The sequence below is a fragment of the Panthera leo genome, chromosome D4, assembly GCF_018350215.1.
Source record: "Panthera leo isolate Ple1 chromosome D4, P.leo_Ple1_pat1.1, whole genome shotgun sequence".
Taxonomy (NCBI): Eukaryota; Metazoa; Chordata; class Mammalia; order Carnivora; family Felidae; genus Panthera; species Panthera leo.
This window is the reverse complement of record NC_056691.1, coordinates 30852983-30979147: the sequence shown is the minus strand read 5'-3', so window position 1 is coordinate 30979147 and position 126165 is coordinate 30852983. Positions and strand designations below refer to the sequence as shown.

At 37.2% G+C, this 126165-nt stretch overlaps 2 protein-coding genes and 1 pseudogene across 2 annotated transcripts; 1 reads left to right on the top strand and 2 right to left on the bottom strand.

Moving 5' to 3' along the window:
- Positions 1-12621: 12621 nt before the first annotated feature.
- Positions 12622-13148, bottom strand: LOC122204777 (annotated as a pseudogene).
- A 20373-nt stretch (positions 13149-33521) lies between these two features.
- ZNF782 (zinc finger protein 782) lies at positions 33522-108245 on the top strand. The gene is made up of 5 exons (XM_042912456.1): positions 33522-33607; positions 35724-35779; positions 40633-40759; positions 99114-99209; positions 104959-108245. The coding sequence occupies exons 1-5, from the start codon at positions 33595-33597 to the stop codon at positions 106827-106829; spliced, it is 2163 nt and encodes a 720-aa protein (XP_042768390.1). The 5' UTR covers positions 33522-33594; the 3' UTR covers positions 106830-108245.
- On the bottom strand, positions 57111-58223 carry LOC122204776 (F-box/WD repeat-containing protein 2-like). The gene is given in 2 exon segments (XM_042912458.1): positions 57111-58000; positions 58003-58223. Coding segments are annotated over 2 exon segments (1029 nt in total). The 5' UTR covers positions 58199-58223; the 3' UTR covers positions 57111-57167.
- Positions 108246-126165: the final 17920 nt, after the last annotated feature.

Here is a 126165-nt window from a genome sequence, read left to right as displayed (position 1 = left end):
TGAAATCAGTCAGTCAGAGAAAGACAAAAATCACATGACTTCACTCATATGAGGACTTTAAGAGACAAAACAGATGAACATAAGGGAAGGGAAACAAAAATAATATAAAAACAGGGAGGGGGACAAAACAGAAGAGACTCATAAATATGGAGAACAAACAGGGTTGCTGGAGGGGTTGTGGGAGGGGGGATGGGCTAAATGGGTAAGGGACATTAAGGAATCTACTCCTGAAATCATTGATTCACTATATGCTAACTAATTTGGATGTAAATTTTTAAAAATTAAAAATAAAATTAAAAAAAAGAATGAGACAGACTTGGTGATGCCACCACATTCAGAAGTCACAACATTGTGTGACAGTGGGAAGTGTGGGCCAGCTTTGAGAAGAGCAAGGTGAACAAGGGGTAGGTTGCTCAGGAAAGGCCACTTTGTTGGAAAGCTTGTGAGAACGAGGTCTGTGGGTACCCTTAACCAGGAAGAGGAAAGAAAGTCTGCCTTCACTTTTCCTAAATGGCCCCATGCTTTACAGATGCTGCTGTCACATGTGTCCATCACCTTACATGGTGATTCATGAAGAGTTTCCATGCTCATCTACCTCTGACTTATTGAAAACTTTAAAGAACCTTTAAAGATCCGAGAATGTCAGTCAATTGTCCAGAGTCACCTATATGACAGATCTGAAAATCAAAGTGCCATTATTTGGTGTCAGGTCCATGTTTCAGTTCATTTATGTTTAATGAAGAGTAGTGATCTTTTATGTGGCAGTTCACAGTTTGTTTATCCATTCACCAACTGATGCATGTTTGGATAATTTTCAGCCATGAACATTTATATACAGGTTTCTATGTGTGGACATATGTCTTCACTCTCTTGGGTGAATGCCAAGGAGTGAATGACATTGCTGGATCTCATAAGAAGTGTATGTGTGGCATAATAAGGAGCTGTCATACTTTTTCAAAGTGGCCGTACCATTTTTCATTTCCATCAGCAAGATGTGAGGGGTCTAGTTGCTCTGCATCTTCATCTGAATTTAATGATGTCAGGTTTTTCTATTTGAGCCATCATATTGCTTTGTAATGGTATTACATTTTAGTTTTAATTTGATTTTTCTAATGTATAATAATGAGTATGTTTTTGTTTGTCATCTGTTCCTTTTTGATGAAGTGCCTATTTGATCTTTTCCTCATCTTAAAAAGTTGTTTCTTACTGATTTCAAGAGTTGTATATATGCTACAAAAGTTTTTCCAAAGATAAATGATTTGTAGATACTTTCCCTCAGCCTGTGTTTTTTCATATTCTTAATAGTATTTTTCAAAAAGCAGAGGTTTTTACTTTAAGGAACAAGAAAAACCTCAAATAAACTAACCTTAAACCTGAAGGAACCCCCCCCCCCAAAAAAAGAACAACAACAACCTCAACAAATGAAGCTGAAAGCCAACAGAAGGAAGGGAATAATAAAGATTAGAGCAGAAATAAATGATATAGCAACAAACAAAAAACAGTAGAACAGATCAATGAAACCATAAGCTGGTTCTTTGAAAAAATTAATAAAATTGATAAACCCCTTGCCAGGCTTATGAAAAAGGAAAGAGAAAGGACCCAAATAAATAAAATCACAAATGAGAGAGGAGAAATAACAATGAACAGGATAAAAATATAAATAATATAAGAATATTATGAAAAACTATATGCCAAAAAATTGAACAAGCTGGAATAAATGGATAAATCCCTAGAAACATATAAACTTCCAAAACTGAAACAGGAAGAAATAGAAAACTTGAATAGACCGATAACCAGCAAAGACATTGAATCAGTAACACAAATCTCCCAACAAACAAAAACCCTGGCCTCACAGGGGAATTCTACCAAACATTTTAAAAAGAGTTAATGCCTATTCTTCTCAAACTATTCCAAAAAAATAGAAAAGGAAGGAAAACTTCCAACCTCATTCTATGAGGTCAGCATTACCCTGATACCAAAATCAGATAAAGACTCCACTAAAAAAGAGAACTACAGGCCAATATCCCTAATGAACATAGATGTAAAAATTCTCAGCAAAATGCCAGCAAATCAAATCCAAGATTCACTCACCATGTTCAAGTGGGATTTAGTCCCAAAATTCAAAGGTGGTTCAATAGTCACAAATCAATGAGCATGATACACCACAATAATACAAGAAAGAATAAGAACCATATGATCCTTTCAATAGATGCAGAAAAAGCATTTGACAAAGTACAAACATCTATTCATGATAAAAACCCTCAACAAAGTTGGTTTCGAGGGAACATACCTCAACATAATAAGGGAGCCATATACAAAAAATGCACAGCTAATATAATAATCAATGGGGAACAACTGGTAGCTTTTCCTCTATGGTCAGGAACAAGATAGGGATGTCCTCTCTCACCACTGTTACTTAACATAATACAAAAGTCCTAGCTATAGCCATCAGACAACACAAATAAATAAAAGGCATCTAAATCAGCAAGGAAGAAGTAAAAGTTTATTTGCAGATGACATGATACTCTATATAAAAAACCTGAAAGACTCCACCAAAAAATTATGAGAACTGATACATGAATTCAGTAAAGTCTCAGGATACAAAATCAACATAAAGAAATATGATGCATTTCTATACACCAATAATGAAGCAGCCGAAAGAGAAATTAAGGACTTCATCCCTTTTACAATTGCACCAAAAACCATGAGATAGCTACTAATAAACCTAACCACAGAGGTGAAGGACCTGTACTCTGGAAACTATAAAACACTGATGAAAGAAATTGAAGAAGACACAAAGAAATGGAAAGACATTCCACGCTCATGGATTGGAAGAACAAATATTGTTAAAATGTCTATACTACACAAGGCATTCTATACATGCAATGCAATCCCTATCAAAATACCAACATCATTTTTCACCGATGTAGAACAATCCTAAGATTTGTATGGAACTGCAAAAGACCCCAAATAGCCAAAACAATCTTGAAAAGAAAAAACTGAAGGCATCACAATTACAGATTTCAAGTTATGTTACAAAGCTGTAGTGATCAAAACAGTATGGTACTGGCACAAAAATAGACACAGATCAATGGAACAGAATAGAAAACCCAGAAATGAACCCACACCTATAAGGTCAATTAATGTTACACAAAACAGGAAAGACTATCCAATGGGGAAAAGACAGTCTCTTTAACATACGGTGTTGGGAAAACTGGACAGCAACATGCAAAAGAATGGAACTGGAGTACTGTCTTAGACTATACACAAAAACAAATTCAAAATGGATGAAAGACCTAAATGTGAGACAGGAAACCATTAAAATACCAGAGGAGAACACATGCAGTAACCCTTGTCATCAGCCACAGTAACTTCTTTCTAGATATGTCTCCTGAGGCAAGGGAAACAAAAGGAAAAATAAACTATTGGGAGTTCATCAAAATAAAAGCTTCTGCACAGCAAAGGAAACAATCAACAAAACTAAAAAGCAACCTTTGGAATGGAAGAAGATATTTGCAAACAGCATATCTGATAAAAGGTTAGCATACAAAATATATAAAGAACTTAACTCAACAGCTAAAAAACAAATAATACAGTTAAAAAATGGGCAGAAGAGATGAATAGACATTTTTCCAAAGAAGATATCCAGATGGCTAACAGACACATGAAAAGATTCTCAACATCACTCATCATCTGGGAAATACAAATCAAAACTACAGTATGACCTCACACCTGTCACAATGGCTAAAATCAACAATAAGAAACAACAGATGCTGGTGAGGATATGGGGAAAGGGGAACCCTTCTACACTGTTGAGAATGCCAACTGGTGCAGCGTTCTGAAAAATGGTGTAGAGTTTCCTCCAAAAGTTAAAAATAGAACTCTTTGACCCAGAAATTGCGTTACTGGTATTCACCCAGAGAATACAAAAGTACTACTCCAAAAGGACACATGCACCCCAATGTTTGTAGCAGCATTACCGACAATAGCCAAATTATGGAAATAGGCCAAGCATCCATTGACACATGAATGGATGGCAGATGAATTTATATATATATATATATATATATAATGGAATATCACTCAGCCATAAAAAAGAATGAAATCTTGCCATTTGCAACAATGTGGATGGAGCTACAGAGTATTATGCTAAGCGAAATAAGTCAGTCAGAGAAAGACAAGTATCATATGATTTCACTCATATGTAGAATTTAAGAAACAAAACAAGTGATCATAGGGAAAGGAAAAGAAAGAGGGAGGCAAACCAAGAACCATACTCAACTATACAGAACAAACTGATGGTTACCGGAGGGGAGGTATGTGGGAAACAGGTTAAATAGGCGATGGTGTTAAGAAGTACACTTGTGATGAGCACTGGGTGTTGCATGTAAATATTGAATAACTGATTTGTACACCTGAAACTAATATTATACTATAGGTTAGCTAACTGGAAATTAAATAAAATCTTAAAGAAAAAAAGAGCAGAGGTTTAAATTTATCAATTTTCATAATTTTCAATGCTTTTATTTCATGGGTGTATTAATCTATTTGGACTGCCATAAAAAATACCACAGACCAGGTAGATTCAACAACATAAGTCCAAGAGCAAGATGTGATCACTATTGGTTTCTGGTGCAATCTCTCTTCCTGGCTTGCAGAGGGCCACCTTCTGTGTCCTCACATGGCCTTTTATCTGTGCACACACACAGAACGAGAGTGTTCTCAGGTGCCTCTACCTCTTCCTCTAAGGACATCAATTCTATCAGATCAGGACCCCGCCTTTATTACCTCATTTAACCTTAATTACCTCCTTATGGTCTGGCCCTATCTCCAAATACAGCCACATTAGGGGTTAAGGCTTCAACATACATGGGAGACACAGTTCAGCCCATAACAGTAACTTATACTTTTTTGTGTGTCTTATCTAAGAAATATTTGCCTAACTAATATGGTCACAAGCCTGTCACTTTTTTTTTCCTTTTATAAGTTTGAAAGTTATAGCACCATTTGTTGAGAAGTATATACTTTCTCCTTTGGATTGCCTTGGTTACCTCTGTTGGGAATCAATTGAATATAAATATGTGCCTCTGAAATACAAGTCTGGTTCTGAGTACTACCTCCAGGGTTTAAATGGATCTCTTTATTGATTCCCCATTACCCTAGCAGAGGACCCAGAGTGAGGATGTGTGTACCCTAGTGAGTCACTGGTATACAGGAAATGACTATGGGAAGCCTATTTATAATGACTTTATCTTTAAGAAGGTACTAAGTTTGGGGCACATGGGTGGCTCAGTTGATTAAGCGTCCAACTTCAGCTCAGTTCATGATCTCATGGTTCATGGGTTCGAGCCTCGTGTCAGGCTCAGTACTGACAGCTTGGAGCCTGGAGCCTGCTTCAGATTCTGTGTCTCCCTCTCTCTGCTCCTCCCTTCCTCTCTCTCTCTCAAAAATAAATAAATATTAAAAAAAAATTTTAAGGCACTATTTAAGTTTTATCAGTAGTAATATTAACTGGTAGCATATGTACATATTTTGAAATATATACAGATGAATTAGGACATGATAATAACATTGATACTAATTGTGTGATGCCTCAGAGTATAAGACAGAGTTAGGTTTTTAATAACATTTTATAATTTTATTTATTTTATATTTTGTTTTAAACTGTTAACAGTAAACATTATATAAGAGTTTTCAGAGGTCATGTCACCAGTTTCTAAACACTCCAAATTGATCAGAAATGTGCTGTTACAGGCAGCACCATCATTCAAGGATGTGACTGTGGAGTTCACTGAGGAGGAGTGGAAGCATCTGGGCCCTGCTCAAAGGACCCTGTACAGACACATGCGCATCCTGGTGGATGAGCAGACCTTGCCACGTCATTGCCTCAAGAATGCAATCCTGTTTTTCATGATTGCTACTTTTATCATATGTGTCATATCCTGTTCTGTTTCTACTAATTAACTTTTCTCCTGGTTAAGGGTCATATGTGCCTTCTTTGCATGCTTTGTAATTTTTTTTATTAGATTCTAGTTGTTATGGATTTTACATTATTGGGTGCTATATTTTTTGGTATTTTAAAATGTTTTGGGGCTTTCTATGGAATAAAGCTATGTTGTTTGGAATTAGTTTGATCCTCTCAAGGTCTGCTATTAAGCTTTGTTCTGTAGGATTCAGAACACCTTCTGCTTTAGGGCTAATTTTGTTCCAGTACCAATTTTGTTCCTGTAGCCTTCAGGTTATTCTACATATCCTCCATTAATTAAGAAACCTTTCCACTCTGGCTGGTGGGATAAAAAACTTCTTTTTTCTGTATTTTCCACTCTACACCTTCCCAGCAGTTCTTTCCCTAACCTTGAATGCACTTCTTACATGCAAGCACAAGTCCATACTCAGCCAAAGATTCACAGAGACCTTTCTGCAGATCTCATGGCTCTCACTTAGTACAGCTCTTTCCTCTCCAGTGTTTTGTCTGGCAAGTTCTAGTTGCCTTAGCATTCTAAACTCCTAACATTGTCTCCTCAACTTATTGAGACTGTCAGGCTTTTTTTTGGAGGCGCGGTAGGCGGGGCGGGGGTGGGGAGGTTCCTTTGTTATGCTGTGCCATAGAAATTTTCCAAACTCTGGCCAAAATAGGGTTCACCCACGTTGTTTCCTTTTTCCCAAGAGTTCCCTGTCATTGTCTGATTTTGCACTGCCTATTGTCCAATTTTGTATGGTTCTCTACTTTGTTTGACATGAGGAGGTAAAGTGAAATCCCTATGTGGTCCCTTTTATAAAACCCAAAGCACCTGGGCCCTTTTTAGAAGTTAATATTATTTTGTCCTGAGATTCAGGGATCTAAGGAGATTCATTCTTTTGTCATCTCCTCAAAAATGAGCACCTCAGATGAATCCCATCAGTGTGCAGCTCTTAAGCTATAGCTTCCTTTACATTCAGAAGTATTGAAGCACATGCAGCTGATCTAAATCCTAAATTATTTTCCATTTATAGAGTACAGTATTAGAAAAACATATGTGATCTTCAAGTTGGAGGAAGGAGAAAATCCATGGTTATTAGAGGAAGAATCTCTAAATAGGAGCCAGACAGGTGAGTTATTGAGTACTAGCAGAAGGTATCCAGGGAAAATTAAATCCAAAGTGATCAGTTACAGATGGGGATTTTTAGAGGTTTTTATCTTTGGAAATTAACAAAGAATGGATCCAGCATACTATGGAAGGTGAAAGTGTAACATAACCAATGCAATGTAAACATACTGATTCTTTCATCTTTAGAAGCTAGAAGCCCAATTATATCATTTACAACTGACAAATCAAGTTATAGATTTGTATTTAATAGTAAAATGATAAAAACTGAGAAACATTTTAAAAGGCACTAAAATAGGGATTAAAGGATGGTTAGAAAGAAAAAAAAACATTAATTTTATCATTGGTTCTATAATATGGAATTATTAGATACTATGGAAATGGAAGATTCATAAAATACAAAAGTTTATAATTATAAAGGTACTTAGTAGAGCAGAACACAATATTTTGTAATTATAGAAGAAAAATCAATGGAACAATGAGAACAGAACTATTACTAAAAATATTTTTTTCTTTTACTTTTTTACAGTATAATTCAGCATAAAGTACAACAAATTTATCTGCCACATCAACCAATATAAAGTTACCTATTAAGTGCTATCAGATTGTAAAAAAGAAAGATATCCAAAAATAATGCAGACTGAAATATAAAATAATACATTAGTAAGCCAATAAATGTACAAATAATTCAGGGTTTATTTACCTAGCTGCCACATGTTGAATTCAAACAAAACAATATTAAATCAGAAAACCAGCACTCAAATGATGTTTTTAAAAGACGAGTTTCAAGGGATAGTAAAAGTTTTAAATATCTGTGTATCAAATAAGTTATCAGGATCCATAAAAAAATTGTAAGAGATATAAGGATAAAGGGAAACAAATTAGGTATAGTAGACCTTAATATACTCCCAGATTTTATACCAAATGTAGTAGAGAGCAATTGAAGTTCTGGAACAAAGGCTGGCAATACAGTACAATACAATACAAACAATTCAATACAAAGGTTGACAATACAGTGCAATAACTACAGGCCTTGAGCCGAATTCAACCTGATACCTGTTTTTATAAATTAAGATTTTGGAACTCAGCCATTTCAGTTCTTTTATGTATTGTCAGCTACTGCCTTTATACTACAAAGGCATAGTTGTCTAATGACAGGGATCACATGGCCTACAAAGTCTGAAATATTTATTGTCTGGCCTTTTACAGAAAAACTTTTTGCTAATCCATACTCTAGAACAATGGTGCTCAACAGAAGGTGATTTTGCCCACCACAGGACATTTAGCAATCTCTGGAGATATTTTTGGTTGTCACAACTGAGAGATGATACTACTACTATTTCATGTAGAAACTAGGGATGCTGCTAAATATCTTATAAAGCACAGGACAACCACAACTACCTCCATCATACATGCACACAACCAAGAATCATCTGGTCCAAAATGTTAATAGTGACAAATTTGAGAAACTCTGCTCTAAAATATATACATAGAATATTTAAAAAGTGAACCTAATAAATATCTAGATGCATCTTTTAAACTGTGTGCTCTAAAAATAATTAACCAATGTTGACAGTACATTCAGAAAATATAAAAGTATATTAGAACCAAAAAAAACTTTCAATAAACTCCACAAAATACAAATATCACAGTTCAGTAAAATTAGAAATTGAAAATAATGTAAACAAAACTAAAATCTGATCATTTAAAAATCTTTAAATGAAATGAAATGAAATGAAAAATCTATTCAGATATGTAAGCACAACTGTGGAGTAGGAGGCTCCAAGCTCTTGTTTCTCCCATAGAACTACTGGGGGGGGGGGTGGGAACCTGTCTGAACCAACTTTGTCATAGCTGTGGAAAAAGTCAAAGGTTTATAGCAATCAGGCAAACATCTGATCAAGAAAAAATATCTCCAAACTAATAGGAAAGTTTTGTGACACTTGTACTCATTCCTTCCCCTTGCAGTCATGACAGTGATTTTGGTGTTGAAGCAGCAGCAGTTCAGTTTCCAGTTCCCTTCCTTGAGCTGGGAACAAAGCAGACCTTTCTTGAAAGTTGTGTGTACCTGTTTTAAACTGGGAGATACAAGGCACATGTCTGTTACATATAACTTGGAAGCTGGGCAGATACATGGTGGGAGCTGCTCTTAATACCTATAAGATTCACAGATGTCTGGGGCGAGAGATTACAAGTGAAAATATATAATAGGCCATTTGAGGTCTGGAGAAGCTGAGGTGAGACTGTTTAAGAAATTAGAACATTCGGAAGCAGCCATGTATACAAAGGAATTTAGAAAGCCACATGCATGCCCAGAAAGACCTAAGAAGACTTGAAGCTTTCACCTTGGGTTGATTCCTAGGCTCAGGACAAACTTAGCTAAGTGCTAAAGGACTACTCTAACATAAGGTCAATTTGCAAAGCCCAAGGGGAGTTCTTGGTATTCAAGGAAATCTTTGTTAAAACATTAGCTAAACATGAGCTAAAGGAATAGAGACTTCAGTTACCACACAGAGCAAAAAGCAGTTTTTGCAAAAATAGATGAAAAGTCTCAAAAAATGGAGTATGACAGTCTTTGACAATCAAAAAACTAAACACCAAACCCTAAAGAATGGGGAGAATCTGAATTCCAGAGTTACCATGTTATAATAGTCAAATAATTTTCAACAACAACAACAAAAAAATCACACATAATATGGTGATCCCAGGAGAAGAAAGAGAAATAGAAAGATTATTTTAAGAAATAATGGCTGAAATTTCCTCAAATTTGCTGAAAGATACATATCTACAACAAGGTGAACAAACTCCAAGTTGGATAAACTCAAAGAAACTCAACTTGGGACACAGTATAATCAAATTACCAAAAGACAAAGACAAAAAGAATCTTCAGAGCAGCAAGAAAGAAACAATTCATTACTGCTTCATTGATAGTCTCAGCCTATCAATAATGACAGCAGCTAGGAATCCCTTGGGCCCATGCTGCTTGTGACACTTCCCAGCTGGAGCCAATGTTGTAGTGGGACCAGCCCTGGCAACTCTTATATGATTATAAGCTGCACCTCAGAAACAACTGTCAGGGAGCTTTGAAAAAACAAGGCTTTCTGAAAGGGGAACTCAATGGGTGGAGGAGGCTTGACTCCTTATTTAGTTGTTTAGCCAGTAGTTCTGTCATACTGGCGGCAGTATGTTTATTCAAGATGGGAAATGGATGTCTTCAACAATCAAAGCTTAATATCAGCCTTTTACACTATAATCAAAAAAGCTAATGTCAGGCACTTACACTACAATTACTTATAAGGGATCTTCAAGGAAATTATCAGGTAATTTCTAATAAGAAACCTTGGAAACCAGAAGACAATAGGATTGTATATTTAGGGTGCTAAAAGAAAAAAAAAATGTCCAGCCTGAAATTCCAAATCCAGCAAGACATTTACTGAAAAACAAGGCAGAAATTAAGACCCAGATAAACAAAAGCTGAGGGCAGTCATTACTACTACACATGCCCTTTTAGAAATACTAAAGGAAGTCCTTCAGGTTGAAATGAAAGAATGCCAGACAGTAATTGGAAGCCACATGAAGAAATAAAGATCTTTAGTTAAAGTAAACATGTGGGCAAGTACATACACCAATGTTATTGTAATTTTGGTTTTTAACTTTTTTCTACTGATTTTAAGAGACATATACATAAAAAATAATTATAAGTCTATGTTATTATACACATAATGTATAAAGATGTAATTTCTGATATCAGTAACATAAAGAAGAGGAATGGAGCTATTTGGGAGTAGAATTTTTGTATGCGATTGAAGTTAAGTTGGCATCAATTAAAATTAGATTGCTCCAACTTCAACATATTATATATAACATCTATGGTAACCACAATAAAAATATCTATAAAATATACACAAAATGAAATGAAAATGGGTTCAAAGTGTATCACTACAAAAATCAAGTAAACACAAATGAAGGACATAATGGAAGATATGAGGAGCAAAAAAGCTGTAAGACTACAGAAGGAAATAACAAAATATCACAGGTAAGCCCTTGTTTATCAGTAATTACTTTCAGTGTAAATAGATTAAACTCTCAAGTGGGTAGTGGTTAGCAGAATGAATTTTAAAATGATCCAGGAATATGCTGCTTACAAATGACATACTTTGGATCTATTTCAACAAAAGTGAAGGGATAGAAAAAGATGTCCTATACCAATAGTAACCAAAAGACAGCTTGGATGCCTATACTATTATCAGATAAAATAGACTTTACATCAGAAACTGTCACAAGAGACAAATAAAGGTGATATTTTATTGATTAAAGAATTTATTCACTGAAATAAATAACAATCACTAATATACATGCACTGAACACCAGACCTCCAAAATTTATGAAAAAATTGACAGAATTGAAAGGGGAAATAGATAATTCTACAATTACAGTTGGAGACGTCAATACACATAATCAGTAATGAATAGAACAACCAGTCAAAAGATTAATAAGGAAAAGATTATTTGAACAACCTGCAAACTAATTAAACTTAACAGATGTATAAAGAACACACCACCAAATAACAGCAGAGTATATATTTTTCTCAAGTGCATGTGGGTCATTGTCCAGAGCAGATTATGTGTTAGAACACAAAACAAATCTTAATAAATTTTAAAAGAATGGGGGGGCGCCTGGGTAGCTCAGTAGGTTAAGTGGCCGACTTCATCTCAGGTCATGATTTCGTGGTCCGTGAGTTCGAGCCCCGCATCAGGCTCTGTACTGACAGCTCAGAGCCTGGAGCCTGTTTCCGATTCTGTGTCTCCCTCTCTCTGACCCTCCCCCATTCATGCTCTGTCTCTGTCTCAAAAATAAATAAACGTTAAAAAAAAATTTAAAACAATAAAAGACTGAAATTATAAAAAAAAAAACAACTCTTCTCATCACAAACCTAGAAAAAAGAAAACAAAGAAAACTTTAAAATTCACCAATAAATGGAAATTAGACAACACAACACTCTTTAAAAACAAAAAACAAAACAAAAAAAAAAAAAAACCAGAAGACAAGAAACGTCCCAGTCAGTATATCAACAGCATCAGGGTAAGCAAGAAAAGGACTTCACAAAGAGACTGACATTTACACTTTTTGACAAAACTGAAATACACTGAATTACAGAGCAAATTCACTAAAACAATAAAGAAAATCTGTCCTTGTGAAGGTTATATTTTTACCCCCCCAAAATTGTTTCAATTTTGATAATTACACCACACACTGGTTAAGAAAATAAAGCATGGTATTTAGCAACAGGACAATCCTAACTACCTTGAGAGACACTGTGCTCACACTCACTGGCAACCACTGAAGTCAGCAGGGCCAGGCGCATAGATGGCCACCTATTTTCTCTGCATAAGCCACTGCTCTCTCCTTACTGAAGCCCTGGATGGTGAGATCATAGACCACCTCCTCTACTTTTTTCAGATCATACTTGAAGCCATCACAGCAATTCCTCAGGGAGTCGTTTTTCAGGTTGGGAAGGCAGAAGCTAGAATTCAGTTCATTGATGAAAGTGTAGATGTGGAGGATCTGGGAGTAGCCTCCAACAGTCACACTGTTGACAGAGAGCCTTGAAAATTCACTGGCAAGAATTAGAACTCCTGAAAGATGATCTTCTACATCCAGATGAAATCCTTTCTCCCAATATGGCTCAATGCCAAGAACTTCAGTAACCACTTCTGGAGTCACTAGTGTTTCTGATTCCAAATACACAACAAATGTTACCAAGAAGACCAAAAGCTGCAGCACAAACCCCCAGTGCTCATGAAATCCGTAATACTGTTCAGCAGAGAACTTGGTCTCTGAAGACATTACATGTGTTTTTACTGTACCAAAGTGTTCTCAAGCTTTCAAACACCTCTTTGGAATATCCTGAAAACCAGGACCCTGCTGGACCCCCTGCAGTAGAGTTAAAATCACTCAAGCTGTTTGTTATAAACTTTGTACAACTTTTCAGATTTCCTCTTAGATGTCCTGCTTGGCAGCCAAAAAGCCCTGCAGCTCCACGAAGATCTCACTCACAGACATGCTGCCAGCTGCACAACAATCAGCCAGTGCACACAAGTATGACCACCAAAATGTATTTCAGAGACCACCAGCACATCAGGCACAATACCCAAGGCCACCACCATGTCCACCAGTTCCTATGCTTAAACGACACTCTTAACGAAATAGTGGGTCAAAGAAGAAATCACAGGGAAATTAACAAATACAAAGCAGTGCTGAGTTAAATTTATAGTTGTAGGCTTCTCAGGAAAGTGGAGGAGTAGGAGGATCATAAGCTCACCTCATCCTATGGATACAACTAGATAACACCCACATCAGTGTAAATAACCAGAGAATAATCCAAAGACTGGCAGAACTGACTCTCCACAGCCAAATGTAGAAAAGAGGCCACATCAAGGAGGATAGCAAGAGCAGAGATATGGTTGGGAGCTAAATGGACTTGCAGGACTGTCTGAGGGAGGGACAACATGGGCTCAGAAAGGGGAGAGAACAAGACCCTCATTCTCAGCACTCCAGGCATGGGGAATCTGCACACAGAAGATGAATCTCCTAGAATTTGGCTTTGAAAACCAGAAAGGATGAATTTCATGAGTTCCCATAATCAATGGGGCTCAATACCCAGAACTTTAAAAATCAGCAGGCTTGGCTCTGAGAGAGCCAGAAGAGCGAAAAGAAACTCATTCGTCACCCTTAAAAAGAAAGTGCAAATAACAGCCCACAGAGATACAACATAGAAGCAGCAGTTTGAAAAATCGCTAAGGTATATGAAAGGGAGCAGATTTCAGAGCATGTGCTGGAGGGGCAAAGATCATTGGGAGACTTTTCCAAGAACAAAAGAGCTGGCAGGCACCATTTCCCTCTTCCACCCCCCAGTCTAGGCACACAGACACCTGAAAGAACTAGTTCAGCACCAATATTCACCACCTAAATTTCTAACAACATGCCCCACCCCCTCTAATATGCCTTGGCTGGAAGCTATCCAAAACGGTGCCACAAGCCTGGCAGTGTGCAAACAGCCCCAACAGGGACCAGCACTAATCCAAAGTTAACTCTTGCCCTGGGAGGTTGGAAACATAATCACACGCATCAGTTCAACTATGCCCCAGGAGTGGCCTGGGGGAAGATATCAGATCTAACTACAGGCCCCACCCACCAATGAAGGCCTCTCAGGGGACCATGCAGGAAAAGCTCTCTGCAGTTTGGTGGTACTATATCTCTGGCAAACACCTGGTTTGACTTAACTCAAGACAAAAGCAGCCCCAGACTGACCCACTGATGACACAGGACCCAAACCTTGCTGATAACAGGTGAAGAACCATTGCAGATGACTGTACTGAAGGCAAAAGCAACTCAGCCACAATAGCAGGGTGTGTATAACACACAAAGCACACACCCCTGAAGCACCATGTTCTGATAAACAGGTGACAATGCACTGCAGGGCACAACAGGATCTCTTCTTCATAAGGCCACTACTTTCAAGAGCGGAAGACATAGCTGACTTTCCTAATACATACAAACAGACACAGAATTAGACAAAAGAGGATACAGACGAATATGTCCCAAAATGAGAGAACAGAACAAAATCAAAGCAAGAGACTCAAGCGAAATGGAGATAATTAATATGCCTGATGGAGAATACAAAAAAAAGAAAAAATGGTCATAAAGATACTCACTGAACTTAAGAATGGAGGACCTGGTGAGAATCTTAACAAAAAGATACAAAACATAAAAAAGAATGAATCAGAAATAAAGAACTCAGCAACAAATTAAAAATATACCACACAGGGGCACCTGGGTGGCGCAGTCGGTTAAGCGTCCGACTTCAGCCAGGTCACGATCTCGCGGTCCGTGAGTTCGTGAGTTCGAGCCCTGCGTCAGGCTCTGGGCTGATGGCTCGGAGCCTGTTTCCGATTCTGTGTGTCCCTCTCTCTCTGCCCCTCCCCCGTTCATGCTCTGTCTCTCTCTGTCCCAAAAATAAATAAAAAACGTTGAAAAAAAAATTAAAAAAAAAAATTAAAAAAAAATATATATATATACCACACATAATACATAATAGATTGAAAGAAGCAGATCAGTGATCTGGAGGACAGGGTAATGGAAAGAAAGAAACTGAACAGGTGAGAAAAAAATAATGAATCAAAATAGACTTACAGAATTCAGCAACACTATCAAATGTAAAAACATTCCCATTATAGGAGTCCCAGAAGGAGAAGGCATAAAATTTATTTGAAGAATTAATACCTGAAAACATCTTGAATCTGGGTAGGAAACAGAAATCCAGATCCAAGAGGCACATACAGCCTCAAACAAAATCAACACAAAAGTCCGCAATAAGACACATAGTACTTAAAATGGCAAAAAAAAAAAAAAAAAACAGTGATAAAGAGAGAATTTAAAAAGCAGCAAGAGAAAAGAAAACAGTTACATACAAGGCAAACTCCACAGGGCTATCAACTGAGTTTTCAGCAAAAATTTTTCAGGCCAGAAGGGAATGGCAAGATATATTCAAAATGCTGAAAGGAAAAAACCTGTAGCCAAGAACACTCTATCCAACAAGGCTACAATTCAGACATACCAGAAAGATAAAGACCAAATAGTAACACAAATCAAAAACCAATAACAGATATGTACTAAACAAAGAGACAAGAATCCAAGTATATCACTAAATAAAGCCAGCAAACCATGAGAGAAGAGAGCAAGAAAAGAAACAGAGAAGAACTACAAAATCAACCATAAAACAAGTAAAACAAACAAAAAAAAAAACAAGTAAAACAAGTAAAAACAAAAAAAAGTAAAAAATAGCAATAAGTACATGTTTACCACTAATTACTTTGAATGTAAATGGGCAAAAGTCTCCACTCAAAGGATATAGGGTGACAGAATGGATAAAAGAGCAAGTGCCATCCTTACACTGCCTACAAGAGACACATTTCAAACCTAAAGACACATGCAGATTGAAAATAAAAGGATGGAGAAGTATTTATCATACAAATGGATGTGAAAATGGGTAGCAATACTTGTATTGAACAAAATAACAAAAATTGTAACAAAGAAAGACACTATATAATCATAGAGGGAACACTCCAACAAAAAGATATAACATTTGTAAATATTTATGCACCCCAAATGGAAGACCCAAATACATAAAGCAGCTAATAAGAAACCTAAAAGAAGTAATTGACAGTAATACAATAAAAGTAGAGGAGTTTAACACCAATTTACATTGATGGATAGTTCAATCAAATAGAAAATAAACAAGGAAACAGTGTTGTTGAATCACACAGATCTAACATATATTCAGAACATTCCACCTTAAAACATCAGAATATACATTCTTTTCAAGGGCACATGAAACATTCTCCAGAATAGATTGCATATTAGTCCACAAACAAGTCTCCACATTAGAAAATATCAAATTATACCATGCATCTTTTTGACAACAATGCTATAAAACTAGAAATCAACTGCAAGAAAAAACCTGGAAAGAATACAAATACAGGGAGATTAAATAACATGTTACTAAACAATGAGTGGGTCAACAAAGAAATCAAGGGAAAATAAAAAAATAACTTGAGACAAATGGAAATGAAAACACAACAGTCCACAATCTTTCGAATGCAAGAGAAGCGGTACTAAGAGGGAACTTTCTAGCAATACAGGAGTATAAGTAAGAAAAATCTCAAATAAACCACCTAACCTTACACCCAAAGGAGGTAGAAAAAGAACAAATGAAACCCAAAACCAATAGAAGAAAGGAAATAATAAAGATTAGAACAGAAATATGAAAAAGAAATGAAAAAAAATAGAATTCTGTTCTATTCTATTCTCCTATTTCTAATGAAATCAGGAGCTGTTTCTTTGAAAAGATCAACAAAACTGAAAAACCTCTAGCCAGATATATCCAAAAGAAAGAGAGAGAGAACTCAAATAAACAAAATCAAAAATAAAAGAGGAGAAATATCAATTGCCACCACAGAAATACAAAGGATTAAAAGAACATTTTATGAAAAATTATATGCCAACAAATTGAACAACCTAGAAGAAATGCATAAATTCCTAGAAACGTATAACATTCCAAAGCTGAAGAAGGAAGAAATAGAAAATATGAACAGACCAATTATCACAATGAGATTTAATCAGTAATCAAAAAACTCACAACAAACAAAAGTCCAGGACCAGATGATTTCACAGCTGAATTCTACCAGACATTTAAAGCAAACTTCTCAAACTATTTCAAAAAATAGGAGTGGAAGGAAAGCATTCATTCTATGAAGCCAGAATTACCCTTGATACCACAATGAGATAAAGATACTATACACACACAAAAAGAGAGAATTACAGGCCAATATCTCTGATGAACATAGATACAAAAATCGACAACAAAATACTAGCAAACCAAGTCCAACAATACATTTAAAAAATTCATTCACCCCAATCAAGTGGGATTTTTCCCAGGATGCAAGTATGGTTCAATATTTGCAAACCAATCAAAGTGATAACACTATGAAGAGGATAGAGACACAGTGTGCAGAGACTCTACTCTGGAAGAGGGAAATGAGTCTGCGTGGTGCCTGGTCTTTTAGGACTTCAAATTTTGAATCCCAGCTGCACGCCAAAATAAAAACGCAGGAGAGTTGAGGCACAGAGTGAGCTGACTGCAGTCACTATTCTGTGAGGGCTGCCTGAATAGTGTGTGGGGTGTGAGATCCCCTGTCCACGGACAAAAGATTGGGGTGGCACCATTTTTCACCAACACCACCATGATGGGACTTCAGAGAGCAACACAGCAGGCCCCAGTGAAGGTAGGACCCGCTTACAAAAAACTCGCCCCCTGTGCCTGCAACTGCTTATTCACTAGGGCAAGAATGACTCTGAGCAAACACAGTGGCCCTCTCCTCCAGAAGACCATCACAGCCAGCACCCACCATGCACGAAGGGCACTTAAAATCAATTGCTTCAAAATGACACCTGCAGTACTGGTGGAAATAGGACCAGGCTTACTTTCCCACCCTCCACCCCCTTATTCTTTTTTTAATTTTTTCTTCTTTTTTTCTCTTGGAATCAAGCTCATAGTCTTGTTTTTGTTTTGTTTTGTTTTGTTTTGTTTTGATTTTCTTTTCTCTTTTTTGGGGACAGATCAAGCTTCTTTCTTCTTTTGTTTTTCCTTCTTTTTCCTTTTCTTCTTCTTCTTCTTCTTCTTCTTCTTCTTCTTCTTCTTCTTCTTCTTCTTTCTTTTTCTTTGAAATCAGCCTTATAGTTTTTGGGTTCTCTGGTTTTTTTCTTCCCTTTGCTTTCCTCTTTTTTGGGGGGATCAGGGTTTGTTTTAGTGTTCCTTTTTTCCAGGCTTATTTTAACAGACAAATCAAAGCAAACCTAGTTAAATGTCCAAATCCCACTGTAAACAAGGCTGAGCTGTGCAGAGGACTGACCAGTGGAAAGAGCAGCCAAAACACATTTTGGCAGAGAAACAGTGTGTGTGGCAGAATGCACACAGCATACACCATAAACACTTCCTGAAGTGCCAGGCCCTGTACAGCGGATGGTCCCTTTTTCATATAGACTAGCTCTCAGGTGCAGAAAACATTACAAGCTTTCAAAACACACACAACAAAAACCCTAGAAACCTAGCCAAAATGACAAAATGAAGGAATTCTCCCCCAAATGAAAGGTAAAGAAGAAATCACATCCAGGGTGTGGATGCCCAAATCCACAAAACAGATATAAGGAATTTATCTGAACAAGAATTTAGAACAGTCATAAGACTACTAGCTGGTCTTAAAGAAATGTAGAAGACACCAGAGAAACCCTTGCTGGAGTGATCAAAGACCTAAACTAGTCACACTGAAATAAATAATGCTATAACTGAGATGCAAAACCGACTGGATACAGTCACAATGAGGACTGAAGAAGCAGAGAAGAAAACAGGTAATACAGAAGATAAAATTATGGAAAATAATCAAGCGGAAAAGAAGTTGGAAAAGAAATTATTAGATCATGAGGGGAGACTTAGAGAACATAGTGATTCCATAAAATGAAACAGTATCCATATCATAGGAGGCCCAGAAGAGGAAGAGCAGGAAAAAGGAGCAGAAAGTTTATTTAAAAAATTATATTTGATAACTTCCTTAATCTGGGGAAGGAAACAGGAATTCAAGTCAAAAAGGCATAGAGAACTCCTCTCAAAATCAACAAAAACAAGTCAACACCATAACATACCATAGTGAAACTTGCAAAATACAAAGATAAAGAGAGAATTTGGAAAGCAGTTAGCGACTAAAGATACTTAACCTAAAAGGGTAGACACATAAGGTTAGCAGCATACCTGTCTACTGACTTGGCAGGCCAGAAGGGAATGGCAAGAAATATTCAATGTGCTGGCTGGGGAAAGTATGCAGCCAAGAATTCTTATCCAGCAAGACTGTCATTCAGAATAGGAGAGATAAAGAGTTTCCCAGACAAAAACTAAAGGAATTTATGACCACTAAACCAGCCCTGCAAGAAATTTTAAGGGGAATCTCTGAGTACAGGAAAAAAAAAAGAAGAAGACCAAAGCAGCAAAGACTACAAAGGACCAGAGAACATCACCAGAAATACCAACTCTAAAGGTGACACAATGGGACTAAATTCATATCTTTCAATAATCACTCTGAATTTAAAATGACTAAATGCTTCAATCAAAAGAAATAGGGTATCAGAATGGATAATAAAAAACAAAACCCACCTATATGTGACTCATTTTAGACCTAAAGACAGCTACAGATTGAAAGTAAGGGGATGGAAAACCATCTATCATGCTAAAGAACATCGAAAGAAAGCTGGAGAACCCATACTTAAAGCAGACAAACTAGATTTTAAAACAAAGACTGTAACAAGAATGTCATTATATCATAATTAAGGGGTCTATCCATTAAGAAAATCTAACAATTATAAATATTTATGCCCTTAACTTGATAACACACAAATATATAAATCAATTACTCACAAATGTAAAGAAACTCATTGATAATATTACTATAAAGCTAGGGGACTTTAATACCACACTTACAGTAATAAACAGATCATGTAAGCAGAAAACCAATAAGGAAACAATGGCTTTGAATGACACACTGGACCAGATGGACTTAACAGGTATATTCAGAACATTTCACCCTAAAGCAGCAGAATTCACATTTTCCCTAAGTGCACATGGAATATTCTCCAAAACAGATCACATACTGGGTGACAAATCAGCCCTCAACAGGTACAAAGGATCAAGATCATAGCATGCATATTTTCAGATCACAAAGATATGAAATTTGAAATCAACCACAAGAAAAAAATTGGAAAGTCCTCCAATACATGGAGGTTAAAGAACATCTTAGTAAAGAATGAATGGGTTAACCAGGAAATTAAAGAAAAATTTTTTTAAAAATACATGAATGCCAATGAAAATGAAAACACGATGGTCAAACCCTTTGGGATGCAGCAAAGGCAGTCCTAACAGGAAAGTACATTGCTATTCTGGGCTACCTCAAGGAGCAATAAAGGTCCCAAATGCACAACCTAACATCACACCTAAAGGAGCTAGAAAAGATGCAGCAAATAAAGCCTAAAGTCTGCAGAAGAGGGGAAATAATAAAAATTAAACCAGAAATAAACAATATAGAAAGAAAAAAATAGAATAGATAATGAAATTAAATGCTAGTTATTTGAAAGAATAAATAAAATTGATAACGCCTCTAGCCAGACTTATCAAAAAGAAACAAGAGAGGACCCAAATAGATGAAATCACAAATTAAAGAGGAGAGATCACAACCAGCACTGCAGAAATACAATTATAAGACAATATTATGAAAACTTACATGCTGACAAACTGGGAAATCTGGAAGAAATGCATAAATTCCTAAAAACTCACACACTACCAAAAATGAAACAGGAAGAAGTAAAAAATTTGAACAGACCCATAACAAGCAAAGCAATTGAATCAGTTATCAAAAATCTCCTGGGCCAAATGGCTTCCCATGGAAAATTCTACCAGACATTTAAAGAAGAGTTAATACCTATTCTTTGCTAACTGATCCAAAAAATAAAAATGGCAGGAAAGCTTCCAAACTCATTCTATGAAGCCAGCATTACCTTGATTCCAAAACTAGATAAACACCTCACTAAAAAGGAGAATTATGGGCCAATATCTCTGATGAAACTGGATGCAAAAATTCTCAGCAAGAGACTAGAAAATCGAATTCAACAGTACATTAAAAGAATTATTCACCCTGATCAAGTGGGATTCATTCCTGGGCTTAAGGACTGGTTCAGTATTTGCAAATCAATCAACATGATACACCACATTAATAAAGGAAATGACAGGAACCATAGAACCCTCTTAATAGATACAGAAAAAGCATTTGACAAAATACAGCATCCTTTCTTGATAAAATCCCTCAAGGAAGTAGGGATAGAAGGAACATACCTCAACATCAAAAAACCATATACAAAAGACGCAAGGCTAACATCATCCTCAATGGGGAAAAACTAAGAGCTTTCTCACTAAGGTCAGGAACACAATAGGGATGTCCACTCTCACCATTGCTATTCAACACAGTACTGGAAGTCCTATCCTCAGCTATCAGACAACAAAGAAAAAAGAAAAGGCATCCAAATAGGTAAGGAAGAAGTCAAACTTTCACTCTTCACAGATGACATAATACTCTACATGGAAACCCCAAACAACTCTACCAAAAAACAGCTAGAATGGATACATGAATTCAGCAAAGTCACAGGATATAAAATCAATGTACAGAAATTGGTTGCATTTCTGAAGCAGTAGAAAGAGAAATCAAGGAATCAATTCCACTTACAATTGCTTCAAAATCCAGATACCTAAGAATAAACCTAACCAAAGAGGTAAAGGGTCTATAGCCTGAAAATAATAGAAAGCTTATGATAGAAACTGAAAATGACACAAAGAAATGGAAAAACATTCCATGCTTATGGATTGGAACAACAAATATTGTTAAAATGTCTATACTACCCAAAGAAATCAACACACTCAGTGCAATCCCTATCAAAATAACACTAGTATTCTTCACAGAGGTAGAAAAACAATTTTAAAATTTGTATGGAACCAAAAAAGACCCCGAATAGCCAATGTTGAAAAAGGAAATCACAGCTGGAGCCATCATAATTCCAGACTTCAAGCCTTATTAAAGCTGTAATCATCAAGGCAGTACAGTGTTGGCACAAAAATAGACACTCAGATCAATGGAACAAAATAGAAAACCCAGAAATGGACCCAAAAGATGGCCAACTAATCTTCAACAAAGCAGGAAAGAATATCCAATGGAAAAACACAGTCTGTTCAACAAGTGGTGTTGGGATTACTGGACAGAAACATGCAGAAGAATGAAACTTGACCACTTTCTTACACCATACGCAAATATAAATTCAAAATGAATGAAAGACCTAAATGTAAAATAAGAAATCATCAAAATCCTACAGGACAAATCAGGCAGCAAACTCTTTGACCTTGGCTAAATCAACTTCTGACGAGACATATCTCCATAGGCAAGGGAAACAAAATAAAAAATGAACTATTGGGACCTCATCAAGATAAAAACCTGCACAACAAAGAAACAATCAAAAAAACTAAAAGGCAGGCAACAGAATTGGAGAAGATATTTGCAAATGACATATCAGATAAAGTGTGAGCATCCAAAATCTATAAAGAACTTGTCAAACTCAACACCCTAAAAACCAAATAATCCAGTGAAGAAATGGGCAGAAGACATGAACAGACACTTTTTGAAGACATCCAGATGGCTAACAGACACATGAAAAGATGTTCAACATCAGTCATCGCCAGGAAAATACAATCAAAACCACAATGAGATACCACCTCACACCTGTCAGAATGGCTAAAATTAAGAACTCAGGAAACAACAGTGTTGGTGAAGATGCTGAAGAAGGGGATCTCTTTTGCACTGTTGGTGGGAATGCAAACTGGTCAACCATTCTGAAGAACAGTATGGAGATTTCTCAAAAAATTAAAAATAGAACTACCCTACAACCCAGAAATTGCATTACTAGTTATTTATCCAAAAGATGCAAAAAGACTGATTCAAAGGGACATGTGTACCCTGGTGTTTATAGCAGCATTATCAATAATTGCCAAATTGTGGAAAGTGCCCAAATGTCCATCAACTGATGAGTGGATAAAGAAGATGTGGTATATATGTATATACACACACACACACACACACACACACACACACACACACACACACAGTGGAATATTACTCAGTGATCAAAAAGAATGAAATCTTGGTGTTTGCAACAATGGATGGAACTAGAGTATATTATGCTAAATGAAAAAAGTCTGTTAGAGAAAGACAAATATATGATTTCAGTCATATGAGGAATGAAAAAACAAAACAGATGAACATAGGGGAAGGGAAGGAAAAAAAGAGATAAAAACAGAGAGGATGGTAAACCATAAGAGACTCTTAAATACAGAGTACAAACTGAGGGTTTCTGGAGGAGAGGTGGGTGGGGAAAGGGCTAAATGGGTGATAGGCATTTAGGATGGTGCTTGGGATGAGCATGGAGTGTTATGTGTAAGTAATGAATCACTGGGTTATACTCCTGAAACCAATACTACATAATATGTTAATTAACCTGAATTTAAATAAATATTTTTTTAAAACATTGCATTTAAAAAAAAAGAAGAGGGGACTCCTGTGTGGTTCAGTTGGTTAAGTGTCCACCTCTCGATTTTGTTTCGTCATGATCTCATGGTTTGTGAGATCAAGCCCCATGTCAGGCTCTGTTCTGACAGCACAGAGCTTCCTTGAGAGTCTCTCTTCCTCTCTCTCTCTCTTTCTCTGCCCCTCCCCCAATTGCACTCTCTCTCAAAATAAATAATAAACACTTTTAAAAAATAAAAAATAAAAATAAAAAAGAAGAGGATAAAAACCATACAATCATTTCTATAGATGCAGAAAAGTATTTGGCAAAATACAACATCCATTCATGATAAAAACCCTTAATGGAGTAGGTTTAGAGGGAACATAGCTCAACATAATAAAGGCCATGTATGAAAAACCCACAGCTAATATCATCTTCATTGGGAAAAAACAAATAGCTTTTCCCCTAAGGTCAGGAACAAGACAAGGATATCAACTCTCACCACTTTAATTCAACATTGTACTGAAAGTGCTGAGACACAACAGTCAGACATGAAAAATAAATAAAAGACATCCAAATTGGTGATGAGGAAGTAAAACTTTCACTATTTGCAGATGACATGATACTGTATATAGAAAGCCTTAAGGACTTCACACACACAAAAAAAAAAAAAAAAAAAAAAACAAAAATGACTAAAACTGATAAATGAATTCAGTGAGGTTGCAGGACACAAAATCAATGTACAGAAATCTGTTGAATTTCTATACATTAATAACAAAGTAGCAGAAAGTGAAATTAATAAAATATTTCCCATTTACAATTGCACCAAAAAGAATACTTGGGAATAAACTTAAGCGAGAAGTTGAAAGACCTATTGGATTCAATTTGCTATTTTATTGAGAGTTTTTGCATCATGTTCATCAGGGATATTGGCCTGTAATTCTCTTTTTTATTGGGGTCTTTGGTTTTGGAATCAAGGTAATGCTGGCTTTCTGGAATGAGTTTGGAAGTTTTCCTTCCATTTATATTTTTGGAACAATTTGAGAAGTAGAGGTATTAATTCTTCTTAAAATGTTTGGTAGAAGTCTTGTGGGAAGTCATCTGGACCTGGACTTTTGTTTGGTGGCAGATTTTTGATTACTGATTAAATTTTACTGGTATGGATCTGTTAAAAATTTCTATTCCGTCCTGTTTCAGTTTTGGTAGGAATGTTTCTAGGAAATTATGTTTCTATGTTTCTAGGAATTTATCCATTTCTTCCAGATTGCCCAATTTTTTGGCATATAATTTTTCTAGTGTTCTCTTATAATTGTTTGTATTTCTGTGGTGTTGGTTGTGATCTCTCCTCTTTCATTCATGATTTTATCTATTGGGTCCTTTCTTTTTTCTTTTTGATAAATCTGGCTAGGGATTTACCTATTTTATTAATTCTTTCAAAGAACTAGCTCTTAGTTTCATTGCTGTGTTCTAATGTTTTTGTTCTTGTTGTTTCTATATCATTTATTTCTGCTCTAATCTTTATTATTTCCCTTCTTCTGCTGGCTTTAGGCTTAACTTGTTCTTTTTCCAGCTCTTTTAAGTGTAAGGTTAGATTTTGTATTTGAGATTTTTTTGCTTTTGATGTAAGCCTGTATTGCTATAAACTTCTCTCTTATGACTACTTTTGCTGCATGGCACAGATTTCGGACCATTGGGTTTTGACTTTCATTTCACCTGTCAGAATGGCTAAAATTAACAATAAAAGAAACAATAGATGTTGGTGAGGATGCAAAGAAAGAGGAACCCTCTTACACTGTTGGTAGGAATGCAAACTGGTCAACCACTGTGGAAAACATTATGGAGATTCCTTAAAAAGTTAAAAATAGAGCTACCCTATGACCCAGAAATTGCACTACTAGGTATTTATCAAAAACATACAAAAATACTGATTCATAAGGACAGGTGTACCCTGATGTTTATAGCAGCATTATCAACAATAGCCAAATTATGGAAAGAGCCCAAATGTCCATCAACTGATGAGTGAATAAAGATGTGGTATATGTACACAATGGAATTACTCACCCATAAAAACAAGTGAAATCTTGACATTTGTAACAATGTGGATGGAGATAGAGTGTATTATGCTAAGTGAAAAAAGTCAGAGAAAGACAAATACCACATGATTTCACTCATATGTGGAATTTAAGAAATAAATGAGCAAAAGGGGAAAAAAAGAGAGAGATAGAGAGGCAAACAATAAAACAGACTGAACTATACAGAACAAACTGGTGGTTACCAGAGAGGAGGTTGAGGGGATGGGTTAAATAGGTGATGAGAATTAAGGAGTGAACTTGTCGCGAGCACCATATATTGTATAGAAGTGTTGAATCACTGTATTACACACCTGAGACTAATATTACACTGTATATTAACTAATTGGAATTTATTTATTTAAAAAAAATTTTTTTTTAACTTTTATTTATTTTTGAGACAGAGAGAGACAGCATGAATGGGGGAGGGGCAGAGAGAGGGAGGACACAGAATCGGAAGCAGGCTCGAGGCTCTGAGCCGTCAGCCCAGAGCCCGATGCGGGGCTCGAACTCACGGACCGTGAGATCGTGACCTGAGCTGAAGTCGGATGCTTAACCGACTGAGCCACCCAGGCGCCCCTCTAATTGGAATTTAAATAAAAATTTTTTAAATCCTACATCGTCCAGTATTAGTACAACCCCTCCATCTGTCTGTTGGTTGTTATTTGCATGGTATATCTTTTCCATTTTTTTGCTTTCAACCTGTGTGTCTTTGAATCTAATGTGTGTCCTTTGTAAATTGTTATAGTTGGATCTTACATTATTACCTATTTTGCCAATCTCTGCTTTTTAGTTGGGTTGTTTGGACAATTCATATTTAGTGCAGTTGTTAATAGGGTCAGAGTTACAGTTGCCATTTTGCTATGTCTTTAACTGTCTTGTTCCTATTTTCCTCCTTTACTAACTTCTTTTGTATTAAATAAATCTTTTAGTATATCATCTTAATTCCTCTAATAATTTTTTTACTATATTTTTAGTAGTGCGTGCTCTAGAAATTCCAAAATGCATCTTAACTCATTACAGTTTATTTCAAATTGATGTTAACTTGATTCCCATGAAATATAAAATATTTTCTCCAACATAACTCTATTCTTTTCCCCTCTTGTGCTATTATTTTCATATATATTACATCTGTATATTTTACAAAACCAACATTACAATGTTATAATTATTTATTTACACAGTTATATATTTTAAAGAATTTAACAGAAGAAATGTGAAAATATATTTAGATTATTTTATTTTTAACATGGATATTGATTTCTTCTACACTTTTCATTTCTTCCAATTTGAGCTACCATCTGGTATCATTCTCTTCTACGTTCCAAAGAATTTTCTTTAGTATTTTTCATAAATCAGTTCTGATATCAAGGAGTTCTCTCAATCTTTTTAAATTTTGGAATGTCCTTATTTTACCTTTATAACTGGTAGATAGTTTCACTGGATAAAAAATTCCTTATTAGCAGTTTTTTTTTTTCAGTATTTTGAATATATCATTCCACTGCCTTCTAGGGTCATTTTTCTCTGATGGGAACTTAGACATTTTCTATATTGATGCACCCTTGCACATATCAAGTTGTTTTTCTCTTGCTTCTTTTAAGATTTTTTTCTTTGTGTGTGTGGCTTTCAACACTTTGGCTATGATGTGTCTAGGTATAAATCTCTTTGAATATGTCCTAATTATGTTTCATTAAACTTCTTGGATGCATAATTTAATATTTTTTAAACAAATTTAGGTAGTTTGAGGTCACTATTTCTTCAAAGAATCACAGTTACTATTGTACCCACAACTTGAGGAAGCATATTAGATGAAATTTTAGACATTTATTGGGAAAGTCTAAGAACTAGGAAATTGGAATGAGTACATGTCTTTGAATTCAAACCATTTGGCACAATGAGTACGTCTTGATCCCATAAGCAGTTGTTTCTCCCTGTGTGAGCTGTTTCTGCATTGCTGGACTTCAACTATAAGATGAATTTCTAAATTATTACCCTGAACTTTTAAAAAGCCACCACAAGGGGGCGCATGGGTGGCTCTGTCTGTTAAGCGCCCAACTTTGCTAAGGTCATGATCTCACAAGGTTCCTGGGTTGGAGCCCCACATCCAGCTCTGTGCTGTCAGCTCAGAGACTGGAGCCTGCTTCAGATTCTGTGTCTCCCTCTCTCTGCCCCTCACCCGCTCACATTCTGTCTGTCTGTCTCTCTCTCTCCAAAATAAATAAACATTTTAAAAAAATGTTTTTTAAAGTTACCACAAAATAGTATACACTATGTGATTCCTTTTGCATGAAACTCTAGAGAAGACAAAACAAATCTATAGTGACAGAAATCCGGAAAGAGATTTCCAAGATGGAGTTGACTCAACAGTTTAAAAAGTGATCCAATATATTTGGGCTCTCAATAGATGGAATTTATGTCATGTACTCATTCAGATAAGATTTGAATACAAGAATATCTTCAAGAGAGACATTACAGTTCTGTAATGTCATTTATAAAATTATCACTACCCATACGGGGATGGATGTCAGGTAATTACACCTTCTCCCCCAATCCCTGGTAGAGTGGACTTAGAGTAAGGTCAAGATCAAGGTGACGATCTTTGACAAAGCAGAAAAGAATATCCAATGGAATAAAGACAGTCTCTTCAGCAAGTGGTGGTGGGAAAACAGGACAGTGACATGCAGAAGAATGAACCTGGACCTCTTTCTTACATCATACACAAAAATAAACTCAAAACAGATGAAAGACCTAAATGTGACAGGAAACCATTAAAATCCTCAAGGAGAAAGCAGCAAAAACCTCTTTGACCATGGCCGCAGAAACTTCTTCTCCAGAGGCAAGGGAAACAAAAGCAAAAGTGAACTATTGGGACCTCATCAAAATAAAAATCTTCTGCACAGCGAAGGAAACAATCAGCAAAACTAAAAGGCAACTGAAGGAATGGGAGAAGATATTTGCAAATGACTATCAGACAAAGGGTTAGTATCCAAAATCTATAAAGAACTTAGCAAACTCAACACCCAAAAAACAAATAATTCAGTGAAGAAACGGGCAAAAAACATGAATAGACACTCCTCCAAGGAAGACATCCAGATGGCCAACTGACACATGAAAAAATGCTCAACATCACTCATCATCAGGGAAATAGAAATCAAAACCACAATGAGATACCACCTCACACCTGTCAGAATGGCTAACATTAAAAACTCAGGCAACATCAGATGCTGGCGAGGATGCAGAGAAAGAGGATCTCTTTTGCACTGCTGGTGGGAATGCAAACTGGTGCAGCCACCCTGAGGAACAGTATGGAGGTTTCTCAAAAAATTAAAAATAGAACTACCCTATGACCCAGCAATTGTACTCTTAGGTATTTATCCAAGGGATACAGGGATGCGGTTTCAAAGGGGTACATGCACCCCCATGTTTATAGCAGCACTGTCAACAGTAGCCAAAGAATGGAAAGAGTCCAAATGTCCATTGATGGATGAATGGATAAAGAAGAGGTGGTATATATATACAATGGAGTATTACTCGGCAATCAAAAAGAATGAAATGTTGCCATTTGCAACTACATGGATAGAACTATTATGCTAAGCATAATTAGTCAGTTAGAGAAAGACAACTATCATATGACTTCACTCATATGAGGACTTTAAGACACAGAGCAGATGAACACAAGGGAAGGGAAGCAAAGATAATATAAAAACAGGGAGGGGAACAAAACATAAGAGTCTCTTAAATATGGAGAACAAACATAGGGTTACTGGAGGGGTGGTGGGAGGTGCTAAATGGATAAATGAGTAAGGGGCATTAAGGAAATTACTCTTGAAATCATTGTTGCACTATATGCTAACTAATTTGGATGTAAATTTAAAAAATAAAATAAAATAAAAAATTTAAGAAAACATTTAAATCAGTAAAAAAAAAAAAGATCAAGGTAAGGAAAGATCAAGTGAATTATTCCTTCACTTAGGTGGATTATCTGGTATCCAGGAAGCCCAAAGTTATTATCAGAAAAGAAGGATATGGTCAAACGTCTATTAGTAGTTGGTCGAAACAGCTATTCTCTGCTCTGTACACTTTGCCTTTGGTGTACAACTAGGATCAAAAGCAAGTTAGGGGCACCTGGGGGGCTCAGTCAGTTGTGCATCCGACTTTGGCTCAGATCATGATCTCACGGTCTGTGGGTTCGAGCCCCACATCTGGCTCTGTGCTGATAGCTCAGAGCCTGGGTCTTGCTTCGGATTCTGGATTCTATGTCTCCCTCCCTGTCTCTCTCTCTCTGTCCCTCCCTTGCTTCTGCGCTCTCTCTCTCTCTCTCTCTCTCTCTTTGTCTCTCTCTCTCTTTCTCCCTCTCTCTCTCTCTCTCAAAAAAAAAAAAAAAAGCAAATTAGGCCTTTGAGGCTTGCAGGGTAGTTCAGGTTTCATTGTACTTGGCACACTGCAATTTTAAGGCTTTTAAGATTTACTAAAAATCGCTGTTTGTGAGGAGCTGAGAAAAAAAATGAAGGTTAACTGACTTCTGACAGTGGCTCTCTTTCTCTCTAAATCCTAAGGGGTGGCCCTAATACAACTTACCCCTAAAAAGGAATGCACGCTGTCCTCAGGCTTTGCCTGTACAACCTCCCTTGCTGGCTCCAGGCCTATAGTGAGAATAAAAACCCAGCTATGCTCAGAAGGAAAATTGCAAGGGCTAATCCAGAAATTAAAACACACACACACACACACACACACACACACACACACACACACACACACGAACTCAAGATCTTGCTCAATGTATAAGCAGAAACTAGGTAGCATATATGAAGGTGGATCCTTAGGGTATTAGGCCAAGAAGGATGAACTGGTTTTGGACAAGGCCAAATTTATCAATAGATGTATATTCACTGTGGACTCAGGAGCAACCCATGGTGCATTTCGTACCAAAGAAATATATACAGACATAACTCATTTTATTGCACGTTATTGCACTTTGCAGATATTGTGTTTTTTACAAATTGAAGGTTTGTGTCAATCCTGCATCGAGCAAGTCTATTAGCACCATTTTCCAACATCATTTGCTCACTTCATGCCTCTGTGTCACATTTTGGTAATTCTCACAATATTTCAAACTTTATTATTCTATTTGTTATGGTGATCTGTGATCAATGATTATGTGTTGCTGAAAGTTCAGATGATAGTTAGCATTTTATAGCTATAAAATATTTTTAATTAAGATATGTACATTGTTTTTTAAGACATAATGCTATTGCTCATTTATCAAACAACAATATAGTATAAATATAGCATAAGTGTTATACATTGGGAAACAAAAAAAATTCATTTGACTCACTTTATTGCAATATTCACTTTATTGTGGTAGCCTGGAACCAAACCCACTATATCTTTGAGATATGCCTGTGTTTCTCTAATGGGATCCTGACAAATATTTTTTAAAAGCCCTCTGAGTAGTTCTCATGTGAATTCATCTTTTTTGGTGACCTGAAGGGATCTGCAGTGGTGGCTCTTTGATCCATTGAAGTTAAGTAGGTGGCTACCTTATTAAGATATTTCTTAAGATATATATCTATATATGAAATTCTGGGTCTTGGGGCAGGGAGCTGGGTGGCAAAGTTGGTTAAGCATCCAACTCTTGATTTGGGCTCAGGTTTTGATCTCACGGTTCATGAGATCAGGCCCTGTGTCAGCCTCTGCTATACTGAGAGTGCAGAGCCTGCTTGGGATTCTCTCTCTCCCTCTCTCTGCCTCTTTCTATAAATAAATAAATAAATAAAGAAAGAAAGAAAGAAAGAAAGAAAGAAAGAAACAAACAAACTTAAAGAAAAAAAAGAAATTCTGGGTCTCATGGGAAGAAAATTAACACAAGTGATTATAACAGGGATTCAGATACTCTTTCCCAGTCCTTGGTATCTCCTACTTTACAGACAGGAAGCTTTGACTGAAGGGCAGACTGGGTTCCTTTGACAAAATTCCTCATAACTTAGTCATAAATACATACAATTAATCATTCCCCAAGAGTCCCCAAGGGAGACCTGTGACTATATACCAGTCAAATTTACTTCAGATTGAGTCTACAATGTAGAGTGTCATCATTGGAAGTATGGCTTCTGCAATTACAGTCTCACTTAGCAGTGGCTCTGAAATGTGTGTTGAAATCTTCCCAGTGGGCAGAGTTTAAGTAGGTATATTTAGTTACTCACTTTGTGAAGAAGAAATATGTCTTAAGTTTATATTTATATGAATTCATGTCCAATAGTTCAATTAGTTGTTCAGTGGTAGGGTGCTACACAAGACTTGAAATTTGGTGACAAAAAGGTCTGGAGAAGATATATGTGGATGGAATTCTAGAACAGGTATTGAATGAGGTTTATAAATACTTAACTGAGGATAGGGCATTAGAGGGAAGAGTACAGTGAGGTTTGGATATTTATTCCTTTGGCTCTCTGTGCTAAGCCATGTAACAGCCATTATGATGTTTCTCTTCCTAAGGCCACAGCTCTCATAAGAGTGGCCTTTTCTGCCAAATTCTGGTAATTACCTATAGTCACTATGGGCCTGGTGGTGATAATGCCTCCATATCATCACTAGTTACAGGACACTTTACCAACCCTACCCATGTTTTTCAAGGCCTGTTTATTAGACTCTCCTCAAGGTCCTATTGTTTCTTGACAATTGACACCTCTTTCTTGAGGAGACCTATTAGTCTCCTCATGTTCAAAACAATTCTGATCACAAAGTCCATGAGGATAGGGAATTTAATCTCTTTTATTTGATGTTGTTATCCCAGCATCTAGAATGATGTCTCTTGCACAGCAGGTTATCAATAAATGTTTCTTACATGAGCATATGTAGTGACCACTTTCTCTCCATTAGCGATCTTTATGTTAAAGTCAATTATGACTGATTGATTTAATATAGTTTGACCAGCATTTTTGTGCTTCTATTTGTAATTCCTTACAGAATGACAAAGAATTATAAACGTCAACAAGAACAAGCAAACTGGTCTATGCACATGGAAATCGAAGATAACATAAAAATTTGCTGAAATAAGAGAATTCACCAACAATGTTAGTGTATAAAAACCAACAGCTTTCCTATATACATTTACAATTGCAGCACCCCTCTTGACCCCCAGCAGAACCTCTAAATTGAGCTCCAAGGGCACCAGGACCAGTGGCAATAAAGGGACAGGATGGAAGTCCCAGGTTGAAAAATTATAAAATTATAATTTTACAGCTATATCTTTCAATCCTAAATCAGTTGTCACGCCAATCTTTTTTACACAATTACATAACTTCAATTTTTTTCACACTTCACCTAAGTAACCATCATTTTAGTATTTTCAATATTCAATCCATATTCACATTTCCCCCTTGTCTCCAAATATCCTGAGGGAGGAAAATACATCAGTCGATAGCCAATAGAGGAGCATCCTCTATTCAAGTTTCACCCTTAACCTATTTGGGCCCAGAGAAAACCTGGGCAGGAGACTATTAAGAACACCAACCTCTAGCTTTCTAAAATGCGGAAATGCCAAAAGAGAGACTCCAAAAGTGGCCGTGGAGATCTATGGGAAATGTAGTCTTGAATCCTTAGGCTTCACCGCGTGGCACTCTGGGAAGAAAATTCGGGCCTCCTTCTGCGCTAGCGTAGTCGTAGCCCCGCCTCCTCATTCGTCTCGGATCTGCCGGCCAGCGGTTTGGGAGCCCACAGGTTTGCTCCGAAAGTAAAGGATGCGCACCTGGGGTGAGAGTCCAGGGGAGGTCTCTATGGGAGAGATGCGCTTGCGTCTGGGGATGGAAGCGGGAAATCTTTGGGATACCCCTGGTAGGCGCCCCGGCCAGCCCTCGGCCGCCGGCAGGCCGGTGGGGGCGTAGACTGAAGAACCCCGGCCCTCGGGCTTGGGGCGCGCCGATGGGGCTGAGCCCGGTTCTGAGCAGGTGCTCGGTGAGAGCCTAGGTGTGCCGGGACCGTGTGGTCGGGCCGGCCTACTGCCCGACTTAGTGTTGGCGGGAGGGAAAGTGCATTTATAAAGCTGTTGGTGACCGTGAGTCTGCGGTGAGAGCCTGAGCTTCGGAGCCAGAAAAGGCCCGGGTACATTTCAGCAGAGACGATGGAAGGAATCCGGCAGAGAGTCAGGTTTCTTATCTCAAAATGGTATTATTAATATGACTGCTCCATGGGGTTGATTTGAAACTTAGATCGAAGTCATAACTTAGACAAGTGCCAAGCCCTACTCACTGAGTAAATAACAACTGCTCTTATAGTTAGAAGACACTGTGTTCTTTTCATTTCATTTCAACCGTTTAAAACAAAACAAAACCTAGGCTCAGCTTGGTTGAACGATGTGGTCAAGTTTGTCAGGTCACAAACTAGCTGTGAGGAAGTTTGGATTCAGGGGCAGGTGTGCTTTACTTCCAACCTCAGGCATTGTCTAAATATCACATCTGCCTAAAACCAGCATTGCAACACAGCACAACACAAAGTGGCTTGCCCCCAAGTCCCCAAGGATATAAGGGAAAGTGAATGTAGGTGGAATCTGATGATGTGTCAAAGTATTCTGAGATTTTTAGTGTCTTTTCAGTCCCTTGGGTCAGACAGAGGTTCCTGACCCCTTCTGCATTGCCAGGCTGTCTTTAAGTCTGATATTATAACGAATTCCAAGAGTCATAGTTTTGCCCCTCAAATGAATTATTTTTTAGGTCCATGTCCCAATTGCCTTGAAACAAACCCTTGTGAGGTAGGAAGCAGAGGACCTCTGTGAACAGGAGTCTTACCTGGAAGAGAGGACGCCTCTGACCTTAAGACCTCTCTCTGGAGCTTCAAAAAGACAGAAGGGCCCAGAAAGGAGCAGATCCTAGATTTTCAGGGTCAGAAGCAGTTCCTGATCCCCTTGTCCAGAATAAGCTAGACTTAGTGATAACACCATCTTCAGAAGCCACCACACTGTGTGACAGTAGGGGGTTTGGGCCAGCCTTGAGAAGAGTGATGTGAGCTGGGGTGGCCTGGTGGGGGCAGGCTACTCAGGAGAGGCCACTTCTTGGAGAGTTTGTGAAGGCGAGGTCTGGGAGTACCCTTAACCAGGAAGAGGGAGAAAATTCTGCTTCCCTTAAATGGCCCCCACTCTGCAGATATTGTACTGCTGTCACACCTGTCCATCACCACATGTGACACTAATGACATTATCCTCACCTCACAAGATCCCAGAGCAGTGATAAGGAAAGTGTTTTCTAAAGTTACCTGCTTCTCTTTCGAAAGCTTTAAAGACATTGAACCTAAAAGGTTGAGTGACTTATCTGGGAAAACCCAGTTTGTGAGAGAGGAGAGTACAGTTTACTCTCTCATACATAAGTCACCAAAAACATCTTATCAAAGGGGCCTTTTGAAAAATACATAACAGCTGAAACAAACAATTAAAATTTCCTGTCTTGAAGCAGCCAGTGTCTTTTAGTAGGCTTGTCGTGGATTGTCTATACCAGGCGGTAAATAATGTTACTGAGAAAAATAATGTAAATGATGCATGCAAGTTAATTTTACTGGAAGTAGTGTCTCATTCTTTGGTGTATTTTAATTCATCTAATCTTCTGTTGCTTTTCTTTGTGTCATTCAGAAGGACACATGCATTATTGTTAAATCAGAGTTTATGTTTGCTCAGTATAAAACTGCAGATTTAAGCCCATGATCATTTTAGAGTCACACATGTGCTGCCTGTACATGATCCTTCTTATGCCTCTTCAATGTCCAGAGGGCCCCACGCCTGCAGGGAGAATGATCCTTGACTGAGGTGCTGAGATTTGGAGAAGTGAATGTAGGAGCTGTAAGGTCAGATCTCAGGACCCCTGTCTTCTTTCTGTCCCCTCAGCTGGACCACAGTTCTCTGCACTCTCCCAAGAGCCACAGAAAATGAACACACCTCAGGTGAGCTCTTCATTTATTCCCCACTTATTATATTGGATTTATGAGGTTTAGAAGGATCAGTGCATTAAATGGAAAAGGAGAACTAGAAATAGGTCACATCAGGGCACCTGGGTGGCTCAGTCGGTTAAGGGTCCGTCTTCTGCTCAGGTCATGATTTCGTGGTTCATGAGTTCAAGCCCCACATCGGACTCTGTGCCTGGAGCCTGCTCTGGATTCTCTGTCTTCCTCTGTCCCTCTGCCCTTCCCCAGCTCGTGCTCTGTCTCTGTCTCTCTCTCTCTAAAAAATAAATTAATAAACATTAAAAAGTTAAAAAAAAGAAATAGGTTGCATCAATCTTGAGTAAAAATATACACTGTTTTACTATCAACTGTGAAGTCTGCCCTCAGCTTTTGGAAGGAAACCTTTGTTAGGGTAGGGTTAAGTTCCCTCCGTGTACCAGTTTGCTAAGATTTCATGTTAGTCATAAATATACATTAAATTATTGATTACCTTTTGTGTATGTATTAGAATAAAACTATAGCTTACTTCCTTTAATCTAGAAATACTGTAAATAGTGTATTTTCTAATTTTAACTTGAATTCCTGTATAGATCCTCATTGCTAATAAGTGTGGTAAGTTGCTTCTTACGTATTTTCCTCAGGCTTTTTGCTAATGCTATATTCAGGGTTTTTATCTCTGTATCCACAAGTTGGTTTAGACTCTACCTTCTTGTTTTTCTGTCCAATTATGGTATCATGGTCATAGTCTCATGAAAGTAAGTGGAGAACTTTTCTGCTTTTCTTTTCTAGGAATTTAGATGAGAAAATTGTATTACATGAGGATTTTGTAAAATTCACTTATAAAGTTGGACCTTACACAGGTTTTTTGCGTGGATGTTTGGTTGTTGACTTGTTAGTCATAAGACTATACTGGATTTGTATTTGTATTTTTTTCTTTTAAAGACTTGCAGCCCCCTCCCCCCCCCCTTTTTTTAATTTTAGAGATAGTGTGCATGAGCAAGGAGTGGGGCAGAGGGAGAGAGAGAGAGAGAGAGAGAGAGAGTCTCAAACAGACTCCGTGCTCAGTGCAGAGCCTGGGAAGGGGCACAATTCCATGACCCTGGCATCATGACCCAAGCTGAAATCAAGAGTCGAACGCTCAACCGACTGAGCCAGCTAGGCACCCTGTATTTTTTTCTTAATATAATTTTTGTCATTACATTTTCATAGAAAATTGTCCATTTTTATTTGCATTTTTACATGTATTTTCATGTACTAATTAATAGTATTCTCTTAGGATTTCAAAATCTTTGTTGTATTAGTAATTCCTTCTTTGATCAGCTTTTAAATTTTATTTTAGCATAAAAGCCGCTAATCAGAAAAACACAAAATAGATTCTAGTTGGCCCAGTCCAAATCTAGAATTTCAGGGTCTAAGGGTCTTTATATTTTATGCTGGCAGCAGACTCTAAATATTGGGAATAGAAGAACATATACTTGCTGTATTGTGCTCTCTACCTTTGCATACCCACCTCTCAGCACCCTGTCTTGATAAAAATATCCTTTCTCCATTGAGTTACCTTGGCATCTGTGGGAAACCAATTAGTAATGCATGTCTGAGTCCAGAACAGAGTCTGGACTCTATTCACTTCTGATGATCTGTGTTAATCCTTTTGCTAATACCATACTACCTTGATGACTGTCTCTTAACAGTAACTCTTGAAATCAGATAATGTGAGTCTTCCAACTTTGTTGTTTTTCTAAATTGTTTGGGATATTCTAGGTCCTTACTTCTTTGTAGACAGTTTTGAAAATCAGCTTGTCTATCTCAAAAAAAAGCCGGCTGAGCTTTTGATTTTGATTGCACTGAATCCACAGTGTCTGTAATGCAGATCAACTTGGGAAGAATTAACATCTTGATCGTAATGAGTCTTCCAATTCATGAACACAGTATCTCTTTCTGTTTAGTTAGGTGATATGGAGGATTTTGAGGGTTTGGGGTTTTATCTTTCTATGTCAAAAGGATAATTTTGACTACAATTCACAAGAATAATACTGTCTACTATCTGAAGATAGACTCTAGACTAGAAGTGGGAACAATATAGGAGCCTACTTCTATAATCCTACCAAGAAATGATGATCATAAGGGTGTTAGTTACTTTGAAGTGGTCCAACTCTGGATGTAATTTAGGGTAGAGCTAACAGCCTGAGAGTATGTGTTTCTTTTCTACAGCCTTGCAAATAGAGCATGCTGTTAAATTTACCAAATTTTTACCAATGTGATTTTAAAGATCTGTTTCGTTTTATAAGCCTTTCTCTTCTCATGAGTGAGGTGTGGAACATTTTTTTTTGTTTGTAATTCATTTATATTTCTTTCTTGTTGAACTGTTTATCCCTTGCCTGTTTTCCTATTGATGTGCTGATTTTAATTACTGTATCCAGTATGTCATTATAGCGTCTTTTCTGTAATATAAATTGCACAATTTTCCTGAAGTTTTTTGCAGTTTTGCCTTGCTCATTTTTTTTTTTTTTGTCATAAAGGCCTTTGATTTTTATGTCAAATTTAGCATTTTTTTTCATTTATGATTCCTAGATTTTCAGTCATAGTTGGGTATTTCCCACTCTAACATTGTAAAATAATTGTTCTGTGTAGTACTCTGGAATTAATTTTTTACATTTAGATCTTGAATACATTTTAATTTTTTTTAATGTTTTATTTATTTTTAAGAGAGAGAGGGCATGCGCATGAGCTGGGGAGGGGCAGAGAGAGGGGACAGAGGATCTGAAGCAGGCTCTGTGCTGACAGCAGAGGGCCCGATGTGGGCCTCGAACTCACGAACCATGAGATTGTGACCTGAGCCGAAGTTGGATGTTTAACTGACTGAGCCACGCATGCACCCCCCATTTTAATTTTTATCCTGCTGTGTGGTACAAGGTATAGATTAGTCTTTTCCCAGATGGCCATCTAGTTACCCTGTGACATTTTTTTTGTATGGTCTTTTTTCACTCATTTGAATGACGTCACCTGTATTCAAATAAGAAATTTACTCTGTTAATTATTCTTCCTATTACACACTTGGTTCTAGGTCATCTTGGATGTCTTTTCATACTCTTATCATTTCTCTGCTACTTCTGCCCACTTCTATGTTTGTATTAGATTGTGACCAGCATTGTCCTGTTTTGCTTATCTAATACCATCTTACCCACTGTCTTCCAGAATTTGTTAAGATTTTCAGGCCTTCTGCTGGGGTATTTCTCTGTGTTTCTCTTTTGTCATGCTTTGATAGTAGGTTTTGTATTTTACCTGACTGTGGTTTGAAGGCAGGGATGTACTCAGTCTATTCCTTGAACTAGAGGAATCATGCTTATAATTCTCTTTTCTCTTAATTTCTAGTACTCTAGTCTTTCCAATTTCTCCTTCTGCCATTTCAGAATTCTTTCTCAGCCTTCATGGCCTTTCTTTTTCTACCTGCCTCTTAAATTTTGGTATTTCCTTGAATTCCTTACTTGGTCCTTTTCTTTCCTGTTTCTCTGTTCTTTTTGAGCCATTCCTTTTTCTCTGATGACTTCAGTTATCATATTTAAAATCTTCATTTTCATTTTAGACCTCTCTCTGTTCCAAAATCATGCAACCAGCAATGAAATAAATAATTCCATCTGTATGTTCCACAGGTGTTTTGAGTACAAATGAAGAACATCTGCCTCACCATGAGCCAACCTCTGATCCTTAATTGTTCTTCCAGTCTCTGCATATGACATCAATATACCCAGTTGCTTGTGTAGCATCTCTGTTTATAGTTGCACAGGAAAATAATGACCAGGTTTTGTTTCTTGTAGGGATTAGTTTCCCATTTTTCATCATGCCTGAGTATAATTTATGTCTTAAATTGGGTCTTTTGTTTTGCTGTTTAAGACATTGTCCACTGTTAATATAGATCAGTGATTCCTAACTGGAGTCAATTTTGCTCCCCAGAAGACATTTGGCAATGTTTGGAGATATTTTTGATGGTCACAACTGGGCATGTGGCTGGCATCTAATCAGTAGAAGATAGGGGTATTGATAAACATCCTAAAACATACAGGACAGTCTTCCACAAAAATAGCATTATCTAGTCCACATTGTTGGTAGTGCTGGGTTGAAGGAATCCTGTTCTAAAGCATTGCTCCTGAAATATGAGTCTGGTGGTGGGTAAATACTCCCCCAGTCTTACATGTATCTCTTCATTGGTTCTCTATTACCCCCGGACAGATCTCCAGGTTGGGATGTGTATAATCTACAGAGTGCTCAGTGTAATCTGTTTGTGTAGGGGAAATGTATACAGGAATCCTATTTGTAATAACTTTACCTGAAAAAAAAAAAGACATTAAGCTTTCTTATTATATTAAGTGACAATATATGTATGTAAATTAAAAGTAAATATAAGTAGGGGAGCGTTGGTGGCTCAATCAGTTAAGTGTCCGATTCTTGATTTCGGCTTAGGTCATGATCTCTTGGTTTGTGAGTTCGAACCCTATGTAATGCTCTATGCTGACAGCACGGAGCCTGCTTGAGATTCCTTCTTTCCCCCTCTCTCTTTCTGCCCCTCCCCATGTTCGTGCACATGTTCTTTCTCTCTCTCTCTCTCTCTGTCTCAAAATAAACTTTAAAAAAAAAGTAAATATAAATAAATCCAAGCACGAGAATATATATTTTTTTTTTTACTAATCATGTGCATGTCCCCAAAGTATAAGACAGAGTTAGGGCCATGATAGTTATATCCTTTATAGCATTTTGTTTTAAACTCTAAAACAGTAAACATAGTAAGACTTAGTTTCCAAAAGTTTTTTCCATGTCCCTGATTCTGGACAGATTTATTAGAATTGTGCTGTTTACAGGCATCAGTGTCATTCAAGGACATAACTGTGGAGTTCACCCAGGAGGAGTGGCAGCAAATGGACTCTGCTCAGAGGACCCTGTACAGAGATGTGATGCTGGAGAACTACAGCCACCTGGTCTCAGTGGGTAAGCAGACCTTACCATGTGACTCTCTTTCAACTAGGTATTCTGGTTTTTATTTTTAAAATGTTAATCACTTTTGCTGAAGTATAAATGATACAATGATATAATGAGGTACAAATAATATATATTATATCATTGTAGCCTCTTTTCTGTAGTATAAATTGCCTTTTCACCTTGTTTCCTTTGCTGTCCAGAGGCTTTTTTAGTTTGAAGTAGTCTCACTTGTAATTTTTGTTGCCTGTGCTTCTGGTATCATATCCAATAAACAATTGCCAACACTGATGTCAAGGAGCTTTCTCTCAATGTTTTCTTCTAGGGAGTTTTAGGATTTTCAGGTCTTACGTTTAAGTCTTTAATCCATTTTGAGTTTACTTTTTTATGTAGTTTAAGAGTCCATTTTCATTCTTCTGCTTCTGGATATCCAGTTTTCCCAGTACCATTTATTGAAGAAACTGTTCTATTTCCATTGTGTGTTCTTGATACCATGTTTAAGACCAATTAACTATAGACGTATGGATATATTCCTGTGTCCTCTGTACTACTGCATTGGTCTAAATGCCTGTTTTTATGCCAGTACCATACTGTTTTCATTATTCTAGTTTTGTGTAGCATATTTTGAAGTTTGGAAGTGTGATGCTTTTGCAGGATTTTTTACTTCATTACACGGGGTTTGTTATCTCGCCACTTTAGGAATGAAGAGGTATACACAAAATGAGCAGCAAGCAAAAGTTTATTAGAGTATAAGAGCAGAAAGGAAGAATAGTATGAAAGCTGTTTACATTCACTTTTGAATGCCCACAGACTTTAGGCAATGGACTTTGTTTTATAAGGTTCTAGTGGTGCCCCCCCACCCACTTCCTTCCCCCTTAATCATTCTCAGGTTCTACCATTATTAGCTTGATAGCTTTAGATGCTGAGTTGTCCATTCCTGATTGACTCAGTTCCATTGTATGAGGGGTGTGTGGCCATATCATTCCTTGTGGGTCATGTGTTTTATGGTCTACTTATTTTTAGTTAGGTCTTTTATCAAATTCCTGAGGGAAACCTGAGGGGAGTAAGTGGTGTCTCTTACATTCTTAGGAGGAGCCTTATGCCAAGGGGATTTGCTGTGGTCAGACACTCCCAGCATTGTTCTAAAATATGTGTTTTTCCCCACCCAGGGACCTCCGTCCCAACCTTTCTCTCTCTGCCTACTGAATCCTAGCTTTTCCTATCATAAGCTTCCAACATTGTTCTTTCTCAAGGTTGCTATGGCTGTCCAGGGTCTTTGTGGTTATGTATGAATTTTAGGATTTTTTTTGTACTTCTGCAAAGAATACCATTGGGATTTTGATAGGAATTACATTGAATCTGTAGATCACTTTGGATACTAGGGACATTTTAACAGTACTAATTCTTCAATCCATGAATATGGAATGTTTTTCCATACATCTGTATCTTCTTTTTTTTCCATCAATGTTTTATAATATTTAGTATACAAGTCTTTCAGCTCTTTGGTTAAGTTTATTCCTAAGTATTTTTAACTTTTCTTTTCAGATAATTCATTGTTCATATATAGAAACTATGTTGATTTTGAACCCTCCAATGGTACTAAATTTTTTAGTTTTAATAGGTTTTTAATTTTTATTTTAATTTTTATTTTTTAATGTTTATTTATTTTTGAGAGAGTTTGAGCACAAGCAGGGTAGGGGCAAAGAGAGAGAGGGAGAGAGAGAATACCAAGCAGGCTCTATGCTGTCAGCACAGAGCCCGACTTGGGGCTCAAATTCACAAACGGTGAGATCATTACCTGAACTGAAATCAAGAGTTGGCCACTTAACCAACTGAGCCACCCTGGTGCCCTAACAGTTTTTTTTTTTTTTTTTAGTTGAGTCTTTAGGGTTTTCTACCTATAGAATCATGTCATCTGCAAACATAATTTTACTTTTTCCCTTCAGTTTTAGATACCTTTTATTTCTTTTTCTTGTCTAATTGCCTTGGATAACATTTCCAATAGTATGTTGAATAGAAGTGGTAATGGTGGGCACCCTTGCCTTCTACTGGATCTTACAGGGAAAGCTTTCAGTATTCCCCCATTGATTGTGATGTTAGCTGTGGGCTTTTCATATATGCCTTTATTGTATTGAGGAAATTTACTTCTATACCTATTTTGTTGAGAATTTTAATCATGAATGAATATTGAGCTTTGTCAAATGCTTTTTCTCTGTCTTTTGATATGCTAATATGGTTTTTTTTCCTTTCATTTCTTTGTATGGTGTATTACATAGACTGATTTGCATGTAAACAACCTTGTGTCCCAGGGATAAATCCTACTTGTTAATGATATAAGATCCTTTTAAATGTGCTATTAAATTCAGTTTGCTGGTCTTTAAGAATTTTTGAATCTGTGTTCATCAAGGATATTAGCCTATAGTTTTCTTTTCTTGTGATGTCTTTCTTTGGATTTACAATCGGGGTGATGGTGGTCTCACAAAATGAGTTTGGAAATGTTCTTTTTTACATTTTTTGAAAGAGTTCAAGAAAGATTGGTATTCTTTAAATGTCTGGTAGAATTCGGTTGTTGAGCCATGTCACCCCAGACTTTTCTTTGTCAGGAGATTTTTGATTACTGATTCAATCTCCTTATTTGTCATTAGTCTGTTTAAGCTTTCTCTTTCTTCTTCCTTTTTTTTTTTCTTTGAGAGAGAGTGCGCATGTGCTCATGCACGCACAAGAGGGGGAAGGGGCAGAGAGAGAGAGAGAGAGAGAGAGAGAGAGAGAGGATCTTAAGCTGGCTCCACGCCCAGTGCAGAGCCTGACACAGGGCTTGATCTCACAACTGTAAAATGAAGAATCAGATGCTTAACCAACTGAGCCACCTAGGTGCCCCTCTGTTTCTTCTTTATCCATCTTGTATATTTTTAGGAATTTATCCATTTCTTCTAGGTGAATTTGTTTGTATAGTTGTTCATATTAATCCTTTATAATCCTTTTTATTTGTGAAGAATCTGTTGTAATATCTCTTTTCATTTTTTATTTTGAGTCTTTTGTCTTTTTTTAGTCTAAAAGGGACTTGTTCATTTTGTTTATTTTTTCAAAACACCAACTGTTAATTTTGCTCATTTTTGTATTCTCTTCTCTGTTACATTTATTTCTTCTCTAACCTGTATTATTTCCTACCTTCTTGGTTCGGTTCTTCTTTTTCTAGTTCCTTAAGATGTAAACTTGTTTATTTGATTTTTTAAATTTTTTAATGTAGGCATTATTGCTATAAACTTCCTCTAATACTGCTTGTGCTGTATCTCGTAACTTTCAGTACATTGGATTTTTGCTTTTACTTGATTCAAGATACTTTGTACGTTACTTTTCCTTTCTGACCCAGTGTTTATTCAACTTTGTTGTTTAGTTTCCACATTTTTGTGATTTTTCCTGTTTTCTTGCTGTGTTGATTTATAGTTCAGAAAAGATACTCAGAATGATTTCAGTCTTCTTAAATTTAAGATTTGTTTTGTGACCTAACATAAGATTTATCCGGGACAGTAATGTGTATACTGGAGAAAATGTGTTTTCTTTTGATGGATGGAAAGTTTTGTATATGTCTGCTGGATCCAGTTGATCTATCATGTTGTTCAAGTCAGCTGTTTCTTTATTTATTTTTATGTCTAGATTCATTACCCATTATTGTAAGTGAAGTACTGAAGTTACCTACTTCAGTAATGAAGCAATGAAAATTGCTCTCAGCTTCTCTCTTTAGATCTATTTGGACATACCTCAGAGATTTTGCAGGTTCAATTCCAGACCATCACAATGAAATGAATACTACAATACAGCAAGTCAAATGAACTTTTTGGGTTCACAATGCATTATAAAAGTTATGTTTACGCTATACTGTAGTCTATTAAGTATGTAATAGCATTATGTCTAAAAAACAATGTACATGTCTTACTTAAAAAACTGTTGCTGAAAAACTGCTAATCATCATCTGAGCTTTCAGGAAGTCATTATCACTGATAACAGATTGCCATTAACAAAAATAATAATAATGAAAGATTTTTTTTAATTTTAATTCCAGTATAGTTAATATACAGTGTTCTATTAGTTTCAGGAGTACAATGTAATAATTCAGCAATTCTGTACATTACTCAGTGCTCGTCAAGATAAGTGTACTCTTAATCCCCTTTACCTATTTCACCCATATGTCCCTCTACCCACCTCCCCTCTCCTAACCATCAGTTTGTTCTCTATAATTGAGAATCTGTTTTTTGTTTTTTCTTTTTTTCTTGTTCATTTGTGGTTTTTTTTCCTTAAATTTCATATATTAGTGAAATCACATGGTATTTGTCTTTTTCTGATTGACTTATTTCATTTATTAGCATTATACCATCTAGTTAGTTCCATGTGTGTTGTTGCAAATGGCAGGATTTCATTCTTTTTTAAGGCTGAGTGATATTCCATTGTATGTATATACCATACCTTCTTTATCCATTCATCAATTTGTGGACACTTGGGGTGCCTCTATATCTGGGCTATTGTAAATAATGCTGCCCTAAACATAGGGCACTTCTTCCACTACTGGGTGGAATTACTTGATCATATGGTAACTCTTTTTTTTTTTTTTTTTTTTTTTTGAGTAATCTCCATACTGTTTTCAACAGCTATACTAGTTTACATTGCTACCAACAGTGCACAAAGGTTCCTTTGCTCCATATCCATTGTTTCTTGTGTTTTTGATTTTAGCCATTCTGATAGGTGTGAGGTGATGTCTCATTGTGGTTTTGATTTACATTTCCCTGATGATGAGTGATGTTGAGCATCTTTCCATTTGCTGTTGGCCATTTGTATGTCCTCTGTAAAGAAATGTCCATTCATGTCATCTGCCCATTTTTAACTGGATTATTATTTCTGTGTGTGTGTGTGTGTGTTGAGTTGTAGAAGTTCTTTCTATGTTATTATTAACTTTTATGTGTTTGGGTGCTTCAATATTGGGTGCATAAGTATTTAAAATTGTTATATCTTCTTATTGGATTGTTCCCTTCACAATTAAATAGTGTCCTTGTTGCAGTCTCTGTTTCAAAGTGTATTTTGTCACTGGTTACCAGAACAGAAGTGGATGTGGGGGATGGATTAAATAGGTGATGGGGATTAAGGAGTGTACTTCTTGTGATGAACACTAGGTGGTATATGGAAGTGTTGAATCCAGGTGTATATTATATATCTGAAACTAATATTAGATTGTATGTTAACTAACTATAATTTAAAAAAAGCTAAAAAAATAAAATAGCATATATTGACTATTTATTAAATAAATAAAGTCTATTTTGTCCAATATAAATATTGCTACCCTTTCTTTTCACATCCATTTGCATGATAGATACTTCTCCATCCCTTCATTTTCAATCTGCATGTGTCTTTAGGTCTGAAATAAGTGTCTTGTAGGCAGCATATTGATGGGTCCTGCTTTTTTATGCATTCTGTCAACCCATGTCTTTGATAGGAGCATTTAGTCCATGTACGTTCAGTGTAATTATTGCTGCTTGCTTGCTTCTTTAGTGATGTACTGGGATTCCTTGCTTTTTATTTTTTGTGTATCTATTACTGATTTCTGGTTTGTGGTTACCATTCAATTTGTATGTAAGATCCTTTGCATATATCATTTTATATTAAGTTGATGGTCACTTAAGTTTGAACCCATTCTTTACTTCCCTCCACCCCATTTTAGGTGTGTGTCACATTTTACATCCTTTTATTTTGTGAGTCCCTTGACTGATTTTTATAGGTACATTTATTTTTACTGCTCTTGTGCTTCCTACTTTTCTTTCTTTTTTTTTTTTTTTTTTTATTTAAATACAAGTTAGTTAACATATAGTGTAATAATGATTTCAGGAGTAGAATTTAGCGATTCATCACTTACATATAATACCCAGTGCTCATCCCAACAAGTGTCCTCCTTAATGCCCATTGTGCTTCCTACTTTTCTTACTCCTACTTAGGGTCTTTTTTTTTTCCCCCCACATAAAGAGTCTCCTTTAACATTTTGTTGTTATTTGTTTGTTTGTTTATTTTGAGAGAAAGTGAAAGCAGGTGGGGGAGGGGCAGAGAGAGCATTCCTAGCAGGCTCTGCGGGGCTCAATCCCACAACCATGAGATCATGACCTGAGCTGAAATCAAGAGTCAAACACTTTAACTGACTGAGCCACCCAATGCCCCATTTCTTTCAAGGCTGATTATTGGTCATGAATTCCTTTAGCTTTTGTTTGTCTTGGAAACTTTGTTTCCTCTTCTATTCTGAATGATAGCCTTGCTAGATAGAGTATTCTTGGCTGCAAGTTTTTTCCTTTCAGCACATTAAATATATCATGCTACTCCCTTGTTGCCTACAAAGTTTCTTGCTGAAAACTCAGCTGATAGTCGTAAGGGGTTTACCTTGTATATGACTGTTTCTTTTCTCTTGCTATTGAAATTCTCTCTTTATTACTACTTTTGCCACATTAATTACTGTGTGTCTTAGTGTGGACCTATTTGGGTTGCTTTTATTCAAGACTTTCTGTGTCTCCTGGGTCTGGATTTTTGTTTTCTTCCCAGGTTTGGGGAGTTTTCAGCTATTTCTTCAAAATTTCTGCCACCTTTTCTCTCTGTTATTATGCTTGATGATGTTGCTGAGTTTCCTAAATCTATTTTCATTTTGTATTACTTTTTTTCTCTTACTGTTCAGTTTGATTGCTTTCCATTACTGTGTCTTCCAGGTCATTGATCTATTCTTCTCCTTTCTCTAGGCTACCATTCATTCCATCTAGTGTATGAACAAAAAAAATTTTTTAATGTTTATTTATTTTTGAGAGAGAGAGAGAGAGAGAGAGACAGAGCATGAGTGGGAGGTGGGGCACAGAGAAAGAGAGGGAGACACAGACTCCAAAGTAGGCTCCAGGCTCTGAGCTGTCAGCACAAAGCCCGATGGGAGGCTCAAACCCACGAACTGTGAGATCATGACCTGAGCCAAAGTTGGACCCTTACTGACTGAGCCACCCAGACGCCCCTCCATCCAGTGTATTTTGAATTTCATTTTTTGAGTTCTTCATCTCTGATTGGTTCTTTTTTATGTTTACTGTCTCTTTGTTAAGGATTTCTTGAGGTCCTGTGAGTATCTTTATGACCATTACTTTAATTTCTCTATCGGGCATATTATTTGTCTCCATTTTGCTTATGTCATTGTGATTTTTGTCCTGTTCTCTCATTTGGGACATATTCCTCTGCTTATTTTGCCTGACTCTCTGTGTCTGCTTCTGTATTAGGAAAGTAAGCTGCATTTCCTGCTCTTGAAAGTAATTGCCTTATGAAAAAGAGGTTCTATAGTGTCCTGCAGTGAAGTGTCCCTTGATCAGTAGAACCTGGTGCTTCAAAGGTGTCTCCTATGTGTGTTGCTTGTGCTGTCTGTTGTGGCTGAGCCACCTTTCCTTCAGTCCAGTTGTCTGCAATGTCTCTCTGCCTGTTGTGTACAGGGTGTGGTCCTGGTGGTATTAGTGGTCACTCGGGCTGCCTTGGGCTTGATGTGAGACCAGCTATTTGCCAGAGATGCAGCAGCATTGAACTGCAGGTTACTTTCCCTGTTTTGTCCCCTGAGAAGCTTTCTGTGGTGGGTGGAGCCTGCAGTCAGACCAGCTGTCTGCCCCCACTGGGCCATAGTCTATTTTATGTGGTTATCTTTCCCTCTCCCAGGGGCAGGAGTCACTGTGGAGTGTTGCTGACCCTTGTGTGGCTGCTTGCACACTGTCAGGGTTGTGGCAGTGCTTTGGATGGGCTCTGGCCAAGAGTATATTGGCCACAGAAGTGCAGGAGATGGAGGTTGGGGGTGGGATGCACTGTGTTAACAAGGTTTGGAAGGGTCTTCTGTGGAAAGAGAGCTGGAGCTGGCTGGAGGGGGTGAGTCCACAGGGAAACGGGGCTGGGGGTTCACTATTAGCAAGTTTGGTAGTGAATGTTGGCACTGTGCTGGTTCCCACATGTTGCTTTGGGGGGGTAGGAGAGAAATGGCACCTGCCAACTCCTTTATTCCTGGAAAAGTCTCCCAATGATCCCTCTCCCTCTAGCACAGGCTGCAAGATTAGTAAACAAATTCCCTGCTATATACCCCAGGCTGTTTTTAAACTGCTGCTCCTGTGTGATATCACTGCAGGACTGTTTGTTGTGCTGTTTTTGTTGGACTGTTTTTAAGGATGGGGACTCAGTTTCCTCTCAACCCCCTGCTCTCCCGGAGATTAGGCTACTGATTTTTAAAGTTCTAGGTGTTAAATCCCATTGATTGTAAGAACTCAGGAGATTTGGTTCCTCTGTTTTTTTTTAACATTAATTTTTGAGAGAGAGAGAAGTGGGTGGGGGAGGGGGAGAGGGAGAGAGGGAGAGAGAGAGAATGAGTAGGGGAGGGGTAGGAGGAGGGGAACAGAGGTTCCAAAGCACGATCCACACTGACAGCAATGAGCCTGATGTGGGCTCAGACCCATGAACTGTGAGATCATGACCTGAGCCGAAGTTGGATGCTCAACCAACTGAGCCACCCAGGTGTCCCAGATCCTCAGTTTTTAAAGCCAAATGTTACAGGGATTCATCGTTCCCATGTGGACTCTGCAGTATGCATCTGTTTCTCTCTCTTGACATCCACGCTCTTGGCATCCTTCCCATCTTGTTCTACACTCTTGGCATCCTTCCCGTCCCATGGGCCATTTAGCTCCTGACTGCATCTTTGGCCTTCCTACCCTCTTCCATGTGGCGTCTTCTCTACCCTTAGTTGTGGAGTTTGTTCTGCCAGTCCTCAGTTGTTTCTGGGTTACTTACATTAATGTGAATGTTATCTAGTTGTGTCCATGGGGTGAGGTGAGCTTAGGGTCCCCCTACTCTGCCATCTTCCCTGGAAGTCCTAATGAAAACATTTGAAATATTTTGAGAATTACCAAAATGTGATACACAAAGTGAGTGAATACTATTGAAAAAATGGCACCAATAGACTTCTCAGTGCGGGGTTGCCACCAGTCTTCAATTTATGCAAGGTGCAATATCAGTAAAGTGCAATAAAGCAAAGCACAATAAAACGAGATAAGCCCATACGTGCGTGTGCGCGCATACATTCTGATGTTAGGTGTGTATGTAATTGTGATACCTTCCTGTCAAATTGATCCTCTTATCATTATGTAGTGACTTAGTTTCTGGAGAGTTTTTCACTTTATTTCCATTTTGTTGGTACAAGTATAGCCACTCTGCTTTCTTTTGGTTGCTATTTACATAAAATATCTTTTTCCATCCATTCTCTTTCAGTCTATATGTGGCCTTAAATCTAAACTTAGTTGCCTATAGACAGCCTATCTCTAGGTCCTGTGTGTGTGTGTGTGTGTGTGTGTGTGTGTGTGTGTTTAATTCATTTAGCTATTCTATGCCTTTTCAATTGGGGGTTTAATCTGTTTACATTTAACTATTGACAGGTGATGACTTATGGCATGTTGTTAAATTGTTTTCTGTCTGTTTTGTGGGGGGTTTTTTTTGTCCTTTTTTTCTTGTCTTGCTGTCTTTATTATTTAAAGATATTTTTATGTCATTTGCTTGGATTTTTTTTTTATCTTCTGTGTATCTATTATAGGTGTTTTGTTTGTAGTTAGCTTGACTATTGCATAAAATGTCTTGTAGTTATAACCATCTATTCTAAATTAATAACAGCTTAACCTCAGTTGCACATAAAAATTTTACTTTTACTCTTTCTCTCACAATTTATGTTCTTGTCAGAATTCTCTTCATACTATATATCCATTAACAAATTTTTAAATTAGTTAAAAGTAATTTACATACCACTATTACAGTGTTATCATATTCTATGTTTGGCCTATTTATTTTTATTAATGAGCTTTATGCTTTCATATACTTCTGTGTTTTCATTTTGATTTGAAGAATTCCTCTGATTAAGTGTTTCTTGTAAAGCAGATCTAGTGGTAATAAACTCCCTTGGTTTTTGTTTGTTTGGGAAAGATTTTAATCTCTTCTTCATTTGTAAAGGATAATTTTGCCAGGTAAGGTATTCTTGGTTGGAAGGCTTTTTCTTTTAGTATTTTTGAATATATGATCCCACTCTCTCCTAACCTGCGGGGTTCCTGCTGAGAAATCTACTAATAGTCTTACCTTCTATTTGATGAGTCACTTTTTGCCTGCTGCTTTCAAAAATCTCTTTGTGACTTTTGACAATTTGATGATATTGTAACTTGGTGTGCTCTTATTTAAGTTGATCTTGTTTAGGGTTCTTGGAGCTTAATGAATCTGGATGTCCATTTCCCTCCCTAGATTTGAGACCTTTTTAGTCATGATTTCTTTAAATAAACCTTATGTCTCTTCCTCTCTTCTCCTGGGACTCCTAGAATGTGTGTATTGGTTCTTTTGTCCCATAAATCCCAAAGGTGTTCTTCACTTTTTTTCATTGCTTCTTCTTCTCTGACTAGATAATTTCAAATGACCTATCTTCAGATTTACAGATTATTTCTTCTTGATGAAGTCTGCTGTTGACATTCTCTATTACATTCATTGTGTTCTTTAGCCTCAGAATTTGTTGGTTTTTAAAAATTTTTTACTTTTATGATTTCTCTTTGTTGAACGTCTCATTTTGTTCGTGAAATATTTTCCTGGTTTCACTGAGCTATCTGTGTTCTTTTTTAGTTTGCTGATCTTTTTTAAAACAATTATTTTTAATTCTTTGCCAGCCAGTTCATAGATCTCCATATCTTTGGGGTTACTGTAAATTTATTCCTTTTTTTTTTTTTTTTTTTTGGTAGTTTCATGTTTGTTGAGTTACTATAAATTTCTCTCTTTCTTTTGGTAGTCTCATGTTTGTTTTGTTTCTCATGTTCCTTGTAGTTTTGTGCTGATGTCCTTTGTAGGAGCATTCACTTCTTTTAAGCTTACAGACTGGATTCAGTAAAGAAAGACCTTTACTTAAGGGTGGGTATGAGGGGGCTAGTTGGGTCGTGTGTGGAAGCTGCATCCCTGGCAGGGGTGGGCAGCATACTGTGGACTTAGGGCAGCTCCATTAGCTGAAGTCAGCACTGGAGATTGTTGGCAGTGAAGGCTGCAGCTATAGCAGCAGCAAGAGCTTCTGGGGTCCTGGTGACAAAGGCTGTTGGACTGCCCCTGGTCTCCGTTGCCCCACTGATGGATATCATGGCCATGAGGCTCTCTTTTGGTGCCAGGGTGCAGACACACAGGATGACAGCACCAAAGTCCAGGACTCAAGCATGTGTTTGGTATTGCCAGGGTGCCATGGCTCCAGCCCCAAAGGGAACACAGTAGTGTCTCCTGCTCCAGAGGGTTACAACAGCATGGACTCTGGGCAGCATAGGCAAAGACTAGAGGTGTCCTTATTGGAGAAGGTTGCAAGCTGTCTTTTGTGACAGTGAAGACTGTTAAGGTTGTTGGTAACAAAGGAGGTCCTTTCTGCTCTTCTTTTTCCCTAACAAAGGAATATGGCTGAGGGAATTCCTCCTGGCACCAAAGGGTGCCATGCTAGAACATGGGGTAATACATGTAAGATGTTTTCTGTGCTTTTCTATGCCACTGTCCTCAGTTTTTGCACTCTACTAGGTTGCTACAATGTGTTAATTATACTCTAGAGCTGACCCAGATCTATTTTCATCAATGGATAGTTGTTAGATCATTATTGGGAAACAACAGCTCGGACCTCCTAGTCTACCCTCTTACACTGGAGTCTTCTTCACTTTTTTTTATGATTACATTTTCATGATTTATTTATTTTATAATTAGAAATTTGTACCTTTTAATTCCCATCACTTATTTCAAGCCCCTTTACCCCCTGCCTGTGACAACCACCAACCTATTCTCTGTATCTGTGCACTTGATTTTTGTTTTTAGATTCCACATATGAGATCATATCCTGTTCATCTTTCTCTGTCTGAATTATTGTACTTAGCATAATGCTGTCAAGATCCATTAATGTTGTCACAGATAGCAAGATTTCATTCTTTTTTAGGGCTGAATAAAATTCCATCTAAATAAATAAGTACAAATATATATAAATACATTTTCTTATCCATTTGCTTATCAGTGGACACTTGGGTTATTTCCATTTTCTTGGCTATCATAAATAATGCCAAGTGAACATGGGGGTTAATATGTCTCTTCTAGTTAGTGTTTTCATTTTCTTCAGATACTCAGAAGTGGAATTGCTGAATCATATGGTAGCTCTACTTTTAATTTTTGAGGAAACTCCATATTGTTTTCCATTGTGATTGTACCAATTTACATTCCCATCAATAGTGCACGAGGATTTCCTTTTCTCCCCATACTCGCCAACACTTGTTATTTCCTATCCTTTTGATAATAGCCATTCTAACAAGTGTGAGGTGATAACTCATTTCGTTTTGATTTTCATTTCCCTGATTACTAATCATGTTGACCACATTTTCATGTATTTGTTGGCCATCTATGTGTCCTCTTTGGAAAAATCCATTCAGTTGCTCTGCCCATATTTTATTTTATTTTGTTTTTATTTTTTTAATATTTATTCATTTTTGAGAAAGAGACAGAGCGTGAGCAGGGTAGGGACAGAGAGAGAAGGAGACACAGCAGGCTCCTGGCTCTGAGCTGTCCGCACAGAGCCCAATGCAGGGCTTGAATTCATAAACCATGAGATCATGATCTGAGCTGAAGTCAGACACTTAACTGCCTGAGCCACCCAGGCACCTCTGCCCATATTTTAAATAAATTGTTTGGTTTTTGCTGTTAAGTTGTAGGAGTTCTTTATATATTTTGGATATTAATCCCTTATCAGATATATGGTTTTCATGTATTTTCTCCCATTCAAATAGGTTGCTTTTTTCATTTTGTTGATGGTACCTTTATTGTGCAGAAGCTTTTGTTTTATGTAGTCCCATTTGATTTTTTGCTTTTTTGCTTATGCTTTTGATGTTGAATCCAAAAAAGTCCTCACCAAGACCAGTGTCAAGGACCAAGCCTTTGTTTCCTTCTAGGAGTTCTATGGCTTTAGGTCTTAAATTCAAGTTTTTAATCCATTATGAGTTAATTTTTGTATATGGTTTAAGATAATGGTCCAGTTTCATAGTTTTACATGTGGCTGTCCAGTTTTTCCAACACCTATTTAAGAGACTGCCCTTTCCCTATTGTATATTTCTTGGCTCTTTTGTAGTGAGTTGATAGGCTATATATGCATAGGTTTATTTCTGGGCTATTTCATTGCTCTGTGTGTCTGTTTTTGTGCCAATACCATACCATTTTGATTACTACAGCTTTGTAATACAGTTTTAAATCAGGGAGTGTGATGCCCCTAGCATCTTTCTCAAGATTGCTTTGACTCTTTGGGGTCTTTTGTGATTATATACAAATTTTAGAATTGTTTCTTCCAGTTCAGTGAAAAATGCCATTGGAATTTTGATAGGGATTACATTGAATTTGCAGATTGCTTTGGGTAGTATGGACTTTTTAACAGTATTAATTATTCCACTCCATAAGCACAGAATATCTTTCCATTTATTTCTCTTCTTTAATTTTTTTCATCAATGCCTTATAGTTGTCACTGTATAGGTTTTTCACCTCTTTGATTAAATATATTCCTAGGTATTTTATTTTTTTATTATAACTGGGATTGTTTTTGTTTTTTTCTTCTGATAGCTTGTGTATAGAAACACACCAGTTTTCTGTATCTTGATTTTTATATCCTACAACTTTACTGAATTCATGTATTCAAAGAGTTTTTTGGTAGAGTCTTTAGGGTTTTCTATGTATAATGTGTCATTTGCAAATAGTGACAGTTTTACTTCCTTACTGATTTAGATGCCTTTTATTTCTTTTCCTTGCCTAATTGCTGTGGCTAGGACTTCCAATAGGATGTTAAATAAATTAGTGAGAGTGGGCGTCTTTTTTCCTGATCTTAGAGGAAAAACTCTCAGCTTTTCACCATTCAGTATGATATTAGCTCTGGGCTTGTTATATATGGCTTTCACTATGTTGAGATACATTCCCTCTGTACTCATTTTGTTGAAAATTTTTTTATCATAAATGGACATTGAATTTTATCAGATACTTTTTCTGCATATTGATATGACCACATGATTTTTATTCTTCATTTTGTTAATATGGTATATCTCATTGATTGATTTCCAAATATTGAACCATCCTTGCATCTTTGGAATAAATTTTACCTGATCATGCTATATGATCCTTTTAGTGTGTTGTTGAATTCAGTTTGCTAATATTTTGTTGAGGACTATGTATGTTCATCTAGAATATGGGCCTGTAATTCTCCTTCTTGTGGTGTTCTTGTCTGGTTTTGGTATCAGAGTAATGCTGGCCTCATAAAATGAATTTGAAAGTGTTCCCTCCTCTTACTTCACGTTGTTGTTGTTGCTTTACCATTGAATTTTGTGAGTTCATATAGTCTAGATATAAGTTTTTTGTCAAATGTATAATTTTTACATGTTTATACTAGTCTGTGCCTTGTCTTCTCATCCTCTTCATAAAGTCTTTAGCAGAGTGTAAATTTTTAATTTCGATGAAGTCCTATTTATCAGAGTGTTTTGTTGTTGTGTCTAAGAATGCTTCACCAAGTTTTTGGTCCAAAGGTTTTCTCCACATTTTAAAAAATTAGGTCATTTTACATTTACATTTACATTAATGGTGCATTTTGAGTTAATTCCTGTATAGTGAAGTTTATGCTGAGATCATTTTGTTGCCTGTGGATATCTACTTGTTCTGTACCATTACCTTTCTTCCATTGAATTTTTTCCTTTGTCAAAAATCAGTTGGCTGTATTTTCATTGGTTAGTTTCTGGGTTTTCCAAATCAGGTAAAGTGATGCTTCCCAAATCATACTTCTTCAACATTGTTTTATCTCTTCTGATTACTTCAGCTTTACATATAAATTTAGAATAATGTTGTGTTTTTTAAAATCTTACTTGCTCTGGCAATTACATTTAATGTATCAGTTTCCAATTCTTATAAGAGTTAATATCTGTACTGTGTTACAATCCGTAAACAAATGATATATACTTATTTAGATCTTTGATTTCTGTTATCAGGGTTTTATAGTTTTCAGTATAAAAGTCCTGTACATGTTTTATTCAATGTATACCTCAATCAGTAATCAATTTTTGATTATTTTGAGGGATTGTAAGCGGCATTGTATTTTACTTTGTTTTCTTATCAGTTGTTAGTTTATAGAATATTTTTATATGTCCTTTTATGCTGAGAGCTTGCTGAACTTTCTTAGGAGTGGTAAGAGCAGTGGTAATTTGCCTTGTTTCCAGTCTTAGAGGGAAAGCATCAGTCTTTCACCAGGTTATATTATTTGGCAGGAGGTCTTTTACATTCTTCATCAACTTGAGGAAGCTCTCTTATTTCTCCTATTTCCAGTTTTCAGAGAGTATTTCTTATGAATGGATTTTGAATTTTGTCAAAAAACATTTTTGTCTCTACTTGCTATAATTTTATGGTTTTTCTTATTTATCTCATTAATGTGGTAGACTACATTGAATGATTTTTAAATACTGAATCAGCCTTGCATACTTGGAATAAACCTTACTTGGTCATGTCATATAATTTTTTTTTTGTTGCTACATTCTGTTTGCTAATATTTCTTTTAATGTTTATTTATTTTGAGAGACAGAGAGAGCGAGCGCAACCGGGGGAGGGGCAGAGAGAGAGAATCCTAAGCAGGCTTTGCACTGGCGGCACAGATCCCAACCAGGGACTCAAACTCAAAAACCATGAGATCATGACCTGAGTCCAGATCAAGAGTTGGATGCCTAACCGACTGAGCCACTCAGGTGCCCCATGTTTGCTAATATGTTTAAAGTAGTTTTGCATCTCTATCCATGAGATAAATTGGTCTATGGTTTTATACTGTCTTTGTCTTAGTATTCACATCAGGATAATGTTGACCTCATAAAACTGGTTTGAAATTGTTCTCTCCTTTCTATCATCTGGAAGAGATTGTGTGAAAATTATGTTTATTTTTCTTTAAATGTTTGGTAGAATTCTTTTTTTTTTATAGTAAAAAGCTTTAATTTAATAGACTGAATGTGTTTTTATAGGCAACCAATTAGCAGATTAATGAGCCATTTAACTTTCTTTACTTAAAACCAATAGTCAAGAAAGATGAACCCAAAATGCATCCTCTTATACTGACCAACATAACTAAGTACAAATGAAGTCAGTGGCATACCCCCACTAGCATGCTGCGCTGTATGTCAATAAAACAAGCCCTCCCCCGCCCCGAGCCCTGGCCCCCCTGGCAAACATGGATAAATGATTGTGCACTGCACAATGATACCATTAGGTGAGAACTTTGGTTCGTATAGCTGGGTGCCACAGAGGTTGCACTGAAAACCTGCAGCCCGGGCACCCAAAGTCAGTCAGCCATGGTAAGCTCGTGGCATCAGCCGTGCTCCTTCCACAACACCAGGTGAATACTGTGGTCAGGCATGCTGTTGGCAAAGACCAAGCCCATGTCATTGTGCCCATCTAGTCCATTGAGCCAGGATGCTTCGCCCGCCAGGAAGCTTGAGCCTCTCTTTGATTTCCTATGCTCTGGCAGAGGCCAGCGGCTAATCAGGCTCTCTGTCCTCAAGTCCATGATATACAGGTAGCGGTTGTCAAACAGCAGGGCAAAGGTATCTCCAAAGCCAAGCAAGGCCAAGTTTGCTATCTCAGGAGTCTTGATGACCCTGAGAATATCATAACTGGCAAAGTCCCACTGGTAGAGACCCAGCGCGGAACTACAGACAATGTATTTGCCATCAAAATGAAGTCTTGGCTGCAGGCAGATACTCCTTTCCTCAGAGACAGACAGTGTCTTCAAGCATTTGCAGTTAATTTCTCTCCCAATCGGCCAAATCTTGATCTCATATTTGTCCACACTTAAGAGTATGTAGTCTCCAGGGCTGTGCAAAAGAGACTTGACTTTGCACTTCTGCAAAACCACCTGTACAGAGAAGTCCATCTTTGTAGTAAGTGCATACACCCTGGCACTGTGTCCAATTAATGATGAGGTCTCAAAGGTTTCATGGTCCTCCAGTTGCTTCATTCTCAAAATAGCCTTCAAATAAACCTTCTTCCAGTGCAAAGCGTCCTGAGCAGAATCATCTATCTGCCAGCCCAAATTTTTACATGCAGTCTGCCACACCTCTGTACAGGCACTTATCACCTTATTCCACTGTTCAGAGACAAGGCAGCATGTGAGTAAAGTCTGGGGATCGAGCCATTTTAACAAAAACTGAGCTCCAGGTGAAGGAGTTTGAGCAACTCCCGCTTGAGGAGAGGCTCCAGGTTATTGCAGAGATGCCTGAGCTGGACTGCCCCACTCAGACTAATCAGGTGATCCAGAGTTCCATTTTTTTCTGCAAGTCCGTCAGAGAAAGAAATGTAACAAATGTTATCAAGCCATGTCTCAAAGTCCTTTCTCTCCATAAGGTTATGGAAAAACTTACCTGAGCCAGCGTCTCGGGGCCCGGGACCTCATGCTGGGCTCACACCGACTAGGCACGCTCCAGCCACCAGAGCCTCGTAGCGGCCAGGTCCGCTCCGCAGCCATGGTGCTTGGACCAGCGGCCGCCTCTCGGGGTCTGCAACCTGTTTGGTAGAATTCTTTAGCAAAAGTATCTGGTCCTGGAGATTTTTTTGTGTGTTTAAATTACAAATTCAGTTTCTTTAATAGTTATTGGACAATTTAATTATCACTTTTAGGTTAATTATATTATTTTTGCTTTCCTAGCTATTAGTCCATTTTATGTGTCAGATTTATGTGCATAGAGTTCACGATATTATTCTTTTGTTATAATTTTGGTGTCAGTGGGTTCTGTTTTTTTATACCCTTGTTTTATATGTCATATTGATCATTTGTCTTATTTTTTCTTGTTCATTGTTTCTAGAAGTTTGTCGGTTTTATTCTTTTCATGCAGCTTTCTCTTACTGGATTTTTTAAAAATTGTTTTCTGTTTCCAATTTCATTGATTTCTGCTCTTGAGTTTTCCTTCTGCTGAAGTTGGGTTTATTGTGCTCTCATACTTTTTTTTAATGTTTATTTTTGAGAGAGAAAGACAGAGCGCGAGCAGGAGAGGGGCAGAGAGGGAGATGCAGAAACCGAAGCAGACTCCAGGCACTGAGCTGTCAGTACAGACCCCAATGCAGAGCTCAAACCCATGAACCATGAGATCATGACCTGAGCCAAAGTCAGATGTTTAACCAACTGAGCCACCCAGACGTCCCTATTGATTTGAGACATTTTTTTTCTTTTCTAAAGTAAACATTTAGTGCTATAAATTTCTCAGCACTCCTTTAGCTGTATTATACAAATTGTGTATCAAGTCACTAAAACAAATTCTTCATTTATATTTCCTAATGTATCTCCTCCATGATAGATTACAGTATGTGATCTTGAAGAAATGTATTTAAAACATAACTATTTACTTAATACTCACTAGTTGGTAGATACCTGTGCAATTCTCAAGCTGTTTAATAGCACAGCCTTTAATTTTCCTAGAGTGGTTTGAACACTAAGCCAAGCATTCAACTAAGTACTAGAAAAGTAATTATGAACAAAATATAGAATGTCTGCTTTCAGGAAGTTCAGCATTCTAGGGGGAAATTAAAATTAAATTTTATAAGCAAATATAGCGCTGCAAAATGATAAGCACCAGGAAGCAAAATTATACAATGCAGTTTTTCTAATTGCAGTACTTGACTTCAGGGAGCTTAATGAAACCTTTCCATTTAAAAAAAAAAAAAATGGTGCTATTTGTTGAGGCTGGGTCGGGAGGGGTTCACTAGACTACTTTTTTTTTTTAATTTTTTTAAATATTTATTTATTTTGTTTGTTTTGTTTTTAACTTTATTTATTTTTTAAAATTTATATCCAAATTAATATATAGTGAAGCAATGATTTTTTTTTCAATATATGAAATTTATTGTCAAATTGGTTTCCATACAACACCCAGTGCTCATCCCAAAAGGTGCCCTCTTCAATACCCATCACCCACCCTCCCCTCCCTCCCACCCCCCATCAACCCTCAGTTTGTTCTCAGTTTTTAAGAGTCTCTTATGCTTTGGCTTTCTCCCACTCTAACCTCTTTTTTTTTTTTTTTTCCTACCCCTCCCCCATGGGTTTCTGTTAAGTTTCTCAGGATCCACATAAGAGTGAAAACCTATGGTATCTGTCTTTCTCTGTATGGCTTATTTCACTTAGCATCACACTCTCCAGTTCCATCCATGTTGCTACAAAGGGCCATATTTCATTCATTCTCATTGCCACGTAGTACTCCATTGTGTATATAAACCACCATTTCTTTATCCATTCATCAGTTGATGGACATTTAGGCTCTTTCCATAATTTGGCTATTGTGGAGAGTGCTGCTATAAACATTGGGGTACAAGTGTCCCTATGCATCAGTACTCCTGTATCCCTTGGGTAAATTCCTAGCAGTGCTGTTGCTGGGTCATAGGGTAGGTCTATTTTTAATTTTTTGAGGAACCTCCACACTGTTTTCCAGAGTGGCTGCACCAATTTGCATTCCCACCAACAGTGCAAGAGAGCTGTTTCTCCACATCCTCTCCAGCATCTATAGTCTCCTGATTTGTTCATTTTGGCCACTCTGACTGGCGTGAGGTGATATCTGGGTGTGGTTTTGATTTGTATTTCCCTTATGAGGAGTGACGTTGAGCATCTTTTTTCATGTGCCTGTTGGCCATCCGGATGTCTTCTTTAGAGAAGTGTCTATTCATGTTTTCTGCCCATTTCTTCACTGGGTTATTTGTTTTTCAGGTGTGGAGTTTGGTGAGCTCTTTATAGATTTTGGATACTAGCCCTTTGTCCGATATGTCAGTTGCAAATATCTTTTCCCATTCTGTTGGTTGCCTTTTAGTTTTGTTGGTTGTTTCCTTTGCTGTGCAGAAGCTTTTTATCTTCATAAGGTCCCAGTAATTCATTTTTGCTTTTAATTCCCTTGCCTTTGGGGATGTGTCAAGTAAGAGATTGCTATGGCTGAGGTCAGAGAGGTCTTTTCCTGCTTTCACCTCTAAGGTTTTGATGGTTTCCTGTCTCACATTCAGGTCCTTTATCCATTTTGAGTTTATTTTTGTGAACGGTGTGAGAAAGTGGTCTAGTTTCAACCTTCTGCATGTTGCTGTCCAGTTCTCCCAGCACCATTTGTTAAAGAGACTGTCTTTTTTCCATTGGATGTTCTTTCCTGCTTTGTCAAAGATGAGTTGGCCATACGTTTGTGGGTCTAGTTCTGGGGTTTCTATTCTATTCCATTGGTCTATGTGTCTGTTTTTGTGCCAATACCATGCTGTCTTGATGATGACAGCTTTGTAGTAGAGGCTAAAGTCTGGGATTGTGATGCCTCCTGCTTTGGTCTTCTTCTTCAAAATTACTTTGGCTATTCGGGGCCTTTTGTGGTTCCATATGAATTTTAGGATTGCTTGTTCTACCTTCGAGAAGAATGCTGGTGCAATTTTGATTGGGATTGCATTGAATGTATAGATAGCTTTTGGTAGTATAGACATTTTGACAATATTTATTCTTCCAACCCATGAGCAGGGAATGTCTTTCCATTTCTTTATATCTTCTTCAATTACCTTCATAAGCTTTCTATAGTTTTCAGCATACAGATCTTTTACATCTTTGGTTAGATTTTTTCCTAGGTATTTTATGCTTCTTGGTGCAATTGTGAATGGGATCAGTTTCTTTATTTGTCTTTCTGTTGCTTCATTGTTAGTGTATAAGAATGCAACTGCTTTCTGTACTTTGATTTTGTATCCTGCAACTTTGCTGAATTCATGTATCAGTTCTAGCAGACTTTTGGTGGAGTCTATCGGATTTTCCTTGTATAGTATCATGTCATCTGCAAAAAGTGAAAGCTTGACTTCATCTTTGCTAATTTTGATGCCTTTGATTTCCTTTTGTTGTCTGATTGCTGACGCTAGAACTTCCAACACTATGTTAAACAACAGCGGTGAGAGTGGGCATCCCTGTCGTGTTCCTGATCTCAGGGAAAAAGTTCTCAGTTTTTCCCCATTGAGGATGATGTTAGCTGTGGGCTTTTCATAAATGGCTTTTATGATGTTTAAGTATGTTCCTTCTATCCCGACTTTCTCAAGGGTTTTTATTAAGAAAGGGTGCTGAATTTTGTCAAAGGCCTTTTCTGCATCGATTGACAGGATCATATGGTTCTTATCTTTTCTTTTATTAATGTGATGTATCACGTTGATTGATTTGCAAATGTTGAACCAGCCCTGCATCCCAGGAATGAATCCCACTTGATCATGGTGAATAATTCTTTTTATATGCTGTTGAATTCGATGTGCTAGTATCTTATTGAGAATTTTTGCATCCATATTCATCCGGAATATTGGCCTGTAGTTCTGTTTTTTTACTGGGTCTCTGTCTGGTTAGGAATCAAAGTAATACTGGCTTCATAGAATGAGTCTGGAAGTTTTCCTTCCCTTTCTGTTTCTTGGAATAGCTTGAGAAGGATAGGTATTATCTCTGCTTTAACCTTTTATTTATTTTTGAGACAGAGAGAGACAGAGCATGAACGGGGGAGGGGCAGAGAGAGAGGGAGACACAGAATCGGAAGCAGGCACCAGGCTCTGAGCCATCAGCCCAGAGCCCGACGCGGGGCTCGAACTCACGGACCGTGAGATCATGACCTGAGCCGAAGTCGGATGTTTAACCGACTGAGCCACCCAGGTGCCCCTATCTCTGCTTTAAACGTCTGGTAGAATTCCCCTGGGAAGCCATGTGGTCCTGGACTCTTATTTGTTGGGAGATTTTTGATAACTGATTCAATTTCTTTGCTGGTTATGGGTCTGTTCAAGCTTTCTATTTCCTCCTGATTGAGTTTTGGAAGAGTGTGGGTGTTTAGGAATTTGTCCATTTCTTCCAGGTTGTCCAATTTGTTGGCCTATAATTTTTCATAGTATTCCCTGATAATTGTTTGTATCTCTGAGGGATTGGTTGTAATAATTCCATTTTCATTCATGATTTTATCTATTGGGGTCATCTCCCTTTTCTTTTTGAGAAGCTTGGCTAGAGGTTTATCAATTTTGTTTATTTTTTCAAAAAACCAACTCTTGGTTTCATTGATCTGCTCTACAGTTTTTTTAGATTGTATATTGTTTATTTCTGCTCTGATCTTTATTATTTCTCTTCTTCTGCTGGGTTTGGGGTGTCTTTGCTGCTCTGCTTCTATTTCCTTTAGGTGTGCTGTTAGATTTTGTATTTGGGATTTTTCTTGTTTCTTGAGATAGGCGTGGATTGCAATGTATTTTCCTCTCAGGACTGCCTTCGCTGCATCCCAAAGCGTTTGGATTGTTGTATTTTCATTTTCGTTCGTTTCCATATATTTTTAAATTTCTTCTCTAATTGCCTGGTTGACCCATTCATTGTTTAGTAGGGTGTTCTTTAACCTGCATGCTTTTGGAGGTTTTCCAGACTTTTTCCTGTGGTTGATTTCAAGCTTCATAGCATTGTGGTCTGAAAGTATGCATGGTATAATTTCAATTCTTGTATACTTATGAAGGGCTGTTTTGTGACCCAGTACGTGATCTGTGTTGGAGAATGTTCCATGTGCACTCGAGAATAAAGTATATTCTGTTGCTTTGGGATGCAGAGTTCTAAATATATCTGTCAAGACCATCTGATCCAGTGTATCATTCAGGGCTCTTGTTTCTTTATTGACTGTGTGTCTAGATGATCTATCCATTTCTGTAAGTGGAGTGTTAAAGTCCCCTGCAATTACCACATTCTTGTCAAAGGTTGCTTATGTTTGTGAGTAATTGTTTTATATATTTGGGGGCTCCCGTATTCGGCAATAGACATTTATAATTGTTAGCTCTTCCTGATAGATAGACCCTTAATTATTATATGATGACCTTCTTCATCTCTTGTTACAGTCTTTAATTTAAAGTTTAGTTTGTCTTATATAAGTATGGCTACTCCAGCTTTCTTTTGGCTTCCAGTAGCATGATTAATAGTTCTCCATCCCCTCACTCTCAATCTGAAGGTGTCCTCAGGTCTAAAATGAGTCTCTTGTAGTCCGCAAATAGATGGGTCTTGTTTTTTTATCATTCTGATACCCTATGTCTTTTGGTTGAAGCATTTAGTCCATTTACATTCAGTGTTATTATAGAAAGATATGGGTTTAGAGTCATTGTGATGTCCGTAGGTTTCATGCTTGTAGCGATGTCTCTGGTACTTTGTCTCACAGGATCCCCCTTAGGATCTCTTGTAGGGTGGTTTGGTGGTGACAAATTCCTTCAGTTTTTGTTTGTTTGGGAAGACCTTTATCTCTCCTTCTATTCTAAATGACAGACTTGCTGGATAGAGGATTCTCGGCTGCATATTTTTTTCTGTTCATCACATTGAAGATCTCCTGCCAATCCTTTCTGGCCTGCCAAGTTTCAGAAGAGAGATCAGTCACGAGTCTTATAGGTCTCCCTTTATATGTTAAAGCACGTTTGTCCCTTGCTGCTTTCACAATTTTCTCTTTATCGTATATTGCCAGTTTCACTATGATATGTGGTGCAGAAGATCGATTCAAGTTACGTCTGAAGGGAGTTCTCTGTGCCTCTTGGATTTCAATGCCTTTTTCCTTCCCCAGATCAGGGAAGTTCTCAGCTATTATTTCTCAGCTCAGCTACACCTTCAGCACCTTTCCCTCTCTCTTCCTCCTCTGAATACCAATAATGCATATATTATTTCTTTTTAGTGCATCACTTAGTTCTCTAATTTTCCCCTCATACTCCTGGATATTTTTATCTCTCTTTTTCTCAGCTTCCTCTTTTTCCATAATATTATGTTCTAGTTCACCTATTCTCTCCTCTGCCTCTTCCATCCAAGCTGTGGTCGTTTCCATTTTATTGCATCTCGTTTATAGCGTTTTTCAACTCCTCCTGACTATTCCTTAGTCCCTTGATCTCTGTAGCAATAGATTCTCTGCTGTCCTCTATACTGTTTTCAAGCCCAGTGATTAATTTTAAGACTATTATTCTAAATTCACTTTCTGTTATATTATTTAAATCCTTTTTGATCAGTTCATTAGCTGTTGTTATTTCCTGGAGATTCTTTTGAGGGGAATTCTTCCGTTTGGTCATTTTTGATGGTCCCTGGAGTGGTGCGGACCTGCAGGGCACTTCCCCTGTGCTGTGGTGTATAACTGGAGTTGGTAGGCAGGGCCGAGTCAGACCTGATGTCTGCCCCCAGCCCGCCGCTGCGGCCACAGTCAGACTGGTGTGTGCCTTCTCTTCCCCTCTCCTAGGGGCGGGATTCACTGTGGGGTGGCGTGGCCCATCTGGGGTACTTGCACACTGCCAGGCTTGTGGTGCTGGGGATCTGGCGTATTAGCTGGGGTGGGTAGGCAGGGTGCACGGGGGCAGGAGGGGCATGCTTAGCTCGCTTCTCCTTTGGTGATCCACTTCAGGAGGGGCCCTGTGGCAGCGGGAGGGAGTCAGTCCCGCTGCCGGAGGGGTGGCTCTGCAGAAGCACAGCCGTGGGTGTTTGCACGGTGCAAGCAAGTTCCCTGGCAGGAACTGGTTCCCTTTGGGATTTTGGCTGGGGATGGGCGAGGGAGATGGCGCTGGCGAGCTCCTTTGTTCCCCGCCAAACTGAGCTCTGTCCTCCTGGGGCTCAGCAACTCTCCCTCCCGTTGTCCTCCAGCCTTCCCGCTCTCTGAGCAGAGCTGTTAACTTATGACCTCCCAGATGCTAAGTCCCGCTTGCTGTCGGAACACACTCTCTCTGGCCCCTCCACTTTTGCAAGCCAGACTCGGGGGCTCTGCTTGGCCGGCGGGCTGCCCCTCTGCCCCAGCTCCCTCCCTCCAGTCCGTGTAGCGCGCACCGCCTCCACCCTTCCTACCCTCTTCCATGGGCCTCTCATCTGCTCTTGGCTCCAGAGACTCCGTCCTGCTAGTCTTCTGGCGGTTTTCTGGGTTATTTAGGCAGGTGTAGGTGGAATCTAAGTGATCAGCAGGACGCGCGGTGAGCCCAGCGTCCTCCTACGCCGCCATCTTCCCTAGAAAGCAAAATTTTAGTAGATTCCTTAATGCCCTTACCCTTTTAGACCATCCCTCCTCCCACAGCCCCTCCAGCAACCCTCAGTTTGTTCTCCATATTTATGAGTCTCTTTTGTTTTGTCCCCCTCCCTGTTTTTATATTATTTTTGTTTCCCTTCCCTTATGTTCATCTGTTTTGTCTCTTAAAGTCCTCATATGAGTGAAGTCATATGATTTTGGTCTTTCTCTGACTAATTTCTCTTAGCATAATACCCTCTAGTTCCATCCACATAGTTGCCAATGGCAAGATTTTATTCTTTTTGACTGCCGAGTAATACTCCATTGTATACCACATTTTTTTATCCATTCATCCACCGATGGGCATTTGGGCTCTTTCTATACTTTGGCTACTGTTGATAGTGCTGCTATAAACATCGGGGTGCATGTGTCCCTTCAAAACAGCACACCTGTATCCCTTGGATAAATGCCTAGTCGTGCAATTGCTGGGTTGCTGGGTTGTAAAACTATTTTTAGTTTTTTGAGAAACCTGCATACTGTTTTCCAGAGTGGCTGCACCAGCTTGCATTGCTACCAACAATGCAAAAGAGATCCTCTTTCTCCACATCCTCACCAACATCTGTTGTTGCCTGAGTTGTTAATGTTAGCCATTCTGACAGGTGTGAAGTGGTATCTCATTGTGGTTTTGATTTCTATTTCACTAATGATGAGTGATGTTGAGCATTTTTTCATGTGTCAGTTGGCCATCTGGATGTCTTCTTTGGAGAAGTGTCTATTCATGTCTTTCTGCCATTTCTTCACAGGATTATTTGATTTTTGGGTGTTTAGTTTGCTAAGTTCTTTGTAGATTTTGGATACTAACCCTTTATCTGATATGTCATTTGCAAATATCTTCTCCCATTCTGTCGGTTGCCTCTTAGTTTTGCTGATTGTTTCCTTTGCTGTGCAGAAGCTTTTTATTTTGATGAGGTCCCAGTAGTTCTTTTTTGCTTTTGTTTCCCTTGCCTCCGGAGATGTGTTGAGTAAGAAATTGCTGCAGGCAAGATCAGAGAGGTTTTTGCCTGCTAGCTCCTCGAGGATTTTGATGGCTTCCTGTCTTACATTGAGGTCTTTCATCCACTTTGAGTTTATTTTTGTGTATGGTGTAAGAAAGTGGTCCAGGTTCACTCTTCTGCATGTCACTGTCCAGTTTTCCCAGCACCACTTGCTGAAGAGACTGTCGTTATTCCATTGGATATTCTTTCCTGCTTTGTCAAAGATTAGGTGCCCATACGTTTGTGGTTCCATTTCTGGATTCTCTACTCTATTCCATTGATCTGAGTGTCTGTTCTTCTGCCAGTACCATGCTGTCTTGTTGATTACAGCTTTGTAGTATAGCTTGAAGTCTGGGATTGTGATGCCTCCTGCTTTGGTTTTCTTTTTCAAGATTGCTTTGGCTATTCGGGGTCTTTTCTGGTTCCATACAAATTTTAGGATTATTTGTTCTAGCTCTGTAAAGAATGCTGGTGTTACTTTCATAGGGATCGCGTTGAATATATAGATTGCTTTGGGTAGCATCGACATTTTCACAATATTTGTTCTTCCTATCCAGGAGCATGAAATCTTTTTCCATTTCTTTGTGTCTTCCTAAATTTCTTTCATCAGCTTTCTGTAGTTTTCAGCATACAGATTTTTCACCTGTTTGGTTAGATTTATTCCTAGGTATTTTATGGTTTTTGGTACAACTGTAAATGTGATCGATTCCTTGACTTCTCTTTCTGTCGCTTCATTGTTGGTGTATAGGAATGCAACCGATTCCTGTGAATTGATTTTATATCCTGCAACTTTGCTGAATTCATGAATCAGTTCTAGCAGTTTTTTGGTGGAAGCTTTTGGGTTTTCCTTATACAGTATCATGTCACCTGTGAAGAAGGGAAGTTTGACCTCCTCCTAGCCAATTTGGATGCCTTTTATTTCTTTGTGTTGTCTGATTGCAGAGGCTAAGACTTCCAATACTGTGTTGAATAACAGTGGCGAGAGTGGACATCCCTGTCTTATTCCTGTCCTTAGGGGGAAAACTCTCAGTTTTTCCCCATTGAGGATGATATTAGCGTTGGGTTGCTCGTATATGGCTTTTATGATCTCGAGGTATGATATTTCTATCCCTACTCTCTTGAGGGTTTTTATCAAGAAAGGATGCTGTATTTTGTCAAATGCTTTCTCATCATCTATTGAGAGGATCATATGGTTCTTGTCCTTTCTTTTATTGATGTGCTGAATCACGTTAATTGTTTTGTGAATATTGAACCTGCATCCCAGGTATAAATTGTTTTGTGAATATTGAACCTGCATCCCAGGTATAAATCCCACTTGGTCGTGGTGAATAATTTTTTTAATGTATTGTTGGATCCGGTTGGCTAATATCATGTTGAGGATTTTTGCATCCATGTTTATCAGGGAAATTGGTCTATAGTTCTCCTTTTTAGTGGGGTCTCTGTCTGGTTTTGGAATCAGGGTAATGCTGGCTTCAGAGAAAGAGTTTCGAAGTTTTCCTTACATTTCTATTTTTTGGAACAGTTTCAAGAGAATAGGTGTTAACTCTTCTTAAATGTTTGGTAGAATTCCCCTGGAAAGCCATCTGGCCCTGGACTCTTGTTTTTTGGCAGACTTTTGATTACTAATTCAATTTCCTTACTGGTTATGGGTCTGTTCAAATTTTCTGTTTCTTCCTGTTTCAGTTTTGGTAGTGCATATGTTTCTAGGAATTTGTCCATTTCTTCCACATTGCCCATTTTGTTGGCATATAATTGCTCATAATATTCTCGTATTACTGTTTTTATTTCTGTTGTGTTGGTTGTGATTTCTCCTCTTTCATTCTTGATTTTACTTACTTGGGTCCTTTCCTTTTTCTTCTTGATCAAACTGGCTAGTGGTTTATCAGTTTTGTTAATTCTTTCAAAGAACCAGCTTCTGGTTTCATTGATCTACTGGGGTTTTTTTGTTTTTTTGTTGGGGTTTTTTTTTTTTTTTTTTTGGTTTCAATAACATTGATTTCTGCTCTAATCTTTATTATTTCCTGTCTTCTGCTGGTTTGGGGTTTTATTTGCTGTTCTTTTTCCAGCTCCTTAAGGCATAAGGTTAGGTTGTGTATATGAGATCTTTCTTCCTTTTTTAGGAAGGCCTGGATTGCTGTACACTTTCCTCTTATGGCCGCCTTTGCTGTGTCCAAGAGGTTTTGGGTTGTGGTGTTATCATTTTCATTGACTTCCATATACTTTTTAATTTCTCCTTTAACTGCTTGGTTAGCCCATTCATTCTTTAGTAGGATGTTCTTCAGTCTCCAAGTGTTTGTTACCTTTCCAAATTTTTTCTTGTGGTTGATTTCGAGTTTCATAGCATTGTGGTCTGAAAATATGCACGGTATGATCTTGACCTTTTCGTACTTACTTAGGGCTGATTTGTGCCCCAGTATATGGTCTATTCTGGAAAACGTTCCATGTGCACTGGAGAAGAATGTATATTCTGCTGCTTTAGGATGAAATGTTCTGAATATATCCATTAAGTCCATCTGGTCCATTGTGTCATTCAAAGCCATTGTTTCCTTGTTGATTTTTTGATTAAATGATCTGTCCATTGCTGAGTGGGGTGTTGAAGTCTCCTACTATTATGGTATTACTATTGATGAATTTCTTGATGTTTGTGATTAATTGATTTATATATTTGGGTGCTGCCACATTTGGCGCATAAATGTTTACAATTGTTAGGTATTCTTGGTCTATAGACCCCTTGATTATGATATAATGCCCTTCTGCATCTCTTAATACAGTCTTTATTTTAAAGATTAGATTGTCTGATATAAGTATGGCTGCTCCAGCTTTCTTTTGTTGACCATTAGCGTGATAGATGATTTTCCATCCCCTTATTTTCAATCTGTAGGTGTCTTTAGGTCTAAAATGAGTCTCTTGTAAACAGCATATAGATGGATCTTGTTTTCTTATCCATTCTGTTACCCTATGTCTTTTGATTGTAGCATTGAGTCCATTCACGTTTAGAGTGAGTACTGAAAGATGTGAATTTATTGTCATTATGATGCTTATAGAGTTGGAGTTTTTGGTGGTGTTCTCTGTTCCTTTCTAATCTTTTGTTACTTTTGGTATTTATTTATTTATTTATTTATTTTTTCATCTTTTGTCTCCTCAGAGAGTCCCCCATAATATTTCTTGCAGGGCCGGTTTAGTGATCACAAACTTCTTTAATTTTTGTTTGTCTGGGAAACTTTTTATCTCTCCTTCTATTTTGAATGACAGCCTTGCTGGATAAAGAATTCTTGCTGCATATTTTTCTGATTCAGCACACTGAATATATCCCGCCACTCCTTTCTGGCCTGCCAGGTTTCTGTGGATAGGTCTGCTGCAAACCTGATCTGTCTTCCCTTGTAGGTTAGGGACTTTTTTTCCCCTTGCTGCTTTCATGATTCTCTCCTTGCCTGAGTATTTTGTGAATTGGACTATGATACGCCTTGTTGATGGTCGGTTTTTTTCTGCTTCATTATTCTCTATAAGTTTGTCCTCTATATCACTGATTCTCTGTTCTCTCTCGTCTGTCCTTGCTGCCACTGCATCCATCCGTGATTACAGCTCAGTTATAGCATTTTTAATTTCATTCTGGCTATTTTTTACTTCTTTTATCTCTGCAGAAAGGGATTCTAATCTATTTTTGACTCCAGCTAGTATTATCATGATTCTAAATTCTGGTTCAGACATCTTGCTGATGTCAGTTAAATCCCTGGCTGTCCTTTCTTTGTGCTCTTTTGTGGTGAATTCCTTCGTTTTGTCATTTTGAAGGGAGAAAAGGAATTAATGAGGTAGAAAAATTGAAATTTAAAAAATTAAAACTAAAAAAATATTAAAATTAAAAACACACACACACAAAAATCAAATAGATGATGCTAGATCCTAGTTGTGTTTTGGCCTGGGTGTAGAAAGTGATTTGACAGATTAGGGAAACAAAAAAGGGGGGGGTGGAGAGAAATGAAAAAAAGAAAAAAAAGTAAATCGTTTGATAATTTGAAAAAATGAATACACTAAAGTAGACTAAAATACACAAAAGTGGAAAAAAATTATAGAAAATTATTTTTAATAAAAATTAAAAAGAAATATGAACTTTTTTGTTTTCTGTATTTGAGAAAAAAGAAAAGAAATGAAAAAGAAAAAAGATTAAAAAAAGAAAAAAAAGGAAAAAAATTGTGTGAAAATTTGAAAAAGTGAATACATTGTAGCAGACTGAAATAAAATGATGGGAGTAAGATAGAATTTGAAAAAAATTACACAAAAGCAAAAAATATAGTAATAAAAATTAAATAAAAATATTTTTAAAAGAAATTGAAAGTAAAAATGAAGTGTTTCCCTTTCTGCATTCAAGAAAAAGAAAAGAAATGAAAAAGAGAAAAAAAAAAAAGAAATTGTTTGAAAATTTGAAAAGGTGAGTACTGAAGTAGACTAAAATAAAATGATGGAAGTAAAGTAGAATTTGAAAAAATTTACACAAAAGTAAAAAATATAGTGATAAAAATTAAAGAGATGTTTTTAATAAAAATTGAAAATAAAAATGAGTTTTTTCTCTTTCTGTATTCAAGAAAAAGAAAAGAATTGTAAAAGAGAAAAAAGAAAGGAAAAAAAAATTGAATAGATAAACCTAACAGATTAAAGTAGGACTGAAATTGCTTCATTTTCCCCTAGAGGTCAGTCCATGTAGCTCTTTATAGCCCATAAATTAAGCTGGCAGTGAGGTTTGTGTTTTTGAACAGTGAAGTTGGCCCAGTTGGGCAGGGTTCAGTGTAACAGCTCCGCTCTCCCCTAGATGGCGCTGCTAGCCTACTGGGGTGGATTGTTGCGGTGCTTGTTGGTGCGCATGCGCAGGAGCGGTGAAAAATGGCGCCACCCAGCCACCCAGTCTGTTCTCCCAGATCAGCACACTGGTCCCTTCCTCTTCAGCTCTTGTCCACTCCCCGCTTTTCCACTCTCCGTGACCAGGCCCCAGGCAGTACCTCTCTCCCAAGTTTTGTCTCAGATGCGGCTGTTTTCCCCGGCCTCTTACTTTGAAGGACTGTGGCTTTGACTCTCTCTGCCTCTCTGCCGGAGGGTCTCACCAAGCAGTGGCTGAGTGAGCAATAGCCGAATGTCGGCTGCACCCAGAAATGTCCGCTGGACCCTGCTGTTGCCGGTGCCCTGAGACTGTGGCCAGGTGCCAGCCGGCCCCCAAAAAATCGTGAGACAGTGTAGCCTCAAGGTTTCAGGGACCATGGAAAATTGCAACACACATCTGGCACCAGGCTTCACCCTCAACAACCTTGCTCCAGCACCAGCGAATGTGGCTGCTTTCCAGGGTCTGCTGGGACCAGGTGGCTTCAACAGTCTCTACCAAATGTTCTTCCAGCAGTGGAACCGCTTTTCCCTGTGTGGCCCAAGAACCACCTGGACCCCACTCTGTTCCTGGCGATTCACCTTTCCCACCAGAGCACCGCCAGGTATCGAGATGCGGAGTTGGTCGCCAGGTATCGAGCCTTTGTGCTCCCCTTGTTTACAGTCTTAATGGAATTTAAACCCTCTCCTTTCTCCCTTTTTAGTTTAGTCCCTGCGGCTGTTTCCAATTTTCCACTTTCTCTCCAGCTGCTTTTGGGGAGGGATGCTTTTCCCACATGCTCCCCCCCTCCCCAGTCTCTATCCTCTCTGCCCGCAAAAGGGGTTCCCTACCTTTTGAGGCTTCTTGCTCCCCAAGTTCAGCTCTTCATGTCATGTACCTGCTGAAATCTGTGGTTCAGGTTGTGCAGATTGTCGTGTTAATCTTCCAAGCGGTTTTCTAGGTGCATAGGATGGTTTAGTGTTGGTCTGGCTGTATTTCTTGGAGGCGAGACACACAAAAAGCTTCCATGCTGTTCCTCCATCTTGCTAATGTTTATTTATTTTTAAGAGAGAGAGAGAGACAGAGCTCCAGAGGCAGAGGGGCAGAGAGAAAAGGAGACACAGATCAAAGCAGACTCCAGGTTCTGAGCTGTCAGCACAGATCCCAACGCGGGGCTCAAACTCATGAACCGTAAGATCATGACCCGAGCTAAAGTCAGACGTTTAACCAACTGAGCCACCCAGGTGCCCCGCTACTTACTATTTTTATGGACATTTTCAAACTCAAAGAAAAAGGAAGGTTGAGATAAAATGATACTTGAGCAAATCTTTAAGGAAAGTATAGGAATAACTAAAATAAGGAAATATGAACATTCCAAACAGATAAGAACAAGTACCAAGCTCCTTGTCAGAAAAGAAGACAGTGAGCACAGGGTCCTAAAAACAGATTAACAAGACTGGAATAAAGAAAGCAAGAGGTCATATGGCACAAGATGTGAAAGAGAACATAATATATTTTCTTGAATCCATATTTGGAAGTTTTTAAGCGATCAGTAGCCAGTGAATGTTTAAGTAAGATAGTAATATTGCTACAACTATCTTTAAGATATACAAATCAGATGCATTAACTTTTATCAACATTTCAGCTCTAGGAATTTATCTTAAAGCTATGCCTGCATAGGTATAAAAGTAATATGTATAAAGTAAAAGTAATATGTATAAAGTAATAGGTTATTCATTACAGCATTGCTGGTAATAACAGTAAAATATAAACAACCCAAGTGTTCATCATTGACTAGTTAATAAACTTGGGTTGTGTCTACCCACAAGTGAAGATTATGCATTCATAATATGAACAAGAGTTTACACATAGGTAAGGAGGAATATTCCCATATAAAATCAAAAAGCATGAAGCAGAGTAGTGGGTATAAAAAGCTCTCTTTTGAGTAAGAAAGAAAGAGACAGGGATTATGTAATTGCTTATATTTGCAAAAACGAAGCACTGGAAGAAAAATCAGAAAGTAATAAAAGTAGGACAGGAGGGGAATGAATGGAGGAGACAAGAATGGAAATGAGACTTGGAATATACCTTTTAATAGTTTATTTTACATATTTTAAAACTACACTAAATTTAAAAGCAATTCTTAAGTGTGAAAATTTCAGAGACTGATGGTTCCAAATAAGATTAATTAGATATACTTCACTCTGTCCCACACTTTAAGTCCATCTAAAACCCTAAACACTAATTATAAAGCAAACTTAGGAAGACTTTGGACAGTGGAATGAACAAAGGAAAGAGATTTGCTAGTGATCTCAGAATCCAAGAAAGAACACCTAATTTCTTCTTTTTTATTTTTGCCTAACACATCTAAATTCACTACTGGATAAAACCAACAACTCAGACAACCTGATCTGTGCAAGCCAATGTGCATAGACAAAAAAAAATTCCCAGTAAAGACTGCTTTCTCTAGACAAGTAAAAGGAAAGATGGCTTAGAAAGAAAATTTTAGATAATTGCTTTACTTCAGCTGTACACCATGGGGAAAAGTTATGTGCCTCTATCAGTAAAGACTGACTTCTACCACTATTCTGCAGTAACAAAGTACCCCTCCAACTTTCCAGGGGGATGATGTCAGAGGAGGACAAGTAGAGAGCCAGGACTTTCACCACTTGTCAGTGGGTCAGCAAACACTGGCCTACCTCGTGTCAACAGAGGCTAAGTGGAGAACCTGGACTCCAAACCTCTAGCAGTAAGAAACAGTATCCCTCTCTCTCCAGGTGCCACGCTGTTAGAGGAAATATACTAAAACTAAAGGTGAAAAAGATCCAGAATCTTATAATGCCTAGAATTCCAGAATACATTTAAAATAATAATAATAGTAATAATAATAAAAATAACACTCTGTGAGGTGATTATAGTATGTGAATAAGTTAATGACAACATTAGTATAAGGGATGGCAAGGGCCGTAGGAATACTCTGTTGTAAATTGCCTGCACTATATGTGAAGTGGTATGGTTATGGTGTTGTTTTAAGATAGACAAAGATTACTTAAAAAGGTGTCATATAAATAGTAGGAAATCGCTAAAAAGATTTTAAAACAAGTATAAATGATATACCAAGAGAAGGAATAAAATGGATTCATACAAAATGTTCCTTGAAAGAAAAGGCAAAAAAAAAACCAAAAAACAAAACAAAACAAAAAAAAAACCCACAAGGAATTGGTGGGGAAATATCAAAGAATAAACACAATGAATAGAAAAGTTACAAAAATTTAATCCAACTGTATCAGTAAGTCACCACAAATATGAATGGTCTAAAGACATCAAGTAAAAGGGATTGTGAGATAGGATTAAAAAAAAAAAAGGTAAGAGGGAACTCTATGCTGACTATAAGAAATATACTTTAAATACAAAGATCAGAAAAGTTAAAAGCTAAGACATATAGAAAAATATACCATGCTAACACCAATCAAAAGTAAATTAAACTACATTAACTTCAGAGAAAGTATACTTCAAAACATGGAAGATTTCCAAACATTACCAGTACATTACACACTGATATAAGCAATCTACTCTCTAAGAAGACATAATAGTTCTAAATATTCATGCACCTAGAAACAGAGCTTCAAAGTATATGAGGTAAAAAACTGATAAAACCTAAAAGAGAAATAGACAAACTTGCTCTTTGTCTCTATTCCATTAGTATTGATAGATCAGGAAGGCAGATAATTGCTAAAGATGTAGATGGCCTGAACATCACTAGCAACCAACTTGAATCTATTGACATATATGAAGGCTATCCAACAACAGAAGAGTACACATTCTCCTGAAGTGAACATGAAGCATTCACCAAAATAGAGCACATTTTAGGCCAAAAAACATATTTTAATGAATTTAAATGTGTAGAAATTGAAAAATATATTCTCACATTCTATCAGAAGTAGATAAGAAATCAAGTACAGAAAGATAACTGGAGTATTCATAAATATTTAGAAATTAACCAACACACTTCTAAATAATGCATCAGTCAAATAAGTCATGAGAAATTCTGAAAATATTTTTAAGTGAAAATAAATTTGTGTGATGCAATTAAGCAGTACTCAGAGAATACTTTATACCATTAAGTGCACAGAATAGAAAAGAAGAAAGGTCTAAAATCGGTAAATTGAGTTTCCACCTTAGGATACTAGAGAAAAGAAGCAAATGTAAGCAGGAAAAGGAAATTGTGAAAATTGGAGCACACTTTCCAATTGCACCAAAAACCATAAAATACCTAGGAATAAATCTAACCAAAGAGGTGAAAAATCTATACACTGAAAACTATAGAAAGCTTATGAAAGAAATTGAAGAAGACAGAAAGAAATGGAAAAAGATTCCATGCTCCTGGATAGGAACAACAAATATTGTCAACATGTCAATACTACTCAAAGCAATCTACATATTCAATGCAGTCCCTATCAAAATAACATCAGCATTCTTCACAGAGCTAGAACAAACAATCCTACAATTTGTATGGAACCAGCAAAGACCCCGAATAGCCAAAACAATCTTGAAAAAGAAAACCAAAGCAGGAGGCATCACAATCTTGGACTTCAAGCTGTATTACAAAGCTGTAATCATCAAGACAGTATGATACTGGCACAAGAACAGACACTCAGGTCAATGGAACAGAATAGAGAACAGAAATTGACCCATAAACATATGGCCAACTAATCTTTGACAATGCAGGAAAGAATATCCAATGGAATAAAGACAGTCTCTTCAGCTAGTAGTGCCGGGAAAACTGGAGAGTGACATGCAGAAAAGTAAACCTGGACCACTTTCTCACATCATACACAAAAATAAACTCAAAATGGATGAAAGACCTAAATGTGACAGGAAACCATTAAAATCCTCGAGGAGAAAGCAGGCAAAAACCTCTTTTACCTTGGCCGCAGCAACTTCTTCTCCAGAGGCAAGGGAAACAAAAGCAAAAGTGAACTATTGGGACCTCATCAAAATAAAAAGCTTCTGCACAGTGAAGGAAACAATCAGCAAAACTAAAAGGCAATTGAAGGAATGGGAGAAGATATTTGCAAATGGCTATCAGACAATGGGTTAGTATCCAAAATCTATAAAGAACTTAGCAAACTCAACACCCAAAAAACAAATAATCCAGTGAAGAAATGGGGGAAAGACATGAATAGACACTTCTCCAAAGAAGACATCCAGATGGCCAATTGACACATGAAAAAAATGCTCAACATCACTCATCATCAGGGAAATACAAATCAAAACCACAATGAGATACCACCTCACACATGTCAGAATGGCTCACATTAACAACTCAGGCAACAACAGATATTGGCGAGGATGTGGAGAAAGAGAATCTCTTTTGCACTGCTGGTGGGAATGCAAACTGGTGCAGCCACCCTGGGAAACAGTATGGAGGTTCCTCAAAAAATTAAAAATAGAACTACCCTGTGACCCAGCAATTGCACTTCTAGGTATTTATCCACGGGATACAGGGATGCTGTTTCGAAGGGACACATGCACCCCCATGTTTATAGCAGCACTATCAACAGTAGCCAAAGTATGGAAAGAGCCCAAATGTCCATCAATGGATGAATGGATAAAGAAGAGGTGGTATATATATGCAATGGAGTATTACTCGGCAGTCAAAATGAAATCTTGCCATTTGCAATTACGTCGATGGAACTGGAGGATATTATGCTAAGTGAAATTAGAGAAAGACAAATATCATAGGATTTCACTCATATGAGGACTTTAAGACACAGAACAGATGAACACAAGGGCAGGGAAGAAAAAATAATATGAAAACAGGGAGGGGGACAGAACATAAGAGACACTTAAATATGGAGAACAAACAGAGGGTTATTGGAGGGGTTGTGGGAGGGGGATGGGCTAAATGAATAAGGGGCATTAAGGAATCTACTCGTGAAATCATTGTTGCACTATATGCTAACTAATTTGGATGTAAATTAAAAAAAAAAGAAAAAGGAAAAAAATTAGCACAAATTAATAAAATTGAAAATAGGAAAATGATAGATAAAAATTATCAAAACAAGACAAATTCTTCAAGATGTTTAAGAAATTGATTAACCTCTACCCAGGCTAACAAAGAAGAAAGAGGAAAAACACAAGTTAACAATATCAAATATGAAAGAAGGGTCATGACTACCAATTGTACAGATGCTAAAAGTATAAGGGAATACTATGAACAGCTATAGGCCCATATATTTGATTACTTGGATGAAATAGACCAATTCCTTGATACACAAACTTCCAAATGTACTCGGGAAATCTCTTAACTTGAGTAGTCCTATATCTATACAAGAAATTTGATTTAGATTTTAAAACCTTTTAGAAAAGAAACACCAGACACAAGTGATTTCACCAGTGAATTCTACCAAACTTTTAAGCAGTAATACCAATTCTACACAAACTTGCAGTAAAGTAAAAAGGAGGGGAACAATCCCTACCATTTTGAGTCAGTATTACTCTAATATTCAGTAAGAAAACTACAGACTAAGATTTTTCATGAACATAAATTTAAAAATCTTTTATAAATGTTAGGAAACTAAATCCAGCAATATGTAAAAGGGTAACATATCCAAAATGGTTTCATTCAAAAAAGTAAGGTTGATCCTACATTTGTAAGCTGGTCAGTGTAAATCATCACAATAACAGATAATAAGAAAGACTATATGATCATATCAGTGTGAGAATAAAAAGCATTTCATAAAATCACAAGCCATTTGCTGTAGACTGAAATGTGTCCCCTCAAAATTCATATGAAATACTAACCCTCAGTGTGGTGGTATTGGAGGTGGTGCCTCTGGGAGATGATTAGGTCATAAGGGTAGAACCATCATAGATGGTACTAGTGCCCTTATAAATGAGACCCCAGAGACTTTACTCACCCTCTCCAACATATGAGGACACAGTGAGAAGACAGCCACTTATGAAACAGGAAGCAGACCCTCACTACACACTGAGTCTACCAGCTTCTTGATCTTGAACTTCCTAGCCTCCAGAACTATGAGAAGTAAATGTTGTTTAATACCAGTCTATGGCATTTTTTGTTATAGTAGCTCAAATGGACCATGAAGAAAAAGTAACCACTGTAAAAATTAGGAATACAAAGACAATAACTTAATAAAAGATAGACATGAAAAATCTAAAGCTAAAATCATATTTATTGGTTGGAGACAGAACCCATTCCCTCTAAGTTAGGGAATAAGGTAAGTTTTCATTTGTCATTACGCTGATTCAATGTCTTACTGGAAGAAAAAGGAAAAGCCTACATATTGAATAGAAAGAAGTAAAACTATCTTAGCCTCAGATGATATGATTTTCTATCTAGAACCCCTCCCCCCCAAAAAAGTTTCTGGAAATAAAAGCAAATCTAGTAACTTTACAGGATTGTAGGCCAGTTTACAAAAGTTATTGCTTTCCTGTATATCAGAAATGAACTGTTGGAACTTGACTTTTTTTTTTTTAAGTAACAATTGCACAAAAATAAAGGAAGTACTTAGGGATAAATCTAGCAAAATACAAGATGTATATGCAGAAAACCATAAGACATTGATAAAAGAGATCAAAGAACATTGAAATAATTGAGAGATGTTTTGTATTCATGGATTGAACAATTCAGATTAAGATGTCCACTTTTCGAGTCATCTAAGATTCAAGGTAATCTCCATCATGATCCCAGGAAGTTCTTAGTAACAAACTGATTCTAAATTTTATATGGAAAATAAAGGACCTGCCATAGCCAAAATAGCTCTAAAAAGAACAAAGTTGGAAGAATAATATTTCCCAATTTCAAGGCTTAGTATAAGCCTGTTGTAATTAAGATAATGAGATACTGGCAGAAAATACTTTTATTATTCAATGGAACAGGATGGAGAGACCAGATAGATCCACACAAATCTAATCGAATGAATTTTGACAAAAGTGATAAGTGCAAAGGCAACTCAATGGAGAAAGGATAGCCTTTTTGGGGTGCCTGGGTGGCTAGGTAGATTAAGTGTCTGACTCTTGATATGAGCTCAGGTTATGATCTCACAGTTTGTGAGACATGTGGCTCTGTGTTGACAGCATGGAGCCTGCTTGGGATTCTCTGTCTCTCTCTGTCTGTCTTCTCTCTCTCTCTCTCTCTCTCTCTCTCTCTCTCTCTCTATCTCTCTCTCTCTCTCTCTCAAAAATAAATATAAATTAAAAATTTTTCAAAAGGACAGCCTTCTGTTGAGTAGTGCTGGAACAATTAGATGCCTATATATATATATATATATATATATATATATATATATATATATTTTAGTGAACTCAAATTCAGGCTCCATATCTTACACAAAAATTGACTCAAAATGGGTTATAGACCTAAATGTAAAATGCAAAACAAAAGCTTCCAGAAGGTAAAAAGAAAATTTAGGAGCTGGGATTGTTGATGAGTTTTTACATACGAAAGAGTGATGTCAGCAAAATGGTGGAAATTATAGCCTCTCATTCCCCCATAGAAACATCAAAAACCCAACCAAAAACTATCTGAACCAACTTTTTGAAATCTCTGGGCAACAGGTTTACTGTAACCAAACAAACACACAATTAAGAAAAAGCCATCTTCAAAATGGTAGGAAGGTCTTAGTGTTTTTACTTGATCCTACCTCTCCCCAATGTAGTGGTGGTCAGGCAGCAGCCCAGTTCACAGGTCCTCCCTCAGACCAGAGGGAGAACACACCTTATTTTTAAATTGTTAGCTAGCTGCTCTGACCTGTATGGAGGATACCTGGAGGACTGACTCAAGGTGCTTATCTATTTCACATAATAAAGAATGCAGGCAGGAAAAGCAACCGAGTCTTGCTCTTAAAAGGCTGAAGGTGGACTACAAGTCCACACATGCCTGGGGTAACAGATTATGAGTAGAAATACACAATAGTATATTTCTCCCCCCAAAAACTGGGCCAAGACTCTTAAAAATTAGGACATGCAGATAATATAGGAAAAAGAGGAGGGAGGAAGATGGTGGCGTAGGAGGACGCTGGGCTCACCGCGTCCTGTGGATCACTTAGATTCCACCCACACCTGCCTAAATAACCCAGAAAACTGCCAGAAGACTAGCAGAACGGATTCTACGGAGCCAAGCATAGACAAGAGGCCCACGGAAGAGGGTAGGAAGGGCGGAGAGGCGGTGCGCACTATACGGACTGGCAAAAGGGAGCTGGGGCAGAGGGGCAGCCCGCTGGCAAAGCAAAGCAGAGCCCCCAAGTCTGGCTTGCAAAAGCCGAGGGGCCAGACGGAGTGTGTTCTGACAGCAAGCGGGACTTAACATCTGGGAGGTTATAAGTTAACAGCTCTGCTCGGAGAACGGGAGGGCTAGAGGACAACGGGAGGGAGAGTTGTTAAGCCCCCGACGACAGAGCTCAGCTTGGCGGGGAACAAAGGCGCTCACCAGCCCCATGTCCCTGGCACATCCCCCAGCCAAAATCCCAAAGGGAACCAGTTCCTGTCAGGGAACTTGCTTGCACCGTGCAAACACCCAACACTGCTTCTGTGGATCCATCCCTCCGGCGGGTCTGACTCCCTTCTGGTGCCGCAGGGTGCCTCCAGAAGCGGATCTCCAAAGGAAAAGTGAGCTGAGCCTGCCCCTCCCGCCCCTGTGCACCTTGCAGATCCACCCTGGCTAATACACCAGATCCCCAGCACTACAAGCCTGGCAGTGTGCAAGTACCCCAGACAGGGGCCACACCACCCCACAGTGAATCCCACCCCTAGGAGAGGGGAAGAGAAGGTACACACCAGTCAGACTGTGGCCCCAGCGGCGGGCTGGGGGCAGACATCAGATCTGACTGCGGCCCTGCCCACCAACGCAAGTTATTCAAGACAGCACAGGGGAAGTGCCCTACAGTTCCGCACCACTCCAGGGACTATCAAAAATGACCAAACGGAAGAATTCCCCTCAAAAGAATCTCCAGGAAATAACAACAGCTAATGAACTGATCAAAAAGGATTTAAATAATATAACAGAAAGTGAATTTAGAATAATAGTCTTAAAATTAATCACTGGGCTTGAAAACAGTATAGAGGACAGCAGAGAATCTATTGCTACAGAGATCAAGGGACTAAGGAATAGTCAGGAGGAGTTGAAAAACGCTATAAACGAGATGCAATAAAATGGAAACGACCACAGCTTGGATTGAAGAGGCGGAGGAGAGAATAGGTGAACTAGAACATAATATTATGGAAAAAGAGGAAGCTGAGAAAAAGAGAGATAAAAATATCCAGGAGTATGAGGGGAAAATTAGAGAACTAAGTGATGCACTAAAAAGAAATAATATATGCATTATTGGTATTCAGAGGAGGAAGAGAGAGGGAAAGGTGCTGAAGGTGTAGCTGAGCTGAGAAATAATAGCTGAGAACTTCCCTGATCTGGGGAAGGAAAAAGGCATTGAAATCCAAGAGGCACAGAGAACTCCCTTCAGACGTAACTTGAATCGATCTTCTGCACCACATATCATAGTGAAACTGGCAAAATACAAGGATAAAGAGAGAATTCTGAAGCAGCTAGGGACAAACGTGCTTTAACATATAAAGGGAGACCGATAAGACTTGTGACGGATCTGTCTACTGAAATTTGGCAGGCCAGAAAGGAATGGCAGGAAATCTTCAATGTGATGAACAGAAAAAATATGCAGCCGAGAATCCTCTATCCAGCAAGTCTGTCATTTAGAATAGAAGGAGAGATAAAGGTCTTCCCAAACAAACAAAAACTGAAGGAATTTGTCACCACCAAACCACCCTACAAGAGATCCTAAGGGGGATCCTGTGAGACAAAGTACCAGAGACATCGCTACGAGCATGAAAACTACAGACATCACAATGACTCTAAACCCATATCTTTCAATAATAACACTGAATGTAAATGGACTAAATGCTTCAACCAAAAGACCTAGGGTATCAGAATGATAAAAAAAAAAAACAAGACCCATCTATTTGCTGACTACAAGAGACTCATTTTAGACCTGAGGACACTTTCAGATTGAAAGTGAGGGGATGGAGAACTATTTATCATGCTACTGGAAGTCAAAAGAAAGCTGGAGTAGCCATAGTTATATCAGACAAACTAGACTTTAAAGGCTGTAAAAAGAGATGAAGAGGGGCATTATATAATAATTACAGGGTCTATCCATCAAGAAGAACTAACAATTATAAATGTCTATGTGCCGAATACAGGAGCCCCCAAATTTATAAAACAATTACTCGCAAATATAAGCAACCTTATTGATAAGAATGTGGTAATTGCAGGGGACTTTAATACCCCACTAACAACAATGGATAGATCATCTAGACACATGGTCAATAAAGAAACAAGAGCCCTGAATGATACACTGGATCATATGGACTTGACAGATATATTTAGAACTCTGCATCCCAAAGCAACAGAATACACTTTTTCTAGAGTGCACATGGAACATTCTCCAACATAGATCACGTACTGGGTCACAAAACAGCCCTTCATAAGTATACAAGAGTTGAGATCATACCATGCATAATTTCGGACCACAATGCTATGAAGCTTGAAATCAACCACAGGAAAAAGTCTGGAAAACCTCCAAAAGCATGCAGGTTAAAGAACACCCTACTAAACAATGAATGGGTCAACCAGGCAATTAGAGAAGAAATTTAAAAATATATGGAAACGAACGAAAATGAAAATACAACAATCCAAACGCTTTGGGATGCAGCGAAGGCAGTCCTGAGAGGAAAATACATTGCAATCCACGCCTATCTCAAGAAACAAGAAAAATCCCAAATACAAAATCTAACAGCACACCTAAAGGAAATAGAAGCAGAGCAGCAAAGACACCCCAAACCCAGCAGAAGAAGAGAAATAATAAAGATCAGAGCAGAAATAAACAATATACAATCTAAAAAACTGTAGAGCAGATCAATGAAACCAAGAGTTGGTTTTTTGAAAAAATAAACAAAATTGATAAACCTCTAGCCAAGCTTCTCAAAAAGAAAAGGGAGATGACCCCAATAGATAAAATCATGAATGAAAATGGAATTATTACAACCAATCCTTCAGAGATACAAACAATTATCAGGGAATACTATGAAAAATTATAGGCCAACAAACTGGACAACCTGGAAGAAATTGGACAAATTCCTAAACACCCACACACTTCCAAAACTCTAACAGGAGGAAATAGAAAGCTTGAACAGACCCATAACCAGCGAAGAAATTGAATCAGTTATCAAAAATCTCCCAACAAGTAAGAGTCCAGGACCATATGGCTTCCCAGGGGAATTCTACCAGACATTTAAAGCAGAGATAATACCTATCCTTCTCAAGCTATTCCAAAAAATAGAAAGGGAAGGAAAATTTCCAGACTCATTCTATGAAGCCAGCATTACTTTGATTCCTAAACCAGACAGAGACCCAGTAAAAAAGCAGAACTACAGGCCAATATCCCGGATGAATATGGATGCAAAAATTCTCAATAAGATACTAGCACATCGAATTCAACAGCATATAAAAAGAATTATTCACCATGATCAAGTGGGATTCATTCCTGGGATGCAGGGCTGGTTCAATTTGCAAAACAATCAACGTGATACATCACATTGATAAAAGAAAAGATAAGAACCATATGATCCTGTCAATCAGTGCAGAAAAAGCATTTGACAAAATTCAGCATCCTTTCTTAATAAAAACCCTCGAGAAAGTCGGGATAGAAGGAACATACTTAAACATCATAAAAGCCATTTATGAAAAGCCCACAGCTAACATCATCCTCAATGGGGGAAAACTGAGAGCTTTTTCCCTGAGATCAGGAACACGACAGGGATGTCCACTCTCACCGCTGTTGTTTAACATAGTGTTGGAAGTTCTAGCATCAGCCATCAGACAACAAAAGGAAATCAAAGGCATCAAAATTGGCAAAGATGAAGTTAAGCTTTCACTTTTTGCAGATGACATGATATTATACATGGAAAATCCGATAGACTCCACCAAAAGTCTGCTAGAACTGATACATGAATTCAGCAAAGTCGCAGGATACAAAATCAATGTACAGAAAGCAGTTGCATTCTTATACAATAACAATGAAGCAACAGGAAGACAAATAAAGAAACTGATCCCATTCACAATTGCACCAAGAAGCATAAAATACCTAGGAAAAAATCTAACCAGAGATGTAAAAGATCTGTATGCTGAAAACTATAGAAAGCTTATGAAGGAAACTGAAGAAGGTATAAAGAAATGGAAAAACATTCCGTGCTCATGGATTGGAAGAATAAGTATTGTCAAAATGTCAATACTACCCAAAGCTATCTACACATTCAATGCAATCCCAATCAAAATTGCACCAGCATTCTTCTCGAAGGTAGAACAAGCAATCCTAAAATTTGTATGGAACCACAAAAGGCCCCGAATAGCCAAAGTAATTTTGAAGAAGACCAAAGCAGGAGACATCACAATCCCAGACTTTAGCCTCTACTACAAAGCTGTCATCATCAAGACAGCATGGTATTGGCACAAAAACAGACGCACAGACCAATGGAATAGAATAGAAACCCCAGAACTAGACCCACAAAAGTATGGCCAACTCATCATTGACAAAGGAGGAAAGAATATCCAATGGAAAAAAGACAGTCTCTTTAACAAATGGTGCTGGGAGAACTGGACAGCAACATGCAGAAGGTTGAAACTAGACCACTTTCTTACACCATTCACAAAAATAAACTCAAAATGGATAAAGGACCTGAATGTGAGACAGGAAACCATCAAAACCCTAGAGGAGAAAGCAGGAAAAGACTTCTCTGACCTCAGCCATAGCAATCTCTTACTTGACACATCCCCAAAGGCAATGGAATTAAAAACAAAAATGAACCATTGGGATCTCATGAAGATAAAAAAGCTTCTGCACAGCAAAGGAAACAACCAACAAAACTAAAGGCAACCAACAGAATGGGAAAAGATATTTGCAACTGACATATCAGACAAAGAGCTAGTATCCAAAATCTATAAAGAGCTCACCAAACTCCACACCTGAAAAACAAATAACTCAGTGAAGAAATGGGCAGAAAACATGAATAGACACTTCTCTAAAGAGGACATCCGGATGGCCAACAGGCACATGAAAAAAGATGCTCAACGTCACTCCTCATAAGGGAAATACAAATCAAAACCACACCCAGATATCACCTCACGCCAGTCAGAGTGGCCAAAATGAACAAATCAGGAGACTATAGATGCTGGAGAGGATGTGGAGAAACAGCTCTCTTGCACTGTTGGTGGGAATGCAAATTGGTGCAGCCACTCTGGAAAACAGTGTGGAGGTTCCTCAAAAAATTAAAAATAGACCTACCCTATGACCCAGCAACAGCACTGCTAGGAATTTACCCAAGGGATACAGGAGTACTGATGCATAGGGACACTTGTACCCCAATGTTTATAGCAGCACTCTCCACAATAGCCAAATTATGGAAAGAGCCTAAATGTCCATCAACTGATGAATGGATAAAGAAATGGTGGTTTATATACACAATGGAGTACTACGTGGCAATGAGAATGAATGAAATATGGCCCTTTGTAGCAACATGGATGGAACTGGAGAGTGTGATGCTAAGTGAAATAAGCCATACAGAGAAGGACAGACTCCATATGTTTTCACTCTTATGTGGATCCTGAGAAACTTAACAGAAACCCATGGGGGAAGGGAAGGGAAAAAAAAAAAAAGAGGTTAGAGTAGGAGAGAGCCAAAGCATAAGAGACTCTTAAAAACTGAGAACAAACTGAGGGTTGATGGGGGGTGGGAGGGAGGGGAGGGTAGGTGATGGGTATTGAAGAGGGCATCTTTTGGGATGAGCACTGGGTGTTGTATGGAAACCAATTTGACAATAAATTTCATATATAAAAAAAATTAGGACATGCAAAAGTAGCTGAGAACATGGGGAAATTTAGAAAGCCATATGCATGCTTAAGCAAGACACATACTCAGAAAAGATCTAAGATCTTAAGCTTTCTCCTAGGGCTGATTTCTAGGCTCATAGAAAACCTAAATAAGCAGTACGGGAGTACCCCAGAATAGAGCCAATTTGCAAAGACTAGAGAGGCAACTTTTCTCTTTTTTTTTGCGTTGTTTTTTAGTTTTTTTGTTTGTTTTTGTTCCTAACATTCAAGAAAATCTGTGTAAAAACATATTAGTCTGAGTATAACTAAAGGAACGGCCTTCAGTAATCTTGTACTACAAGCAGTTAACATCACAAAAATAATTTGGAAAAGTCTCAAACAGACTGCTCTATCCTCCAATAATTTAAAAAAATAGCAAGCCCTGACAAAGGGGGAGAATCTGATTTACAGAGTTACCACATTAAGAATTAAATGCCCAGTTTTTAGCAAAAAAAGAATGAAGAAAAAAATATGAAGAAACAAGAAAACAATGACTTCATTTAAAGGAACAGAATGCACCTACAGAAACTGTGTCTGAAGAAGCCGAGATTGTAGACTTACCGGACACATGCTTTAAAATAATTATCTTAAATATGACCAAAGAGCTAAGTGAAAACATGGAAAAAGAACTAAAGGACATCAGGAAAACAATATTTGAATAAAATTAGAATACCAACAAAGAAATGGAAATAATAAAAAGGAACCAAACAAATTCTGCAGTTTAAAAGTATAATATCTGAAATGAAAAACTGACTAGAGAACTTCAACAGCAGATATCAGCAGGAAGAAAGAAGAATTAATGAACTTGAATATAGGACAATTGAAATTACTGAATCTGAGAAGCACAAAGGAAAAAGAATGAAAAAAAACATGAGCAGAGACTAAGGGACTTGTGGGACACTCAATAAAGAAAAATAACAAAAATTGGGGCACCTGGGTGGCTCAGTCAGTTAAGCGTCCAACTTCAGCTCAGGTCGTGATCTTGCAATCCATGAATTCGAGCCCCACATCAGGCTCTGTGCTGACAGCTCGGAGTCTAAAGCCTGCTTCAGATTCTGTGTCTCCCTTTCTCTCTGCCCTCTGCTGCTCGCACTCTGTCCCTCCCTCTCTCTCAGAAATAAACATTTTTTAAAAATTAAAAAAATAAATGTATAATGGGAATGCCAAAAGGAGATGAGAAAAAGGAAGTTATTTAAGGAAATAATGGCCAAAAACTCTTCTAGATTTTATTACAGACCTGTATCTACAAATCCAACAACCTCAATGAATTCCAGGGAGGAGAATTCCAAAGAGACCCAAACTGAGGCACATAATCTGTGAAAAGACAATCTTGAAAGCAGTGAGAGAAGTGACTCATCACTACAAGGAATCTTCAACACAGTATTAGCTAATTTCTTCCCAGAAACATTGGAGAAGAAAAGGCAGTAGGATGGTGTATGTAAAGTGCTAAAAGAAATAAACTGTTAAGTGACAGTTTTGTATCCATAAAACTAGGAAGAGATTAAGACATTCCCAGATAAGCAAAATCTGAGGGTGTTCATTACTACTGGAGCTACCCTATGAGAAATGCTAAAGGGAGTACTTAAGGTTGAATTGAAAAGATGCTAGCTAGTTACTTTAAGTCATATGAAGATGTAAAGATCTCCAGTAAACAAAATATATGGACAAATATATAAACCTGTATTATCTTAAGTTTGGTTTATAGCTCTACTTTTGACTTTTTACCAAGTTTAATAGACACAAGCATAATAATTATAAATTTATGTTATTTGGATTTATGATAAATACAGATGTAATTTGTAACATCAGTAACCTAAAGGTAGGATTGAACTGTAGAGGTTTTTTAATGTGACTGTAGTTAAGTTGATATAAATTTAAATTAGATTGTTGCAATCTTATGTTATATTTAACCTCTTTGATAACCACAAAGAAAATATCTACAGAATATACACAAATAGAAATGAGAAGAGAATCAAACTGTATCAGCACCAAAACAAAAAAATCAACCTATGGTGGCAGTAATGGAGAAAATGAGGGCAAAGTAGCTATGATACTTATAGAAGCCAATAGCAAAACGGCTCAATTAAATCATTCTTTGTCAGTAAATACTTTAAATGAAAGTATTTAAAAAGTAAGAGATTGGGAGAATGAATTTTTTAAAAATGAGAAAACTGTGCTGTCTGTAGGAGACAATTTAGACCTAAAGACACAAGTTGAAAATGAAAGATGGAGGGGCGCCTGGGTGGCGCAGTCGGTTAAGCGTCCAACTTCAGCCAGGTCACGATCTCGCGGTCCGTGAGTTCGAGCCCCGCGTCAGGCTCTGGGCTGATGGCTCGGAGCCTGGAGCCTGTTTCCGATTCTGTGTCTCCCTCTCTCTCTGCCCCTCCCCCGTTCATGCTCTGTCTCTCTCTGTCCCAAAAATAAATAAAAAACGTTGAAAAAAAAATTTAAAAAAAAAAAAAAAAATGAAAGATGGAAAAAGATATACTATCCAAATAGTAACCAAAAGAGAGTAGAGGCTGTACTAATATCAGACAAAATAGACTTTAAGTCAGAAACTGTTATGAGACAAAGAAGAACATTATATGTTGATAAAAGGGTCAGTTCACCAAGAAGACATAACAGCTGTTACATATATGCACCAAACATCAGAGACCCCAAATATATAAGCAAACGTGAACAGAATTGAAAGCAGAAATACACAGTTGTACAGGAATAAACACTTTAATACTCCACTTTCAATATTGGACTGAGCAACCAAAGAAAAACAGGACTTGAACAACACAAGAAACCAATTGAACTGTACAAACATATAGAAGATTCCAGTCAAGGGACTCCTGGGTGGCTCAGTTGGTTAAGCATCTGACTCTTGTCATGACTCAGGTCATGATCTCATGATCATGAGATCAAGCCCCATGTCAGGCTCTCCACTAAACTGGAGCTTGCTTGGTATTTGCTCTCTCCCTCTTTCTTTGCCCCTCCCTTCCCCCATTGGTACATGCACACACTCTCAAATTTAAAAAAGTAAAATAATTTAATTAAAAAAAGAAGATTCCAGTCAAATGTAATACACTATGTATTTCTCATATGTACATAGTTCATTCTTCAGAATAGAACAAAAATAAAAAGTCTTAATACAATTTATTTTATTTTTATTTTAGAAAGAGTAGGGGAGAAGATCAGAGAGAGAGGGAGAGAATTTCAAGCAGGTTCTATGCTCAGCATGGAGCCCAACACAGGGCTCGATCCCATGACTCTGGGATCATGACATGAGCTGAAATCAAGACTTGGATGCACAACTGACTGAGCCACCCAGGCACCCCAAGTCTTGATACATTTTAAAGATTGAAATCGTATGCAGTATCTGTTCTAATCACAATTAATGAAAATACAGAATCAATGACCATGGAAAATGAATGTCACAAATAAATGGAAAATAAATATCACACTTTTTGTTTTCCCAATTTTTATTTAAATTCTAGATGGTTAATATACAGTGCAATATTGGTTTCAGGAGTAGAATTCAGTGATTCATCACATACGACACCCAGTGCTCATCATAACTAGAGCCCTCCTTAATACCCCTCACCCAGGGGTACTTGGGTAGCTCAGTTGGTTAAGCGTCCAGCCCCTGATTTTGGCTCAGGTGATGATCTCACTGTTGTGAGAGCAAGTCCCACAGGAGGCTCTGCACTGAGCATGGACCCTGCTTGGTATTCTGTCTCTCTCCCTCTCTACCCCTCCACTATGTACACACATGCTTGCTCCCTCTCGCTCTTTCTCTCTTTCAAAATAAATAAGTAAAAACAAATACCCATTTCCCAGCTAGTCCATTACCTATCCACCTTCCTCTATCAACCCTCAGTTAATTCTTTATCATTAAGAGTCTCTTATGGTTTATTTCCCTCTCTTTTCCCTACTTCTATATGTTGATCTGTTTTGTTTTTTAAATTTCACATGAGTAAAATCATAATTCTCCAACTTATTTCACTTAGTATAATGCACTCTAGCTCCATTCATGTCATTGCAAATGGCAAGATTTCTTTTTCTTTTTTGATGGCTGAGTAATACTCCATTGTATATATACCACATCTTCTTTATCCATTCATCAATCAGTGGGCATTTGGGCCCTTTCCATGTTTTGGCTATTGTTGATAATGCTGCTATAAACATTGGGGTGCATGTACCCTCTTGAATCTGTATTTTTGTATCCCTGGGTAAATACCTAGTAGTGTAATTGCTGGGTTGTAGGGCAGTTCTGTTTTCTGTTTTTTGAGAAAACTCTCCTGTTCAGTGTGGCTGCACTCTGAGTTTCCATTCCCACCAACAGTGCAAGAGGGTTGCCTTTTCTCCACATCCTCACCAACACCTGTTGTTTCTTATGTAGTTAATTTTAGCCATTCTGACAGGTGTGACATGGTGTCTCATCTTGGTTTTGATTTGTATTTGTCTGATGATGAGTGATGTTGAGCATGTTTTCATGTGTCTGTTAAAAATCTGGATGTCTTTTTTGGAAAAATGTCTATTCATGTCTTCTGCCCATTTCTTCACTGGGTTATTTGTTCTTTGGGTGTTGAGTTTGATAAGCTCTTTACAGATTTTGAATACTAACCCTTTATCAAATTTGTCATGTGCAAATATCTTCTCCCATTCTGTAGGTTGCCTTTTAGTCTGGTTGATTGTTTCCTTCACTGTGCAGAAGCTCTTTAACTTGAGGAAGTCCCACTAGTTCAGTTTTGCTTTTGTTTCCCTTGCCTCTGGAGAGACATGTCTAGTAAGAAGTTGTTCCAATGGAGGTCAAAGCGATTGCTGCCTGTGTTCTCCTATAGGATTTTGATGGTTTCCTGTCTCACATTTAGGTCTTTAATCCATTTTGAATTTATTTTAGTGTATGGTATAAAGAAGCGGTCCAGTTTCAAGCTTCTGCATGATGCTATCTAGTTATCCCAATGTGACTTGTTGAAGAGACTGTCTTTTTTCCATTGGATGTTCTTTGCTGCTGTGTTAAAGATTAGTTGACCATATAGTTGTGGGTCCATTTCTGGGTTTTCTGTGTCTGTTTTTGTGCCAATACAATACTGTCTTGATGATTATGCCTTTATAATATAGCTTGAAAGCCAGAATTGTTACAGATTTTAGAATTGTTCTAGTTCTGTGAGAAATGCTGGTGGTATTTTGATAGTGATAGCATTACATGTATCAATTGCTTTGGGTAGTATAGACATTTTAACAGTGTTCTTCCAATCCATCCAATGGAATGCTTTTCCATTTCTTTGTGTCCCCTTCAGTTTCTGTCATAAGTGTTCTATAGATTAGAGTACAGATCTTTTATCTCTTTGGTTAGATTTATTCCTAGGTGTCTGTTTTTTGTGCAATTGCAAATGGGATCAATTCCTTGATTTCTTTTTCTGCTGCTTCATTAATGGTGTATAGAAATGCAATCAATTTCTGTACACTGATTTTATATCTTGTCACTTTGCTGAATTCATGTATTCTGCAATTTTTTGATAGAGTGTTTCTGGTTTCCTACATAGAGTATCATGTTGTCTGCAAATAGCGAAAGTTTGACTTCTTCCTTGCCAGTTTGGATGCCTTTTATTTCTTCTTGTTTGCTGAGGGAGTCTAACACTTCCAATACTATGTTGAATAGTAATGGTGAGAGTGGACATCTTTGTCCTTTTCCTGAGTATAGGGAAAAAAGAAAGAAAAGAAAGGAAAAAGAAAGGCTCTCTGTTTTTCCCCATTAAGGAAGATATTAGCTGTATTTCATATATGGCCTTTATGATATTGAGGTATGTTCGTTCCATCTATCCCTGCGTTGTTGAGGGTTTCTATCAAGAATGGATGTTGTATTTTATCAGATGCTTTTTCTGGATCTGTTGAGAGGATTGTACGGTTCTTATCCTTTCTTTCATTAGTGTGATATATCATGTTGATTGATTTGTAGATATTGAACCAACACTGCAGCCCAGGAATAAATCCGACTTGATCATCGTGAATAATTCTTTTCATGTACTGTTGGATTCAATTTTCTAATATCTTGTTAAGAACTTTTCCATCCATGTTCATCAGGAATATTGACCTGTAACTCTCCTTCTTAGTGGAGTTTTTGTCTGGTTTTGGAATCAAGGTGATGCTGGCCTCAAGGTGATGCTGGCCTCATGAGTCTGGAAGTTTTCCTTCCATTTCTCTTTTTTTTTTTTTTTTTTTTTTTTTTTTTGTAACAGCTTCAAAAGAATAGGTGTTAACTCTCTTTAAATGTTTGGTAGAGGGATGCCTGGGTTGCTCAGTCAGTCAAACCTCGGATTCTTGATTTCGATTCAGGTCATGATCTCACAGTTTGTGGGTTTGAGCCCCATGTTGGGCTGTCACTGACAGTGCGGATCCTGCTTGGGATTCTCTCTCTGTCTCTCTCTCTCTCTTCTCATCCCCTTCCTGCTCCCCCTCCTCTCCTTCCTCTTCCTCTGCTTGTGCGTGCGCTCTCTCTCTCTCTCTCAAAAAATAAACTTTTAAAAATAAATAAAAAATATAAATGTTTGGTAGAATGCCCCTGGAAAGCCATCTGGCCCTGGACTCTTGTTTGGAGATTTTTTATTACTGATTCAATTTCTTCAATGGTTATAGGTCTATTCAAATTTTCTTTTTTTTTTTTTTTAATGTTTTTTATTTAGTTTTTGAGAGAGAGAATGTAAGCAGGGGACGGGCAGCGAGAGAGGGGGACAGAGGATCTGAAGTGGGCTCTGTGTTGACAGGTTGACCGCAGCAAGCCTGATGTGTGGCTTGAACTCATGAATGATGAGATCATGACCTGAGCTGAAGTTAGACAGTCAGCAAACTGAGTCACCCAGGCACCCTAGGTCTGTTCAAATTTTTAATTTCTTCCTGTTTCAGTTTTAGTAGTTTGTATGTTTCTAGGAATTTGTCCGTTTCTTCCACATTGCCCAATTTGTTGGCATATAATTTCTTATAATACTCTCTTATTGTTTGTTTTTCTGTGGTGTTGGTTGTTATCTCTTCTCTTTCATTCATGATTTTATTTACTTGGGTCCTTTCCTTTTTCTTTTTGATAAATCTGGTTAGGGGTTATCAATTTTGTTAATTCTTTCAAAGCATCTGCTCCTAGTTTTGTTGATCTATTGTACTGTTTTGTTTTGTTTTGTTTTTTTCCCAGTATCATTGATTTCTGCTCTAATCTTTATTATTTCCCGTCTTCTGCTGTTTTGGGGCTTTATTTGCTGTTCTTTTTCCAGGTCCTTTAGGTGTAAGGATAGGTTGTATTTGAGCCATTTCTTCCTTCTTTAGGAAGGCCTGGATTGCTATATATTTCTGTCTTATGACCACCTTTGTTGCACCCCTGAGGTTTTGGACTGTTGTGTTTTCATTTTTACTGGCTTCCATGTAGTTTTTAATTTCCTCTTTAATTTCTTTGTTAACCCATTCATTCTTTAATGATATTCTTTAATCTCCAAGAATTAGTGGTCTTTCCAAATTTTTTCTTATTGTTGACTTTAAGTTTCATAGTGGTGTGGTCTGAAAATATGCATGGTGTGATATTATTCTTTTTGTACTTGTTGAGGGCTGATTTGTGACCCAGTATGTGATCTATTCTGGAGAATGTTCCATGTGCACTCAAGAGGAATGCGTATCCTGCTGCTTTAGGATGGTATATTTTGAATATATCTGTTAAGGCTGGTCCAGTGTGTCATTCAATGCCATTGTTTCCTTATTGATTTTCTGCTTAGATGATCTGTCTATTGCTACAGGGGGGGTGTTGGATGCTATTATTATTACAAATGAGTTTCATTATGTTAACCATAAACATAAACTCATTTGTAATAATAATACCACAAATTTATTTATATATTTGGGTGCTTTCAAGTTGGGGGCATAAATATTTATAGTTGTTAGATCTCGGTACATAAACCCCTTAATTATGATATAATGCCCTTCTTCATCTCTCGTTACAGTCTGTTTTAATATCTATTTTGTCTGATGTAAGTATGGCTACTCTGGCTTTCTTTTGACATCCATTAGCAAGATAGATGCTTCTCCATCCCCTTTCAATCTGCAGGTGTCTTTATATCTAAAATGAGTCTCTTGTAGGCAATGTATAGATGGGTCTTATTTTCTTATCCATTATGATACCCTATGTCTTTTGATTGGAGCATTTAGTCCATTTACCTTTGGAGTGATTATTGAAAGATAGGAATTTAGTGCCATTGTGCTGTCTGTACAGTTGGTCTTTCTGGTGATGTTCTTGGTCCTTTCTAGTCTTCGTTGCTTTTGGTCTGTTATGTTTTATTTTGTTTTTTTCTCCACTCAGAGTCCCCCTTAAAATTTCTTGCAAGGCTGGTTTAGTGGTCATAAACTCCTTTAGTTTTTGTTTGTCTGGGAAACTCTTTATCTTTCCTTCTATTTTGAATGACAGTCTTGCTGGATAAAGAATTCTTATGCATATTTTTCCAATTCAGCATGTTGAATATATCCTGCCACTCCCTTCTTACCTGCCAAGTTTCTGTGAACAAGACTTTCTTTTTATTATGTTTGCATGGTATTTTTTTTTTGTTTCTTTTACTTATAGTTTATTTTACTTTGTTCCTTTTACTTAATTTGTTCCTTTTACTTATAATTTATATGTGTCTTTAATGTGAATTTCTTGTATACATCATATATTTGGGTCTGGCTTTTATATCATATCTGTTAATCTCTGCCTTTAATTGTAATGATTAGACCATTTATGTCTAACATTAAATGTACCATATGGCTATTTGCTAGCTATTTTTGCAATTTTTTTTCATTTTTCTGCTTTTGCTGCTTTTTTGGATTAATTGTATATTTTGAATGATTTATTACATCTAGATTAGTGGTTTATTAGCTGTGCCTCTCTTCTGTGGATATGTGGTTGCTTTAGCACTTACAGCATACATCGGTAACTTACCACAATCTACTTCAAATAATTTTTTCACTTCATTTATGATAATTTTGTAATTTTCCATTTTTTACCTGCTACTTTTTATGCTATTGTCATTGTATATTTTACATATACATACATATATATAACATATATTATAAACCTTACAGTGTGCTATTTTAAAAGATAATTTACCATTTTTTTTAAAAAGCATTCTGAAAATAAGAAAAGCATATTTTATATATCATCATGTTTCCAGGTTATGGTGCTCTGCATTTCTGTGTATGAATACAGATTTCTACCTGATAGCAATTTTCTTCAGTCTGAGCATTTCTTTTAACTTCTCCTGTAATATATGTCAGTTGGTAATAAATTCAGCTTTAACTGAAAATGTGTTGTATTTGCTAAATGTAGAATTAAAGGTTGACTTTTTTCCTTCAGTACTTTAAAATTGTCACTTCATTGTTTTCTGGCTATATAATTTCTGGCAAGAAGTAGGCATTCATTTTTATTTTTGTTCCTCTATACGTATTGTACCTTTCCCAGTCTACTTAAGATTTTCTTTTCATGGAATGAGATCTGGCCATTTGCAATAACATGGATGGACCTAGAGGGCATATTAAGTGAAATAAGTCAGTCAGAGAAAGACAAATACCATATGATTTCATTCCTTTTGGAATTTAAGAAACAAAACAAATGAACAAACGAACCAAAAAAGGGCCAAACAAAAAGAGCAGACTCTTAAATACAAAGAACAAACTGGTAGTTGCCAGAGGGGAAGTCGGTGGGGGGAATGATGAAATTGATAAAGGGGATGCAAAGTAAATTTATCTTGTTGAGCACTGAGTAACATATAGAATTGGTGAATGATTATATTGTACACGTGAAACTAATATAAAACTATGTTAATTATATTTTTAAAAAAAGATTTTCTGTTGATATTATCAGCAGTTTTTAGCAGTGTGATTACAGTGTACCTTGGTGTGGATTTCTTCATCTTTCTGCTCCTTAATTCATTTAGCTTTTTGGATCTAAGGGTTTGTACACATTATCAAAATTTGAACATTTGCCCATTATTTCTTCAAATGTTTTTATCTTTCTTTTTTTCTTCTGAAATTTTTATTGTACCTGTGTTAAACTACTTGATATCATCACACAGGTCACAGATAACTAATTCTGTTTATTATTTTCTGGTCTTTATTCACTGGGTTTCTTCTTTCATAGTTTTCTTGTTGCTGTTGTTTTTTGGGTTTTGGGGGTTGTTTTTGTTTTTGTTTTGCTATGCCTTAAAGTATCCATTATGTTATTTATCATTCCTTATGTGGTATCTATTCTCTTCTTAATCCCATTTAGTGTTTTCTTGTTTGTTGTTTGGTTGGTTGGTTTTCTCATTTCAGATATTTTTTATATTTAGGATTTTAGTTTGGAAATTTTTAAGTAAGTTCTCTTTTGTTCTCATCATGTTTATGTTTTTCTTTCTCTTCTTGAACATATGGTGTATATTTGCAGTTTTATTTATTTTTTTTTAATTTTTTTAACGTTTATTTATTTTTGATACAGAGAGAGACAGAGCATGAATGGGGGAGGGGCAGAGAGAGAGGGAGACACAGAATCAGAAACCGGCTCCAGGCTCTGAGCCATCAGCCCAGAGCCCGACGCGGGCCTCGAACTCACGGACCACGAGATCGTGACCTGAGCTTAAGTCGGACGCCCAAACCAACTGAGCCACCCAGGCGCCCCAATATATTTGCAGTTTTAAATGGACTTGATTATTTTATCATGTGTTATTTCTTACTCTGTTGCTACTGATTGATTTTCTCCTCAGTTAGAGTTGTATATCCTTACTTCTATTCACAACTCATAATTTGTTATTGGCCGCTGGGTGTTGTGAATTTTATATTGTTAGTTTCTAGTTTTGTTGTATTATTTTAAATCTTTTGAGGCGTTTTCTGATGTATAGTTAAGTTACTTGGAATTAATTTGATCATTTCAAGGCTTGTTTTAAGCTTTGTTACATTAGATTCAGAGCTCACTTTAGGACTAATTGGCTCCTCTTTTAAGCAACAGACAATTTTCTGGTATTCTTCCCAATTGGCCTTGAAGTAGGAGATTTTTCTACCCTGCCTGGTACAGCAGAAACTTCCTACATTTGTTTATGCTTTGATGATTTTTTCAGCCCACTCTGATTCACTGGTCTTTCCCCAACCTTAAGTATCTCTTACATACTTGCACAAGTTAGGAGACTCTTCTGCAAATCTCTAAGACTGTGTATCACTATACCTTTTTCTTTTCTGCTGTTTTATCCTTAACAATTCTAGTTGTCACGGATTCCTAAAAATTTAATTATGTCATTTCAACTTACTGAGTCAGCCAGGCTTTTTTTTTTTTTTTTTTTTTTTGGATCTTTTTGTTATGTAGGATGTAAAGTCTTCTGGGCAATAAGCTGTGTGATAAGGGAAATTTTCAACTTTTAATATTTGTGGGCCCTGCTCCTGGGCTTCCAGGGAAGCTATGCATTAACATTTACCAAGGTAAAAATGACTTGGCAAAACCTCAAAGCATTGGTTCTATTTCTGCCCCAAGCGTACATCTGCTTCAAATAAAAAAAAAATAAAAAAAAATAAAAAAAAGGAACATTCCAAACATAAAGATAAGAAAAACAAAACAAAAAACTCTCCCTGGTTCCCATAAGATTAAAGTCATACAACCTTGCACATAATAAAAACATAAGATAAAGTCTGTAGCTTTCTGGAATGTCCTTCCTCTTGATTTGTGACTCTTTATGTAAAGAACATATATAACCGTGCACCAAATGTTCCTTCCCTGGAACACTCTCATCCTTGTAAAGATTGTGTATCGGCAGTTGTCCTAACTTGGGTTCAAATATAATTCTTCCTTTCTCTTTAAAAAAAAATTTTAATGCTATATTTTAATTTTGAGAGGGAGCACAAGCGAAGGAGGGGCAGAGAGAGAAGGGGACAGAGGATCTGAAGCAGGCTCCATGCTGACAGCAACTAGCCCAGTGGGGCTCAAACTCATGAACCATGAGATCATGACGTGAGCTGAAGTTGGAAGCTTAACTCACTGAGCCAGCCAGGAGTCCCTCTTTAAAAATTTTGTAAATGTTTGTTCATTTTTATTGAAGTGTGATAATCATAGGACTCACCTCCTTTGTTTTCCTCTTGTAAGTATCCCACCAGACTGCCTGGTGTCTGAAGTCTAAAAACCAGTTTATACAGTTTGTATGCTTTTTTAAATTCTGCTATGGAGGGGTAAATCAGTTCCTTTCACTCTGTTATGGCAAGTTTGGGAAGTCCTTCTGAAATCTTGTTTGAAACACAGGCATTAACTGTTTTAGAATTTAACATCACTTAGGCTTGTGATTCGGGGTTTTAAGATAGATCCTTGATGAGCCTTAAAAAATGTTTTTTGTTATCACTTCCCCCCTCACAAAAATTGTCATGAACACCCTGAATGTTCCACTTTTGAAACTATACCTTCCTTCACATTCTGAAACAGTGAAACCTGTGCAGCTAACTCAAGTGCTAAATTATTTCCCTTTTACAGGGTACTGCTTTACAAAACCAGAACTGATCTTCACATTGGAGCAAGGAGAAGATCCATGGTTATTAAAGAAAGAATTTCTAAGAAAAGGCTCCCCAGGTGAGTTATTGAATACTGGCAGAAGGCATCCAAGAAAATTAGGTACAAAGTGATGAGTTGGAAGTGAGCAGTTTGAAACATTTTGCAGTACTGTCCTTTTTACAGGCTTTTACATTTGAAATTATAAAAATAATAGATCTAATAAAATGTGGAAGGGGCCAGCTAACACAAGGAATGGATTGTAAGCATGTTTGTATTCTTAATCTTTAAAAGATGGGAGCTAAGTATCCCATTTGAAGCTGAAAAGTAACGAATTCTGCATACTTAACAGTAAAAAAGGTAGAAACTAAAGTTAATAAAACAACTAAACTTGAGAGTCAGCAGATCAGAAAAGAGAAAGGAATGATAATTTTTTTTTAATGTTTATTTATTTTGAGAGAGAGAAAGAGACAGAAGAGTGTGAGTGGGGGAGGGGCAGAGAGAGGGAGACACAGAATCTGAAGCAGACTACAGGCTCTAAGCTGTCAGCACAGAGCACAATGTGGGGCTCAAAACATGGGCTGAAGACCACGAGATCATGACCTGAGTCGAAGTTGGATGCTAAACCGACTGAGCCACCCAGGCGCCCCAGGAACCATGATGTTTTTCAATTTTTTTAATGTTTATTTATTTTTGAGAGAGAATGAGCAGTGGAGAGTCAGAGAGGGAGGGAGACACAGAATCTGAAGCAGGCTCCAGGCTCCAGGCTCTAAGCTGTCAGGCCGACATGAACTGTGAGATCATGACCTGAGCCAAAGTCAGATGCTTAACCAACTAAGCCATCTAGGCACCCCAGGAAACATAATTTTATCATTATATAATAATTAATTACTAGGGGCGCCTGGGTGGCGCAGTCGGTTAAGCGTCCGACTTCAGCCAGGTCACGATCTCGCGGTCCGTGAGTTCGAGCCCCGCGTCAGGCTCTGGGCTGATGGCTCGGAGCCTGGAGCCTGTTTCCGATTCTGTGTCTCCCTCTCTCTCTCTCTGCCCCTCCCCCGTTCATGCTCTGTCTCTCTCTGTCCCAAAAATAAATAAAAAACGTTGAAAAAAAAATAATTAATTACTAGAACCCATCTAAATAAATAGATAATTAAGGAATTACATAATGTAATTGGAAAGGATAATTCCTGGAGCAAACTGTATCCTTCCTAATTATTAGAAGTTAAACGTGTTTGAGCAAAGATAGAAGAATTTCTTATAAAGCTGTATAAAGAGTCCCCAATAAATTGTGTCAACTATACTTCAATTAAAAAAAAAAAGTCCCCAGGACAACCACTACATTCACTGATTCTCTTACTCAGCATATAGTCATACTCATAGCTAAGATTTATAAAGTGAAATGATTGGTACAAAGCAAAATTAGCAAAGAGAAAATGGACAAAGTCCAGAGGAAACAGGTGCAAGCTTCCATCGCCCCAGCAATGGATGTGGCAACACATGTGAAATGTTGTCTACCTGGAAAGTTCATTAACGACTAGGTTCTTGGGAACCATTTCAAAATCTAAATTCCCAGATGCCAGCCAAGGATTAATCTTACAAGTACACCTTCTAAGGTAATAATCTCAGGCCTGCTGTGTTAAGTGTTCTGCACAAAAGCTATGCAAATACACTAATATACAGTAAGGTAAATCTATCTGCCATATCAACTAATATGTGAATGAATTAAATTCACCTATTAAGATAACATGCCACCAAATTGTATCAGAGATATGCCTAAAAAGTAACATACAAAGTTTGAAATATAGTCATGAATTGTTAAGCCCAAAATGTAAAATAAGATCACGTCAAAAACAGAGAAGAAAAAGGACAGTTTGATAAAGCTAAAAAAGATCATGTTTAAAGGATATATGAAAGTTTTGAATATTGGTGCACCAAATAGATTATCAAGATTCAAAACAAGAAACAGCAAGAGTTATAAGGAGAAGTAGGTGTACATTAGATGCAGTAGACTTTAATAAGCCGCTCTGATTTCATACCAGACCCAGTGGAGTCTAGAATAGTGCTCAGGAAACTATCCCTAGGTCAGATCCTGCCTGCTGCTTTTTTTGGTAAAGAAACATTTATTACAACACAGCCATATCCATTTGTTTATGTATTCACACTGCAGAGTTGAGTAACATGGGTTTGAACTGCACAGGTTTTCTTCTGTGTGGATTTTTTGTTCAATAAATACAGTACAGCACTATAAATGTATTTGCCCTTTCTTATGATTTTCTTAATATTTTCTTTTCTGTAGCTAACTTCATTGTATGAATACAGTATATAAAAAAGAATACAGGGTATAATAATGTGACATACAAAACATGTTAATTGACTTTATGTTATTGGTATGGCTTCTGGTCAACAGCAGGCTATTAATAGTTAAGTTTTTGGTGAGTCAAAAATTGTAATGCAGATTTTCAACTATGTCATGGGGTGGGGGTGGAAGTTGGTGCTCCTAAACCCCATGTTGTTCAAGAGTCAACTATAATTGCAACAGAGACTACATGACCAGCAAAGCCTGACACATTTATTCTCTGGCCTTTTACAAAGAAAGTTTGCCAACCTCTGATCTAGAAAGTATAAATAGCATACTTTATAAAATGAGTCTATTAAGTGTCTTTCAAAACTCTATTCTGAAAACAAAAAATAAACCTGCTTTTAAATGACTTTGGAATATTGAGAAAATGTACAAGCATTTTAGACAAACATCAATAAATTCCACAAGGTAGAGATACTGTTGTTCAGTAACACTGTAAATTGCAAACAATATGAGAAAAGTTAAAATTCCTCTATCTTAAAATCAGTGATGAATATATATCTTAAAAACCTATTTTATCGGGGCACCTAGGTGGCTCCGTCAGTTAAGCACCTGACTCTTGATTTCTGCTTAGGTCATGATCTCACACTTCACGAGTTCTAGCCCTGCACTGTCAGTGCAGAGCCTGCTTGGGATTCTTTCTCTCTCCTTCTGTCTCTGCCCCTTCCCTGTATTCCCTCATGCTCCCTCTCTCAAAAATAAATTAATAAACTTAAAACCTATTTTACCAAAAGGTAAATCAAAAATTAAAGAATATCCAGAAAATTTTTTTAATGAAAAACATGTTTTAATTAAAAACTTTGGACTGTAGATAAAGCAGTGCAGAATTTTTAGTGTCATATACAGTTGACCTTGAACAACACAGGTTTGAACTTCATTGATCTCCTTATACATGGATTTGTTTTTTCAATAAATACAGTACAGTACTATAGATATATTTTCTTTTTTCTTAGTAACATTTTCTTTTCTCTAGCTTACTTTATTATAAGAATACAGTATATAATACATGTAACTTACAAAATATGTGTTAATCAACTGTTTATCTTATTGGTAAGGCTTCTGGCCAATAGGACTATTAGGAAAGTTTTGGGGGAGTCAGAAATTATACACAGATTTTCAACTGCAAGTGGGAGTCAACACCCCTAAGCCCTGTGTTGTTCAAGGGTCAAGTGTACTTATTTAACAAGTGAGAGAGTTGTAAAAGAAATCTTAAGTAAAGCAAAAGATATAATAAAAACTATAATGGTATAAATTATAAAGCAAAAGGTAGTTTTGGAATAAAAATAAATAATGTAGCTAACCTCAGCCAGAAAAAGGAAAGAAAGCACATTACTCATAAAATTTGGAACAGATTCCTATTTCTGTAAAATAACCTTGGAATACTTTAGCCTATACTTTATCTCTTACTTTTGTAAACTTCTAACCCATTTGATGGATGTGTCAAAGATAACGAGATATCTGTGCCAGATAGCATATGGTTATCAAATGAGATCCCCTCGCCCCCAAAAGGATGGTCTGTTTTATTTTTCCTTACTCTGGTGTGTATATATATATATGCACATCATATGATAAATATTTTTTAATAACATTGTGGATTGATTCCAAACCCAGATGGAGATAACTATTTCATATTTATTCATTCAGAAGACATTCATAAATGCAATGCCCAAGTAAAATTTCTGGGACTTTTGAATTCTCAGTTGTAGGTCAGCAATTGATCTGAGCCCTTATATGTGCAGAGCTCTCTAGGTAATTCTCTAGGTAATTCTGAGGCACACTGCTTTTTATGGACCACTGACTTTACATCAGAGAAGGATCCAAAGAATATCACAGTGAGGGTTTCATTTTGGAAAAGTGAGCAAAACTACGTAAAATATATTTCATATCATATAAGGTGCTGTGAATTAAAAAATTAAACCAGTATTATAAGTATATCCAAGAAAAAGAAAATGCTGCTGATTTAACTATGGACTTGCCATCAATTTTAAGATGCCTTCTGATTTCAGTTATGGTAATTTGCTTTAAAAATCATGGGTCACGGTGGGTGCTCTCTATATCCCTTGTTAAAATGAATGATATAGGCAGAATGATACTTCTGTCAGATTTTAAAATAAATGTTGCTTAAATTTGTGAGAAGATATTAGAAGCCTTTTTGTTGATGTTGTTGTTGTTAAGTTTGGGGAAGATAGCTTTGCTGTGCCTGAAGGACATCTAGATTCTATATAGTCCTAAGGCTAGAATGGAGGGTAATTTACGGAAACTTATAAATATAAAATTATATGGAAATGAACCAAGTAATGGGGACTGATATCTTACCAAGATTAGAGCAGAAAATACTGTGAACTGGTAGAATGATAGCCAGAACACATAATGTTCATGCAGTTAATGTGAAACTTTCTTTCCCTAAATCACTTAAATCTTTCATCTCTTGGTCCCTAGGGCACTGTTTTCAAGGCCTTCACATATTTTTACAATAGGCCTGACATTTTTGCTAGAAGTGTGGGTAGAAGCAGGAAAATAAGTGTTAAATATGCACAGGAAACATATGGTAAATAAATACAAAAGATACTTGTTTTTAGGGCCAGTTTGGAACATGATCCTTTAGGTTCTTGTGGTCAAAAAAACAAAACAAACAAACAAAAAAAACCCTAGATATGCTGAAAAACAGAATCAAGGATTGAGCAAGCAAGGTATTTTGGGGAAATTATGAGCAAGCACATTGAAAAGAGAAAAGTTAAAGTTTGATGACCAAGAGATAGTCAGTATTGAACAATTCTGATATACCAAGGTAGGTATGAGAACCAGGATAGAGCAGTGATTCCCAATATAGATGGAAAATTACTTAATTCCCATCATTTTTTCTTTTCATACTTCTACTGATATACTTGTTTCTACTGATATACTTGTATACTGATATACAGAGAGAATAAAAGCATGACAAGTAGAATTATTTTTTTCACCATGAGGAATTTGGTGCCATTATAAGTTAATTTTAGTGTTGTTGTATAGACTGGAAAAAATGGAGCTCCAACTGAAATCATATAGACTAATGATTATGCTCCCATTGCAATCTGTATTTCACGAAGAACCTAGACTCTGGTATTTTTTCCTAATGCATATTCTATGTCAGATAAATCCACTGAAGGCCTTTAATCTATTTAATGCCATAATCTTTGCTAAATTCATCCCATTCTCTGATTTTTTCTGTTCTTTTCTGTTTCCAAGATCCATCTCTCTTGAATATATTCTCCATTCTCAGTTTTTCCTTTCCTTTATATCTTCTTATTTATTTCTAATTACTTCTCTTTTTCTACTACAAAAAAGAGAAAATATACACTTGGAATTACTGTATTGTTGCAAAACTTCGCCAGGAACCAAGGAGTCAAATACATAATAGGGCATGTATCTTTATGTCCCATTCCATAAGTGTGTTAAATATCATAAAGTATTTTTAATTTTCTCATTTTTTAGAAGAATACCAACCTAATCAACTCTCAGAGAAGAGCCTAGAAAACCAAGGCAAATATTTGTGGCAAGTTTTATTCACCAACAGATCATTGACTACAGAGGAAGAGTTTTCAGGAAAACCATGTAATCTGGACATAAACAATTTAACTCCAAGAACAATGCCCTATAAATTTGACAGTACAGGACCTGCTTACCTACATCTCAGCTCAGTGGCTCCACATTGTCAGTATTCAAGAAAGAAGGCTCATGAGCTTAATGTATGTGAGAAATGGCTCCTCAGTATTAAAGAGGGAAGAACTAATACTGGAGAGAAGTCTTTTGTTTGTAGTAAAAACATGAAAGCCTTTAGTCATAAAGAGAAGGTTACTCAGCATCAGACAATTCAGACTTTGCAGGAAGCTTCTGAATACAATGAATGTGGAAAAGCTTTCCTTGAAAAGACTGTCCTCATTACATCTAAGAGTACCCACCCAAAAGTGAAATCTTATAAATTTAATAAATTTGGGGGAAAACAATGTGATAAGTCAACTTTTATGGTCTCTCATAGCAATAATCCAGAGGAGAAGAGTCATTATGAGCTTAATGAATATGAATGTACTGAAAACAGAAATAATTTCAGTAGGGCCACTCAGAAAACTGACACAGAAGGGAAGTCTTTCAACCAAAAATCACAAATTAGAGAACATCAGAAAATTCACATAGGAGTGAAACCCTTTGAACATGGAAAGAATTTCAACCGTAATTCAGCCCTCACAGTGCATCAGAGAACTCACACAACAGACAGATCTGATTATGACACATTATCAGAGACATTAGTTTGTCAGTCAGCTTTCAACATACATCAGAGAACTCCTATAACAGAGAAACCATATGAATGTAATGAATGTGGAAAATCCTGCTCTATGAATTCATTTTTGATTCAGTCTCTAGCAAGTCACACAGGGGAGAAACCCTATGAATGTCACACATGTGGGAAAGCTTTCAGTGAGAAGTCACGCCTAAGAAAACATCAGAGAACTCACACAGGAGAGAAACCATATAAATGTGATGGTTGTGAGAAGGCTTTCAGTGCAAAGTCAGGCCTAAGAATACATCAGAGAACTCACACAGGGGAGAAACCTTATGAATGTAATGAATGTGGGAAATCTTTCAACTATAAGTCAATCCTCATAGTACATCAGAGAACTCACACAGGGGAGAAACCTTTTGAATGTAATGAATGTGGAAAATCTTTCAGCCACATGTCAGGCCTAAGGAATCATCGGAGAACTCACACAGGGGAAAGACCTTATAAATGTGATGAATGTGGGAAGGCTTTCAAACTGAAGTCAGGTCTAAGAAAACATCACAGAACTCACACAGGAGAGAAGCCCTATAAATGCAATCTATGTGGGAAAGCTTTTGGTCAAAAATCACAACTCAGAGGACATCATAGAATTCACACAGGGGAGAAACCCTACAAATGTAATCATTGTGGGGAAGCTTTCAGCCAGAAATCAAACCTCAGAGTGCATCACAGAACTCACACTGGGGAGAAACCCTATAAATGTGATGAGTGTGGAAAAACTTTCAGGCAGAAATCAAATCTCAGAGGACATCAGAGAACTCACACAGGGGAGAAACCCTATGAATGTAATGAGTGTGGAAAAGCTTTCAGTGAGAAGTCGGTCCTAAGAAAACATCAGAGAACTCACACAGGGGAAAAACCCTATAATTGTAATCACTGTGGAGAAGCTTTCAGCCAGAAGTCAAACCTCAGAGTCCATCAGAGAACTCACACAGGGGAGAAACCCTATAAATGTGATAAATGTGGGAAAACTTTCAGCCAGAAATCAAGCCTTAGAGAACATCAGAAAGCCCACACAGGGAGTTAAACATATGAATGTAAAGAATATGGAAAAACTTTGAGCCAGAAATCAAATCTCACAGTACAAAAGAGAAAGAATCCTATGAATACAATCAACACTTGCAAGTTCCTCTGTAAGATACCAACCTTCACAAACATCAGAGAACTTAACAGGACAGAAATTCGTGGAATATATTTTCTATGGGCAGTCTTTCACCCAGAGTGCAGTCCTCATTATGGATCAGAGAACTCAGCCAGCAAAGAAAATGTAAAGATAATGAATGTGAAAAATACTCTGTACTCAATCCTCAGAAAAATCACACTGCAGAAAAGCTCTGGGAATGTATAAAAATGTGAAAGCTTTGTATCAGTAATCAAAACTTCCTCATCATCAGAGAAATGATTCAGTGGGAAACCTGAGAATGTAATAAGTGTTGGATAACCTTTAGCCAAAAGTCAGCTTTCTTAGTACAACAGAAAATATATAGAGACTAGAGATCTAATCAATAAAAACAAAAAATGAGGCAATGGATGTGAGAATCCTTCTATTATAAATCAACTCTCAATTTGACTTACACAGAAGTAATCCCCGTATGCCATAATGACTAGTAATTGTTCACAAAAACAAAAAACAAAAAAAAAAAAAACCACCATTTCCTCTCTCCCTCATGCCACACCTAGTCTAAATTTCTCAACTAGTGCCACCCAAATGGGGTCATGTTAGTAACCTCTGGCTAGTGGAATATGGGGATCATTGACAAGCCTTGTTGAAAACATCCCTCAAATTCCCAATGTTTTCTCCTGTCCCTTATCATAATGGAGTGGAGATTGCCTTCAGTGAAACCATGGGAGTCATATGCTGAAAATGGGAGAGTACAAGATAGAAGGAAACAGAAAAAGAGTGACTGGAATAGAGTTTTCTCCAACATGTACACAGACTTTTTGCGGCAAGGAAATAAACTTGTTCTCTGCTGAGTTACAGATTTGGGTATACTTAATACTGACATATACTCACCAACCCTCAGTAAAGCCTATGAATATGATTTCTGTGGATATCTGAACTCAACGTATATCAGAAACCTGACACAGGAGAAACCCCTGACAACATCCTGAATGACCATAGTTTATATCCACAACTCTTCATCAGTCAGGTAAATATCAGTGGAAGAAATCCAACATTTGAATATACATAGGAAATCCTTTACCAAAAAAAAATGGTTTCTCATTAAATATCTGATAATTGAATTGTAAATGTATGAAAGTTTTCAACAAGTCATCAAACTTTAATCTCTCTCAGAATGTGTTACAAGGGGAAAATCTGTCAATTTGAGAAAGGTAAGTAATGGTGCTTACTTAGACGTTGTTCTATGAGACTGTTATTTCATATCTATTATTAAGACAGTTACTGAAACATAACAGTGTTGATACAACATTCACTAGAATAATAAGCTTTAAAAGAATAAGAAATAAATTGCATAAACTGAACAGCATTGAATGTATGTGATTATTTTCTGAGTTCTCTAATTTTTGTCTGTGTGGGTTTGTATACATGCATACCACTTACCAGGTGTTAGTTAATATGTGTACTGGAACTCTACATCATTGTAGTATAATTATGTACCTTGCTAATTAACTATTCTGACATCAGCTACGTTTTGCCACATAGAGATTAATAACAAACCTTTTACAGAAAGTATCTGAAAAGTGAGAATCCCATACTACATGTACATTTAGGAAAGGCCATTGTTACTAACAGTCTCTTCAAAGAAGCCAAACAACGTTTTCTGTGTACCTCTGTATTATCTCAGGGTCACCAAAACATTTAAGCACATTTAACCATACACACACACACACACACACACACACACACACACACACATCTTCATTGTCACTGATTGTTTTCTCAGAAGTGTCAAGTATACTGAGGAGCCCTTTGTAGGCATTCTTTACTTATGATACTGTGTTTTTTATTTCAAGCACTTAAATTTTATTAAACTTTCCATATTTCTGCTGAAATAACCTATCTGATCTTGGATGTTGTCTAGCTTTTCTATTAGAGTCGTTCTGTATGGCATTTGGCATTCTCTGGCTCAGTTAAGCAACTGCTTGAGCCCTTGCTTCCTTCTCCCTGCAGGCACCTAGCTCTCCAGACTGTGGGGGTTTTTTGTCCTAAAATGTCAGATGTCTGATGCTTTCAAGAAAACTTGTTAATTTAAATTCTGCCTAGCTGGGGTTTTTTTTGTATTGTTTTATGGATGGGAGCAGTGCTCTTTCCTGCTCTCTACTTACCTGAGCTAAAACTGAAAGCTGTCAGTGGATTTTGATAAATGTTCCAGCATAATTTGATGGGGAAAGGATCAAAAATGGTGAGAAAATAACTGGATATTCATCTGTTTTAAATGTACCTTGATGTTTACATCATAATTAAATATTTATTAAAAATGAAACAGACCTAAACAAAATAGCTAACCATACAAAATTTGTTAGAAAACAGAGAAAAAAGTAACTTCACTTTGAGACCAGATTTTTAAGATGTAACAAAAAGTATGAAACAGCAAAGCAAAAAAGATAAGTTGGAGTTTATGAAAATTTAAAGTGCTTTTCAAGATTTTATTATGAAAATGGAGAAAAACACAGATTAGGAGAAAATGTCTCAAGTAGATCTGACAATTATATCTGACAAAGGACTTGTATCCATGACGTGTAAAGAATATTAATAATAAAAAAGAATTTTTATAATGCAATAATAATGCAAACAACCTAGGTAAAATGGGCAGAACAGAAAGACAGTTCACAAAAGAAGATATATAGATAGCTAATAAATACTAGAAAAGATGTCCAAAGCTTCAGTAATCAAGAAAGTGCAAATTAAAATTGTAATGTGATAGCATTGCAGTTCCTTTTGATAGTTCCTTATAAAGTTAACAATACTACACCTACAACCAACAATTTCAGGTCTAGATATTTACCCCCAAAGAAACATAAAAAACTACACCAAAAATTTTTTGATAGTTTTTTTAAAGAATTTTATTAAGATATTCATGGAACTTTTATGCATAATAGCCCCAAATTAACCAAAATGTTCATCAACAGATAAATGTGTATAAACAGTGATATTACCTTACAATGGAATAGCACTCAGCAATACAAATAACTACTAATGGATGTATCAACATTGATAAATCTCAATGAGATTAGACTGGGAAAAGAAGCCAAGCACAAGAACGTAGAATTCTATGATCTCAATTAATGAAATTCAAGAGAAGACATCTAATCTAGAGTGATAGGAAGCAGATCATTGGTTCCCAAGAGTGGAGGGTGAGGATTCACTGGGTAGAGGAACAAAGGAATGTTTTAGTGTGATAGAATATTCTATATTTAGATTATGATAGCATTTACAAAGCTGAATAAATGTTCACAACTCATCAAAATGTGCAAAAAATTAATATACTTTGTATTTCATAAATTACATATCAGTACAGTTGATTTGAAAGATCATAGTGAACTTAAAATCCCCAGTATATTATGAGACCCAGTACCAAGTGGCTTGTTGACTTTACTACTTGGGTATTTATTCCCCCCTTCCCCTCCCTGTTTGGCTTTGTGACCTTATGCAACTCAGTTCTCCTTTATGTTCTTCACTTTCCTCATTTGTGAAAGGTGCATAATGATAGTAATTACCTACAATCCATTTTGAAGCATTTTCTGAGTTAATTGTGTCAATCACAGATTTACCAAACCAAGGAGTGCTTGAGTGATACTTCTAACAGTCAGCCACACTAGTAATATGTTTTTATATGCTATGTTTTGGTGGGGAAATGCATATAATTTTTCAAAATTAGTGTGGCATAGCCTGCTCTTTGCCATATTTTTCCAATGTTTTTATAGTATTTGGCTTTGAATTCTACCACCACCACCACCACACACCCCCTCCCCCCTCCTCCTAGTACTGTTTTTATTGTATCCCTTGATTTTGGTGTATTGTCTTTTCCTTTTCATTGTTTCTAAGTATTTTCTAATTTCCCTTGTGATTTCTTTTGTGATCTGTTGTTTGTTTAAGAGAATGCTGTTTAATTTCCACAAATTTGAATTTTCTAATTTTTCTTCTGTTACTGATTTCTGACTTCGTCCTGCTATGGTCATAGAAGAGCCTTTGTATAATACCTTTCTTTTTAAATCTATTGAGACTTCATTTTTATCCTAACATTTGGTCTCTCCTGAAGAATACCCCATGTGCACTTGAGACAAATGTGTATTTTGTTTAGTATTGTGTTCTATAAGTGTTAGATCTAGTTGTTTTATTTTGTTCTATAAATGTTTGTTAGATCTGGTTGGTTTATTTTGTTATATAGATCCTCTATTTCCTTATTTATCTTCTGTCTGGTTGTACTATCCATTATTGACAGTGAGATATGGAAATCTCCCTGTTATTGTAGAAATATATGTTTCTCCCTCAATTCTGCCTATTTTTGCTTCTTATATTTTGATCTGTTACTATGTGTGTAATTGTTTGCAATTGTTAGATCTTCTTGCTCTATTGCACCTTTTATTGTATAATGTATTTTGTGCCAAACTTTTTTTGATTTAAAGTCTATATTGTCTGATATTATAGGTATCCAGGCTCTCTTTTGGTTACTGTTTGCATAGAATATCTTTTCTATCCTTTCACTATCAACTAATTTGTTTCTTTGGATCTAAAGTCTTATGTAAATAGCGTAGAGTTAGATCAAGGTTTTGTTTTGTTTTGTTTTAATCCATTCTGCCAGTCTCTCACAATTGGAGAGTGTAATCCATTTACATTTAATTACTGAAAAAGAGGAATTAACTTCTATTTTACTTCTATTCATTTTGCTGTATGTTGTCTATATGGCTTATTGGGTTTTTTGTCCCTCATTTTCCACATTCATCTTTTTTGTTTTGTAGACTTTTTTTAAGTGAAACATTTAAATTACCTTCTCATTTCCTATTGTGCATATTCAAGAGCTATTTCTTTGTGGTTACCATGGGGATTACATTTAACTTCCTAGTGTTATTGCACTCTATATCAGCTTAACTTCAGTAATTTACAAAAGCTCTTGCCTCTATACAGGGATGGAGGGATGGAGATCCCTAACCCCTTTCAGTTATTGATGTCACAAAATTACATCATATGTTGTGTCTCCAAAACCATTAATAAGGTTTTTTTTATGCATTAGTCTCAAATCATGTAGAAAACAAAAAGTAGAGCTATCAACCAAAATTATAATACTACTTTTTATACTTGTCTATATATTTATCTTTACTAGAAGTCTCTATTCTTTATATGACTTTCAGTTACTATCTGGTCTCATTTACACCTGAAGGACTTCGTTTAGCATTTCTTGCAGGACGTGTAGTTGTTATAAACTTTTATTATTTGGTTTATCTGGAAATGCCTTATTTTCTGCCTCATTGAATGATGATTTTCACAGATACAGGATTCTTGACTGGCAGTTTTCTTTCTTCCTGCAGCATTTTGAATATATCAACTCCTGGCATCCAAAGTTTCTGATGAGAAATCTGCTTACTTTCTTATTGGGGTTCCTTGTATAGGATGGTTCGCTTCTCTCGCTGCTTTCAAGATTCTCTCTTTGGCTTTCAAAAGTGTGATTATAATTTGCCTCAGCGTGAGTCTTTGACTTTATCCTGATTGGGGTTTGTTGAGCTTTTGGTATGTTTATGTTCATGTTTTTTCATCAAACTTGGGAAATTTTAAGTTATAATTTCTCTAATGTTTCTGCCCCTTTCTCTTTCCCTTCTCAGACTCCCACATTGTGTATGTTGGTACACTTCATGGTGTCCCACGGGTCCCTTAGGCTCTGGTCACTTTTCTTACATATGTTTTCTTTCTGTTTCTCAGACTCTTATTTTATTTTATTTTATTTTATTTTATTTTATTTTATTTTTTATTATATGAAATTTATTGTCAAATTAGTTTCCATACAACACCCAGTGCTCATCCCAAAAGATGCCCTCTTCAATGCCCATCACCTACCCTCCCCTCCCTCCCACCCCCCATCAACCCTCAGTTTGTTCTCAGTTTTTAACAGTCTCTTATGCTTTGGCTCTCTCTCCCACTCTAACCTCTTTTTTTTCTTTTTTTTTCCTTCCCCTCCCCCATGGGTTTCTGTTAAGTTTCTCAGGATCCACATAAGAGTGAAAACATATGGTATCTGTCTTTCTCTGTATGGCTTATTTCACTTAGCATAACACTCTCCAGTTCCATCCACGTTGCTACAAAGGGCCATATTTCATTCTTTCTCATTGCCACGTAGTACTCCATTGTGTATATAAACCGCCATTTCTTTATCCATTCATCAGTTGATGGACATTTAGGCTTTTTCCACAATTTGGCTATTGTTGAGAGTGCTGCTATAAACATTGGGGTACAAGTGACCCTATGCATCAGTACTCCTGTATCCCTTGGGTAAATTCCTAGCAGTGCTATGGCTGGGTCATAGGGTAGGTCAGACTCTTATTTTAAATCCATAGATTTTTCTGCCTACTTAAATCTGCTTTTGAATCCTCTGTTGAATTTTTCATTTCAGCTACACTTCAGGTCCAAAATTTCTTTTTGGTTCCTTTTTATGTTTTCTGTCTCTTTATTGATATTTCCATTTTGACATTATTTTCCTGATTTTGTGCATGTTTTCTTTCAGCTCCTAGAGTTATCTTTAAGACAGTTGTTCTATATCTTTGTCTAGTATAGGAGCACCTGGGTGGCTCAGTCGGGTAAGCGTCTGACTTCAGCTCAGGTCATGATCTCATGGTTCATGAATTCGAGCCCCATGTCAGGCTCTGTGCTGACAGCTCAGAACCCAGAGCCTTCTTCAGATTCTGTGTCTCCCTCTCTCTGCCCCTCCCCCTCTCATGCTGTCTCTCAAAAAATGAATAAACATTAAAAAAAAAAAAAGATACACCCATACAATGGAATAATATGCAGTTGAGGAAAAAGATGAGGTAGTTTTACATATTTTTCCCAAAGAGCATGGCCATAAAACAATGTAAGTATAAAAGCAAGCTGTAATTGAATATTTTTTGCTCATATTTTGGGTTTTTTGAAAACTGTGTTTGTGTTTTCAGGACTGCACTGAAATCAGTCTAGAAAGCTAAACTCCATTTAACAGAGTGGGGAGGAGAAGGTAAGGAAGCTGTCATTTTCCATCAGTTACTGTTTTGGTTTTGTTTGAATAGTGCCTCTTTAGAAATGAAAAATAAAGTGGTTTAGACTTTCACTTTTGCCTTGGAGATGCAGAAAGCTGAAAGTGTCACTCCCACACTAAAAGCAAGGAGCTTGCAGGAAAAAAACAGAACTTGAGCATTTGTTTAACAAGGGCACCTGTTACAAAGACCATTTAAACCTGAGAGATTCAGCTTTATTTTTTAATTGAAAGGCTGAAGACTGAGATGGGCTATGGTAAGAATGTGAAGCATTCACATGGAGTCCCCATACATGGGGGTTTACACTGTCTTTCAGATTTTTCTTTACAGACTTCACCAGGTGCTCACAGAGATTACCTAAGAGATCCTTACTCTACCCAGGCCATCTTCCCTATCTTTCCTGTGGAACAAAAGCCTAATTCTTCAAGAAATATTGTAACAAAAATGGTAGCCTTGGGGCTCTGGTAGAAACTGACTGCAGCTGACTAACTAAAAGATATAACACCACAACAGAAGAAAAAAAATCTTGGGGTGCCTGGGTGGTTCAGTCAGTTAAGTGGCCGACTATTGATTTCTGCCTGGGTCATGATTTCAGAGTTCCTGAGCCCTGCATTGAGCTCCATGCTGATAGCACAGAGCCTACTTGGTATTCTCTTTCTCTCCCTGTCTCTCTGCCCCTCCCCTGCTCATGCTCTCCCTCTCAAAATAAAGGAGGAGGGAGAAATACAAGTGAGGCCTACCATACTGGAGAGGTAGAGTACTTGTGAAAGCCATACACCTGAGACCCAGGTTCATAGTGCGTGCATGAGACTGAAGCCTAACCTGAACATCATAGAACACACTCACTACAACACTAACGAGCATCTCATACAAGTAACAGTGGCATATGGATGGAAGAGCTACAAGAGACATTCTCTCTGGGGAGCAGTGCAAAGGGAAGACTGAAGGCAAACTGGGGACCAATACTGAGAATTTTCTGGCAACTTAGCCCACACTCTAAACACAAGTTACCACTAGTGTCCTTATGGTGCACTGAGAATAAACTCCAGCAGTGAGAAACTTCAAACTCACCCAGCTGCTGACTAGATGAACATAAAACCCCACATTAAAGGCCTAGGAGAAGGAAGGGTGTGCTCATCTCCCAGCATCCAATGTTTGAAATGTCCATCTTTGAATTAAAAAGTATGAAACATGCAAAAACGCAAGAAAACACACAGTCGGAAAATACAAAGCAATGATCAGAAAAAAATTCAGATGAAGTTGGTACTATTAGGAAATTTAAAGTGTGAATAATAATAAAGACAATATTGGAAAAGGTACATAACATGCAAATTGGAGAATTTCAGAAGAGACAAAAAAATATGAAGAAAGAATGGGATGTAGTACTAGAAATAAAAAAAAAAATAGTAACAGATAACACATCAGTAGACTTAACAAAATTCAGGAAAGAATCAATGAATTTGAGAAAAAAAGAGTGAAAGAAAAAACAGAACAACCAAGACCTATGGGGCAATATCAAACAGTCTAATATATACTTATTTGGAATCCCAGAAGAAGAAAAAAGACAGAAGAAATGTGTACTGTAAGAAAGAGCCTGACAGCTTTGTTTATTGTAATGTAAGTTGCTTGACATTAAGCTTTTGATTGCTACAGCATCCCTTTCAGACATCCATCTCAAATAAACACATTGCCAGATACACAACTGGATAAAGGGCCAGACCACCCAACCCATGAATTTCCCCTTTTTATTTTTTTAAATTTGTTTTTAAGTTTATTTATTTTTGAGAAAGAGAATGAGCAGGGAAGGGCCAGAGAGAGGGAGACAGAGAGTCAGAAGCAGGCTCCATGACAACAGAGAAGCCTGATGCAGGGCTCGAACTCACAAACCATGAGATCATGACCCCAGCTGAAGTTGGGGTCAAACTGACTAGGCCACCCAGGTGCCCTTCCCCTTTTTAGAAAGCTCTGAGTGGGGCGCCTGGGTGGCTCAGTCGGTTAAGCGTCCGACTTCGGCTCAGGTCACGATCTCGCAGTCTGCAAGTTCGAGCCCCGCGTTGGGCTCTGGGCTGATGACTCAGAGCCTGGAGCTTGCTTCCGATTCTGTGTCTCCCGCTCTCTCTGCCCCTCTCCCGTTCATGCTGTGTCTCTCTCTGTCTCAAAAATAAATAAACGTTAAAAAAAAATTAAAAAAAAAAAAAAAGAAAGCTCTGAGTAACCTAGATAACGGACCATTTGAGTGACCATACTTTTCCCTTCCCACACCCTAATTCCCACTCTTGTTTTAAATTCACCAATAAAGAGTGAACTTGTGAAACCCTAGGCAACCCACCCTCAACCCCAATATAAAGCAGAACCCTAAGTCCCTGCTCTCTCTCTTGCTCACTCTCCCTTTCTCTCTCCCACCCTCACCCCTGCAACCTCACCATTTGGCCCCAGGCATGCCATATATCCTCCAGGAATTGTAATAAACCTTGCTTTTTTCAAAGTTGCCTGATGGTTGTTTCTGTGGTGTGTCTTGCAACCAAAAGAACCACAGAGGTTCTATAGTCTATTAAATGTACAACAGCATTATGTGTAAAAAAAAAAAAAAAAAAAAAAAATTACACACCCTTATTTTAAAGATATTTTATTGCTAAAAAACAGCTTTCAGTGAGTCATAATCACTGATCACAGATCACCATAACAAACAAACAATAAAAAGTTTTGAAATATTGTGAGAATTATCAAAATGTGACACAGACACAAAGTGAGCAAATGTTATTGGGAAAACAGCATCAAATGACTTGCTTGATGTAGGGTTACCACAAACCTTCAATTTATGGGGGGGGGGGAGGTGCAGGGAATGCAGTATCTATATAGTGCAATAAACTGAAGTGCAATAAAATGAATTATGCCCATATGTATTTCATTGGCTGAAATGCACCATAGGCCACTCCTGAGTCCACTGGGGTAGGAAAATATTAACTGTAACTGATAAATTGCTAGAGGCTAAGTATGAACAAATCTGAAGAGTTTTAAAAGCTTCAGAGGGGCACCTGGGTCGCTCAGTCGGTTGAGCATCCGACTTCAGCTCAGGTCATGATCTCGCAGTCTGTGACTTTGAGCCCTGCGTCAGGCTCTGTGCTGACAGCTCAAGAGCCTGGAGCCTGCTTCCGATTCTGTGTCTCCCTCTCTCTCTGCCCTTCCCCTGCTCATGCTCTCTCTCAGTCAAAAATAAAAAAAACATTTAAAAAAAAAAGCTTCAGAGGGAGGGCACAGTCTTAGGGGAGCATTTTTTTGCAAGTTTTCCTCCATTAGTTCTATCAGATTCTCACAGTGAAGATTGGAGAACAGTGCTCTCATGCTTCACTCAGGGGAAAGAGAAAAGTAGTAGCCATTTTGCAATAAGCCAGAGCATTCTGTTCATCCTAATATAATCTGCCCTCAAAGGAAACTATTTTACCAAAGCCTAATCTGTAGAGATTTTATCAGAAACTTAACTGACTTGTGGAGAGAGAAATACCCAACTCCAGCCTCCTCTAGCCATCCTGATGCACCTCAAGATGGAGAAGGGGATTAATAAGCACCTATGAAGTACACTTGTAGTACACACTCCAGGTGTACAGGTTCACTGAAAATTTAACTGAGACCTAATAATTATAGGACTTTAGAATACTTCCTCTCTCCCACTTTATCACAACATGACCAAAGGCCTATGTACCAGAGTTCTTTACATCCAGTACATCTTATCTGGCTTTTAACAAAAATTTGCAAGGCATATTGAAAAAAACAAAAACAAAACACTGTTTGAAGGGAAAAAGCAAGCACAAGAAGCAGCTAGATATGGGAGGAGTATTGAAATTATCAGGCCAGCAATTTAACTATGACTAATATGCTAAAGACTCTAAAGGAAAAAAATATGCAACATGTAAGATCATCTGAGTAATGTAATCAAAGAGATAGAAATTGCAAGAAAAAATTCAAAAGAAATGCTAGAAATAAAACACACAGATATAAAAAATGTCTTTGATATACTCATTAGTGGACTAGACAAGGCTCAGGATATAATATCTGAGCTTGCAGATATATTAACAGAAACCTCCAGAACTAAAAACCAAAGAGAAAAAAAAAATGGAACAGAATATCCAAGAAATGTGGGACTATTACAAAATGGATAACATACTAATAATGGGAATACCAGAAGGAGGAGGAAGAGAAAAAGAAGCAAAAGAAATATTTGAAGTAATCATGACTGAGAATTTCCTCAAATTAATGTCAGACACCAAACCACAGATTCGGGAATCTCAGAGAACACAAAGCAAGATAAATGCCAAAAAACAAAAGCAAAACAACAACAACAACAAACATATACACAGGCATATAATATAACTCAGAAAATAAATGCTAAAGAAAAAAATCTTTAAGAAGTTTTTCTGAAAATCTGAAAGAAGCCAGAGGAGAAAACACTTTACCTATAGAGGAGCAAAGACAGGAATTACATCTGATTTCTCAGAAACCATGAAAGTAAGAAAAGAGTAGAATGAAATATTTAAAATGTTGAGAGAAAAAACTCACAAACCTGGAATTCTGTATCCTGCAAAATTATCTTTCAAAAGTAAAGAAGAAATAAATACTTTTTTGAACAAACAAAAATTGATGAAATTTTTACCAGTAAGCCCGCCTAGCAAGAAATGCTAAACTTCTTAAGAGAGAAGAAAAATTATATAAGCCATAATTCATATCTACATAAAGAAAGAGCATTAGAAGAGGAATAAGTGATAGTAAAATAAAAACTTTTATTTTTCTTACTCTTAATTGATCTAATATAACAATTTGCTCAAAATAATAGCAAAAATATATTAAATAAATTATAGTTTATATATAAGTAAAATGAATGATAGTAATATTATAAGCACCAGGAATGAAGAATCTAAAACATTTTGTTATTACAAGGCACTTTATCCATGAAGTGATATATTAAAAGTGGACTTGGAATAGCTGTAAATGTACATTGCAAACTCTAGGGCAACCACTAACAAAAGTAAAAGCAAACAAAAAAAAACCCTGTAATTGATATGTCAAAAATGAGAGAAAATAGAATCATGTAAAATGTTCAATTAAAAACACAAGAGGCAGGGGCGCCTGGGTGGCTCAGCCAGTTAAACATCCTACTTTTGATTTTGGCTCAGGTCATGATCTCATGATTCACGGGATCAAGCCCCGCATCAGGCTCTGCGCTAACAGAATGGAGACTGCTTAGGATTCTCTCTCTCTCTCCTTCTGCCCCTCTCCCTTCTCATGCTTTCCCTCTCTAAATAAATAAACAAACAAACACACAAAAGACAAAAATAGGAACAAAGAACAAAAGCAACAAATAGGAAACAATAACAAATATGGTAGATATTAATCCAATTGTATCAATAATTACTTTACATGTCAATGGCCTAAATATACCAATAAAAAGACAGAAATTGCCAGAGTGCATCAAAATAAGATTCAACTATAGGTTGTCTACAAGAAACCCAATTTAAATGTAAAGGTACATATAAATTAAAAGTAAAGGGTTGGATGGGGCCCCTGGGTGGCTCAGTCGGTTGAGCATTGTACTTCAGCTCACGTCACGATCTATCTCACAGTTTAGGAGTTCCAGCCCCACATTGGGTTCTCTGCTGTCAGTGCAGACCCCACTTTGGATCCTCTGTCTCCTCTCTCTGCCCTTCCCCTGTTCTCTCTGTCTCTCAAAAATAAATAAACATTAAAAAAAAGAAGAAAAAGGGATGGAGAAAGATATACCATGTTAACACTAATCAAGAGAACACTGCCAGGTGGCTGGCTGGCTGGCTGAGTTGGTGGAGTATGCAACTCTTGATCTCAGGGTTGTCAGTTCAAGCCCCCAGGTAAAGATTACTTTAAAAATAAAATATTAAAAAGAGAGAAAGAGAACACTGTAAGGCCTGTATTAATTTAGACAAACAGACTTTAAAGCAAGGAAAATTATCAGGGATATAAAGGGGCTTTATGTAATGATAAAGGGGTCAATTCTCTAAGAAGTCATAACATTCTTTAATGTGTATATACCTAGCAACAGGGAATTAAAATATGAGGCAAAAACTGAAAGAACTAGGAGAAATAGATGAATCTACTATTACAGTTGGAGACTTCAATAGCCCTTTCTCAGAAATGGACAGAAAATCAGTAAAGACATAATTGAACTCAACAGCACCATGAATTAACTGATATAATTAACACCTACAGACTCATTTAACAACAGCAGAATACACATTCTTCTCTCAAGCTCACGTGAAACATTCAGTAAGATAGACCACATTCTACATCTAAAACACATATCAACAAATTTTAAAGAATAAAAATCACACAGTGTAATACCACAATGGAATTAAACTAGAAATCAGTATAGAAAGATAGCTGGGAAATTCCAAAATACTTGGAGATTAAGCAATACACTTCTAAATAACAGATGAGTCAAAGATGAACTCCTGGGACGCCTGGGTGGCTCAGTTGGTTAAGTGTTTGACTCTTGATTTCAGCTCAGGTCATGACCTCATGATTTGTGAGATCAAGCCCCACATCAGGCTCTGAACTGACAGCACAGAGCCTGCTTGGGATTCTCTCTCTTCCTCTCTCTCTCTGCCCCACTTGTGTTCTATAAATAAATAAACAAACATTTAATGAAGAAGATGGCATAAAAACACTCAGATCAATGGAACAGAATAGAGAACCCAGAAATGGACCCACAAATGTATGGCCAACTAATCTTTGACAAAGCAGGAAAGAATATCCAGTGGAATAAAGACAGTCTCTTCAGCTAGTGGTGCTGGGAAAACTGGGCAGTGACATGCAGAAAAATGAACCTGGAACACTTTCTTACACCATACACAAAAATAAACTCAAAATGGATGAAAGATCTAAATGTAAGACAGGAAGCCATCAAAATTCCCAAGGAGAAAGCAGGCAAAAACCTCTTTGACCTTGGCCGCAGCAACTTCTTACTCAACATGTCTCCAGAGGCAAGGGAAACAAAAGCAAAAATGAACTATTGGGACCTCATCAAAATAAAAAGCTTCTGCACAGCAAAGGAAACAATCAGCAAAACTAAAAGGCAACCAATGGAATGGGAGAAGATATTTGCAAACAACATATCAAAGGGTTAGTATCCAAAATCTATAAAGAACTCAACACCCAAAAAACAATCCTGTGAAGAAATGGGGGAAATACATGAATAGACACTTATCCAAAGACATCCAGATGGCCAACCGACACATGAAAAAATGCTCAACATCACTTATCGTCAGGGAAATACAAATCAAAACCACAATGAGATACCACCTTACACCTGTCAGAATGGCTAACATTAACAACTCAGGCAACAACAGATGTTGGTGAGGATGTGGAGAAAGAGGATCTCTTTTGCATTGTTGGTGGCAATGCAAGCTGGTGCAGCCACTCTGGAAGACAGTATGGAGGTTCCTCAGAAAACTAAAAATAAAACTACCCTACGACCCAGCAATTGCACTATTAGGCATTTATCCACAGGATACAGGTGTGTTTTTTCAAAGGGATACATTGCACCCCCATGTTTATAGCAGCACTATCAACAATAGCCAAAGTATGGAAAGAACACAAATGTCCATCCATGGATGAATGGATAAAGAAGAGGTGGTGTGTGTGTGTGTGTGTGTGTGTGTGTGTGTGTGTGTATACATATACATACATATATATACATATACACACACACAATGGAGTATTACTCAGCAATCAAAAAGAATGAAATCTTGCCATTTGCAACTACATGGATGGAACTAGAGGGTATTATGCAAAGCGAATTGAGTCAGTTGGAGAAAGACATATATCATATAACTTCACTCATATGAGGACTTTAAGACACAGAACAGAAGAACACAAGGGCAGGGAAGAAAAAATAATATAAAAACAGGGAGGGGGACAAAACATAAGGGACTCTTAAATATGGAGAACAAACAGAGGGTTATTGGAGGGGTTGTGGGAGGGGGGATGGGCTAAATGGGTAAGGGGCATTAAGGAATCTACTCCTGAAATCATTGCTGCACTATATGCTAACTAACGTGGATGTAAATTTAAAAAAAGAAGAAGATCTATCAATAGAAATTTAAAAAATGTTTGAACTAAATGAAAATACAACTTAGCAAAATTAGGGGATGCAGTGAAAGTGTTTAGAGGGAATTTTATAGCCTTTTATGAATATATTAGAAAAGAGGAAAGCTCTAAAATCAGTAATCTAAGTTTCTACCTTAGAAAACTAGAAAAGGAAGAATAAATCTAAAGTAAGCAGAAGAAAAGAAGTAATTAGGACAGAAATCAGTGAAATTGAAAACAGGAAGCCAACAGAGAAAAACAATGAAGACAAAAGCTGATTCATTTAAAAGATAAAATTGATTAACTTCTAGCCAGTCTAAAGAAAAAGAGAGAAGACACAAGTTACTAATATCAGAATCGAAAGGACATCACTACAGATACTGTGGACATTAAAAAGATATTAAAGGACTAGTATGAACAACTCACACACAAATGTTATAACCTAGATGAAATGAACCAATTCCTCAAAACACAGAAGGTACCAAAATTCACACAAAAAAATAAACAATCGGGATAGGCCTAATATCTATTAAAGAAATTAATAATTACTAAACTTCAAAAACATAAAGCACCAGGCCCAGATGAGTTTACTGATGAATTCCTCCAAACACTTAAGAGATTATACCAATTCTTTACAATCTCTTCCAGAAGGCAGAAGCAGAGGGAATACATGCTATTCATTCTATGAGGACAGCATTACCCTAATACCAAAATCAGACAAGGACATTGCAAGAAAAGAAAACTGCTGACCAATATTTCTCATTAACATAAATGCCAAAATTCTCAAAATATTAGCAAATTAAATCAAATGTATAAAAATAATTATATATACAACCAACTGGTTTATCCCAAATATGCAAGACTGGTTCCACATTTGAAAACCAATTGTAACATAACATAATCCCTCATACCAACAAGCTAAAGAAAAAGATCACATGCTCATATCAGTAAATGCAGAAAGAGCATTTAACAAAATCCAATACCTATTCATGATAACTCTCAGCAAACTAGGAATACAGAGGAGTTTCCGCAACTTGATAAACAAGATCTACAAAAAACCTACAGCTAACATCATACCTGATGGGAAGAAGCTTTCCCACTAAGATCAGGAGCAAAGCAAGGATGTCCCCTCTCACCACTCCTTTTTGACATAATACTGGAAGTCCTAATAAATACAGTAATATAAGAAAAGGAAATAAAACTTACTGATTGGAAAGAAATAAATAAAACTATCTTTGTTTGCAGGTGACATGATTGTGTAGAAAATCTGAAAGAATGAATAACAAAACTCCTGGAACTAATAAGAAATTATAGCAGGGTTGCAGGATACAAGGATATGTACAAATGTCAATTATTTTCCTATACACCAGCAATAAGCAAGTGTCATTTGAAATCAAAAACATAATGCCATTTACATTAGCACGCCTCCAAAATCAAAAAATTAAATATAAGTCTAACAAAAAATGTACAAGATCTATATGAAGGAAACTACAAAACTGATGAAGAGATGAAAGAATAACTAGACAAATGAAAAGGTATTTCATGTTTATGAATAGGAAGAATCAATATGGACAGCATGTCAGTTATTCCTAATTTGATGTATAGATTCAATGGATTAAATGTAATCCCAATTAAAATACCAGAAATATTTTATGGATACAAACTGATTCTAAAGGTAATGTAGAGAGGCAAAGGACCCAGACTAGCCAACATAATATTGAAAGAGAAAAACAAAGTCATAAGATTGACACTACCTAACTTCAAGACTTACTATAAAGCTACAGTAATCAAGATAATGTGGTAGAAAGAATGGTGAAAGAAAAGACTAATAGATAATGGAACAGAACAGAGAGCCCGGAAATAAACCTACTAGTCAACTGATTTTTTTTTCATTTTTTTTTTATTTTTTTAAATTTACATCCAAATTAGTTAGCATATAGTGAAACAATGATTTCAGTAATGCCCCTTACCCATTTAACCCATCCCCCCTCCCACAACCCCTCCAGCACCCCTCAGTTTGTTCTCCATATTTATGAGTCTCTTCTGTTTTGTCCCCCTCCCTGTTTTTATATTATTTTTGTTTCCCTTCCCTATGGTCATCTGTTTTGTATCTTAAAGTCCTCAGATGAATGAAGTCATATGATTTTTGTCTTTCTCTGACTAATTTCACTTGGCATAATACCCTCCAGTTCCATCAACGTAGTTGCAAATGGCAAAATTTCATTCTTTTTGATTGCCGAGTAATACTCCATTGTATATCTATACCACCTCTTCTTTATCCATTCATCCATGGATGGACATTTGTGTTCTTCCATACTTTGGCTATTGTTGATAGTGCTGCTATAAACATGGGGGTGCAATGTGTCCCTTTGAAACAACACACCTGTATCCTGTGGATAAACGCCTAGTAGTGCAATTGCTGGGTCATAGGGTAGTTTTATTTTTAGTTTTCTGAGGAACCTCCATACTGTCTTCCAGAGTGGCTGCACCAGCTTGCATTGCCACCAACAATGCAAAAGAGATCCTCTTTCTCCACATCCTCACCAACATCTGTTGTTGCCTGAGTTGTTAATGTTAGCCATTCTGACAGGTGTAAGGTGATAGCTCATTAAGGTTTTGATTTGTATTTCCCTGACGATGAGTGATGTTGAGCATTTTTTCATGTGTCGGTTGGCCATCTGGATGTCTTCTTTGGAGAAGTGTCTATTCATGTCTTTCCCCCATTTCTTCACTGGATTATTTGTTTTTTGGGTGTTGAGTTTGATAACTGATCTTTGAAAAAGGAGCAAAGATAACACAATGGAGAAATGACAGATTTTTCAATAAATGGTATTGAAACAACTGTATATCCACATGCAAAAAAGAAGCATCAGGACTTTACATCCTTTACAAATATTAACTTGAAATGGACCAGAAACCTAAATGTAAAGTACAAAGATAACATAGGAGAAAATCTAAGTGATCTTGGGTTTGGCAATGACTTTTTAGATAGAACACCAAAGACATGATTCATAAAAGAAATAATTGATAAACTGGACTTCATTAAAACTAAAATTTTCTGGGGGTGCCTGGGTGGTTCAGTTGGTTAGGCATCCGACTTTGGCTCAGGTCATGATCTCAAGACTCTTGAGTTCAAGCCCCGCATTGGGCTCTATGCTGACAGTTCAAAGCATGGAGCCTGCTTTGGATTCTGTGTCTCCCTCTTTCTCTGCCCCTCCCCTGGTCAGGCTCTATCTCTCTCTCTGTCTCTGTGTCTCTGTCTCTCTCTCTCTCAAAAATAAATATTAAAAAAAACAAATTTTCTGGGGTGCCTGGGTGGGTCAGTCTATTAGGCGTCCGACTTCAGCTCAGGTCATGATCTCATAGTTTGTGGGTTCAAACCCCGCATTGGGCTCTGTGCTGACAGCTCAGAGCCTGGAGCATGCTTCAGATTCTGTCTCCCTCTCTCTCTGTTCCTCCCCCACTCATGCTCTATCTCTCTGTCTCTCAAAAATAAACATTTTAAAATTTTTTCTGTTCTGCAAAAGTCACTGTCAGAAGGATAAGGAGACAAGCCACAGACTAAGAAAATATTTACAAGAGACATATCTGATAAAGGACTGTTACCTAAAATATACAAAGAACTCTCAAAAGTCAATGATAAGAAAACAAACAGCCTGATGAAACAAACAATGGACAAAATATCTGAATAGACACCCACCAAAGAAAATCTACAGACGGCAAGTAAGCATAAGAAAAATGTTCAACATCATATATTATTAGGGAGTTGCAAACTGAAACAATAAACATCAATACACAACTATTAGAATGGCCAGATTCAAAACACTGACAACAACAAATGCTGGTGAGGATGTGTAAAAACAGGAACTCTCATTCATTGCTGATGAGAATGCAAAATGGTTCAGCCATTTTGGAAGACAATTTGTTAATTTCTTACTATACACACTATACCATGTGATCCAGCAATCACGCTCCTTGGTAGTCACCCAAATGAGTTGAAAACTTATGTCTGCACAGAAGCTTGCACATGGATGTTCATAACAGCCTTACTTATAATTTTCAATACTCGGAAA

Coding starts and splice junctions, on each gene's coding strand:
- ZNF782 (XM_042912456.1), top strand. Junction 40,760..99,113: donor CAGCCACCTGGTCTCAGTGG/GTAAGCAGACCT, acceptor TCCCTTTTACAG/GGTACTGCTTTACAAAACCA. Junction 99,210..104,958: donor TCTAAGAAAAGGCTCCCCAG/GTGAGTTATTGA, acceptor CTCATTTTTTAG/AAGAATACCAACCTAATCAA.